The following is a 120620-nucleotide window of genomic DNA, read 5'->3' as shown; positions in this document are numbered from 1 at the left end:
AACACGAGCGTGTGCGTGTGTAGAGTTTCTGCAGTGAGTGCACTGGGTGGGTGTAGATGGGCATCAAACAGGGACAGTTCACTCCGTGAGCTGTTGGCAGCTGCTCCGCTTCCAAAACACTGCCGAGAGAGGTTCCGAGCTGCCTCCGGCATCACTCAGGTGCTTCCTCGGATGAGCCTGACTCTTAAGGTTACTTATTTCTCAGATGGGTCTTGCTTTTCCGTTACATTTTATGAATTTATCCATGGTGCTGCACTATAATGATCTAAGTGATGCTGGAGTGTTGCAGTGAGGAATAAAAGAAAAGCTTTAAATGTGACTGCACAGGCAAATACCTGACTTCTGGTCTGGCACTGAGAGAAATTACATTCCAATCCCTGACCAGCCAAGCAGACTGATGTGCCCATGTCCTTCAGTTTGTCCAAGGATCCCCGATGATCTCAGAGCTCCTGTGTGTCCCTTTCCGTGGCTGCAGAGCAGGAGGCCCAGGGAGCAGCCTTGGCTTTCCCTGAAATTTTATGGCAAACCCAGGAAGCAAAGGGAGATCTCACTGTTCCAGACTCATCCTGGAGCCATCTGAGGTGTCTCCAGGGAAAACATAAAAAGAAGTGGAAAAAAGCCCATCAGTGACAGACTACAGGAGCCAAAATCAACAACAGTGTTGTTCTGGAAATGTCCCATAGATGAGCAGCACTCACTGCTGGGTCAGAAGCTCTGACAAATGCATTGGACTGGAGGCTGGATGGTGTCATTACAAAGAACAGGGTGAAGCATTTAAGTTAGCTGATGTACTTTTAATTTTTACAAGCCCATCTGGGATGACTTTAATTATTTGTTCTTAAATCATGGTGGAAAAATGCTGATTATTCTTAAAGCCACATGAGTCGTTCAGATGAAATGGGAATGGTAGTAAACAGCATTTTTAAACCAGCATCGACTTGCAAATAGTTATTTTTTCTTTATTTTTAAAGAAGGTTGGGAAGATGTGAGAACTTGCAGCAGCCTGCACCTGAAATGGGAGCCTTTATCCACCAAAGCTTTGTGAACTTGTAAAAACTCCCCCTAGAACAGGCTGATTCATGGGGTGAGGGCGGGCTCCTCTCCCCTGCTGGGAGAGCTCCAGTGCAGCCTGGGCACCGGGCTCTGGCAGTGCCATCTCCTGTCCCTGGTGCCTTTTGAAAGGCAAAGCTGTGCCTGTTGCAGCAGAGATTGCAGAGAAGGACCCTGCACTCAAGGCACTGAGCTGCCTCAGAAGAACAGTTCATTGCTTACAGCTGCATTCACTCTCTTGAGGCTGTTTAAGGGTGTCCCAACTGTCTTAAAATCCAAGAATTCTGAATTGAACATGAACTGTGGCCACATCCATGAGGCCAAAGAGCTCAGAGGGCTCAGCAGAGGTGGCAGGGCTGGTGCTGCCAGCTGGGATCTCACATGACACAGGGACACGTGCAGTCTTCACCTTGACTTATTTATGGCAGTGCTACGTGTTTTAAGTGCAAAGGATGTTAGCTGCAAGCTGGTAGGCTCAGATAAGGTTCCAGCCACCTTTGCTGTCTAGTCAAGCAAGGTCCTTTGGAAAAGTGTAGCTAATATTCAACTACCAAGTGTTTTAAACATAATATAAAGATATATTTCCAGATAAATGATAGTAAAAGTGGGTTGATTGATAAAGCATATCTGAAATGGAATTTGTCTTCAGAATTTTGACCGTGTGTATGCCTGGCTTTAACTTCCTTCATATGCCATTTGGGGCTGGTAGGCCCAGTGGCTGGTGGGCCCAGAAACATAACAGGGGGAATGTTTCTTCACATTTTCACATTTTCACAAAGTATTTCTAAATATCTGACTGCTGCAAAATAACCTGAGCCCTCAGAAATAACCTGAAGGAAATCAAGATCACCCCTCCTGCATTACTGATGAGGAAACTAAGGCAGGGAACAAAATACAAAATAGGACTGGAAATGCTTTATCTCCAGTTCTAGCACAGATTTTTGTCAGGTAATTGTCCCTAATCTCCCTGCACACCAACTCCCACCTCTGGTGCCAGCCCAGCACCTTCCCGTGCGTTTGGGAATGGCACTTGTTGGATAATTCATGTCTGCCCAGTGCTGGGAAGAGCAAACTTCTCAAAGCTCCCTTCTATCCAAGCCATGCTATCCTCTTCCGTGTTTCCTTTGGATTAGTAATTGTTGGGAGTTACCATCTGTTGAGTGGCAAAGAGTAAAAGATTAAACAACCTGGCAATTCCTTGTTCCTTCTCTCCAGGCATTTTCACAGAACTGCATGGGGCTGCAGGAGTAAAGTACAGGTGGGTATTTAACATTAGGTTGTAGTAGTCATGTAGAAATAAATTCCTTTTTTGGGCAGGGAAATAAACCTTATCAATGGGTGCCACTGTCTCTGACCCAAATTTTGAGGCCATCCATCTTCTGTGATTGCTTCAGCTTTGTAGGAATAGGATTTCTGCAGGTTGGTCAGTTGTCCCCACCTCAGTTCATCTTCCCAGCAACATCTCTGGGGAATGCAGGCCCAGCTGGGGATGGCTCAGATACTCCCAAATCCTAAATCAGAGCTATCAACAGTTATGGGGAAATGTGCTTTCTTAGAAGATAACTGAAGCTGCCTTTATCTCCCAGGAACAGGATTCACCAAGTATTATAGCAGCTACTTCGCACCACTGTAGTTAAGCTTGTTTCAGCATTTTCATTATAAACCTTTGTTTTCACAGGTTTATTTCCCAGAAAAAAATAAAAATCTGTCATGACTAAAGCTTAGCACACTGAGCCCTTAGGGAAGAGATGATGTTTTTTTCCTTTCACCTGTCTTGCAGTGAATGGGGTCACTCCATTTTACAGCATGTGGTTTGAAACAAAAGTGGAAATGTCTCTGGAATAGCTCCTGAGCTGTGAGCAGCACCACTTCTACCATGGGAGCTAATGGCAGAATTTTCACTGAGCTCAGCCATGGCCAGATTGGCCCTTACAGGTTTATCCTTCACATTTCTTTTCCAATATTTCCCATTTTTCTGTCTGAAATACTGTGCTGGGGATTGGCTGGGCAAAGTGAAGCTGAAGCCCTGTGCCCTGTGGCTCAGTGCTGTGAGGCTGGGGCTGAAGGGGGTCCCCACAGCTGAGTGGGTGTTGCGGGGTGAGCCTGACTTTTGGGTGCTCTTCCAGCAGGATGCACAAATCCAGGTGCTTTTGGAGCTGATCTGCAAAAGCTCTGGGAAAAAGCTCTCACTTTTTTTTTTTTTTCTTTTTTTTCTTTTCCCCCAAGTCCTGCTGGAGGCTGGGAGCTGGGGGTGCCACTGGGTGGGCTCAGTGCTGGTGGTACTTTAAAGATCCACTGTTCCACTGTGGGAGGGTGGGTGCAGTGACATGGCTGGAGCATCTCTGATGAGGAAAGGCTGAGAGAAAAGGGCTTATTCGGACTCGAGAAGGGATGATGAGAGGGGACCTCATCCATGTGTGTAAATATCTAAAGGGTGCCAAGAAGATGGACCAGGCTGTGCTCCGTTGTACTGAGCAATAGGACAAGAACTACAAAACTGATGGCCAGGAATTTCCACCGGAACATGAGGAAGAACTTTGTTCCTGTGCAGGTGAACGAACACTGAACAGACTGCCCGGAGAGGGTGTGGAGTATCTCGCTGGAATATCTCGCTGGAGACATTCCAGAAGCTGTCTGGACACAATCCTGTGCTCTGTGCTCTGGGATGACCCTGCCCGAGCCGGGCGGTGGGACACCGGGCGGTGCCTTCCATCCTGACCCGCTCTGCGGTACCGGGGGTCCCGACGGGAAGGGAAGGGAAGGGAAGGGAAGGGAAGGGAAGGGAAGGGAAGGGAAGGGAAGGGAAGGGAAGGGAAGGGAAGGGAAGGGAAGGGAAGGGAAGGGAAGGGAAGGGAAGGGAAGGGAAGGGAAGGGAAGGGAAGGGAAGGGAAGGGAAGGGCAGTCCCCGTCTGGCGCTGACGTCACGGTCCCGCCCGCGGCGGCGGCGGCGCGGCCGCGTCCCCGTGGCCGTGAATGAGCGCGGGGGGCGGGAGCGGAGCGGAGCGGGAGCGGGCGGGCCGCGCTCCCACCGCGCTCCCACCGCGCCGCGCCCCACAAAAGTGCGGGGCTGCCGCGGCCGGGCCCAGCGCTGCCGCTTGCCCGGGCCGGAGGGGCGCGGAGCAGCCGCGGGGCCGAGCGGAGCCGCTGCGCCGCGCCGGGTTTTTTTATTTCCAATTTCTGATCGCAGCTGCATTTCCCTCCCTCCGCCCCCCCGCGCCGAGGAGGAGCCCCGGCTTTATGTGGTGCTGCCCGGGGAGCGCTCGGCGGCCGGGAAGTTCTTTGTGTCGCCGTCGCCTTCCTTTTTTTTTTTTTTTTCCTTTTTTTTTTTTTTTTTTTTTTTTTTTTGTGTGTGTGTTTAAATGTATAACTTCATGGGGCTGAACAGCACGGCCGTAGCTATTCAGCCCAATGTGTCCTGCACATGCAACTGCAAAAGGTCTTTGTTCCAGAGCATGGAGATCAGTAAGTACCCGTCCTGCTGCTGCCGGGGAGGGTGCGGGAGGTGCCCGGGGTGCGGGAGTGCCCGGCGGCTCCGCCGCGGGCGGGGAAGTTCCCGCGGGGGCTCCCGGCGGTGCCCGGGACCCTTGGCTGCGATGCGCTTTCCCGGAGTGGTTTTCCCCCCTCTCTCCATGCGAGCCCCTCTCTCTCTCTCTCTCTCTCTCTCTCTGTCTCTCTCTGTCTCTCTCTCTCATCTGTTGCCGCTGGGATGTCGGTGCGGGTGTGACACGGCGCGGGCCGGGCTGGCGGAGCTGCCCGGGATCAGCCTCCCCGCCGGCACCGCGGCTGGGATCCGCGCTCTTCCCCACGGCCGCTCCATCACCGCCCGCCTCTCGCCCTTTCCCCGCCGTGCCCCGGTGCCCCTGCCCCGCGCCTTCCCCTCCTGCGGGGGTGATGCTTGCGGGCCCCCGAGCCTCCTCCGGGGCTCTGCGCCACCCCCGTGTAAATCACCCTCGCCTCGGTACCGCGCTCCGGACACCCGAGTAGGGTTTGTATTTGGGAACCTGTTTTCCCCGTCTCCAGCCCCTCGGGCGTTTTGTTCCGAAGGGCGATTTGGGTTTTTTTCATTAATATTTTTCAACCTTCGCGGAGTAGCAGTGAGGGCAGTGCCTGACCTAAATATCCACCACTTCTTTATGTGCTCTTTCCCTCTTGGAAATGAAGTGCATGGAGGAGAGAGAGAAAGAATATTACTGCTGAAGGGAAAGGAATGAGTTGGGCTCTTTTGGCAGTTTTAAGCAAATGGTATTTTCTGTAAAGGGAAGGTTTTCAAGGCATCCCAGACCAAGAGGGTTGTTAGGATTGTACCTTGCTTAGCACCTTGTTCAGTGCCGTGAAATCCAAACCCTGCACGGACTAATGCAAAATGGCCCAAAAGGAAAACTTAGGAAAGAGTCTGGATTTTGCATATATTCCTGGCACTGCGACGGGGCAGGCTGGCGCTCGGTGCGTGCAGGGAGAGCCAGCTGAGCTGTGCCTGTTTCTGCGAGCACAGGATCTGCCCCGTTACCTCCAGCGGGGCTGCAGAGCATCTGTCCCTTGGTATTTTGGATGGCTTTTGTCCAGTGTCATCTGCCTTCTCTTTCTCCAGCTTCATCCTTGTTTAATTCAGGTGTCTGAGTCCCGGAGAAGGTCTGCAGGCATTTGTATACCGGGTACTAAAATGTGTTCATTCTGAATTTTAGCATAAACCATACCCTTTGTACTGTATGCACTTTTAATCTTGATTTAATCTCATTCGTGTTCAGACAAAACTAAGCTGGATTTGCCTGATTTTATTAACACTACCGGTACTGAATAGACCATTATTCTTCCCTGACTTTAACAGGCCGGGCTAGATGTGCATACCAATAGCAGTGTATAAATAATGAAGATACAGCTCTTTTCAGCTGGTTGCTGAACATAAACTGTGTCCCACAGAATCCCAAGGATGAGACTTTGTGTCTGATCAAGGCTCATGGTTGTGATAAAAGTTGTGAATTAAAACGTGTAATGTCTTTTGAAGAAAAAGCTTCTATTCCAGTCTAACTCTTGGCATGAGATTTTGTTGGAACAACTCAGGCTTTTAATTTCACTCCTTGACTTTTTAGAAATAGCATAATTTATAATTTTTCTCCCCATTTTTGTCAGCATATGAAAGACTTGGTAAGAGGCAGGTGCTGCTTATGGATGGGGTCTGAGAGCCAGTGAATTACACCGCAGGAGACCTTGCCTGGATTCGGGTGGGTGTTGTGGGAGCCTCGTGCCTGATGCTCCCGAGGTCCTTCCCTGACTTGTCCCCTGCCCTCTGTCAGCTCTGGGGTCCTGACGCTCAGGTGCTGAGTTCCCATTAGCTCCTGGGAGCCTTGGACTGAACTCCCTTATTGCTGCCCTTCCTTATTTCGTGTTGGGGTAGCTTTCTTATCACCGATGTTGTTATTTATTTCCTGATGATGGCGGGCAGCATTCGCTCTCTGTGCTACAGGAGAGCTTTGGTGGCACTACAGGGGCTGTTACCTGATCGCTTCCTCCACCTGGCTCCAGAGGAAAGGGCAGAGCTGAGCCTCCCTGAGATAAATTCATTCTACAGCGTTTTTCCTCCTGCAGTCGCTTGATTTTGTGTATCTCTCTGATACGACTTTGAGGGAACCTCAGAGCAGCTACCACCAGATGCTCTTTAATTTTTCAGCCAAAATTTTCAGTTACCAGGCAGGAACGCTTCAGGAAAGCGGCACGGGGAGGAACACGCGAACTCCTCTCATTTACAACCCTCTAAATAGGTTAAGTGTCCAAGCGATGCCCAAAACCCTTTTTCCTCGCAGGCTTTATTCCGTATGGCGGCTGCGGCGCTGCGGTGGAGGAAGCAGCTGGTTTCTGTGTGTGGCGCTCCCAGATTAGGATTATAAAAGGGTTTTTTTGGGGGCGGGGGCGCGAGTCTCGCCGGGCTGGAGTGCCAATATGCCGGGCGGTGCTAAGCAGCCAGACGTCTGCAGCAGTGGGCTCTAATCGCCTCGGCTGCGTGAAGGAGGTCAGGGGTGACCGGCGTGGCGGAAGAGGCTGTAAATAACTAATTATTTGTCGCGGGGAGCGGAGCGAGACGCCGTGCCTGCCTCCCCGGCGGGCACCGGCACCTGCCCGCCCCGGCTGCCGGAGGATGCGGGTGCCAGGGCGGGCATCCTTCCCCGCGGGCACCTGGGCATCCCTGCGGGCAGCTCTCTCCGGGCTGGGTGGCTCTCGGCATTGGCTTTGCTCGTGCAGACACTTTGGTGTGTTCTCCGAGGCGTTTGGGATTTTTGGGAGGCGTTGTTGCGTCTCCCAGGAGTCGAGGCCGATCCTGCTTACCCGGCTGGGCCGAGCGAACCATGAGAGCAGGCTCCTGTCCAAGCCAAGACTTCTAGGTTTTCACATTCTTTGGTTTAATAACAAACCAAATGCATATGGCTCAACCAGGGATCACATCTCCTTTCTGTTTTCACACTGCTTTTCTGACAAATGCATTTCTTTCCTGTCCCGTCATCGGCAGTTACTGCTTATTCCAGGGCAGAGTGGATAAGAACCACGTGTTTCTTTATTCCCCCCCAAAGTTTTCCTCGTGGAGGGAAGCAAGAGCTGCTCCCAGCATTTCAGCAAGCCCGAGAGTGCTTGCACAGGGGATGTTCAGTTTGTGGCATCTCAGTTTGCCCTCAGCCAAACCGGGCAGTTCCCTGTGTCTGGCTCTGGTCATGTGTCTGTGACAGGCTCTGCTTTTTGCTGAGATCAACGTCCCAAGGTGTGATCCTGGAGGAGCAGAGCAGGGGTGGCTTTTGCTTCTGGTGGCCCAAGAGCTGTCTGTGCCCTTGGCCATCCCATCAGACACTCTGCAGTCCCAGCCCTGTGAGTCTCACCTTTTGTATCTGAGAGAAGAGTGATTCCCTGAGCCTGGAGAGCACAGGAGTTTTATCAAAATTACAATTTATTTTGTGCCCTCAGGTAGTGATTTTAATCTTAGTGTTTTATAATCAATGTCGAATGGAAGAATGAAAAGACACAGAGGGGGAAATGCAGGGCAAATAGTCAAACTTTGTTTTTTCTTGTGGGTGAACACCTGGATTGTGCTGTGCTGCACAGCGGGCCTGGCACACGGCACCAGAGATGATCCTGTACAATCAGAGGTGATCCTTTATAATGCCGGGTGGAGGCAAAACATGGTTCATTCTCCCTTTTCAGTGAGTGTCAGGGTGTTTTCAGAGGAGGGTGTTTGCTGCAGTAAGTCCTGCTGTGTTCTAGCATGGAGGCGTCCTCCAACCCCTGAATGTTTGTCTCCATAGTGTGTTTTCAGATCCTGGTTGTGAGAACATCAGAACTGAAGAGTGTGTGGGGAACAGCAACCATATTCTTTTCCTTAAAGCCAGGAATTCCCAAGATGGGGTCTGGGATTACCTCTAAATTTTTAGGATATTGAATTATCTGCTACCACTGCTTCCTTTGCAAATGGAGAGAAGAGCACCCACAAACTTACTTTTATTTGCTCTTGCTCACCAAATATGCTAATAATTTTAGATTTCCCAGGCTGAAGTTGGTGGTTTGATAAATCCAGTTTTAGAATGAATTTGTAAACCTAAATTATAAGTGGAGAGACATGAGGAGACCTTTCCAAGGGAAGTACCAAACTACATAGTGCCACTAATAGAGGGTAATTACAATGCAGCTCCTTTCCTGAGTAACTCAGTGTACAGTCATGTCTGCTGGTGTTGTTTCATTCAGGTAGCAGCAGCTGTCAGAATTTGCTGAGCCTAATTAGTGAAAAAAAAAGGTAATATATTTGCAGTGGTGTCTCATGTGAAAACTGCCAACCAGTTTGCTTCCTGGAGGGAGATCCTGTACTGGTGTGTGGTTTGTCTTATCAGATGCCTCCTGTTCTCTGATACACGGTGCATCTGCTCCTGGCGGGTCTCATCAAAGTGACAAAAGCTTGCTGGAGAGCTGCTGAGGAGAGAGGTACAAGGGCCACTTCGCTGCAATTAAGTGCAAACTTGGTTCATGCCATGAGCACACTCCCAGACAGACGTCCATAAAGCACAGGAATCATTGGTGTAGACGGGGATGTTTTTATGCAGTGTTCTTCCTGTCTGTGTGGCTGAATTGCTGGGTGATTATTTTATAACTATTTTGGGTGGCAGGAGGTAGGTCACTCGGGCAGGTCCCAGGTGAGGAAAGGCATCCCTGACCTGCTCTGTCTGCGAGTGTCTGGCACCGGGAGGAACAGGGAGGAAATCTGTGGCAGCAGGATCTCACCCCTCATCTCCATCTTCCAGAACTGATCAGTGGCTGCTCTGTTGCTGCTTCCTTGCTGCAGGGAATGCAGTAGTGGTGTGGGAGTTCTTCCAGGAGCAATGGGTGAGTGCGGGGTGTAGGGGAGTGGGGTCAGCGCAATCCTGGCACTGAACATGGGAACAGCTCCAGGAATGCCAGCACCTGGAACCTGGACACAGTGCTGAGAGCTGGAGACACCCTGCACACACACACACACACACCCTGTGAGAGCTGGAGACCCTGCACACACACACACACACCCTGTGAGAGCTGGAGACCCTGCACACACTCAGCACAAAGTTTTCAATACTTGAGAAGTCTCAGGGTACTCTGTGTGTGTGCACATGCAGGCATAAACACATCCGTGAAACTTAATTTAGTAATACAGGAAAGTGGCTCCAATTGAACTGGTTAATGAAGCAGTTAGTAACCAGAGAAAGGATTTGTGTGGTTCGGGCTTGTTTTTTTTTATTTTTTATTTTTTTTCTTGCTTGTTTTTTTTTTTTTTTTAAAGCAGATAAATTTCAGCTGTAAGAATTTATCATTCAAATCAGAAGATTTGGGGAGCTATTGAGAGTAAAGAGAGCTTTGATGATTTGGCAAGGAATACAGCTTCTAAGGCAGCACTTTGATCTGCATTTTAAATGCTTCTTTGTAATGACAGTTTCACAATTTCTTTTCTCCTTTTGAGTCAGTTTTGCAGAGGTATGTTTTGAGAGAAAATAGCAACAGCACACATTATTCTTGTTGGCTTTGGAGCCAGCTAGAACTTGTAGTTCATCCCGGATCTTTTGGCTACCATGGTAAATTTATGATTGCACCAAAGAGGAAATTAGTAAAGATGTTAAATATTATCAAAGCTTTGCAAATCTTTTGAAATCTCTCCGGTGTGAAAGCTAAGCTTGCATTAGCATTTCTGCTGTGGTGTGTTGAACAGTGTTTATCCAAGCATCCACCTAATACTGCAGGTTCCTGATTTAGCTTTTTTTTTCCTTCTGAAGGACATGCTACTGTTTAGCACATGCATCCTTTTAATCTTGCATTGCACCTGAAACCTTGGCTCTAATGACTCGAGCTTTCTCAAGACCACCCTACTGGTACCATTTTTCCTTCCCTTCTGTCTGCAGCACCTCCTCCAAGTCTTGTTGGAGGGAGAAGGTTGTTGGTACCTGCATGTTCATATACAATAGAGCTTGTTTCATTAATTGATGTAGTATGGAGAGGGGTAGGAATTAGGAATTTTTATTAAGGTTTTAATTTAAATTTTCCATAGCATCTTGGGGAGAGGTTTATATTTCTCATTGGAAATCAGCAGCCTCAAGCATGAGAACGAATAAACAGGTTTTCCCAAATTGGTTCAGAGCTGTGTGGCAGCTCTTCTGGTGCTGGTTTTGGCCTCTCCTGAGCTGTGGCTCTGATGAGCTGTACCAGGCTGGCAACTCTCTGCTTGTGGAGCAAGTGTGTAAAACAGGGCACACATTTCATTTGCAAGGTAAATTCGCCCAGGAAGCTGGGTCTCAATACATGCAAAGGGTACTGGTAGGCCTTAGATAAATAGTGCTGTGTGAACATTTGACTTGCATCCCTCCCAAACTGTCCGTGACTGTGCTCAGTGGGGCGTTATCCCTGCTTTTGGATCTCTCTGGTACACGGTGCTGATTTGGAGCATGTGGCCCTGAGACATGTCAGTCATCCATCCCACTCAGACATGGCACAACCAGGGCACTGTCTGTGTTTAGACTCAGGTTGGCATCAAGTCCACCTTCACTTCTAGCATTTTTTTTTTAACTAAATGCTGCTGTTTCACTGTGTACAGCAGTGCTAAGGCCATAATCCATCAGTGTCCCCTTTTTCTCCAGATAGTCAGACTTCCCATTTCTCACTGATGCAGGACTAGGCTAATGCTCCATTTAGAAGAGGGTGTGTTTTTCACTGTGTGTGGTGTGTGTTAGCGTGTCCCAGACTGTGGTGTTATATAAAGACACCTTGCACATCTTTGGAAACTTGCCTCACAAGTTGTCAGTGTTGGTGGATGTCCACAGTGCTTTCAAGTGGTTCACACATTTGTGTTTGGTGTATTCAGTCTCGCACATCTCTTTAATAAAATGCCTCAGACTGGGTAATTTTTCACTTGCAGTATATATTCAAAAAAGTGCAGTTAGAAAGGCAACTGCTTTTGTACATGGCTGTTCTCTGAACTATTCCTGAGACCCTGCTGATGCCTGCAGAGCTGAGGGATTGTGCCTGTGATGGTTTGTGCTCTTCAGCAGGTGCAACAGGATTTCCCACATTTGCAAACTTGGCCCAAGCAACCCAGCAAAGCAGAATTTAGCCTTGGCGAGTGAAAACTGATTAACCCCCAGGCTTGGAGCGTACCAAGGATGAAAAAAGTTACTGGCACAAAAATCAAGGCTGCTTTTCAAAGAATATGTGCAAGACATGGCTTGGGGATTTTTTTCCATCTCTTCATTCTGTCCAATATGTAAAGTAGCTGGTTTGTTACTCTAACCCCCTACAAATGATTGTCAGTAATAATTCTGTAAAACTGTGAATCAACTCTGCATGACTTTGTGCAAATAGACTGAGTAATTTCTTTGTTCTTTTCTTCTTACTTTGTAATTGGAGTCTGTAAAAGCCCAAAGGTTTGGTCTTGTGGAAAGCATGATTCATTTATTGGTGTCTGTGCCGACTAGTTATCTTTCAGTAATTCCAGAGTGCTGCTACAAGCCAAGAGTGATTCATACATGGCTAAGTGCACAAACAAATGGGGTCATGGCCATCTGCAGAAACTTTTCTAATCTATTTATGGTATCGGAGAAAGAAGTGGGTGTATTAAGGATGATGGAATAGGTGTCAATTACATTAGTGACTATAACTGGTTAAGTAACGCTCACCATTACTCAAAACCACATCTGCTCCTTGCTACAGATCACAACAGCAGGTCCTGTTAAAATGTTAACACAGGTCTGATACAAGAGATGGATTGAGTGTCCAGCCTGCATCGCCATCCTCACAGCTCTCCTGCCTTCCTTGAGATTCAGGGATCAGGAACTTGCACTGGGAATATTTGTAGTGGCAAAGCCTGTCTCTGCTATTGCAGACCTTAGTCATGGTAAGCTTTACACACAGAATTTGGCTTTATACTTAACTTGTGTTGATGATCAGGATGGGGTTTGTCATGTCTAGCAGGCAGAATGGCTGTGCAACATCTCATGGTGCTGGTCAGGTGGTCAGTTTTCCTTCCAAAATTTCCATCAGTGGTTTAAAATCTTGAGGGAAGATGACCAGCATCTTACAAGGTGGCCTTTCTCTACTTCTGTTCCTTTTCACTAATTGTGAAAATTAATTCTCCCTTTGTAACTCCAATAACAAAACATCCCTGGCTGCAGCTGTGCCAGAATTGCTCTGGTCAGGTTTTAGGCTTTTGCTCCGGGGGAGGCTCCTTTACTCCTGCTCCTGCCCTGCCCAGGGGTGGAGGCGCTGGGTCCAGGGCTGGAGTTGGTTGTGAGGAAGAGAGAGTTTGAGACCAGCAATAGGAAACACAGGGCAAGAAGCACTCCAGAGGTGGAGGGTCTCTAGTGGGCTCCCTCTGGACCCTTGACTGCCAGAGCCTGCCTGCTCCTCAGCCTTGCACCCTGCAGCTGCTTTTGCAGCTGAGATACATGCATCCCACAAGATGTTGCCCTTGCAGAGCATGGAGGGCTCTCACAGTGTGTTAGAAGTGTCCCATGTCTGCAGGATGGCTGAGTGTTACTCATGATGAGGTTTGGAAGTGGCCATGGCCTCGTCTCCCTGAGCCCTGGGAGACCTGTACAGTCACTGCTCAGTTTGATTTCAAAGGACTTGACTAGAACACAGAGCTCACAGACTCCAGTTTCTGTAAACTGAATTTAAGCATCAGCACTGGCCAAAAATATGGAAGAATTTGGCAATGCATTGTTGTTGTCCTTTCACTGATGTTTTGAGCACTGTGTTCTGTTGCACCCTCACTGCATGTGCTCCCTTGAAGGGACACAAGGCCTGGCTGACACTCTGAGTTCTCTTTAGAGGGGGAAGTGACCCAGACTTTTGCCCAAAGGACTGATGAGCCTCTCCTGATGTCTGAGCAGCTTTCTTCTCCTGCCCTTGCTTTACTTAAGTCAACAGATTGTGTAAGCCACATGCGAGATTTACCTGCAGGGCAAGTGGGAGAGCAGCAGTGCCATTTGGATGAGTTCCCAAGAGACATCTAACCACTGAAGTGTTCAGACTCACATTTCCAAGCCCGAGTCCTACAACAGTCCCGAGTCTGCCTCGTCGCCTCCTCCATCCGTGGCTTTGGCTGCCGAGGACGAGTCCCAGGGAATTTGCCGTCTGCAGCCACTGGCTGGCAGCTCCTCTGCGGGCTGGGCTCTGTGCTGAGCAAGCTTGGAAATTCTCCCCCTTAGTGGTTTCTGTTTAATGTTATGATTAATGTCGTTATTTCTTACAAAAACAGAAGATCCCCCCAAAGCAGAGCTCCGGCGCTGTTCCCACGGTGCTCAGGGTCCATGGGGCTCACCCTTGGAGCCCTGCACTTCTTCACGGGGTGAAACCCACAGCTCAGCAGCTGAAATGTCCCAGGCTTGGGCTTGTCCTTGGTGCCTGTTCCAGGCCTGAAACCAGGCTGGGTTTCCTTGTGCTTGTCACAGGTGTTTGTGCAGCGAGACCTCGAGAGTCCGTGGTTGTTGGTGTCCCCTGTGCTGGCTTGGCTGCGAGGGCTCACCCAGGGCAGATCTCTTTCCTGGGGGAGCAAGTCCTGCTCTTTCTGTGTTGTTTTCATTATTTCCACTTTACCAAGGGTGATCTCTTGGCTTCAATACCTCAGAAAAACATATTCAGATCAGGCTGTTCATCACAGAGCTCTGAAAGTACCTTGTCCTGCTAGGTGCTCTCTTTGGGACACTGAAGAAACAACAAGATTGATGGGCACTTGCCTCACACAATTCAGGGAAAAGTTATTTTAAATTGCAATTATTTCCCACATAATAAGCAGGAATCTAATTTTTGTTGTTACACTTACATTACTGTAATGGGACTTTGCTTGAATGGGAAGATGTGTTTTCAAATTCACTGTTTCCAACTGCACAGACACACTCAAGGTGTGTAACATTTAATGATACTGATCACTGGTGTGTAATGCAATCAGCGTTTATGTTTCTCTAGTGTGACTTATTGATGCCAGTATATACACACTGCACCTTCCTCAGCTTTTTCTGGGAATGCTGGTGCTGTCTGTCCTGTCAGCTGATGAGCCAGAGATGGGCTCAAAAACAAGGAGAGGGGGCAGAGGTCTCTGATGGGGGTCCTGTGCAAGGTGCAGAACGAGCTGCATGGGTTACAAACACATTCCATCCTGCTGATGGCTTTTAATCCTCATTGTTCTCATGGGTTTTCTTGATAAATACACTTCTCAACCTCCACTGAGTTGTCATCCAGGCCTGAATTGTAAGGAACAGTAAACATAATGGACAGACTCAACTTAATAGATTTTGCTACAAGCTTTTTATTAGCGCAGCTTTTTAAAAAGAAGAAGGAAAAAGAGATGACTGCATTTATTTACTTGAAATGCAGAAAGTAGCTCTTTGAAATCCAAGGGAAGCATGCCCCAGTGGGCTCAGTTCAGTTGGTGGCTGTGGAATGAGGGAAGGATCCATCCTGCAGGTCTGGAATGGGTTAACAGTGCCTGCAGATGTTCAGGAATTCCTCTTTTGACTTGACCGTGGGGTTTTGCTGCTCTTCAGGGCACAAGTGCACTCCAGTCTCAGCAGGTTCATGGGTTTGGAGATGCCTTTCATCCTCTCCTGTTCTTGCTGCGTGCTCGGGGAGGGATCACGCTGTGTCTTGCAGCCATGTGTCTTCCTTGGTTGCGTTTCTAGAGATTTGCAGACCCACATAAAACATCCATTAAATTAAGCAAAATGGCCTTTAGAAAGCTACATTTCAAGTGGAAGAAATGCTTTATGTAACGTAGGGGTATGTGAGGGGACCTAAATACAAGCTTAAATTGGCTGTTACGAAAATAGGTATAATTGGGTTTTTGCACAGTGATTTTACAGCTTCTGAGTTTAATGTCCTGGTGAAATCCTGCATCCAGTCCACGTGCAGCTGAGGAGATGGGGGTTGAGGAGCCTGAGCAATGGGACTTGTTCTAGGAACAGCCTTGCCCTCGATTGCAAAACTGGACATACCTGTCATTTGCTGAGGCTCTGCTGTGTCTGAGAGGTGTCTGGAGTGGTGATTCCTTCTCACCTGCGTTTGCCCTTCGGTCTCTGCCCTCAGCCACCCTGTGTCAGGGGAAGGGGCATCTCTGACCGTGGTTGTAACTGTTTGCAGGTGAAAAATGCAGCTGTACCCTCCTAACTGGGCACATGCCAAGAGCTGCAGCTTTGTTTTCCAGCCAGATCAATGCAGTTCGTTTAAGTCGTTGGGTAATTTAGTAGCTGGAGGCACTTCTGTGGGCTTGGCGTGAGAGCCACTGCTTCACTTCCCCCTCGGGAAGGCTGGGGAGGGTTTCCCTCTGAACCCAGGCTTCCCCAGCTGCATCCGGGCACAGGTGATGCTCTGGGGTCTTTGTCCAGCCATTCTGGGATCAGGAGCCTGGGGAAGTGCAGGATATCACATTTTGACCTTGCATCCTCATATTAATCCTGATGGTTTTTCCTGTCTCAGTATTTAAAGCCTTTCCATTCTTCTGTCTGGGGAGACAGAGTATTGGCTCTCCCGGGTAAAGATTGACACATCCTCTTTTGGAAAGTTTGTCTCAAAGCAGGTTTTCTTCATAGAAATCAAGGTGCCTTTGAATCCCGTTGGCAGGAATTGGAAGAATGTTTATTTTTATTTGGTCTATCTTCAACCAGTTAGGCCTGAGAGCCAGTTTCCTTTCTAGTTAGGTCTTGAAAGGATGTAAAAAATCTGCTGCTTTCCTTGGAGTCTCTTAGCCAAGGCATGGGAAGAATGCCTGGTACTGCGAGGCAGGGCAGAAAAAGCTGAGATAGTATTTGCTGCTTCTTTGAAACTATCCCTTTTTAATTGTCTAAACAGCAATTCAAAGAAAATCTCTGTTCTTCTCTATCTTCTTCCAGCATTATAATTCTATATAATCACTTTTCTTTCTCTAAAAGAATAGAGCATGATTCTTTTTTTTCCAAAAGGGAGAAGGGATAAATTCCAGATGTTGCTGGGATACACTTTTTGCCTCTGTTTAACATTTAGTGGCTTTCAGTAAATATGCTGCAAGAGGTGGGGCTGGTGTTTTTATTCCAGGACGAATCATCTACAACAAATCCCATCTGCCACTGGGGGGAGAGTGTCTTTTGGGTGTGACCTGGTGGGGTTGGAGCTGATTCTGCCAGAGACTGAGGCTGGCCCAGGTGCTGCTCTGGGGTTTTTGCCCTTGGTCACTTCATGCTGCCTTTCCCACTCCACTGCTGAGCTCCTGCTCTGTGAGCATGAGGGTCAGATCCCTGGCATGGGAATGGGCACTAAACTGGCACAGGGCATTTTTGGGAGCAGCTCTGCTCTGCAGGCAGCCCTGGCTGGGTGAGGGCTGTCATGTCCTCTGTGCTGTGCCACGTGGGATGCTCAGTTTAGCAGGACTCTCCTGGCCAGCCAGGCCTTCTGCTGCTGGTGTTGCAGCCCAGCAAAGAACATCCTGCACCAGTGTGGGGCTGGATCCAGAAACTGGGCTCTGCACATGGGCAGCCCTTTTCCCTCCTTTCTTGCCTTTTCAGTGCATGCTGTGTTTGTCCCTGCTGTGCAGCCTTGCAGGTGAAGCAGCAGTGATTTTCCAGCATGTGTTGCACAGAGGCGTTGTGGGACCAACACAGCAGCTCCATTCCCTGTTTCATGTTTTCACCTGTTTAGGCAAAGCACATCTCTGCTTTGTTGGCAGCCTGTTGGGTTGCACAAACAGTGTAAGACAAAACCACGAGCAGGTGTTGGTCCAGCCAGGGTAATTACTGGTTCCATGCTGCTGCTGGTAGGCAGAGAGCCTGAGCCACCCTTCCCATGGAGCTGTCTGGCAGCACTGTGGCTGCAGAAGGGCTCAGGGCACGGCTCAGCCACTCCCTGGATCTCTTCCCTGCTGCCGATTGCATAAAAAAGTTTATGCATATAAGGAGGGAGGGAGGAGAGCTGAGGGTGGCTCTGGTCAGGTTTAAAGCACCAGCTTTATGTGCCAGTTCTTATTTGCATTTTGAAAATTGGCAAATGCATGGCTGAACCTAAAGGGCAGATGTGAGGATGGGTGAGGCAGGCGTGCTAAGAGACAGAGGAGAAGCAACATCCCAAAATCTTGCCTGACTTCAGAGGGTTCAGGCTGGCATGTCTCACACATCCCAGAGCATGGCCAAACATCTTGGATGAGACATGATGGGGAGCTCGTACCCACACATGCACAGGGTGTCACGCTGCATCACCTGGGCTGTGGAGCAGGGAGGGGAGAGACATTGCTTTCTATCCTTTTGGAAATTTAGCCAGAGAAAAGCTGATCCTGATCCAGCCAGCTGCATGCACAGTGTCTCTTTCTCTCAACTTTTAAATTTCCTTTGGGCTCCCACCCTTCTGGGTCTCCCAAACCATTTTGGCATCCACTTTTTCTCAGACTCTACATTTTACTTTTGGGACTCCCACCCTTTTTGGCCTCCAGTCTTCTTTTGGCCTTTCACTCCTTTCCATCCTCCCACCCCTTTTCAGGCTTTGTGCAGTGAGCTGGCTGAGCAGGAGGAGGAGGAGGAGGTCCAAGCTTGTTGCCACACGTTGGTGTTTGGCTCGGCAGAATTCCTTTCTCTCCTTTCCTGTCACGCTTGGTGTCGGTGCCCGTTCCAGGGGGTTGGTGGTGGTGCACATGGGCCTGGAGGCTCTCAGCTGCATTCAGGTGACACCTCGTATTTTCAGGCCCACTTTTGAACAGCTGCATGTGAAGCATCTGAATCAGCCTGACTTCACATCAGTGAGCCCAGCCTGTGACCCCTCGCTGTTTAGCTGCTGCAGTAATTTACACTGACTCTCTGATCCTTAATCTTTTTCTGGGATTAAAAAGTTGCTTTTCTCTGTCCTCCCAGGTACACGGAAAGTAACTTTTTAAAGCTTTATTTGAGAGCAGTGATGTGCTGATATATTCCCTTGAGCCTGCTGTGTTGCTGCAGAGGCAGGAGCAGTGTGAGGAGAGCCGTGTGCCCGTGGCCCCAGCGTGCTGTGTCTGGCAGCTCCTGCCTCCCTTGCTCTCGGGTTAAAGGCCAGTTTTATAGGCCAGTAGGACTCCTTCTGATCAGACTGTACTAATTAGTACCAATTAACCATTATCAGTGACAGACAGTTCTTACAGGCTTAATAAAAGAGTCCTGTGTACACGTGTTTCTTTGGCGAACCTCCTGCGGGATGCAGAGCTCCCACCCAGCCCAGAATGTCTCAGCTTGCCAGGCACTGGGGAGGATCCATGTCCTGGAATCCCTTCAGTGTTGCAGGCAGTCACACATTGATGGGTGACAGAGAAGTCATGAGTTATCTTCTGTTACAAACTTTCTGCTGCTTTGTTCGCCTCACTTGAAAATACATCTGCCGGGCATTGCTCTTGGGGTGTTGTGCAAGATTTTGCTGTGGCTCTTCCTCTTCAGCACTCCACAGCCACTGCCCTCACTATGGGCCTGTGGTGTCAGGAGACCCCGAGCTGTCACCAGGCTCAGCAGCATGTGGGGCTCAGCTCTGTGTGTTTGCAGAGGAGACAGAGTGTGATAAACAGTCCATCAGTGCCTTGAAGGGCAGAGTGCTGCCCTGCGCCATGGACAGGCAGTCTGGCATCGTTGCATGTGGCAGGGGAGTGTCTGGGGTGGGTTGAGTGATCCCCAAAACTTCACAAACCACTGTGAAACTTTGGCATTGCCATTAGGGGAGATCAGGAGAGCAGTCCTGGGGAAGCAGGGGAGAGAGGAAAGGGACCTGGTGTAGCAATGTCTGGTGTGGGAAAAGCACGTGGGGTCATTAGCAGGAGTGTGGCACCTCTGGCACTGCTGGCCCTGTGGAGATGGTGGGAGCAGGTGTCTGCTGGCCATGGGGAGCTCTGCCAGGACGAGTCCCCAGGAGGGGAGCTGGGGTGTGTGTGCAGCCGCTCGGAGGTGGCTCCCATCACTGACAGATCCTTTCTGTTTTTCTTTCAAATGTCTCCAGGCACTGAATGTTTAGGTCGCACCTTTCCAGGTAAACTGGGTAAGTGAAGTATTTCAAGAGTTGCCAAGATCTAATTACGAAGGCTGATTGCATGATTGCAGCTGCTGCACTGTAAACACCCCTGTTACTGCTCCACGGAACGGGTGGGACATTGCCTGGCCCCCAGAGCAGCAGGTACCTGCTCTTCTGGTGCAGAGGGGGATGCAGTGGTGTCTTCAGAGGCTGACTGTGCAAACCTGCTGGTTTTTGTCTGTCCATATCTGGCTGCCCTTTGGTAATCCTGGATGGGATTTTTTTTTCTTCTGCTCTTCAATATAGAAACATGTTCAAAAGCTGTCATTTTAAGCACCAGTATTCTTTCGTTTGCTGCTACTCTGGCAAACTGATGAGCAGCATTACATTGAGGAAAGAAACTTTCACTCTATTTTATGAAAGTAAAGTAGTTGACGTCTTGAATTTTTTTAAGCCATGGGATGTGGGACTTCTGCTGAGTGTGGCCAAAGATGTCCATGTTCAGCACAGACAAAACCAGACACTGGAAACTCTGTTAAACCAGGCTCCTGGATTTGAGCTGAACCTGTTTGCAAAAGAGCCTTTAAAAAGACACTGTTATAATGTTTATGGATCTCTCTCAGTTTAGAATTGAGTTTATGGCAGTACCTCAAAACTAAGGTGTCTTTGCTAAAACTAAGGTCTTCTTTGCTCAAATGTGATGTGTCAAGCCTGCTGGAGAAGAACTAGCTAAATACAGTGTTAACAAGTGGTGAATAAATGATTTTAATAAATGGCAAATCAATTGCTATAGAGCCTGGAAAGTCAATAGAGCTTATGACCTTGGCTTATAACCACACTCAGATCCTTAACATGCTTATAATGCCTACAAATCATTCATTAGGCTTTTATCAAGCATCAATTAGTAAAAGTCATAATCTAAAATAAGATGAAGAAAAAGAATTATTTCAGTCCCTTTATTCCGAGCCTGGTGGCACAATTTGGTTGCACAGCAGGATAGTCCTTGCTTATGCAAAAAAGCTGTAAGACACCACCAGTCCCCCGGCAGCGTTATCGTGGTGCAGACATCAGGCAGGGGAACCGTGGGAGCCTGAGGCTGGGATCAGTCCTGGAGCTGGGACACTCACACCAGCCCGCAGGGAAACTGTCCTGCAGCAATCAATGGTTTATTTACATTTATTTTATATTAATGCCTTAAGATCTCAGCAGATCAGGCGGGCAGAGGGAGCCGCGGTGTCCCAGTGCTCTGAGCGGTTCTCGGGGCGTTTTCGCTCCAGCAAAAGGTGTTTGGCTGTTGCTCCATGGTTGTAAAACTCACACCCGTTTTCTTGTGCTGTGATTTGGGAAAGTGTGTGAGCGGGGATGTGCTGGAGCTGTGCTGCTCTTCCTGCTTTCCCTAGTCTTCCCATTCTGTGTGTGTGTTTGTGCCTCGGGGAGGGAGGCAGAGATGCAAGTGAAAACATGCGGTTTTCTTAGAATATAAATAACAGAAAATTAAGTATAATTTTTGTTTGTTGTAGAGTCATTCCCTGCAGTCTCCAGTTGTTTGCTCCTTTGCTGCACTCCTGTATTCTTTGGGTTTTTTTCATCTTACCAGATGGATACTATTTGGAGTGTGCTGCAGGACACTTCAGTGATCTTGCTGCAGGGTTAATTGTGCACCCAGCGAAGAGCTGTGCTTGCAGACATCAGTGCATGCCCGGGCTTCTGAAAGCCCGGCCTGCCAGACGGGGCTGCCTCTATCAGACGGCTTTTTGCCTCGCCTTTGTTGTCTGGGTCCTTGTCTGCAGCTCCAGCCTGGGCCGGCATTCCCAGACATCGCCACCTCCGCCACCCGCGTCCTCCCGGAGCGCCCTGCTGCTGCCTGCAGAGCCAGAGCCCCGGGGACCGATGCCCGTGCCCATCCCTGTGCCACCTGGGCTAAAACCCTGCATGTGCTGGGTCAGAACTCCAAACCTGGGCAGGGAGCAGCGCTACCTCCTGCAAGGGAGGTTTGGCATTCACTGGGCTTTTTTTCCTGGGTTTTTGAGGTATTCCACCATCTCCCTGGTAACTCCTGGGTGTCTGGGGTGTGGATGTCAGACTCTTGGATTCCTGTTAATGACTTGTGGATCCCTCTCGTGCCTGCTGAGAGGGAACAGTTTGGCTGAGCTGCAGCCTCTGCCCGGATCTGTGTGCTGGGGCATGGTCAGGCACCACCGTGTCCCCTCCATGGGGAGTGAAAGAAGAGGTGCTGCAGTTTCTGGTGGATTTTCTGTCAGCTCTCCTGCTTCTCACAGAGGGTGGCTTGGAAATGGGTACAGAGGGGGAAGGAGAGAATACCTTCAACAAATGGCTGTTCATCTTATTTTGGAGGAGATGCATTCCTTGAACTCTTTAAAATCAAAGGGCAAGGTGGAGGGTTTGCACCAAGCAAAATTCACATAGCTAAACATTGCAAGTACATGAAAATGTATGATTTCTTAAAAGTTTGGGTGAATTCTGAGAAGCTGGGTCGTGCTCTACATTCACTGAGACGCTCCCCTGTGAAAATGCCAATGTGCACCATTCTTTATTTTATTGTTGTGGGTTTGGGCATTTAGTTATATTAGTCTTAAATGCATTTGTTTCCATAGCTGCACACTGCTGATAAAATCCCAGTGTGGGATCTCTCAGTCTCCCTGTGCATGTGCACCAAAAATAAATCCCAGGCAGTTGTCAGGAGATGAGCTGCTGCCATGGCAGGTGCCAGGCTGTGAGGAAATTCTGGCTGGACCCTGCTGAGGCTGCAGGTGTGTGGCATCTTGCCCTGGTGCCACCATCCAGTGTCTTGCCACAGCTCCTGGCTCTCTTGATGCCTCAGTAGTTCCCAGGGACCTGGAGCACCTGGGGAAGGAGATACCACAGGGCTGGTGATGTTTTGGAGATGGGGTAAGAAGCATCAAAGGCAGGGGGAGAAGAAAGTCCTTGTCCCTCACTTTTTTGTTGTGTAAAGTATGGATGTGGTGAGTTGTGCTGGTGAAGGATTGGCATCAGGTGGCTACCAGGATACTAAAACTCCTCTCTTGTTCTTAATTCACTGTACTCACCATCAGCTGTTGATAAATCACCTCTCATCAGAAGGAGGTGGGGATTTAATGGCTGTTTAAGTGATCTCAGTTGCTGGGTCTGGTTTTGCTTGGTCTCAGGCTGTAACTGCAGAGCTCCAGCCTGGAGTTGGCAGAAGGAGGGAGGGTTCCCTGCAGCTGCCTGAGGTGGCAGCTGAGGTGCCAGGGGTTGCAGGTCCCATGTGGAGTGGTGCCACTGAGCCAGTGAGTGTCACTGATGCCCAGGGTGGCACACACCAATGCCACCATGGGTCACACTGGATTTACATCCATACAGCTGGGCTGGAGCACATCTTCCAGGTATTTACCTTTCCTTTAAGAACAGTGAAACTAAAGGGTTTTGTTTTGCCCAGCGTTCTGGTCTCTGGATTCCCGGGTTTGTGTGCGGCCCCACTCTGTGCTGGGTGTGCTCAGTGCTGCTCCTCCTGCCTGTGCTGGCACGGTCAGGGCACGGCCCAGGCGTGGGATCACCCCAAAACCTTATCCTGAGGGCACATGGAGGTGGTTGGCCGGGAGTGCTTCCCCTCACTGCTCTGCCAGGGGTGTTCATATCCCCCCCGGATGCTCTCTCTCCTTTAATGCATCTTTTTAAGTACTGGGTAATAGTGTTTTCTTTCTGGCAGAGACGAACGAGGGCTTTTAATAGGTCTTTTATTTTCTCTTCGTGCAGTTCCCTGGCAGTAACCTGCCATTAGCTGCAGCATTTATGTAGGGTATTTGTATTTTTATATGTGGGGACCTCAACACTGGGAAGCCAAGGGGTTTGATCAGGGTCACACAAGAAATATGTGTTAAAGCTGGGACTTTGGCTTTTCCTGAATGTTGAGCTGACCTCTAGGCTTGGCAGAGAGGGAACATTTTGGTTTGTCCCCTTTTAATTGAGCCAGACAGGGAAAGCAGAAAAATAAAGGCTCTGTGGAAGGAAGCATGGATTTCTTTTTTGCTCTTTCCTGTTGGCAAACTGCGCGGGGCTGGAATTGCAGGATCACCGTGTTCAGGAGCGGGAGGATGCTCTGTGCAAAAAAAATACACGGAGGCAAAGGGAAACCCGGGGCTGGAAATCTGTCGGGCTCCTTCACCTCCACGGGTTCCAGCTGCGCTGGGAAGGGGAAGCCGCCCTGCAAAGGCTGTGCTGGGGAGGGAAGGAGGGAGGGAAGGAGGGAGGGCTGTGCCCCCTCCCCCGGCAGCGGCTCGGGCGATGCTGCGGCCGCAGCTGGGGCTGCCCCGCAGCGCCTCTGTGCCCGCCTTGTGTGAGCAGCCCCCAGTGTGCCGGAGCACAATGCTCCCTTCACTCCCCGGCAGACTGGAGGTCTAGACGCTCTCCCTGCCTTTTGTTGTCGGGGTCACAGGTTAGGGAGCGTTCCCAGCTCCTTTTCCCTCCGCCGGTCAGGGATCGCTCCCCGCGCGGAGCGCTGCGCCGGGGCGCCCCTCCGGAGGGAGTCACCCCGCTACCCAAACACACTCAAAATTGTTCTGGCAGCTCCCAGAAAGAAATGTGCTTTTTGAAAGGCAGTCGAGATCACCCCCACTCCAGTTCTTGCCGGCACAGATGCTCAGCTGACACCAGCTAAATAGAAACCTTTTAGCCCTTGCCAGTAAGTCTGGAGCAAACTGCCAAAAAGCATCGAGGACCAAGACACAAAACGAAGTCAGGCCCGAGCAAAGTACTTGCAAATGAAGGATGGAACTGAAGTGTTCTGTCTCTTGATTTTTAGCACATGAGGTGCTTCAGTCTCGGGGTTGTTTTTTTTTTTTTTTTTCTGAATACAATGGTGGTATTTTTAAAGGTTTTCAGCAGATACAAAGCAAGTAACTCCCCTAGCAACAAAGGGAAGGTTTTTCCCTTAATGTGAGCTTTTTTAACATGAAGCATTTGTGAAATTTTCTTTCCCTCTTAAAGACAAGTTTGGCTGAAGGAGACATTTTTAGTGGCTTTTGGACATATTTGGAGATGGGACCTGTACCTGTGCTGTTGGCCCTGCCCCAGCCCACCCTGGTCAGCCTTGCCCTGGCCAGGAGATGCCTCTGGGCTGCAGCTCCTTGTCTGGAGGAGGGACTGGTTTGATAAAGAAGTTGGGAACAACTTTCTTCTTCTTCCTGGCAAGAAGACATAACAAAAAATTGGCAAGTTTATGCTTTTTAATATTGAATTAAGATCTATTAAATAGTCACAGAGAGCCAAAACCTGAAATTGCTGTTAGGCACTGCTCTTGGTGAAGTGAAATGCTTCTGGATCTGGCTCGCTTCTGCATTTTGTGTGTGTGTGTGCATGTGTATCATGTGTGAAGAATGAGTCTGTGAAGCTCAAATAGAGATTTTAAATAGAAATAATGCTGGCAGCTCTTTCTCTCTGAATCCAGGGCTATTATGTGTCTGGCTCTTGCCAACATGAATTGCAGAGGAAGTTCATGTGAACTCCATGGCTTTGACAGCTGCACAGCCAAGGTGGGTTCGGAGCCCAGGCACTGTTGAGCAGAAGTGATGACATTTTTTGGTGTTTCTTCTTTTCAGAGGGTGAGAGAGGACCAAGGGAGTCTGTTTCCCACTCTAGTCCTGGTACATGCAGGGACAGGCATATTGAGCAGTGGTAGCCCAACTCTTCCCCAAAGCTTTATCTGTAGTCCCAGGTGCTCCCGTTCTCAGGGAATGTCACAGATTTGTGCTGCTCACATGAGGGGGACACAGACCACCCCACTGGCAGTGGTGGAGACCACAGAGCCCCCAAACCTGCCCCTCTCACCCTGTGGGAATCCTCGTGCACCTGCGTGCAGTGGGAACAGTTTGGGGTTAATTCCTCTGCAGCCCAAAGTGCAGAGAATGATGCTGCTTGTATGGGGTGTGGGGGGAAATAATGTTAAATTAAGCTCTCCATAAGGGAAGAAAAGCATCCAGCCCCATTCTTTTCTGCTCATTTTAGTAATTTCTTCCAGATAACCTACACATCTGTGTCAGTGCAATTAAAGCAGAAATTCTGTCTAATGAACAGTTGTAGCCCTTGGGCTATTGCGGAATGAACAATGAAGTTGGAAACAGTCTTATTAAAATAATAATTAAGAAACAAGGGTTGGGAGACAGAGGGAGGTGCAGATGAGGTGGTGGTGGGATGCTATAGTGTGAGGAGCAGAGAAGAACTGAATTCAAGCTGGTTCTGGATTTCCAGGGGTGACTCTGACTGTGACCCCTCCCTGTAGAAGGGACTGAGCAGTGGGGTTGGACCAGGGGCTGGGCACCCCGGGTCACATCAGGGATGTGTGGTCATGCCATGTCACAGCAAAAGTCTCCCACTCCAGTGCAAGACTGGCCTGAAAGTGTTGGCCCAGTGTGGCCTGGCTCTGTCACAGGCAGAACTGCCCTCCTGTTCAGCAGATCAGTAATTTCACCTGTGTGTTTTATTTTGGGGTTTTTTTTGTTCTTCAATAATTGATAAAGCTCAGAGAGGGAGAGTGTTTGTTTTTTTTGCGTTAGACAGGATTATATTTTGTTTTTTTCCAGAAAACCGTCCTTTTCAAGTAAAAAAACCAACACTCTGCACACCCACATAGTTTCCTTTAACTTTATTTTCTTTTTTGCATTCCTGAGGACTGGGACTGAGCAGGCTCAACTGTGTCAGCGATGAGGACTGGCCAGTTTTCCTCATGTGATACAGTTTATTCTTTTATTTCTAAGTAAATAAAAACAAAAAATTCCTATTCAGTGTTGTTAACCCTTGGGGTTATAATAGTGTTTTTCCACGAGTCATCATTTTATGCCAATTAAAAAAAAGTTAAAACTTGGAGCTGGCTTTTTTGAACTTAATACACTCCTACTTAGAAATGCATGTGCTGCAGAAAGCTACTGACATCTCAGATTAATAAAATAAATTAAAAAAAAAAAAAAAAAGCAAATGCCATAAAAAAAGAGGCCAGACAAATCCCACTGGAATGATACATTGGAATGATTTTAGTGGGATTTATATCTATGAGCTGTGGGGGTTTTGTGGTTTTTTTCCCTTTTGAAATGGTTGTGAACCAGAGTGATTACTTATCATTTTCATTTTAACTCCATCTGACAAATCGTTTTAGATGGAGAAAGCAATACTGCGTCTTTAAATGGCTACTCTGTCAGCGCATCTTGCAGGGCTTTAAATGCCCTTTGTTATCGCAGTCTAGACAGGACGCAGGCGGAATATTTGATATGTTATAAGGCAGAGATGTGACAAGGTTGAATTAATTTACTGGCTTATTTAAAGCTGATTTTCAAAACATTTTTCCTTACAAACTTGTCTTTTTCTCTCTCTATCCTGTATTTTTTTTTTCCCGAAGTTCGTGCAGTATGTTTCAACTGTTTAGACTGGGAGAGGAGACATTGGCTTACTGCAGCCTGCAGTACTTTAATTGCCCTTTTTATGACTGTCTAGACATCATGCAGATGCATGTTTGTGGTGAGAAGACATTTCCCCCTCTGGTTATACGATAGTCTGAAACCTTTACATTCCCTATCTCCTTACCCCCTCTGCCTTGGAATGCGCTTTACTCCCTCCATCCCTGAAAATCACTTTTTCCCCCTCAGTTTTATTTTTCTGAAGGACACTTCGGCCCCCGTTTTCCTGCTCTTTTCCACGTGCTGGTGTGCGCTGGCTTGGTGGGGATGGAGGAGCGAGGAGGGGACGGCTGCACCGGGGGTGTCCCCGCAGCGCTGGGTGCGGGTCCCGCTACGAGCGAACACATCGGCGGGCTTTGAATGGGTGCGGAGTTTTAGTTATGCAAATCGATGCATTAATTAACCCCGTTGCTATAGCTACCGCTTTATTGTTAAACGCAGTGAAAAGGGGACAGGCTGTGTCCATGGATAATCCTCCCGTCGGTGCTGTGCCCTCTCCCGCCCCGCCGAGCGCCCCGCGCCCGGTGCGGGGCAGCTGCGCCCGCATCCCGCATCCCGGCGGGCAGGTGGCGGGGCAGGGCCGGCCCCACCGCGGCCGGGACGGGCCGGCCGGGGCTCCTCCGCCTCCCCCCGAGCCCATTGTGGGGGCTGACCCGGGGGTCGCCTCCCCGCAGCCCTCCCTGCCCCCTGTGTCTGGGGATGGGACGGGGCAGCGGCACAATGGGGCGGCAGGAGGGACGCAGATGGGCCGGGACGGGGACGGGGATGCTCGGGGAGGGCAGGGATCCTCGGGACGGGGATGGGGATGGTCGGGGAGGGCAGGGATCCCCGGGATGTGGATGCTCGGGGGATAGGGCAGGGATCCCCGGGACGGGGATTGGGGGATGGTTGGGGGAAGGGGCAGAGCACCCCGGGATGTGGATGGCTGGGGAGGGCAGGGATCCCCAGGGATGGAGATGCTCGGAGAAGAGGGCAGAGTACCCTGGGATGGGGATTGGGTTGCCTGGGGAAGGCAGGGAACGCCAGGACGAGGATGTTCAGGAAGAGCAGGTGACCCCAGTCCTGTTCTTGGCCCCAAACCCCATCTGTGCCTGGCCTTCTCTTTGTGTGTTCCCTAAAACCTGCACATGCAGAACCCCCCAACGAAACAGACTTCCTAGCAGATCTGCTGTGGGAGTTAAAACCTTTCTCAGGCTGTTGCTGCAGCTGAGGTGGAAGTAAATTTATTACCTTTAATTTTGTCAGATTTGGGGCGGTTGTACTCACCTCCCCCATTCACTCTGGTGTGTATAAATATATATAAAAATATAAATTTTTTTTCACATCTCTGTAAGAGTGTGCACATGCATTCGCTCCCCTCTGGTGGCAGTGACCAGTTCAGACCAGTTCAAGAACTGAACTTGAATCCTGCAGTGACCAGACACAGTGTGCCTTGTCTGGCCATTTGCATGCATTTTGCATATTTTTTTCCCTGCAATGCATAATTTTGCCTGTAACTTAAGATTGTCCTTGTTCCCTGGGAGTACCTTGCCTTGTGAAAGGTCACTCCTCTGGCGAGCAGGAGGTGCAGAGTGGCACAGATAATAACGGTGCTTGGGAAGAGGCAGAGCAGGGAGTGTTTCCCGTTTCTTGGCCCTGGACCGTGCTGAGGAAATCCGGTCGCAGTTCCAGCCCTGTCATGACCTGTGTGGCTTTGGCCAGCTTGCTCAATCTGGGTTTCAACACCCGTCTGCGAGCCAGGGCAGCCCCTGTGGCACTGCTGCCCGGGGCTGCGTGTCCTGGAGCCCCTGGGGGAGCTGCAGCCTCGGGACAGGGGCACAGCAGGGTCCCCAGCACCATTCCGAAATGTCAAGGGGCTCCTCGGGGCTGTGCTGGTTGATAAATGGGGTGGTGTGAGGGAGCCGTGCTGGTACAGAGTAGAAATGCTAGAGGATTACAGGTTATCCAGCCCCAATTTGGGGTCTTTTGTGGCTTTTCTGCACCTCAGTCGTGTCCCTGAGCTGGGTGCTGGGTGTGAGTTGGTGGGTGTCATGCTTGCGGCAGGGAGGCACAGGCAGTGCTGCTGTCGTGTCTCACTGGAGGTGTCCCTGCATGAGCACTGGTCCCACAGGACTTGCTGGGCGCTGTGACAGGGTTGGGTGCTGGCCCCAGGGCACCTGGAGCTGCTTTGGGCTCTGGCAGGGTCATGGCTGAGTGCACTGGGACTTGACCAGTGGATGGTTTCCCCAGGCATAAGTGGAAATGGAAACTTTCTAGAGGACAGCCAGGATGGAGAGACACCTGGTGAAACCCAATGTGTACAGCACTTGCTCGGCTGGGAGAGGCTGTGTTTGGTGCCAATGACATCCACAACCCCCCATGTCCACACCCCTGTGCCATCCCTGCTGGATCTGTGTGTTGGGTGTCCCCACGGAGCAGGACAGCCTGTGCCATGTCCCTGCCTTGCAGTGTGCACAGCAACTGCAGCCTGCTGGGTCCTCGTGACCTCCAGAACTCAAGGCACCTCGTTGGGCTGGGCTGGGTGACAAATGAATCCCACATTCCCTGGTGTCCCTGCAGCAGGAGGAGGGAGCAGGCTGCTGCACTGCTGGGTGATGTGCAGGTGGATGCAGCTGAGGGAGGCTGCAGGTGCCCTGTCAGCACGAGGCAGCTCCATTGCAGTGGGAGACAGGGCTGCGAGGAAGCTGGAATCAGAATCCCAATCCCTGTAATTGCCCCTGGGTTTCTGGAAAGGGGGCAAAGCCCTCCCTGCATGGAGCACTTGCTCTCCTTGGAGCGTCCGCGTCTGGCAATTTGTCTGTCGAAACAGATGTGGGCAGCGACAAACATCTATTTCTATAACTAGAAACAAATTTGGTAATTGCCTCTTTCAACAGGACTTGCTCAAGCAGGAAATGAAATTCCTAAATGGCAGTTAGCAAAAGTATTTATAGCTAAGTTCATAAATGAGATGTGCTTTCCTTTGTCATGAGTTTCTGCTGGCTGGAAGGGAAAAAAAACCTCTACAGTAGCAAGCCACATATTGATCAGGAGTGTTTCCAGGGTATACGAAAATACTTATTTATTAATGTGTTTATTTTTACTGGCTGTTAGAAATACCCCTGACAAACAAAACCTGTTTGGTCTTTCAGGGTCAGCTGATGGGGTTTGATCCAGATATTGTGTGCTGTGTATTTTTCACTCATTATTTGGTAGAATTTTTTTTTCTGGTTCAAGCTATTTATGATTGCAGATGGTAAACTCTTGTTTTTGTATCCCTCTCTCTTGGTACCCTTGTTCAAAGGGGTGAGTGATGTTTTTTTTCTGCCCTCACCCCTGCCCAGACATCATCCAGGTCTGATGCTAGATATCTTGGATGTTCTCAGCTTGGTGGGGGCTGTGAGCCCTGCTCAACATTTTTCTGGTGAGCAAGCAAATTTACCTGTCTTTTAAGTGCAAAATCAAAATGACTTTATTCTTTTAATCCAGTTCAGCTGTTCTCACCCTTGGGAGTAACTTCAAAAGCCATGTACCCCTTCCAGTCATCTTGGTAGGCTGGGATCAGCCTGACTGTGTGTGAAATACCTTGTCTAAAAATCCTGGAAAAGGGGAGGGTGAGAGAAATAGGCACAGAAAAGAGAGAAGGGGTTGGCATCTGCAATATTTCAGAGAGTCTGTGTGTCCTAAAGAACCTTGTTAGTTCTCATTGCTCTGAGGTAGCTGTTTCATGTCTTCAGGAGTTTCTCCAAACAAGTGTCCAGTTGTCCTGGCTCAGAGCCAGGAATCATCCTGGCTGACAGAGCTGCTGACCCCAGCTCTCACATTTGCCATTTCCCTGTAAAAGCTGACTTCTGCCATGCTGATCCTGCCTCTCTGCCCCTTGGATGCGTGTCCCACTCCCCACAGCAAGCTCAGGAAGGTCACCTTCTGAGAACAGACCCAGGACAGTTGCTGTGTTTTTTAAGCACTAAAAAATGTTCTCAGCCCCAACCAGTCTGATATTTCTGTGACTGTTAAGCATGAAATGGAGCTGTTTTCTTTAAAACAAACAAAAATGGGGGTGAGGGGATGAGGCCATCATCTGCCAGTGACTCAGAGGATGTGATGCTTGATTACCTGGGGTGACATCTGAAGAAAAAGAATTATATTAAACACAGTTACGGCCCAAGGCTTGGCACTAAGGGCCTAAAGAAGTCCTGTTCAATCTGCTGTTTTCCAGCAATGATTTTTTTTCAACTGGCTCCTTTTCTGAGTCTCACTTGCTCCCTGCCCTCCTGCCCCATCTCAGCCTGTCCTCACTGGCTCGCATGGCATCATTTCTGCTCACTGCATCAAAATTGACTGTGCTGGATCCAGAAATGAAGTTTAGCTGTTAACTGTACTGATGATGCATGAAGCAGGCCCAAAATGATCTCTTCCCAGTTGTCCCAGGCCTGATCCTGGTCCCTTTGATGCCTTGGTGTTGCTGCAGCTTCAAGGTGCTGCCAGTCAGTGCCAGCAGCAGCACCCTCAATATTGAGATCATATTCTGTATCTATCTGCAGCACTTCCCCTGCTGTCTTGTAAACAAACACAACTGTTGACAATCTGATGGGCCCTTCATATCTGGTTTTATGGGGGTATTAGAAGATAAATGTAGCAGATGCTAATACAAAAATAGTGCAGTAATGACTTTGCCTGCTCTGATTGTTTCTAAGATGACCTAGCGGATGAGCGAGGGTGAGTAATCTGCCATCTGAATTTCTTTGTTCTTTCATCTCTTCTTTGCTGTCCACAGCCTCTGAGAGGGAGAACACTCTTTAATGAGAATAAGAGTATGTGTGAGTGTGTAGGAATGTTTAAGGCTCTGTGTGTGTGTGTGTTTTAAGAATGTGTGTATTAAGAGTGTGAGGGTTTTTTTAACTTTTTTCCACAGGAATTATGGCTACTGCAGCTACATTTCTTCATGTTAGCCATTATCTCCTGAGTAATTTTACTTTTTCTCATCACTTCTCACATGATACACGATTCCAGTACATACAGAAATTGTAATTGAAGCTTGGGGATGACTGGTTTGACCTGCAGATGTGTGTTATATGTGGCTGAAAGCACAGGTCACCTTGGCTGAGACCCTGCCTATAAGCTGTCCTGTCCACCTGTAAATGATAGGTGGAGTGTCTGGAATGATTGCAGCAAAATACAGGTTGTGGTTGTTTGTTGGTTGTTTTTTTTTTCCTCCTTTATACTTGAGGTGATTTGGAGAGTTTGTCTTCTGCAGAGATACTCTGTGTGGAAGGAAGAGCATTAATAAAGTTTATAGGAAACATTTTATGAACTGAAATGCAGCTGTAAAAGGCAAGGCAATGCATTTAAAGTGTAACCCAGCCTCACCTCCCCTAGGGCTGTGATGGTGCCCCCAGCATCACCATTGACTCAAATCACTCTCCCTCCTTGTACATATATTAATTCATTTGAACCTGTGGGTGCCAGTATTTTGTGAGTGCCAGTATTTTGCTTAAAAGGACTCCAGGAAGCTCCCAGCTGCACCTTCCTGCAGCAGCTTCTGTGGAGCCATGAATGTGGGCTGCAGGAGCACCCCACACATAAATCCATACATTTCAGACACTTTGTGGTCATGGTGACTGGGCAGCAAGGTGGCCAGCAAGGGCATGAGCTTCTTCTAAATACAGCAGAGTGGAGTGCACAGGCTTTGGGAAGCAGAAAATCTTTATCACTCATTAATACATCTCCATAATCCTCTGCCAAGCCCTTGTTCAAGGCCAGGCGTGGTTTGAAGTGGCAAGCGAGCAGTGAACGTGAAGAATGGGACGTGACAAGTGCTTCTCCCTGGTCACGAATACACGGATTTAGGGTGGGGAGGATCTGGAGGGGTGGGGGGAAAATGCTTGGTTGCAAAACAGTCGCACGCAGAGCGCCCGGCTCCCGGAGCTGCCGCGTCTAGACAGAAAATACGGAAAAGCAGGTTGTGTCACTTAAATGTGATGTCTGAACCTGTTAGTTTGAAATGTATTCTGGAATAAAAATTATGCAAAATTAAATTAGTGTGACCTTGCCTTGCATTTGGAGGCGGAATATGCCCATCTTGTAAAGCCTAGTGCATTTATAACACTTCCCTTGGGGAAAATTACAGAGAGAAATGGAATGAGGTCTCTTCTAATTGAAAAGTGACAATGATTAGGAAGCCAAATACAAAATGTGTTGAGTATTTTTTTTCTTGTTTTGTTGTGTGTGTGTTTTTAAGAATACCAGTAGAATTATAAATTATGTGCTTTGCAGTTTGGCTTGTTTTTCATTCCCCAAAGGCTTTTTATTAGCATAGCAGCTGAATTGCACTTGTATAATAACATATTAACTCAAACTTTGGGTTTTTAATGATCTTTCTTCATTAGTTTGACTGAGCTGCTTGGATAAAAATCTTACTGAGTATATCCAGCTTTCCAGTGTGTTGGGTTTGTTTTCCCTTCTGCAGAAAAGAAGCCCATGAAGACAAGTTAAAACACAGGGAGAGTTGGCAGAAACTTTGCTGCCTCAAGTGGGTATGAGTCTCTTAAAACATGAAAAGCACAAATTGAGTGTGTGTGAGGGTGGGTTTTTTTTGGTTTGTTTGTTTTTCTTGTGTTTTTTTGTTCGGTATGACTTTTATTTTATTTTTTCCAAAGGCCAGATTGGGCAACCTGAGTGTTCTTGGGATTAAAGCTCATCCCTGCATATGGGATGGGTTTGCTCCTGGGCACGGTAAGGCTCCTCAGAGCCTGGGCTTGGGGTAGAGATGGGGCAAGAGGAGCATCCCTGCTGGAAAGCAGCATCCCCTTTGTTCTGGTAATCATCTTGTGCTTTCCCGTGGCACCTCTTGGTGACCATCCCCAGGTTAGAGCAGTCCCAGAGTGCTGAGGGATGGAGGAGACACTGGGGTGTTGTCCCAGATGCTGATGGAATTCCCACCCTTTCTTCTGCTGGCTCTGTGTCTGTGTGTGTGCAGGAATCCTGGTGTAGGTCATTTGTGAGTGACACATTTAATGTGTTCCTTCCTGGGAAGGAGCTGGGGCAGCCCTTCCCAATGCCCAAAACTTCACCTGTGTCACTGAAGCACCAGGACCAATTTAGCAAGGTTTGGTTCATTTAAGGGATCTCTTGTTCTAGGAAAGGAACTTTTCTTTACTACTACTTTGGCCTTGTTTTTCTTTAGAAATATAACCCCTTTTAACAGAAAAGGAAGTTTTCCATCACCGGCTTCATTTATATTTTTTTCATGTGTTTTCTTACCGTGGCCAAAGCATATGCTGCATTTTGAGGCTGAAGTGACTCATCTTAAAAAACATTTGGGGTTTTTTTTGGCTTATTTGTTTCTTTTCCATAATGCTTTGTGCAGAAGATGGGCTCTGCACCCAGGTTGGATGGCTGCTCTGCTGCCCACAGGGAGAGCAGGCACAGGGGCTCTGGGATCTGGCTCTTCATGGGTGGCCAGGGGAGCACCCACGGGAGTTGTGGGGTGCCCTGTGCCTGGCTTGGGTGCTGGGCCTTCACCCTGCTGGAGGCTGCTGTCAGTGCTCAGTTACAGCTGGCACCAGGACATGTCTTTGGGATGTGTAGGGACACCTCTACATAGTGAGGGTGACATGGGAAGAATCATTGTGCCCCTTAGAAATGGTTTTGCATCGTCTCTTTTCCCAACCTTTTAGGTTTTGGTGTGGTTGTGCCTGTGGTCAGTCTGGGGTCTGCTCAGAAGCAATGAGCTCCTGTTCCAGCCAGTTCCTCCAGCACAGGGCACCAGGGGCAGCTTTAGGGTCCCACAGATGAGCTGTGCTGCTTTGGGGCTGGATCACATTTATGGGAATATGCTTTTCTTCCATGCTCTTCCTCTCACAGTGGTACTGGGCAGCTTGTTGGGGTTGTTGTGAAAGACCCAGAGCTTGTCTTTTATTTTAGCTAAAAAGCATTTTTAGGGCAAAACTCCTGTACAACGTTTGGCTTTTAATCCCTCTCTTCCCACCCCATATGAAACCTTCCTGAGGTTAGAGGCAGCTGTTTTAGGGGTGCTGGAAGAATCTGGACTGCACGTCCCTCATCCATCCAGCTCAAAGTGCCAGATAAGGCTCCTGCTTTCAAGGCATCATTCTGCTTTCTGCAGGCAGTGGGCAGAGCTGGTGGAGCATTTTGGGCAGTGGCAGAAATAGCTGCTGTTTAGCAGAAAGAGCTCCAAGGTAACTGGCAGCGCTCACCACCTGGACTGTTTTCTTGACATTTATTTGCTTTTACTGGCACTCAAATGCCACCTGTCAGGAGAAAACTTTCCATTAAAAAAAAAAACAACCAAAAACAAACAAAAACCAACTCAAACAAAAAAACTAATGAATTTACCTGACTCAGCAGAAGCCACCCCAGCTGGTATGAGTGGTGCCCTTTGAGGTCTGATGAGCCTTGCTGTGTGTCTGCACATATATATGTGTGTATAGATTAAATATAGATGGCAGCATCCATGATAGCTTAGGGCATGGCTTTCCCCAACTGGATCTTACAGCTGTCACTGCTGAGAAGCAAACAAAGTGTAAATCCCTGGAATTATTGAATTTTGCTGTCTGGCCCCTCCTTTATTCTGGGCACTGGAGTTGCTGCTGCCCAGTCCTGGGCACTGCTGGCATGAAGGGGGGCTGGGGGTAATGACTGAGCAGTTTGGGAATGGCATGTACTCCCTGGGCAGCAAATTCATGGAAATAATGACCCAGCACAATGTTTGCCTCCAGTACTCAGTTTTCCTAAGCCTCAGAGAGGTGTGAGGAATTATTTCCTTAGGAAATTTTAGGAGCGACTTCTCGCTACCTCCTGCCAAGTGTCTGCAGAGTTAACTGGATGGTCTGTTTGCTTGTTCCTGTTTGTTTGGAGGGCTTTTGGCAGTTTTCCTTTCTGCCAGTTCAAGCCACTCAAGCTGCCACAGTCAGCTGGCCTTGCCCAGGGCTGTCTGGAGCTGTGGGATGTGGCCCCATGGCAGAGGCATCACACCCATCAGGTGTCTCACCCAAAAGCAGGAGATCTCCCTGCCTGTTCCTCTGGTGGGTGGGCAGGCTCACAGATGGGGGGCTGCCACTGCCTGCTGTGCTGTCCCCTGGGCCACCCCTGTCTGATCCCTGGTGTTGGATCCCAGAAACCTGGAGTTTTTGGGCTTTCTGTGCTTTCAGGCACAGACCCCCTGGAGAACACTGCTCTGGACCCTGAGGCCTTGGAGAAGGCTTCCAAATTTTAGTGATCAAGTTAAAATTATGGAAGTAAAAGTGTGTGCTTTCACATAATGATGAGTCTTAAATTTGGAGGTTTTATAGTATAGTAATAGGAATGGGACAAGATGGAGGATTTTAAGTGATGTCTTTCTCAGTGTTCTTCCTTCTTCATGGGTTTCAGGTAGTAGTTTCTGGTTAGTCAATGTCACACTAAGGGTCATGAGACTTTAGTTATTGGGTTAAAAGGATAAATAATATAGGTGTTAATTCTCTGTTGGACTGTTTAGCTTTAAGAGACCTTGTAGCAGCTGGATCTGGCTCCATTTTCCCCGCTTCTAGCAGGTAGCTAAAAGTGCTGCTGAACGCTCTGTACTTTAGGTAAGATTTAATAAACAACCAAGCCTGAACACGAGAAAATCCATTTCCACCGTGTATTTGTTAATCCTAGCTCTAAGTGAAGGCAAAAGAGACTGAAACAAACCACTGATTAGGTAGTGCAAAACTCCCACCCGTGTCTGACCCCTGGGACAGAGGGGATGTGTGCTTGTGCAGGGATGTGCCAAGGAGGGCTCAGCCCTGTCCTCCCTGGAGTGGTGGTCATGGGAAGAGAACTCCAGAAATTTAGCTTGCATGTAGCTGAACTGTTTCATTAGCATGAATTATGTTGGTTCATGGCTCTGCAGCCCCAAGAGAGGCACTGGGATGCTCCTGGTTTTGTGCCCAGTGCTAGGGATGCCCAGGAGGTCTTTGGGAAGTCCAGTCTGTGCTGTAGTTGGGAAACACTCTGAAGTACAGATTGTCTGCAAAGATGCCTCCTGGATACTGTTCTGTGACACTGAAAAAGTGAATGAATGAGGTTTTTGTGGGCTGAGGGCACACACAGCCCTTGTGGGAAGGCTGTAACAGGAAGGGTGCAGTGCTGTCAGTGTTGTCTCAGCCACTGCAGTTGTTCTTTGCTCAGTTACCTGCTGCTGGTGCTGATGGCTCAAAGTCTGTCTGTCTGTCTCTCTTGCAGCGGAGTTGGAGTTTGTACAGATAATCATAATCGTGGTGGTGATGATGGTGATGGTGGTGGTGATCACGTGTCTGCTGAACCACTACAAACTCTCGGCACGATCCTTCATCAGCCGGCACAGCCAGGGCAGGCGGCGAGACGAGAACCTCTCCTCAGTAAGTCACACCCGTGCCAGCTTGTGTTTGGCCTTGGCATCATCTGTCTGTGTTATTGGGGGTGCGGGGGCATTTTAGGGGTGCCTCTGGCTCTTTAGGGTGCTGTGTGTGCTGAGGTATGGGCAGCCATAGCCTCTGCCTTCGCCCTGAGCTTTGCCATTTGAATTTTCCATTAGTAAAGTGACTGCATGAGGCTGCTCTTGGCATGTCCTGTTCCTGAAATCACCACCCTGAGCCGGTTGAGGTTCATATGCCTTGGGTTTAGCCTTGTTCACATTCCTTGTCCTTTGGCTGCAGTTAGAGTCTCAAGTGACTGTATAAAAACTTCCTGCCTGCCCTGCCGAGAGCAGGAAATGCTGAGTGACTCCAGTTTTCACCAGTGCTGCTGCCATTCCTGCAGTGGAAGGGGCAGAAAACACTTGTCAGCCAGACAAGCAGAGACCTCTCCAAGGGGATGTACAAGAGGCTCTCTAACCCTGACTCCTGGCTTCATAAAAGCCTGAGGAAAAAGGTGTGAATGGTACCTCTGACAGGGATTTGAGGGGAAGTCTCGCCAGCCTCAAGGCAGATGTTGGTTCATGCCGTTTCCTCAAATGTAGTGGCTCAGAGAGACTCAGAAGGATGTATCGAGAAAAGGCATCACATTTTCTTGGAGGGTGAGCACGTGCTGTTCACTGCTGCTGCTGTGGCTCTGTCTCCAGTGCAGGGATGTCTTGTACTGATACTTTTCATTTTCAGCATTCACCCTGAAGGGTCTTAGAGCCCTTTAAACAGGGCTCCCTCAAGGTCTCTGCTGCACACCTCCTCCCCTGCAGGCTGCCAGGGCAGGCAGGACACACCACTGGTGCTGTGGGGTGCTCTGTGTGGGGCTGTGCTCCCCTGAATCAAATCCATAATTGCTGCAGGAAAAAGATAAAATACAGGAATTGCTCGGGTTTTTTTCCGTCTATTTTTCCATTTTCTTTCCTCTATTTTTAATTTTTTTGAGAGAGATATCCGAGATGTTTCACCAAGCCATCCTTCAGTGCAGTTGCAGGGCTGTCCCTTGTAGCTGCTGTTTGTGTCACACACCATACACAGGTCCCTTCTTGGCTGCTTTGGGAAGCAGAGCTGTGCAATCCCCAACCCAATTCCCCCCCTCATTCCATGGGCTGTGGAGCCCCTCTCCAGAGGGCAGAGTATGATCCCAGCTGGGGGATGGGAGTGCTGGGAATGCCTGATCCCCCAGGATTCGTGAGCCCACATTAAACCAGCTGGTGAGAGGGTGGAGGTGGCCCAGGCACCTCCCTGCTTTGGGGATCAGAGCCCAGCTCCCCACACATATCCCAGCTCCACCCCGAAATCTTTCGTTCCTCTTACGGTCCCGTGCACCCACTCCCAGCAGCAGAAGAGTGTGGGCATCCAAGCACATGAGTTATTTAAAATAGCAGAAACATTGTTTCCCCATTTTCAGATTCTTCCACTGTATTATCATGTCCAGAATGTTTTACCTACACAATGCAAATTGTGTCATTTTACACTTTCAAAGCAAAGTTTAGATCAAGCCCTTTTTATTTTAATACAGTAATTTCTGTTTTCTTAAGTGGCCTGCTTTTTATTTTCTTTTAAAAGAGTTAAGAAGGCTAACATAGAAAAGAGAAAATCACATGGAGATTTACCAGAAATTTCAGGTTAAATGAGCAATTGACTCTTTAAAAAACAATTATTTTCCCCCTTTAATATTTTTTTCTATTTTAAATTTTACCAGGCCAAAATTTCCAGCCATTTTTTGGCTGAGCTCTGTTACTTACTCAGCCTTCAGACACATCAGTGATTAAATGGCTTTTCAGCAGTGTTTGACATCTGTGCCTCTGCTCGACCCTAGTGAGGATGTGCAGTCTTCAAAACCTTTTTTGGAGCTATGGACAGAAATAGGAATGTATAATTTTGAGGGTTTTTTATTTTTCCCCATCTTTATGGTTGTTCCCTATCTCCCTGCCCTGTCCATGCAGCACTGATGGAGTGGCAGCAGAGATTCCCTGTGGTCCCAGCACCCTCCTGATGGGACAGAGAAGCCCCTCGTGCACTAACGAGCAGGGAACTCATTAGAGTGGGATCCAGCATCATGAAGACCTTAAAGGCAGCACCTTCCAGGCTCAGCACAGCGTGTCTGTCAGTGGAGAATACCTCCAGTTTGAAGCAGGGCTGGATACTGGTTTGTGCAATCCATTAAACTTGCACTGAACTGGTGTTGGGCTTTTTGAATCCCAAACTTCATTTTGGTGTCGTGACCGCAGACGATCACTGGAGCTGCATTCACGCTTTTCATCTGCTGAAATATTAAAGCAGTTCATCCCATGGTCAGGATGCTGCTGGGTCTGCTGGAGTTGTCCTTTTTTGTTGCTGCAGCTCAAAAATTACAGCTGAAGGAGAAATTAATTTCCCTAAAGGGCTTTTTAATGCGGCTCTCACTGGCAAGCAGTTTTTATATTACTGCATGCGTTTCTCCATCACTGTTCTCACTGTACTTAAACTCTCCTCATGTCTCCTCATGACAAGTACCTTTTATTTTCCAGAACTAAGAATACTTAAGAAATGCTACTGATAACTTTTTTTGCTATAAGAATGGCTCTGTCCCTGCACCTTTGGAACAGTGGTATCCCACTCTCCCAAGAAGAAGTAGTGCGAGTGCAATTTCCAAGCACACCTTTGTCCCCCAAAATAGAAAATGAGTCTTCCTGCAGGCTCAGAGACTTAATCTGTACCATGCAGCTTTATAGAGAAAATTCTCTGACATCACTAGAACAAGTAGTTCTAAAAAAAAATGAAGATTGATGTCTAAAAAGAAATTTAAAAGTAATTTTAGGTTCTGCAGCAAGTCCTGCAATACTTGCGGAGGCTTTTACAACTGTGTCGCTCATGAGACAGCGGAGTCTCACCTTTCATTTCAGAAACCTGTGGCTTTCTAGACTGTTCATTGTTGAGATGGATTTAAGTCCTAATTATTTTGAAAATCAGAGGTGGGTGAGGAGAAGCTGAGGGTTTGCAGTGAAGTTCCTCCTGCAGTTTTGCTTGGCTCAGTGGGGCTGTGGAGCCATCCGAGGGCCAAAGTGAAGGCTAAAAACAGGGATGTATTCTGTCCCTGAGGCTTTGCCCTCCTCTGAATACTGATTTCCAGCAGTTTTAGTCTTGCTATGGAGTTTTCAGGGGAGCTGAGCTGCTCCCCGGATGGGTTTCATGGTAGGGTGTGTGGCAGGGGTCTGTGTTGGGGAGCACTGGGTGCCTGTGATCAGTCAGCCGTGGGCACAGGAGCATGGCCAGGCTCTGGAGTCCTGGGAGAGGTGGTTAATAATGGCTGCAGAGATCCAGCCCCTACAGAAAATGGGTCTCCTGCCTGCTCCTCCTCTCTCTGCACATCCCATTTTAATGCTGTTCCTACTGTGTGCTACTCTTGCATCCACGTGTTGCCCAGGGCATCATTCCTGGACCTCATCTGTACAAACAGATGAACGGTGTGTGAGCCAGAGCTTTGATTCCAAACGTGGGCAGGATCTTGATGCAGGCTCTGGGTGAGTGGGCACTTAGGGGTAGGGCATGTTTTGGGTGGAGCAGCCCTGCCCATCATCTGCCACAGTGGGATGTCCCAGCTGAGCCTGGCAGGGCTGGGAAGCACCAGGCTGCAGCCACCCTCGTGGGAGCTGGCTGACATCACTCCCAGGAAAGGGGGGAGCAGATGGGATATTGCCATGGCACTGCCCACTGCCAAGTTAAATATAAAACACGTAGCAGAAGGCAGCAGGGTACTCGCTGCTCAGGAAGTCTGCCATGGGGGCACGGCTAAGTAAACACAATTTTGGGAGTGCTTCCTGCTCCTGCTCCTCCTTCAGTGTCCTTTGGGATGAGGTGACAGGCTGGCAGTGCCTGTGCTGGCACTGGAAGTCCTCCCTGGGCCTTTTGGTGTCAGGGCCTGAGCACAGAGTTGGAGGTGAGGATTTGTCCTGTGGCAGATGCAGTTCCTCTTGGATCTTTTGGCTGCTGGGAGAGTTTGACTGCAGACTCTCCCTGCAGGCAAGAAGTCCATGGAAAATGGACCAGACTAAACAGTGGATGCCTGTGTAAACAGTTGCATGTTGGAGTCTCGAGGTCTGGAATGGAACAGGGTTGTCTTGCTCAGGAAGGGCCACGGGGCTGCAGCTCAGCCAGCACATTCCTCAGCTGTGCCCAGGGAAGGTGCTGGCAGTGTGGCACCTCACCTCTGCTCCAAGGAGGTGGCCCTGAAAAAGCCATGGAGAAAGGGGAAGACTGACTCTGGGCAGTCTCATTTCCATTTAAATCACCCTTTTCCTTGCACTGGCACCAGCCCTGCCTTGAGGTTTGTGTGCAGGGCTGAGCTTCAAAACCCAGGACCTGATGGATGCTCTCTGTATCTGATACCATGTGCTATGCCAAAGGAGAAAAGAGATTCCATCATTGGGGAAGAATGAGAAAACAGGAGGGTTATAATGGGAGGTTTTTCTGGAGATTTTAATGTGGTGCTGTGTTTGGAGCAGGTAGAGAAATAGGAGTTCTTACAGGAGGAAGGTCTATGGTTTGCTCAGCCAGCCTCTCAGTGCAACACTTAAAGGGAAAAAGGGGGTTTCTTTTTCCCTTGGCATTTTGTCTCCACTGGTGCTAAATACTTCTGCCTGTGCCTGGTTGACTAGTGCCAGAACTGGAGATTCACCTGCAAGGAACTGGGAAGTTCCAAGTTATAATTACAAGCCTCCTGGCTGTTTTTCTCCAGCTCTGCCTGCCAGAGGGATGTTGCTATATGTGAATATTAGCAATATTTAAATATTGCAGATCCTAAGGCAAAAATGTCTGGGGTGAACAGTGCGTGCTCAGAGTATCACCAGCAGATGGGAAGAACCTTTGTTTGTTTGTTTTGATCATGAATTGTAAACTAGTCTCAGGGTTTGGGGGAAATTGTGGCTTCACCGTGCCTGGGGTTGTTGGCACTGAGGTTTGGATTTCAGGATCAGGGTGATGCTTGCAGTGTAAGAAAGCCTCTACACTTCAGTCCCTCAGTCTATTTAAGTCAAGGACTGCTTACTCTTTGGGGAAAAAATACTCTGAAACCTTCCTGTTGCTACAGAGCTTTTTTTCTTTTTTTTTTTTTTTTGTCAGATCAAAATTAGGCTTAACATTTGGTTATTCACTTATTATCTTTATTTTCCCATGATGTCTGTGGTTGTGAGCATCAGAATGTGGGTGTGAGGGGGTTTTTTTGGGTTTGTTTTTTGTTGTTTTTGTTGGTTTTTTTTAAAAAAATCTTGTCATTATTTCATGGAGCATTTTTTGATGTCTTGTGAATCACCCACGGCTCATGGATCACAAATTGAAAAATACTCCTCTGGCATGTTTGAACCAGGAAAGAGCTGTGCTGGGGGTGGGAGGGGGGAAGTCTGCAAAGGGAGAGGGTTATTTGCTGGTGCTGTTCTCATCATTCATTCTGCAAACGATCCATTAAATGGAGATGGAGGTGCAAGGGGAGGGAAATTTTGATCAAAGGGGTGTTCTCAGCGGTGATGTGCTAACACTCAAGCATGTATCCATCCCCACCATGCCCAGCACACATGATTGCATTGGAGATGGTGCAGGCAGGGCAGGAGCACGGTGGCAGTGTCATCTCTAGGTGACACCTGGCACAAGCTGTGTGCAGAAGGAGCTTTAACCCTCCTGGCATCAGACTCACCCTGTGTGGACACACACATTCACAGAGCTAGGGAATTACAGCTTGGGAATCCTTTTTGAGGCCTGGATTTCTCCTGACTCTCAGCTCCATTCCCAGGCTGACAAGCTGACTACAGCTTCAGTTAGGGAGGCAGTCTCCCAGAGTGATAACATGGTGACAAACAGAGTGGAATTCATAATAAAGATTAACACCTGATGTCTTTCCCGTGGGACATCCAGACATGCTGTCCCAGGGATGTTTTTCCCGATTGTCCAATGAACCTAGCTGCATGTAACACACTTTAAATCCGGGCTGTCCGTACAATAAATTGGCCTTTTTTCCCCAAAGAGCCCCGTGTGTGTTGCTGTCCTTTCTCTCTCTGTGCAGCGCAGTAACCACAGCCCTGCCCTCTCTTCTCCTTTCCCTTGCAGGAGGGAAGCCTGTGGCCTTCGGAAAGCACCGTGTCGGGGACCGGCATAACCGAGGTGAGGGCTCCGCAGGTGCCACCACCCCCGTCCCTGTGCCCTGCTGTGCCACGGCATCGCCCCTCACCCCTCTGACCCCTCTCCTCTCCTGCTCTCCCTTCCAGCAGCAGATCTACACCCCTCGGCCCAGCGAGCGCCTGGCCGTGCCTTCCTTCCTGCAGAGGGATCGCTTCAACCGCTTCCAGCCCACGTACCCGTACCTGCAGCACGAGATCGACCTGCCGCCCACCATCTCTCTGTCGGACGGCGAGGAGCCCCCGCCCTACCAGGGACCCTGCACGCTGCAGCTCCGCGACCCCGAGCAGCAGATGGAGCTCAACAGGGAGTCGGTGCGGGCGCCCCCGAACAGAACCATCTTCGACAGTGACTTGATGGATAACTCGGTGTTCGGGGGGCCGTGCCCCCCCAGCAGTAACTCTGGCATCAGCGCCACCTGCTACGGCAGCAGTGGCAGGATGGAGGGGCCGCCGCCCACCTACAGCGAGGTGATCGGGCACTACCCCGGCTCCACCTTCTACCAGCACCAGCAGAACAACAGCGGCGTGCCCCCCATCTTGGAGGGCAGCAGACTCCATCCCTCACACATCAATGGCCTTGAGAGCACAACGACGACGACGACGACGACGGCGTGGAACAAAGAGAAAGAGAAACAAAAAGGGCACCCCTTTTAAAAAATAATAATTAGAAAAAAAAAAAGGAAAAAGTTAAGGAAAAAAAAAAGGCAAGAAAGTAAATGAAACACTCTGCACTTCTCGTTAAAAGAAAGGAGAGAGAGAGAGAGAGAGAGCTGAGGAAGATGAGCAAAGAGAAAAAAAAAAAAAAGAAGCCGTTCCCCATCTCTCCGTGTATAAATATTTACTTGTTATGTCTGGTCTGAATGCACAAGCCTACCAAGCTTGCAAAAACATTTCTTTATTGAGCTGTGTCTAGACGTTTAAAAAGGAAAAAAAAAATCAACTGTAGTCTTTTTTTGTTTGTTTGTTTCTAGTTGGGCTGTGTGTGAATGCTTTTTTTTTTTTGTTTGATTATTTCACTTATCTTTAAAAACAAAATATTTGCACAAAAACCATTTTGTTTAAAGATCTGCAATATAAATATATAAATATATATTAAAAATAAGAGAAAGTGTATGTGTAAGGAGCAGGAGTATTTTTGTATTAGAAGAGGCCTATTCAAAAAAAAAGTTGTTTTCTGAACTAGAAGAAAAAATGGCAATTTTTTGAGTGCCAACTCAAAAAGCATGTATTACATTGTAAAAAAACAAAAAACAAAAAAAAATCAAAAGCAGGGGTTTAGAGTTATTTATATAAATGTTGAAATTTTGCACTATTTTTTAATATAAATATGTCAGTGCTTGTGTTGGTCAAAGCCTCTATCATGTCTACCATGAACCTGTTAAGGGATCCATGTGGAAGTGAAGAACAAAGTAGCTGGAAGGGGAGGAGGATCGCTGGATGGAGATGCCAGCCCTGGGAGGAGCGGTGAGCGAGACTGCAGCTTATGCAAATCCTTAATTTCCAGAGTCCCTGCGCGTGGCCGCCGACAGCCACGGCTTTTATACATTCCCTACAAAGCAAGAGGAGTTGGTGTGTGTCTGCTTGTCACCCAGTAGGATTATTGGAGTAACAAGGTAAAATGAAAACTCCCTGCTTCCCGCAGTCAGGAATGATTGAAGCAGGCAAAAATTACTTGATTTCTTTTTTTTTTTTTTTAATTTTTTTTTTGGACAACCTCTAACTTTTCGGAGGGGAGGGTGGTGGGGGTTGAGAATAAACTTCTGTGTCTGAAGGAACAAAAGTGTTTTTTGGTTTATTTCTTTCCATGTTCAACTGAAGGGCCCTGTTGGAGCCAAAGCAGTGGTTGTGAAAGTCGGTGTGAGGAACTGGTGATGCACCCACTGGCTGCCCTTCAGCTGGGTTTAAATGTCTCGTTGAAAGGACGAGGTGGAAAGTGTGGTGGTGGTGAACATCATTTTCATTTTGTTTCAACCTCCCGAACCTCAGTTTGGGATAGCAGCCGTGTCCCGCGGCTCCGCCGTCCCTGGTTCTCGCTGATTTTTACATTTGTTGTCCAGCTAAAGAGGCACCAGGTACAGTAGATGGGAATGAATCTGCTCCTGTGTTGTATTAATTAAAGGCTACAGAAATAATGCTTAAGGCTTTAGAAGCAACCCCTCCTCACCTCTTCTGGGACATCCTCCCCCCCCCAGGTCCTGCTGCCCTCCTGCCCTTGTGCCTGGTTAATTTATCTCGGTTTCCCAAGCGTTTGTCTTGCTCTGCTCTTGTTGACATTTTCTGTCACCTCGGTGTCTGGTAGGGGCCTCACCCTCGTGGTGAATTTGTGAGTGGGAAACCTGAGAGAGCGAGGGGGAGAAGGCAAAAGGGGAAAATCCCGAGGTGGGTCCCGTCCCTCCGGGCGCGAGGAAGGGTCGGGAGGGAGCCCCAGAGAGCGAGGATTTTACAGGGGGGTGTGATTTGATTTCCTGCAGGATGCTATCTAGTAGAGTGACATAAATGAAAGATATAAAGGCAATAATTATTGTTTTTAAGCAACTTTTTTATTACTTGAAAAAGAAAAAAAAAACCATAACCATTAGAACGGTTTTGAAGTTCTGACCATTTGAACAATATTTATATATATTTTAAAGAAGATGATGAATAGCTGAACTTGAAGTTTGATCATTATTATTTTTTGCTTTTTTAATTTTATTTCTGCCTAGAAATAGTCCTGTACCTTCTCAATGCTTCAAACTGCTTTTCCACAGCTCTTGAAATCTTCATAGTTTTACAGTCACGTAACCTAAATTTTGATGACCTAAAAAAAAAAAAAAAGAAAAAAAAGAAAAAAGCCACACAAAAAAAAAAAAGTAATGCAAAGGAAAAAATCTAGTTTGTCATGAAAGGTACAAAACTGAAGAATTTGTACGAGTTTTTAAAATGTATCTTTCCTTTATGTAACATGTCTATTTAGTGCCTTATTAAAGAAACAGTAACCCTCCCTTCTTAGAGAGGGGGACACAAAATCATCATTAGCGTTACAAGTAACCAGCGTCTGGTCTCTTGCTCCTTTGGACCTTGCATTCACTTTTCCAGTCCCTTTTTCCCGGAGCAGCTCCCTGTGCCTGGCCACACCTGCTGCTCCCTTGGCCGCTGCTCTGCTCCGACTGTTCTTAGGGAACTTGAACACGTTTTATGCACATTATCCTACCCGGGGAGGTAGGAATCTGTGGTGGATATTGTAAATGAGATACCAACCAAAAGAGAAAGCGAAATATAATATCTACTGCCCTCTTGAGCCAAAATGCGTGAATAGTGTTGTTGGGGTTGGGTGTTTGTTTTTTGTTTTTTTTGGTTTTGTTTTTGGTTTTTTTGGTTTGTTTTTTTGGGGAGGGAGGGGGGTGTTGTTCAGTGATCTGAACTAGTTTTGTTTGCTATTAAAAAAAATACGGTTACCTCAGCAGATTTTGGGTGGAATATGCATCACATGTTTAAAACTGAGCAGTGAGTAAAGAGGTGGTGTGGGGACCAGAGGTTGTTAAGGAACAAGATTGTCTTGTCACAGGGTGTCACCAAACCCTGTGGAGAAGTCAGGGAAGTGGGCAGGGGCTGGATAGGCACAGAGGGGTAGTGGGAGAGGGTCTGAAGATGCAGTGCAATTGAACCCAGCTCTCATGCTTGAAAGTCCTCAAAATTTCAACCGATTCTCTTTTTCTTTCCTCCCTATTTTTTTTCCTCCCTCCCCAGTCCTCTCCCAGTGTTGAGCTTCTATTTGTCTAGTGTCACCCCAAGCTCTGCAGTGAGTGATTAATTTGTTGAGTTCCTGGGTCCAGTTTTATTTACCTCTTTCTCTAGTTTGGGGAGCTTAATGAGTGTGAAACGGGGTGGCTCATCAACACCAAATTTCTGTTGCAAACGATGCCTTTCAGCCCATCCATGCACAAACCCCAAGCTCCCACCTTTCCCTGGTCTGCAGCAGCTCCAGTGGGGAGAGCCCCAGGTCCCAGGCAGTGGGTGCAGCTCCTCAGCAGAGCTCAGCTGTTATCTTTTGTCTTTCTTCTGTCCATCCCTCTCTTTGCAGTCCTGAGAACTGTGTATTTCAAGTGCAGATACCAGATCTGGGGCCCAGATCAACTCCAAGTTCTGAATGGGTGTTTAGAAATAATGGTCTGTTCTTTTTTTTTTATTATTATTATTGTTGTTGTTATTATTGTTATTATTATTATTACTACTATTTAATGTTACTTTTTGCCTCGGGGTCCATTTCTTCCCCATTCCCACGTCCTGAATTGCCACCAAGGCAGGGAATTTGCTTTGCACACCCTCGCTGATGCCCTGTTCCCTCTGGCCTTGGTGCAGCTCAGTGGAGAGCGGTGCTAGAGTGTCCTGCAGCTGCCAGCACAGAGATTCAGGCCCCTAAAAGTGATTTATTTTTAAAGAAATGCAGAAGAATCAAGGCATTGCTAATGCTCAGCAACCTCATGTCCTTAGCCTGCCTTTTTGCTCGGAGTTTTAAGTGGCGTTAGCTTTAAAAGGGGTTGTTCATCTTACAGAGTTTCTTAGCTTACAGTACGGCAAACAGCATCCTTAAAGTGCCCCCAAACCCTACTGGCCTGGAATGGGAACGTGGCTGTGTCGATTCTGGTGGGGAGGAAGGAAGGGTTTCATTTGGGGCTGACACTGGTCAAACACGTGTTCCCTTCACAACCCTTGGGTACACCGGTTTGAAGACTCAGCTTTACTAATCCAGCGTGTTGTTTCCATAAGTGTTACAAAATTCGTTCTGTCTTGAGTGGGGTCTAAGGAAATCCAATTGCTTTCTGGAGAATCACCCTTTTGTATGTGTATTGAATTATGAAATTGCACTAACTGCTATATTAAACGAAATAAAGAAATCAAAGCCCAATGTTTTTCCTAAGGCTTGGGAAAAGACTGAATCAGATGTGTAGCATTAACAGTGCTAGGCCAGAACAGAATGAATTTTAATCTCTTCTGTCTCTGTACTGCTCAGAGATTTTCTGTGTACAACACAAAGCTACAAAAAAAAAAAAAAAAAAAAAAAAAAACCAAACAAAAAGAAGTTTTCCAGAAACTGCGCTTCAAAATTTTGCTGTACTATAGAAGCTCATGAAGGACAACATTAAAGTCCTAATTTGCCTGCCTTATAGACACATTTCATTGTATTAATATTTTCTTAAACTTCCAGTTGCATTGTGTTGGCTTTGGAGTTTGTTATAGGCAGTCCTGTATCCTGAGTTCTGTTCAATTTAAACTTATGTAAACTATTGACAGCACATGCAATGCAGTACTTATCTATATTTTGCTGTTTTAGTATGAATATGTACTCTGATGCCAATTTACAAAAATCTGTTGTAAACGCTTCTTGTGTACCAGTAACCGATAGTGGCAATTATATGTCATTCTAAAAGCTGCAATACTTATACAATAAATTTTACAATACTTTGGAAAATTTGCCTTCACCTTTTGCTTTGTTACTCCAAAAAAAAAAAAAAAAAAAAAAAAATCGAGGTTTGTCAACACAATGTAATTTCAATTTTCCTATTTTCTTCTGGAATGTTGGAAAATGAATCTGCTCAGTTTTGGATATTTGTGTGGGTTGCCCCTTTCCTCGTTCTGAGCCACAGCCCCACCTCTGTATTGCCACCCGTGTCCTCCCCGTGGAGCTGTAGCTGGTTCCTGGTGCATTTGCATGCTCCCTGTGTGTGTGTGCATGTACAACTGTTTCCTTTTGAGCAGAGCAGGTGGCACAGCTCTAATCCCAGAAGAAGCATTCCTGGTTTGCACCACTCTGTCCAACACTCATGGTCCTGCCTTTCAGCCAAGAACGTCACTGATGGTCAGAAGGTCTTAACTTGAATCACGTCAATCAACAAGAACTGCGTAGATTGACTCAAATCCTAAGCACAGAGAATTTGTGTGACTTTTATCTCCTTTCTGAAACTGTGGTCAAATTGCGGTGATCACATTAAAGCAATTGAAAACTTGACCGTTTGCAGGGGGTTTTCTTTTGTGTGTCTGAAGGATGGATGTGCTGTAGATTCACCCACACCCTGGGTTCCCTCCTGGGGCTAAGGGGTGTGCAATAATTAACCCCTTAGTTTTTCTGCCAGCTCTGCCCAAGCCCTCGATCTCCCCAGCCCTTCTCTCTGTTTCAGGTGGCAGCACTGTTAAAAGTGGCCCCTGGCTTTGACAAGCAGCTTCTCCAGCTGCTTTGGATGGGCAAGTGGTGGACACTTGGCTTTGATTTGGGCACGGGGAGCTCCCGTGGGCTTCAGCAGGATGCTGGGATGCTCTGCCCATCCTGTTATTTGCAGCACAGCCCCAGGCTGATGGTCAGTTGGGAGAATATCTCTGGTAAGGAATGAAAGCAGCTTAATTGCAGCCCAGGGAGGAGAACCCCAAATCCAGCCCTCTGGCTCAGATTCGGGAACTGTGCTGCTCACCTCCCAGTTGTGCTTTGTTTTATGGGATTCCTGGTGTCCTCTGTGCATTGCTGCTGGAAAGACAACCTGGGGTGATCCAGTGCTGGAAAGCAGCTGGTCTTGGTTGGAACACTTTCCCCTGTGGTAGGAAGTCAGATGATTTTCAGACGATTTTAAGGCTGTGCAAATGCTGTGACCCCAGCGCCAGCTTGAGCAGCTCCAAACCCTCTTTGCCATCTCATACCCAAAGAAATGCCAAAACACAAAATTTCTGAGAGCAAGCAATGCCCCTGCCTCAACCCCAGGATCACAAATATCCAAGTGGAATACATCCACCTTGCCCCAGGCATGGTGAGGCAGGGAATGGGCAGGGTTTGGTTTGAATTGCTGTTTCGAAATCACATTTTTGGAATCGCAGCTGAAACCAACATCTTCCCACAGAAAAAGAGAACTCAGCTGAAGCCACATTTTCCAAAAGGGAATTTTTTTAAATGACAAAAAAAAAAAAAAAAAAAAAAAAAGGAAAGGAAAGGAATCAAGTTCAAGCAGTGCAGTGCGTGGGAATGGGCAGAGGTAGCTGTTACTAAGCTACCTTTCCATGTCTGTTGAGGAGATCTGGGGACACTGCAGCACCAATGATTGGCAAAAGATTATTTTTAAATTTTTGGGGTTTGGTCAAGTTTTTTTTTTTTTCAGCTCAGTGGAACAAACAATTTTGTGACTGTTGGAAACCACAGGTGGCAAAGGCTTTGATTTCAAACAAATCTCTGTGCTGCAAATGGAATGGGAGTTAGGAAATCAGGTTCGGATTTTCCCTCTGCTTCCAAGCCCTTCTTGCAGCTCTTGTGGGCCTCCATGGTGCACTGGCTCTTGCTTCTTAATCTGCTCAAGCTGCATTTCCCTGGGTTGATTTATTGGAGGTTTTTTCCTCCATGCTGTGCAGGCAGAGCCCTGTCTCACCACTGAGGGAGGGGAAGCCTTGACAAGGGATAGAAGCCCTGAGTAAAGTGTCTGGAAACGGATTCTCCCTGCAGTGATGGGTTTCACTGAGATTTTTTAAGAAAGCAACGTGTTCTCACAGGGATCCTGCTGTTGACTCTCTCTACTCCAATGGGAATTTACTCCAAACACTTGCTTCTATGCTTTTTTTTAAATTAAAAATAAAAAAATAAAATAAAAAAAAAGAAGAAGTGTAGAAATTCCCACTGCTCTGGCATAAAACAGGACTGTGTAACAGTATCAGCAGCAAAAGCAAAAGACCAGACAGGAGAGAAGAGGAAATAATTCCTGCCTTGGGCTTCTAGACATGCTCAGGCTGGAAAAGTACTGCCCAAGGGTCCCTTCATTTCAGGTGTGATGGGGCCAAAAGTGGTTCCCCCTCCCTCTTTCCCCTGCTCAGGAGCCCTGCAGAGAGCTCTCCCCTCTCCTTGGAACATCATGCAGGGACACTCAGGGGCTTTGCTCAGGGAGCAGGCAGGGACAGGCAGGGACAGGCAGGGACAGGCAGGAATGGCAGGGACAGGAATGGGCAGGGACAGACAGGACAGGGACAGACAGGGCAGGGACAGACAGGAATGGGCAGGGACAGGAATGGCAGGGACAGGAATGGCAGGGACAGGTAGGGCAGGGACAGACAGGGACAGGCAGGAATGGCAGGGACAGGAATGGCAGGGACAGGCAGGACAGGGACGGACAGGCAGGGCAGCTGGCCCAGGTGGGGAATGTGGCCCACGTGGGGGATGTGGGCCAGGTGGGGAATGTGGGCCAGGTGGGCACGATTTTGCCATGATCCAGGAGGCAAATTGCAGCAGCTCCAGGGAAGGTGGTGGTTTGTTCTGGGGGGTTTTCTGCTCTTCTGAGTCAGAGCTACAGGAGGTTTTGCAGAGTCTTTCCTGGCCAGGTTTCTGAAGCTACCTGAATGATGTGAAGAAAAGATAAACCCTCCAAAGCAGCTACTTTTTTGGGGGGGGGTGAGATTGGGATTTAAGGCATTTTTAAGGGTATTCAAAAGTGGGTTTCAGGCTGTCTTGGAGCCAGAGCTGTAGGTGTACTTTTTCTTTCTCTATGGCTGAAATCCCATTGATCATGGCAGCTCCAGGGCCTCTTTCCTGTCTGCCTTCTCCCCTGGGGAACCTGTCCTGCTCCTGAGTGAGCAGGGCTTGCTGCCTGCTGGAGATATCCCCGTGCTGCCCAGCAGGTCAGGCTGGTAGCTGCATCACTTTTGAGTTTTCTCCCTGTCTTCTGCCCACAGAGAGCCTGTTGTCAGGTAAGATTGAAAGGCACATAAATGAAATTTAGAGCTTTGGCTGAGCAGACTGATGGCTCTGTACTAGGCAGAGGAGAGGTGACACAAAGCCCTCCATGCAGTGAGCTTGGAGTGGGGTTTGCAATGCAGAAATGGGGGAGAGCACTGACTGCAGGATTCATCAGTTGTGAGCTCCCAGTGGGTGTTCATTCCCCCCTTGCTCAGTCCTGAATCAGTTCAAATGCACACAGTTGCCCTGGGATTGATTGTTATCAGAAGCAATAAATCACAATCACAGCAGCCAGTGGTGAGTTTTGGATGCCAGTCAAAATGCAGCTCCTCAGAGTATTTATCTCTGCAAAGGCAGGGAACCTGGACATTGAGCAATTAGATCAGCGTGGCTCTGTGAAGCTGCATTTGATTAAGAGAGTAACTGCAGTACGAAGTTATTGCTTGGTGTTGCTGTGCATTGCTAATAAGCAGCCTGGCTTCAAAAACAGAGAGACTGGAGATGGGAGCATAAATCCCCTCTGTGCATCCTCCAAGCAGCACCAGGACCCCACCTTGTCCTTTAAGGCATAGAAAGGAGAGGAGAGGTGGCTCCTGCTGCAATGGCACAGGTGTCCTATCCTGTTGCCTCACACCACAGAAGCTACTGGGCCACTTCAAGGACCTTTGAGATGGGTACACCTGACCCTGAGTCTGTGAGCAGGGTTTGGGGCAGTGGTTCTGTGTCCCAGACAGTCCCTGCAGTGTCACAGGTGGGAATTCCCAGTTTGCCACTCTGTGTCCCCTTTGTATTCCCAGCAAGGGATGGGCTTGGTCACGGCTCCTGCTCCAAGACAGCACCACTGAATCCACATCTCCAGGAGCAGGAGCAGTCAGCTGCCTTTCTGCAAGAGGTCTTCACACATTTCTACTATTTGGGCCCATTAAGGTGGGAATTAAGTACCCAAAATACTCCAGCTCTAAAATAGTCATGCAAGCACACAGTCCTGCAAGACCAACCCCTTCTGGTGTTTTGTGGTGGTCTGGGGTCGTCAGCAGAGCTGGTGTGAGTGTGAGGAGGGAGCTGGGTTAGGTTTTAACTTGGGATCAGTGCACACCAAGGGCTTTCCCAGGGAAGATGATGGGCTCCAAGCACAGGTTTGCTCCAGATGATTTATTAATGTGCACACTCAGATTTTTTTTTCCCTTTAATCTCAAACCCAGGCTCTGCAAGGTTCAGATGAGCAGAACCAGGTTAAGAAAAATATGTTGAATGACCCTGGTGGGCCCCACTGCCTATCTCATTTCTATTTTTCTCTTGAGCTGCTGTTTCTCTCTGCTCTGCTGAGCAGGTCTGCTGATTTTCTGTTGTGAGGAGGAAAGCCTGAGGTTCTCCAAGAGTCTGGCCTTGGTGCTTTGCCTCCCTGCTCTTAGGGCAGCCCTTCCGTGGGCTTGGAGGAGCCTGAGCTAAATATAAGCTGTGGAGGGGAAAAGAGGGGGAGTTGGAGGAGGTTGAGCGAGAGGATCTGTTTATTTTCCCTCTGATCTCTGAGCCCTGTTATGTTTTATTGCTTTGCAAACAGGAGGTCTGGAATGCTTCCTTCCCTCCTGTGCCAGTGCAAGGTCAGCTGGGTGCATAATTCCTGCACTTGAAGGAAAAAATACCAACTATTTACAGTAATGTTTTATGAGTGGCATGAAACTGGAACTCTATTTACTTTCTCCAGGCCAGGTTTTACTGTAAATGCCCAAATAAGCTATTTATAGAAACAATTTCTGTGTATTTACTCAGTGTCTGGATGCACTTCCACCCTGCTGCTGAGAATTTAGATCTGATGAGTAACCTGTGGCAGAAGAGCAGCTTTGATTGCAGAAAACCCCTCTGGAAGGTGATGCAGGCAGGTGCTTTATGTGCAGTGGATCTCAAGGAAGGTGAGGCACCTCCAGCACGTTTGTTCCTTGCATCTGCAGAAGGATGTGGTGCCCATGGCCTGGCAAGGCTTCAAAAGAAACCCATTTTGGGGTGCATGGTATCTGAGTAGCTGTGTCAGAGAGCAAAGGGGCAGTACCCAGGGATGTAACTGAGATTCCTCATGCTATAGAAAAGGCTGGTATGAGGTAAGGTTTTAAGGAAGCAGACTAACTCAAAAAAATGTGTTCAAGTTTACTCAGCTCTTCCCATTCGTCAGAACATGCCCAAGCCCTCAGTGAGGTTTCAGCTCAGAGCCGAGATCTCGGACTGAGTCACGAGCAAATGAAACTGCTTGTGAGTAACTGCTGGAACCAAATGTCAGCTTGGAAAATGGGCTTTGTCTCTTCTCTAAAAGCTCTGGTTTATGGGAAAAGACAGTGGTTTTCCTTTCATGCTCTGGCTTTCGGTTCCCTGTGTGGGTAAAAGCACAGCCACGAGTCGCTGCTTCTGCGTGTGCTGCGTGGGAGTTTGGCAGCCCAGGACCCTGCTCATTGCTGCTTTCTGTCCTGGTCCTCAGCTCCTGGGCTGGCTCTAGGCCTTGGGCAAATGGGACAAATGTCATCCAGCACAGGTACGTGTTGCTTTTAAAGAAATGCTGCATTTTCAGCCTTATACAGAAAAAATCCCCCCAAACCCTTAGGCACTGCATCCCGCTCTTCTCCATCCCCACGAGCTCTCTCTGTGCTCTCTGCTCATGAGTTCCTGCCAGCCCAGGGCTTGTCCATGGCTTGAGAGCCAAGGTTCAGCTGCACAAACAGCCCAGTGCCCCAGCCCTGTCCCCCAGTGCTTCCCAAGGTCTCCATGGCAAACGCAGGGGTGACACTTCCACCACTGTGATCCCTGACCTGCCTTTCCTGCATTTCATAATTTCTTCTCCAGATCTGGCTGAGATACAGGGTGACAGGCTAGGACTCGAGTGGAATCAAAATTGCATTTTAATTGTAAACATTTGTCCAGAAATTAATGTTTCTGAACTAATGTTTCTCTCTGACCAGTGTGTTCAGAAACAAATGACTCTCACTAATTGATTTTCCCCTGTATAACGGGAATTGTACACGTACAAATTCAACCACGCATAATTGAAAATCCCCCTCTTTCAGCAGGTATCCACATAATCACTCAACTGATGTGTTTGCTTGTCCTCTGGCTGATATCACCTAGGAGTCACATGGCTGGCTGGAGGGGGCTAATTTCTCTAATTTTTGTTCCTTGTGCTGTATTAAATATTGAAAATCACTGTAAACAGGCTTTCCTGTCTAATAAATTTGTTTTTAATCCCAAACATGTACCCATATTTGGGATTATGTTATTGATGGCTTCCTCCTTTGGAAAGGTGTACTTTTATACCTTTTACCACCTCTGAGATCAGGAATCCCATTTGTCTCAATATATAAAACGGTTTTGAGCAACTCCCAGGAGCCTTTCAGCAGCTGATGGACAGCTCCTCTGCAGTGAAGGCTGAAAGAACTTGGCTCTGAAGCCCTTGGCTCTGCTGTGCCAAACCAACTGCCTCAAACCCCCAGGATGCTCCCAGAGAACTGACAGCCCGAGGGGGTGGGAGCAGAGGAGAGAAACAAGTGTAAATTCAGTTGTGAAATGGAAAGGCTGTGATTCACTGCTTCCCATAAGAGGCAGGTGAGATCTTGCCCTGCTGCAAACCAGGTCTTGAGGGTGACAACAGATTTCAGTCACTTCAGGAGGGTTAGGAGCAAGTCCTGCACACAGCTGGTGTGTAAATGGGCGTGTTTTAGGGGAGCTGTGGGGTCAGTGTGGTGGGATTAATCAATTTTGCCTCTTCCAGTAACACCCACGATGGGTCCCAGCATGGTGCAATGCTTCACAGGAGTTTCCCTGAGGTGCTTTGACCTCTCTTACCATCAGCCTTAACAGGCAAAACTCATCAAAGTTTGTTCAAAAGTAGTTTTGCATCACAGCTTCTGTTGAGGAACAGATAATCAGGCTTTATTTATTTATTTATTTGTTAATAAAGTTGGGTAATAAAGGATTTCATCATTCCAGTGATACTGAATGTAATGTGCTTGCAATAATTAATGCCACTACTAATGGAGGATTGGAATTTTGCCTTAATTATATCATTAAGACACATTTCATGCATTTAATTGTTTTTGTAAAATGATATCCAAGCTCTCCTGATGCATATTTCCCATTTCCAGATTCAATTACTTCCCATGCAAGGGCAACCTGCTAGTGATGGCCTCTCACAGTTTTTGCTTTCCAGGGGAAATCAAGTGGGTTTTGGTTAGATATGCCAATACTTTTCAGGTTAGCAAAGCTTTTACGTGTTGTTTGTCAATGTTAGTGATGAACAGATGCACTGAACTCTCCCTTCCTCCTTGCTGGCCTGGATTTAATGAAAAATACGGATGGGGGGAAGGAGAAAATGTGTCAAGACAGAATAAGAAGGTTAAAATCAGTCTCAGGCTTTATCACATGCCTGCTGCACCTGTGGGAGGTTGAGTTTGGGTAAAACACACCGTGTCTGATCCAAAAGCAGGAGTAATGGAATCAGCAACTGCAGCCTCAGAGGGGATGGTGCTGGGATCATTCTCACGGGACACCACCAGGCAGGAGGCTCAGGGCTTCCTGTGCAAAATCTCCTGCTTGCTCTTTGGAACTAAGCTTGTGTCTGTAAGGGAAGAATCAGTCACCCACAGCAAGCCCAGGCTCCTGGAGAGGCATCTTGGAGGTGTGGGAATCAGTCAGGTCCATTGTGCTCCAAACCAGGACCCAGAGCCCTCGGCAGGGGTGACACACAAGGATTTGTTTGGGATGAGTAAATTCACAGGACAGGAATTTATAGTTATGTCTGCAGCTTCCAGCTGCTCAGGAGGATGGGAATGGTGTGTTTCTCTTGTTTGTGCCTTCTCTGACTGCAGCTCTTTCCCAAATCTCTAATCATTGCTGCATAACTACATAAAGGCAAAATTCAGGGTGAGCATGGTAGGAAATGGAATCTCTGCTGCAACACAGAAAATATTAAGTTGCCTTGAGGGTCATCACTGCTGCATTTTGGACCATCTGAGATAAGCCAAAACCTCCCCAAATGCCGTCCAGGTGGCTACTGCTGTTTGCAAGCCAGCAGCCCACAGATGGAAAAACAAAAAGCAGGTAAAGCAAATGGAGGAGTGCAAGTGGATTGTGCAGGCATCAGGGTGGGAACTCCCGTGCCAGGCAGCAGACACAGCAACTGGTGAATCCTTTGAAAACCTTTCCAAGTTGTTCCTGCAGCCCTGACTGTGGGAAGCATTTGGGAGCAGGCTTTTGTTCTCAGACTGCAACCATGCTGCCGACTTGATGAGTCCTTGACCTCAATTAGTTCAGTTCGTTATTTGGAGTCCAGTGGGAATGGAGTCAAGTGTGCTTTCCTTCTCTCCTTTCTTCCCATCCTTTCTTGCTTGGTGTATGAAAGAACTGAAACTTGGCCAAGGCACAGATCCCACTCAGCCCTTGCTGGGTTGTGCCCTGGGGGATCTGCAGGAGAGGTGGAGGAGCCCTGTGAGCTCTGCAGACACAGAGAGGAATCCACCACCAGAAACGTCCTGCTGGATGTGCTGCACATCTGCTTTGCCACTGGCTGCTGGAAACCTTGAGCAAGAAGCTTCACCTGTCTCTAACTTGTCTTAAAAGTGATGAGGGGCATTCAGGCACCATGTCCCGATTGCATGAAGCCCACTGGGGAGAATAACTGAGACACCAGATACAAAAAAACCCAGTAAGAGGTGTGAGAAGCACTGATTTACACTGTACAAAGCAGTGCAATACCATCTCACATCTTTCTACAAGGAAACTGAATTTCCAGTTCGAGTTTGCTTATAGATTCTGTGTCTGGAGTGTTTCATCAATAAATACCTTCCCCCTCCTCAGCCAGATCCTTACTGTGATTGTTAGTAACAAATTTATGTTGTGTTTCATTTCAGGTTGTCCAACAAATTTTGGAACAAAATTGAGCACCATTAATTGTCATTCTTGGAATAAACAAACAACATAATCTATCAATGTGGCAATAACATTAATGTTTGTATTTCCCAGTCTTGAAATACTTGGATTGGAGATGACATCATTATAATTGGAAATTATGGTAATTATCTGTCTGCAAACATGTTTTGTTGCTACGCTCAATATCTTCTTTGAAACCAGTCATGAACAGAAGTCACCATAAGCAACAATAAACTAAAAAGTTATTTTCCTGTTTCCATTGCATCTGTTGTGTGGGAAATAACTCTTATTTTTCTTTTGTTTAGGATTCCAAAATGGTCTGTGGATGGAGAATTTCAAATCAATACCATCAGGAAAAATCAACTGCTTGTATTTAGCTGAATTTGAAATGTTATATGGTAATATGAGTGTTTTTAATATATGGATATATATATGTACACCTTGAGATCATTCATATGGAAACAAGACACCTGCTTTATCAAGATGAGAAGGAAACATCAACATAATTCTTCATGCTTTCCTAGTGAAAATTGGCAGATAGATGTTGTCAAACTGTGGCCAATATATTGATTTGGGATGAGCTGAGCACTGCCTGAGCCCAAGGACAACATTTCCTCCTGGGATCAGGGCCCTGGGCACTGCTCCCACCTGCCCTGTGCTCCAGGACCCTGGGCAGGGGCTCAGCCAGCTCTCACCCAGCCCCAGCAAATTTTGGTTGCATGGTTTTTCTGGAGCAGGCTTAAACTTGAATACTAAAATATATTCAGAGTCCTTCCCTAGAAAATAATGTACCATGGCAGGGGAGGGATGTTTTAGATGGTGTTTTGTACACATTCCTTTTTTTATTGCTGATTTCAAGTAATGTCCCCCCTTTTGCGTTGCCAGTGCCAGCAGGTGGGACAGGACAGGGAGCTCCCCATGGAACAACATCTCTGCAGGGCTTCATCAGTGCAAGCAAGAGCCAAATGAGAATTCTGGACCCTCCCAACTTGGATTTGGGGCAGGAGGAGGCAGACAAGAGCTTTGAAGGTGCCACCCCACAGCTGGACTCAGGGAGGGACACTCAGTGTCAGGGTGGGGTCCAGCAGCAGCTCCTCGAAGCCGTTCAGCACCTTCTCCTTGGATCCTCAATTCACTGTAAGCTATTGAAATGATTCCCTTATGAACTAGTTTCTGTTGTCCTTATTAACCAAGGATTAATTAATTATTAATTAAGCAACCCAGGCTACTTATTAATTCAACTTGTTAATTAAATATAGGATGCTAATGAGGCAGCTTGTTAATTGAGTTGTCAGGGGGAAGTGAGGATGGAGAGGAGGATTTTCTTTCTGCCCAGTTCCTGTAGCAGAGCCAGAAATGTGGCTCCATGTGGGGACATTGGTCGTGGGAGCTTCCTGAGTGGGGTCAGGAAGTCAGAGCTTGGGAAAAGTTTTATTTACATTTATTCCTTTTTATTGTCAGCCCGAAACAACCTTTCAAGAAGAGACTCCAGGGCTTGCAGCCCAATATTTCAGTGCTCTGTGCAGGACCAAGCAGGGTAAGCATGGGGACAGGACCAGTGAGCCCAGGGGACAGAGGCATGGAGATGGCCTGGAGCTGTGGGGGATGAGGGTTAGCGGTGGCCTCCTGCTTTTCTCAGTCTTAATGAGATGCACAAACGGGAATTTTGCTCCTTGAAATGCCTTTAGCCTAAGACAAGAAAGGTCTGCAATTTACAGACAAGGAGAGCAAGAGATGAGGAGCTCTCCAGAGCCTTTGCAGGGAGTGAGCCACATCTCCCTGGTGCATTGGAGTCACCCTGGCTCTGCCCCAGCCCTGCTCTTTAGTTTGCAGGATCAGGCCAGGATCCACTGAGGATGGAGCTGCTGTGTCTCCCTGAGCTGTGAGGATGAGCTGCTCCAGGGTTGAGGCTTTGTGGGAGAGCCCCACGCAGCATCTTGCTGTGTGTGAGTGCCAGCTGGTCAGGGCTGGTACTGTAATTTCAGGATGTTTTCTCTGGAAACTTTGCTGATGGGGCCATTTCTGGTTGCCAGCAAGACTCCAGCATCAGTGGTTTGTTCCAGTGCAAATGCCATTCCCCAGGCGAGCTGAAAATAAAACCATTTCTAATCACTTCTGAAAGTTTCTGAAAAGAACTGGGGGAGGGGGAGAGCTAATGAGGAAAACACACAGCTTTAGAAACAGGAGAGCATTCCCTGAAGTCAACAGAATAAAAAAATCTTTTTTGAATATTCATTTCTACTGAGATTTTCTATCGCTATAATTAATTTGTCACAAATACCCTGACAAAGCATTTCTGGTGGAGTGATGAAGGCTACAGGCAGAGGTTTACTTAGTCTCTTTTGAAGGAAAATAACTAGCTATCAAATAACTTTAAACTCCTAAAGCTTTTCTGGCTTGATCCTGCTTTCATTAAAGAATGCTACTTGGCTTTGAAGACATTCAAAGCTTTTGAAAAATTGTTATATGGATTTATTTTTGGGTTATTCAGTTCCCTTCTGGTGTATTGGTGTATTATTCATGGACACTTTGAGAGGCAGTGGCTATTTGTTTGTCTTCATGGAGAGGGACATACCAAAGCCTTTAAAGCACCCGTGGAACCATTCAGGCTCAGTTCTGCTGCTTTCCCCCTCCCTTCCTGCAGTAATTTGGGACCCTTGGCACCTTTACCCAAAATACAAGATTTCTGACAGCAGCCCAACAGCAAATCAATGCTGAATATCTTGAATGAGTGATATGTAAAGACTCTGAGATTGGATCAGGATCCCTGCCCGTGTCAGATCAGATCCCTGCTGGGCCAGCCATGGTCAGTGTGAGGAATTCAAATCCTCAAGGTTTCCTCCTTTGTCTTTCTACCTCCAAATTTCTGCACAATGACAGGACATCCTTGCAAGACCCAGCAACTGACTCAAGGCAGCAAAAATATTTGTGTGATGGGAGAAGGATGAGACCTGATTCTGCAATCATTCCTCACCCCAAGGAGCACCAGTTCAGTGAGATTGCTCATGTAAGGAAGCCTTCACTGACGTGAGTAATCGTGGCAGATTCTGGCCCTGAGTTATTACATGAAACCATCTCAAGCTCAGGAGAAAGCTGCATGACTCAGACTTAGCTTTAAAAAATAAAAGTTTTAAATCCCAAGTTAGGATGTGCCATTTGGCTCCTGCTGAAGTTGGTCTAAAAAGGCAGCACTGAATAATAAAAAAGATCAAGCTTTTGATGTTAAATTGCATGTTCAAGCATAAAATCCAGTCTTGATGATGAAGCTTAGCCTGGCTTATTTCACTTGGGCAAAGACACTAAACAAGAGCCTTACACTCTTTCTCACTTAGAGGAAATGTCTGTGCATTTAAAAAAAGCAAAGAAAAAGTTTTGACAGATAAGTAATTAGGAAACATCTGGCCAAACTGAAGGCAACAGAAGTGATTCCAGTCAGAGGTGATTCAGTGAAAGCTTTTCATCTCGACTCCAACAGAAACAGCAAATTTAGCACTTAAAAAAAATATATATATAAAATTCCAGCTTCTGATGAAGTGTTAAAAAGTGAGAGAGTGAGAAGTGCAGAGACATCCACCCGGTCCAGGCCTGGGAGGAGGAGGAGGAGGAGGAGGCAGAGCCAGGCTGTGCACAGGATGAGGGATGTGCCAAGGGACCAGAGGCAGGTCCAGGTGGGCACCCAGGGCAGGGGAGGCTTGTGCCACTGGCTGTGTGTGAGTGGCTGAGGGGTCACTGCTGTCCTGACAGCTCTTGGCTCATCCCTGCTCCTCCCAGGCTCCACGGGAGCCATGCACAGAGTGGTGAAATATCCTGTTGGGGGTTTGGGGTGAAGGATGCTCCCTTCCAGTTTTCACTCTGCACTGTGTTTTGAAGCTCTTTTCCCAAATTTAGTGAATGCTAGTGGTTTGGAGATGCCATTAAAATAAAGCCCAGGGCTCTGTGGGTGCTTCCTCACCTGACTGGAAGGATTTCAGTGAGCTCCCTCAGAGGGGATGTGTCCTCATGGTGTTCTGGCTGCCAAGGGCCTGCTGGAAATAGTCAGCCAGGCAGCTTTCAATTTCAAACAAGCTTCATTCCGAGTTTTTGGGAAAGGTTTTAGACGTTTCTTTTTCTTCAGGCTGGCATATTTACACATCCTGTCTGACCTCTCCAGCCCCCATGTCCTTTCCTGTGTGCTCACAGTGATATCTCAGCAGGGTGAGCAGGACACCCCTCTTTGCAACACCCAGAATCAAACCCTGATGGTGGGGGCTGTTTCTGCTTTTAACTGCCCATTTTTATAATTGTAACACACCAGACCAAAAGCCCAGAGCAGAGCTCACTGCTCAGCATCCAGCTGCAGCCCTGGGCTCTGGCAGCAGGGCAGGAGGGACAGCAGGACCCAGCAGGAGGGACAGGAGTGGGACAGTTTTGAGATGTCCCTTTGCTCTCCTGCCCAGAAGGGAAGGAGAGGAAGGAGACGAAGGAGAGGATCCTTGCTCCAGCACAGCAGCCATTTTCAGATGCTTCTTGCACAGCTGGAAATCATGGTGATAGCATCAGCTGCCAAGGGGAGTTAGGAGATTTGGCAGGATTCAGAGGGAAAGAGGTAGCAGTGAAACCATTTGTGAAGAGTAGATGCTCCCAAGGCAGAGCAAGGGGCCCCGGCTCACCAGCAGTGCCAGCGTGGTCCTGCCTTGCCCAGCCCCAGGGTCGGGATGGAGCAGGGCCCAGCACCCAGCAGGGCACCCACAGCTCTTGAGTTGCTCCTGATCTTTGTTCCACAAGCCTGTCCCCATAACAGACAGCTGGAATACCTTCCAGCTGGGATGGAATTATTGTTGAGTAAGGAAATATGTGCTCTGTAACCTCACCACAAAAAACCTCTGTAAAGCACGAACAGGAAGTATACAATATATTCCTTTCCAAATTAATTGCTATTATTCTGATTAAAACACATTATCATATAAATATTTGATTAAGAATGTGATTACATCTTTCTTGCTCATGAACTGTGACAACTTTAAAGTCAAACCTTTTATAGCTTGGCATCACATCATTATTTTTCTCATTAGCTATGTTTAATAATTCGATCTCATAATATGCTTTGCCATTTGGAACCTTCCTTTGTGTGCCAAGTTCAAATCGATGCTGTTAGTTATTTGTGCCACTGCAGATAATTAAACAAAAATTAACAGCAATTTAACCCTGCAGACTGGGTGTGGGTAGAGGAGTGTTGGAGATGGGGAGCAGATCACAGAGCACAAGTCAAAGGGATTCTTCTGCCATCGTGTTGGTGCAAAGCTGGCCAGGAGCAGTGTGGGAAAGTGGAGGTGTCTCCTGGAGGCTCCAATAATCCAGAAAGTCCCTTTGCACCAGGTAAAGCCTCTGGGCATCACAAACAGAGTGAGCAAACTTGCTGTGGACTCTTATGAACGATGTGACAGGGTAAAGGGAGGGGCAGCTGGGTCTCAGGTGTGGGGAGGAGAAGCAGAGGAGCCCCAGCTGAGGCTGTGCAGGGGTCACCGAGCCGAGCAGTCTCCCTCTCCCCCAGCCCACACATCCCTGGGGTTCGGGTGCTGCCCTGGCTCCTTCCCCTGGCTCCAGGCTGTTGCTTTGGGGAGCTCAGTGTGCTGCAGCCTCCCCCTGCCCCTCAGCAGGACCAGGCTCTCTCAGGCAGTCTGGAGGCAGAAGGATGCCTCCGTCTCTCCCAGCTCACTGCAAACAGCCAGAGCCCACTTTCCTAATTTAAACCTCACACAAAAGCTTGCCTTACATGGTCACGGATGCTATTTTTAGGTCCGCCAATTAATCCAGCTCCGTTTGAGCTGGATTAGAGATCACATACCCCCTTAATTATAGGTGTATAAACTCCAGACTGGCAGCTGTTTTGACATTCTCAGCTGGGAAATTTGCCCTAAACAGCCGTCCCCTCCCTGGTGCGGCAGGATTGAGGCCCGGGGCTGCTGCCTCCGTGCCCATCTGCTGCCGTGGCACCACGCCTGCTCCAGCCTTGGACGCCTGCCCTGGGACACAGGTGCCAGGCAGCAGTGAGCTGCGATGGGCAGCCTCCCTCTTTCTTCTTTCTTCTTTTTTCTTTATCTTTTTTTTTTTTTTTTTTTTTTTTGTTGTTTTGTTGTTTTTTCCCCCCTCTGTAGGAAAATCTCGCCTGGTTCCCCCAAGCTTTTTTCTATCTGCTGAGGACATCTGAGGAATGAGAAGGAGCCTGTGCCAACACTTCCAAGGTGAGGTCTCCGTGGGGGGATGCTGGATGTGCTGCCCCACACCATGGGCAATGGGGGCAGCCCCTGGCACTGCCAGAATGGAGCCTCTGTGTAGGGATGCAGGCCTGGCATGGCCTGAGCTCCCACACCAGGCACTGCTCTGTGCCCATGGCTTGTGTGGCAGCCTGTGGGGCTGCTGTGCATCTCAAACCACGCAGGGCACACATGTTTTGGGAATCATGGGTGACCCCAGAGCTGCTGCTCTGGTGCTCCAAGGGTGGCACATTGCCCCTCTCCCTTCCTGGGTTCCTCTCTGGGGGCAGGGACAACCAAGTGAGGAGCTGCCTTTTTTATTTTCATATAGGTAGGGGAGATTTAGAAGCTGAACATCCATAGAATTACCCATTTCTAACCGCACAGTGCTGACTGGTGGCTTTCTGGCAGGAGCCCACTGACATTTAAAGCAAAGAGGAAACTTGAGAGAGAGTTCTGTGGGAGCCCTCCCTGGGACGGGGCTGTATCCAGCCAGGAGCTGCCACTGGAGACCCCCCTGAGGCACCTGCAAAGGCCCCACGTGTGGGGCAGGGCAGGACTCGAGGGTCAGACCCTGCATCACCATCCCCATCCCAGCCAGGGACGCTCCCGGGGCAGCTGCAGGAGCATCGTTAATTGTGCTAATTGTGCTAATTGTGGCTGTGGCCAGGGCAGCCGGGAAGGTCCCGGGCTCAGCCATACCTGAGCACTGAGATAATGCCCCAGCAGCACTGGGACACTGCCACCCCTGCGGGAAGGTCCCCACGGGTCCTGCTCCAGCTCTCCGTGGATTTAATGCCCAGTGGTCATCTCAGTTCTTTTCTTCTTTCCTGGGAGCTGGAGGCTGGACAATAACTGGCACGAACGCTGTTTAATCTCAACAAATACTCTTTTGTTTCAGTGTGATATCAAATGCTTTTGAGCCTCGTGAACAAAGTACCCTCTCACTGGAGCTCCCCCCACCTCGTTGTCTGGCAGTGTCAGCACAGGACAATCCTCTGTCCTTTTCCTGGGAATCTCACTGCACCTCTTGGATCACATTTAATTCTGTGTTTATGTTGAAGTCTGGCACACTGCATCTCGTGGGACAGCTCGACCACCAGGCACAGGCTCCCAAAGGAGTTTTGCATTGAAGCTGCAGCCATATATGTTTACCCATCCTATTTTCCACTGCCCATTGGGAAAAAAGCCACGTTACTGCTGCCAGTGCTGCCCGAGGAGAGGGAGAGGTTCAGTGCTGTGTTGATGTGTCTGGCTGCTGCCTTCAAGCAAAGATCTTCCCTGGCACAAGCACGTGGAGGGTTCAGTGGGGAGCCCCCCCTGCCGCAGGGCTACTTGAGGGGTGGATTATGAAGCCACAGGGCGAGTGGGGAGGGTGGAATGAGCTCATTTCCCAAGTCAGCTCTGCAGCTGTTTAGGACAGGCCAGCTCTCCCAGTGGCAGTGACATCCCAGGGGTGCCAGAGGAGCCCTGGGACACTCTGGGGCCCAAGCAGGAGGCACAGGGACAGGCGCACACTGCTGCCAGCTCCTGCTCCTCAGCAGAGAGCTGGAAAGGAAACATGAGGATTTCCTGAGCTTTGATCCTGCTGGTCTGACCATGGATGCCCTGGCAGAGCATCAGTCCCACCTGTATCTTTACAGAGCTCTTTGGAGAGAAACATGTGTCTGGCAGGGGTCAAGAAAGGGAAAGTGGAGGTACCTGCTTTTGTGGGCTCTGGGAACTCGCAAAAGCTTTGGTGGAGTTCTGGGAGAAGGCTTTTAGGCTGTTCTGACCCAACCCCCTGGCTCTGAGATGCAGGGGCTGCTTCCTTCCCCTGCCTTGCTGCAACTCTTTGGTGGGTACGAGGTTTTCACTCTCACCAGCAGGAAGAACGCAGGAAGGTTAGAGCAGGCAGGTTTCTGTCTGACAGAGGTTTCCCAGAGTGACTCACAGGGCAGCAATTCCGCCCATCCTCATCCCACTTCGAGGACATACCTGTGGTGCATTCCTGAGGTACCAGAACCATCCCCCAGAGAGAGCATTGTGAGATATGGCTGTGAATCACCCCAGGGTGTGAGGGGCTGTCTCAGTGTCCCTGTCCCCACACCCAGGCTGGACCACCTGTAGAACAGCTCTGCCAGCTGAGAATTGAGCAATGAGGTGACAAACCAGAGGCTCAGATCTTCCTGCCCCTGTGCCATCCATCCTTTAGCACAGCCCATGGCTGCTCTGTGCTAATAATGAGAAAACCAAGTGGGGGAAGTGAATTTACAAATCTCTGCAATCGGAACTGTACAAAAATCCACAACTTAATCTCATCGTAGTGACCAACACCAGCCAGTCCTGATCAGATGCAGCCACTGGGACAGGAGGACTTGGATGCTGCTCACAGCACTCAGAGCCATCCAAATTCCTCTTGTCCACTGCCAGCACAGTGGAGAAACCCCCTGCGAGGTAAGAGAGGCCCTGCCAGCCCACTCTGATACCTTCAAGTTCTCTCAATAGCCAGCAGGAGCCACAATTAACGTCTGCTGCAATTTCTTCATTATCATAATGACAGTGCTCAGCAAAATAGATGGGAGACGTTGTCGCTGACGCCCAGATGCTGGAACCATACGATGCCACATGGAAAATCATGGTGTGGTATAAAAACCCCGCTTTTATATGGTACAGCTGCCTCTACATAATGCCCTTGTAATTTATCAGTGGATGGCATCTGGTTCTTTCCTGTCATTCTTCGACTTCCAGACAACCATAATCTCAAGTGTCTTAATAATAACACAGACCTGCCAGACAGGGCAGGAGGGAGGATGGAAAGGGGGTGGGGAGCAAAATTGCTCCTTTTGTGCTGTTCTACCCAAATTAGAGGGGAAAACCAGAAAAAGGGAAGCCTGGTGGGGGACTGGGAGTGCTGGAGGGGGGGGCTGGTGTGGTACAGCAGGACTGGGGGAATCTGCATGAGAGGCACCTTGCAGAAGCCATTGCTTTGGTATCCAGGTCTGGAAGGGCTTCCAGGCGTCTGCTCTTCCTGGGGCAAATTTCCCCGTGTTGGTTTAGAGAAAACCATTTGTCTGAGGGTGAAATTTGAGTATGTGCACAGTGGTGATGCAGGGCTCACACGGCTGTACAGGGTGGAGGGACAATTCTGGGTCCTGCAATGGCTCCGTGGTAAAAAGTGTTGAAAATTGTTGGAGATGGGAATTTTGCCTTTGGAGCTCTTCAGCCATGCTGCTGGATCCTGCAAAGCTATGCCAGGGCCAAGCTGCTCTGGTGTCCCTGTCACAGAGAGCTCTCCTGGCACTTCCTTCCCACTCCCTGGTGCTCACAGGAGGGCCTGGGCCATGACACCTACACAATTTTGGGGTGCCTGAGGGTGAGCAGCCCAGACCTGGTGTGCTGGGGGTGTGAGAAGCCAAATCTTTACAGACTGTGACAACTCTGGGAACATGAAATATCTGCATGTCCAACACATCATCACCCCCTGTGTGTTAATCTCCTGGTGCATCTCCCATGGGAGTCGGGGGAAATTCCTGGGGTAGGACTGAGTCCTGCGTGTGAGTGGCTCTGCAGGGCCAAATAACCAAACCTGGGTTACACAGGTGTAAACTCACTGCCACCGCCGGGGTCGGGCTTGCTCCAGGATGAGTCTGGAGGATGGAGCAGCGCTCGGTGCGGGGGATGGCACGGTGGTGGCCCAGCCCCCACCCACCACAGCGCACTCTGGGCGCCAGCAGGGACTGCGGGATGCGGGACGCGGGATGCGGGATGTGGGCAGGTGGGATACGGGATGGGAGATGTGGGGTGCAGGATGCGGGATGTGAGATGTGGGATGTGGGCAGGTGGGATGCGGGCAGGTGGGATGCGGGCAGGTGGGATACGGGATGGGAGATGTGGGGTGCAGGATGCGGGATGTGAGATGTGGGATGTGGGCAGGTGGGATGCGGGCAGGTGGGATGCGGGCAGGTGGGATGCGGGATGAGGGATGTGGGATGTGGGATGCGGGATGTGGGATGTGGGATGTGGGATGCGGGATGTGGAATGTGGGATGCGGGATGCGGGATGTGGGATGCGGGATGTGGAATGTGGCATGTGGGATGCAGGATGCGGGATGTGTGATGTGGGATGCGGGATGCGGGATGTGGGATGTGGGGATGCGGGATGCGGGATGCGGGATGCGTGATGTGGGATGCGGGATGTGGGATGCGGGATGTGGGATGCGGGATGTGGGATGCGGGATGCGGGACTCGGGCCGTGGCAGGCTGCCTACTGCCACCACGAGATGGCGAGCGAAGGAGCCTCTTGGCAGGGCTGTCCCAGGGAAAGGGGCTCGGCTCTCGGAGGCACGGGATGGCTCAGCCTGGTTTCCCGTAGCAGGGGATGAGAGGAGGGTGGGGAGCATATATGGGGACACCGACGGCCAGGCTGGGCGAAATAAGGATGCTTGAAGTTATCCAAGCAGGATTCGGGCTGTTCGTACCCCCTGACCATCCCGTTTTCCTAATGTGCTGAATCTCCAAGGGAAGGGTGGCTGCCTGGTCCCCTCTCCATCCCCTTTGCTGCCAGAATAACCCGCTGTTCCCCCACGTGCCCAGCAGCTGTGGAGAGTGGGGCAGAGCCAGGCAGGAGGGATGAATGGCACACGAGGGGCACCTGGAGGGTGGGCAGGACCTGTGATAAGGAGCAGGGGCAGGAGCCCTGGCTGGGAGCTGCATGGGGAGCAGGAGGAAGGGATTTTCCTGGCTGTGATGGAAAGTGCTGCTGCATGGGGGTGGGTGTTGGGGCTGTCTCTGCCTGGGGATGGGGAGGCTCTGAGTGAGCCCCGTTGTAGGGAGGGGGGGATGATGAGCAGGATGATGGAGACCTTATGTCTTGCTCATCTGATTACTTTCTGTGACTCCTTCCTGCCCTGCCCTCTGGGTGCACGTACACAAGTCCCAGCCTTTGGGGTGTGGGGCTTCTGTTCCCGCCTGGGTTTGACCTGACAGGAGGGTTTGGACCATCCCTGAGAGTGGTTCCCATCTGCCCCGGTCTGCAAAAGAGTCAGCAAAGCTACTTCCCCCGGATATTTCTCCTGGCAAAGTTTCCTGTGGGAGCCAGCTCAGAGCTCCGTGGGGAAAGATGTCTGAAGGAACTAAAAGGGCTTCTTGTTAAATACGTGCACACAGAAATTGTGAGCTGTGGGAACCCCTCCCCAGTGCTGGGGATGGGTGGCATTGGCACAGCTGCCATTCAGCAGGGTCTGGCTGCTCTGTGACTTCCAGAGCCAAGCCTGGGCCAGCTCAGTGGCAGCAGGGTCCCTTTACCCTGCACTAACACAGCAATTACTTTGCTGCTTATTGAGACAAATGAGGGTGGTTATGAGAACCACTTTGTAGAGGTGATTTGTGCTCCAACACAGCCAGTGCCCCTCCCAGGGCACCCTGACCTGCAGACCTTTTTCACAATCTGTGTCAGAGTATCTTGATTTCTTTTTTTTCTTTTTTTTTTTTTTTTTTTCTCACAGAATTTCTGGGTGGTTTGTCCTTTTGGGATAGGAGGGGAGTATAGAGACATGTTATTTTGCCCTGGTTTCTCTGTTTGTACAGTAAGAGATAAGTCCCACATTATGTAAAAAATCAGACAATATTGGTACTAACTGGGGCAGCTTTATCTTGGGAGGGTGCCTGGGTGGGAGGAGATCCCTGGCTGGAATGAGTGCAAATGATGCCAACTTGGAGATGAAGTTTGCTCAGGCTTGCATCAAACTCTTGGGCAGGAATCCAGAGGTGAGGCACCTCTCTGCTGTGTCCCACGAGGCTCCTGGGGTTAAACATTGAGTCAAGAAGGGCTCCAGTGCATGGGCAGGGCATTACAGCTCAGTGCTCATGGCAGCTGAGCCACAGAAACAGGACTGCTGGTGTGCTGGGGAGTTCAGCCTCCTGTGAAGGAGGTTTAAGTTTATGCAGACTGTGCCAAAAGCAGGTTTGTTGCTTGGGACACAGCAGTGTGGTCCCTCCTGAGTGGGTGCACACCTGTGAGTTCACAGGGGGACTTCTGGCACCACGTTGAACTTGCCTTCAGTGGTTACCTGAAGCACTCTCTGAAACAAGATGTACCTGTAAAATAAACAAAGCAGTTACAGAACCCCCAAATCCTGCTTGCTTTCATTCAGAGTTGGGATCAAGTGCCCCAAGCCAGCCTGCCCTGTGCTAATGTCTGTCCTGGCTGGGTGGGCACCCAGCTCCTGTGGAGAGGCTTTGTGCTGCTTTGTGCCTCAGCTGCTGGCCTGGGCTGGAGGGTGTTTTGGTCTCTGCTGGAGGCACAGGTCTCCTTGTAGCCTTTTGAAATCCTGCACCACCAAACACACCTGGAGCAGTGTGTGCAGTGTTTGGGTCAGGACTCCTTTGGGATGCACTCCCTAAGTTCTGTGCCACCCCCCAGCACATAGGCAGCAATCCTGGAAAGGATCTGATGGATTAGGAAGCATTTCCCAACGAGTCTTCAGTGCATGGACTAACAAATGCTTGCAGGCTCTGCTTACATTTCTCTCCTCCCAAGAAGCTTCTGGGCTGCCTGTCCCTGCTCACCTGAGCCAGCCCTGCCTCTTCCCTTCTTCCTGGCCCCCTCCAAACCCAGAGCACCACTAAAATTCACTGGTTTTGCTCTTGGGGCAGTGGGAGCTCATGAGCCTGAAGCTTCTGTGATGCTTTTCACCTCCACCCCGGCCAGGATTGCTCTGCATCCCCCTCCTCATAGAGCAAAGCCCCCAGGCCACACAACCCCTCTGATTTCTGCAAAACTGGCACAGTCTGCCCTGGTAATTTGCAGGAAATGCTGAACACAAACAAAGTCAATGTGTCCGTGGGTTTGCTTAACAAATGGTGTGTGTTGCCCTCTGAGACGAGTGTTTACCTTGCTTGCAGTGCTGGCTCCCTGGACACAGGTGAAATGTTCCTGGAGCAAAGTGCAGCCTGGCCAGCAGGAATCCAGCAGTGGGACAACAAACAGGTTACGCCAGCGGGTGAGCTGGAGCTGCATTCCTCAGTGTTTTTGCTTGACGTGGGTGTCCCTGGGATGGAGGGGGAGCTGCCAAGGGGACCTTTCTATTAATTAAAACAAAAGTGTAGTTAGGCTTTATCAGGTTTAGCATTAATTAACCCACAGGGATAAAGTCACTTGCTTTAGAGCTCCTCTTTTCTGGAGCTGCTGGTTGAAATTTTGTGGTCAGTCTTGTCTTCAACTCTTTTTGCACTGATTTCCCATCCTGTTGATGGAAGTGAGAGGGACCTTGGGAGGATTCTGGTCTGGTCTCTGAGCTGTTGCCAGGGCTGTTTTGGGTCAGCTCTGTCTTGGTCTGGACATATCCAGGGACAGAACCTCCTCAGCTCTCAGGCAGTCTCACTGCTTTGGACCCTGCAGGAGAAACTTTCCTGATGTTCACCCTGACCGTCCCCAGGCACAGCCTGGGCACATCCCTGGCACCACAGGACGTGGGGCTCTGCTCTTCCAGCCCTGCCAGCCCCCTCTGCCTTTCCCACCTCGGGAGCAGCTGGAGTGAGGCAGCCTGGTAGGTCTGGGGGCTGCCAGTGAGATACATATCTCTCCAAAGAAATACGTATAAAAAACAAAAGCTGCTCTCTTGGGTCAGCCCTGAGGTCTGCTCAGCCCTTCCTCACAGGTAGGAGACTGCAGATGTTCCACGGCTCAGAAATGAAACCTGTCCTCAGAGGAAATGCCCAGCCGGGAAGCCTGAACTTAGCTGTCCTTTTTTGAAACATTTGTTTTTTAAAATGTGGCTTATCCACCATTTTGGCTGAAGCTGGACTGGTGAATGCTGCTGGGAAGAGGAGTTTGGATCTGAACATTTCCTCTGTGAGCTCTGGAAGGGTGGTGGATCTTTATCTCTCTTCAGTCTCCCTTGGCAACATCTATTTACATGGCTGCACAAGCTGCTGAAATAGTTACTTCACCCTGGTCTTTTGTTTTGTTTCATTGGAAACCAATATTTTGGCCATGTCAAGGCTTGAATTCTTTTGTGGCATATTTAATCCAGGTTTGATGGCTTGCTCTGCTCCCAGAGGTAGAAAACCAAATAGAAATAAATATGGGGAAAGAACTGATGAGATGGAAAAGAAACTGGGGTGGGAGAAAAAAATCCCCAAAAACGTGAAGTATCAGCAATTTGGCAGAAAGCTTTTTTTTTTTTTTTTTTTTTTTTTTTTTAATATGGCTTATGAAACTTCATGAATCTCTGTTTAAATAGGAGGGAGTTGGTGTAAAAGTCTTTGGTGGCACAGCCAGAACATTAAGGAAGTTCTCACTGACTGAAGGATTTGGGGGTTTCTGTGCACAGCTGACAGGGATTAGTCCATCCTGCAGGCTGGGGATGCTCCTGACTTCTGTGCTTTTCCTCCTGGCTGGTGGCAGCAGTATGGGACAGTTTTGATGGGAGTTGTCACCTTCAGCCTCCCACCTGTCCCCATGCCTCCAAGCAGGACTCTGGGTGCCTCTTTATCTTCCCAGCTGCCCTGTCTCATCTGTTTTGAGCATAAGTTCTCTGGACAAGCAGCTTTTGATGGAGGAGGGAGGTTGTGGCTCTATTTGTGCCTGGAGGTTGCTGCTGTTTCAAAAAACCAGAGCAGAATTTTTGCTGCAGCTGAGCAGTCTCTGCCCAAGTAGGTATTTATTTGTATGGGAGCCTGCAGGGGAATTTCACTTGCTGCCTTATCAGCCTTATCTGCTTCTGCCCTGAAGCCAAAGCAGTGATGAGTGTTTTCTTCTCATTTATCTGTGTACCTGCCCTGGTGATTGGCCAGAAGAGATTGGGGGATACTGTAGATCTCCAAACAAATCACTTTCTTCCAATATGCATAATTTACTAAGTTATACAAGGAATCAATGCTGCCAGATTGTTTATCAGCCTGGATAGGGCACTGCTGCTCCCATTGCGATGTTCACACGCAAATCTAAGCAGGATCTCTTGGAAAGCTTTTATCTGGGATTGATTTTCAGCTAAGATAGGCATTATCTGCACAAAATAAATGTTTTTTTGCCCTGTTACCCGTGCCGATGTTACAGACAGGGCTGCCAAAATACAGCCAGGCAGAGGGCCAGTTTGCATTAGACTCTGGGGCTGGGCTGTGCAGGCTGCAGCGCTGGCTCCTGGCAGCCAAACTGCAGCGCTGGCTCAAACCTGCCCTCCACGGTGCCTCATTCCCTGTCACTGCCCTGCCACCTCCCAGGTGCTCCCAGCCCTCAGCCCACCTGGAAAGGGGTTGTATTCCTCTTCTCCTTCCCCCAAGCCCATATGGGTGCAGCCCCAGGAGGCACCATGAGCTACCAGAGCTCAGGAGAGTTTCTCCTCTTCCTCATATCCTGCTCCTCCTCCCTTCCCGCTGGTGCCAAGGGGCTGGGGGAGTCTGACCCTCATCCCAAGGGGACCCCATCACACCTCCACATCTTGCCTTGGTCCTGACACAGGATAGCCTGGCCTAAATAATGGATTACAAGGGCTGATCTCACTGTGCAGATCATTTTGCTGGCTTTGTCAAGTTAATCAGTTTACATGTTGCCGTTAGGTCAGGAAAGCTCCGTTTACCATAAATAATTAATCAAGATCAATTAAACACGGGGTAATTGTGAAGAACAGCAAAAGGCAGAATGACCCTCATTTCTTCCCCTTCTTTATCATGTTTAGACAACCCAGTGAGCAGCACATCTTGCAGAGCTTGGGCAGTGAGAGAGTAACTCACATTTATGTCTGTGATGACAGCTCTATCCCGAAGGTTTGACCTAATTACTGCGTCTTGTCTCGACTTCTGTCTGGGAGTTATTGTTGCTGTCATTGTGGCAAATGCAGCTAATGAAAACATCCAGTGGTTCCATTAAAATATCAGCCTGGTGAGTTGGCTCTGCTGTGCAAGTGCAAATGAATGTTTCTGAATTTCTGAATTTTTTTGGTGATTTATCACATCACTTTGAAATTATTATCCAAGAGCTGTAATGAGTATTTTGTTTGGGTGACACAGGGTAAGACCAAAGAAGAAACTTCTTGAAAATAATTCTATTCTTGATAATTATTAAAACTCAATAACCCCCTAAGAGGAAACTGAAATGCATCTCACATAGGAGAACTTTACAGAGGCTGAGACTTTTGGCCCTTTTAATTGATCTTGGAGCTGCTTGTACATAACTCACAGCAGTTTATACACATATTTTTTGAGCTGTTTATTGCATAAATAAGTTGGTTGAACAGGGGAACAGCCAGTACAGAAACTGGTAGAAAGGGGCATGGTATGTCCTTGTGACACAGCTTCAAAGAAGCCCTTTGGAGGGAGATGGGGATTGCAAGGCCACTGCAGGATGTTCCTGGAAAGAGCTCTTTTCCTTCACTTCCACTGAGTTACAAAACTTGTTTTCCCATTCTGAGAATCATCAGCACAAAGGGACCATAAAGAGTTTTAAAGGACTTCCCTTGGCTCATTTGTAAGGAAGCTCTTTGCAGTGAACTGGCAAATACCTGCTGGTGGCTGGCTGGGCTCCTCTCAGAGCTGGAGCAGGATCAGGTGAGGGTTTCCAGTCCTCTTACCTGGTGTAAGAATTACTTTAGGATGGTAATCTCTGTGGTCCTGACTTCCAGGATGAGCAGCAAGTCCCTGAGCCATGGGGAACTCAGTGATCTTAAAGGTCTTTTCCAACCTGAATGGTTCTATGGCAGGATTTGAGAGCAACACAGACTTGCAAGATACTGTAAAATGGGGTCTTTTTTTCAAAAACGGAGACTCTTAACCCAGTTGGAACCAAATGACTTGCTCAAAAGGGAATGCTCAGAGTTGAACAGACTAGACATGAATTACTGCTCTAAAACAATCTCTTCTTCTACCTCCACTCTCATGGAGCCTGATTGTGGTCTGTTGTGACAGTTTTGCTTATTCTTTGTCCTCAGAAATAGCATTTTTATATGGATACATCTACAGATGATACATCATGAAAAGAATTCTACAGTGATAGCTCAGTGTTCTTTCTGCTTCTGATGGGGAAATTGCAGAGGGTGTTTTTGGCTGTAATTCCTGGAGATCAACACATTAATGAAGTAGCCAATGAACTTTGGGTTGGATGTTGCAATGTCCTTGGGCTGTAGCACTTATCTGGATTACTCTTCAGAGGACCCATGTCCTGTCTGCACCACAGGGAGGAGGTTCACAGAACAGTCCATAAATCCTCAGCAATGCACACAATGGATTTTGCTTTAATTTATAATCCACCCCAAGGCACAGTACACTGCTAACTTGTTGATGTGGTGTGGTGCCTGCTGCACTGACATAACCTGTGTGCAATGGACACTGAGATCTCTCCAGGCAATTGTGGCTCCCCTTCAGTCTGAGCCCCTCTCCCAGCAGCACAGTCTAACATGCCCAAAGCCTGGAAATATTTCTGCTACAAGGGCTCCTGGGCTGAGTGTGGCTGAGGTTTGTCCCTGTGTTTTGCACACTGTGCAATAGCAACAAACCCTGAATTTCAGGAGTGTCAAAACTGGGAGGAATCTGGTTCTACACACAGGCAGGCTGCAAACCTCCTGTTAACAACAAAACCTCCACAATCACTGACCCACTCTGTTCAGAGGAGTTGCATTCCTTCTCTGAGGTGCTTTAGAGGTTCAGGGATATGGGAGTACTTTGCATTATAACCAGAGGCTTGGGGGAGGAGAACAGGCAGTGCTGGGAGCCCTGGATGTGAGCAAAGAGTTAACTTGCACCACTGGTTGCATGACAGCCCCCAGCTGTCTGTGCCTTCCCCTCCAGCACTTTTCTCCATTATTTCATCAAAGCAACAGGCATGGTTTTAATTTTCCATGACTTGGTTATGAAATATGATCCTCGCTGTAATAAAGAAATGATTTGGTTTGTAATGGATACATGAGAAATCAATTTCCTATTTTTAAATTAGGTGGGATTAACAATGAAGCAAACAATAAGCAGAGCTATGGGGGGAGAAGGATGAGAGAGACCCAGCAGCCCCCAGACAGGGCTGGCTGCACTTGGACGTGTTAAACTGCATTTGTTAATGGCTTCACCAAGGCAGACACAGCTGTAGGGGTTCTTCCAGTGTATATTCATTTTATACTTTAAAATAATGGGAATATTCCTGGAGATTCATTGCTCTCCTTCTGCCTGGCAGTGACATTTAGGGTGTCATATGATTTGTGTTCAAATTCATAGTTAAAAAAAATACCGGCACCACCATAAATGTCTTGGGAGCAGGGCCTTCCTGCTGTGCCTGCAGCACGGACAGCATCCAGTAAACACCCTCACCTGGGCCAGGAGACTGGGAGATGCTCTCCAGCAACTGGAACAGAAGAAGCTCCCAGCTCCCACAGTCTAAGGGTGTAGCTGTATGTGAGAGCTGCTTGTTTGGAGATAGAGCAGCAGTGTGACACAGCCTGCAGGGAGTTCTGTAGCTGTCATTGCTAGAAACCATCTGGTCCCCCTCCTTCACCTTCCTCCTACAGCACTGAGCAGTGCTGCTTGGGGACCCCCAGGCCAGGCAGTTGTCAGCAGTCCCACAGCCCTGAACAAGACTAATCAGTCCAGTCACCTTCCTGGCAGCTCTGTGTCCCTGGAAAGAAAGCACTTTCCAGTCCTTGCTGCAGTGAATATTCCCAGTGCCTGGCAATTCTGAGCTGGCGTGCCATGTGCTCCACCTCTGCTGGCAGAGCAGTCCGTCTGGTGAGGGGCACTGAGGGCTGTGAGGGACACAGGGATTAACCTTTAACCTCTCAAGATGCTCCATGTGTTGTTTAATCCCCTGGGTTCCCTGGGAAATTCACCTCCCGTGTAACACGCAGAGTGCACGGTGCTTGCAGGGCATGTGCAGGGAGCCTTTGGGCTGCCCAGTCACAGATATTGCTCCAGGACACGGTTCCCTGGAGCTGCAGGAGTCCTGGAAGGCAGATTGCCCTTCAGACCTTGGACTGAGCCGGCTGATCCAGGCTCCAGCCAAGCTGCTCCGAGCACGGCCGCCGTGTTTTTGTGTTGACGACAGCTGTGCTGTTCTCTGCTTTCCTACATGTGCAGGGAGCTCAGGGATCACAGTGTCCCTGGAGCTGTCAGCTTGGGGGGTTTTGGGGGTGGGGAGTGGTCCTGAGGTTACCCAGCCTGTCTGAGCCTGTCCCCCTCAGCAAATCACCAAATTGCAGCGGGGACTTGCCAGAGCTGCTCTTCTGGTGCCAGCGACTCCTCCTGGCCCAGCTCCACACTTGTGCTAAGTGGCTTTGGAGCTGCCCCAGGGGTCTGTCACGGGTTGGAATTAAGAGTTGCATTTGGCTGGCTGGTCTGTCTTTCCTTCCTGGATGCAATTGCTTTTTTTAGCTTATCTTGGTTCTGCATGGGTTTGTGAGTTCCTGCTGAAGTCTCTAACAAGATTTGTATGGTGGCTTCTTTTTCCTCCAAGCAATCATAATTTGGCCAGAAATAAATGTCTGCAAAAATCTTTTTAAAGTCTCTCCCTCATGTAGGTTTCTGCAGCCTTCTTGAGAGACAAGCCGTAAAAACTGATGGGACTTTTGGAAATGCTTGGTGGGACTTCTAGGACTGGGCAGAAGTCCAAACAATTTCTTGTAATCTTCTCCACATAGATCTGTTATTGCTGGGGCAGGTACCAGATGCATTATCACTACTAATCTCCTTCAAGGGTGGAGGGGTGCCTGAGTGTAGATAACTATGATGAAATAGAGCCAGATTTCTGTCTTTATAGAATAAAGACCAAGAAAACTCCACGGAATCCAAGGCTTGCTTCTACTTATTAGTGTCAGAAGGCTATTGTTTTTGTGCTCCAAGACTACCACTCAACCCACAGCTCTCAAACAGCCTCCCCCTCCCTTTCCCAACCTTTGTCCTAGTTTAAATTTACAGATAATTTTTAGCTTTTTCTTCCCCCCTTATTGCTTACCTCTGGAGCCTAACATAACCATTGGTAGTATCACTTTGATAGGAAAAACCAGGCTGAATGTGGGGTTTTTGCTGGGGTTTGTTTATGTGCAGATTCTTGTGGCCACCACCAAAGCCAGTGGGAGCTCTGCTGTCCAGCTCCCCTGTCCTGGCTGTGTGGCTCTCCATGAATCCAGGGACTGAGGAGGAACAAAAGTCCAGGCACACTTACCTTAGCCTGGGCAGACCTGAATGAGAACTGGGAAGGGAACAGGGGAGTCAGGGTGCTCAGTGAGGGTCAAGGCAGAAGCTTCCCGTGGGTCTCAGCACCTTTCTGGCTCCTGCCAGCAGGAATAACTCCTGGGAGAGTTGTACCCCTCATGATTCCACCTCATCCAAAGTCACCCCACTTCCACAGCATGGACATGGATGGTCATATTGTTCACCCTGTGGGTGGGAATTCATCTCCATGCCCCTTGCAAGGATCTGCTGCTTCCCAGCCTGCTGAACTGCTTCATCTTGTAGCTTTAGGTTTTAGTCTCTTCCCAACCTCGGATAAATTTAAAGCCTCTATTCATAGCTGATCTCAGGATCTGGAGCTCCAGAACACCATGGGAAGTTTCTCATCTGTTCAGGAAGACACAGATAAATATAGTGATGGTTTCCAGTGGGTAAAATGAGGTTTTGTTGTTCTATTCACGTTCAGAGCTGGCATTTGTGCTGCTGCTGTGCCAGCCTCCACCATGGTGACAGGCCCTTTCTACGATTTCTGATGAGATGGGAAGGATGACAAGTTCAGACTATCAGTTTAGTTTAAAGCCCACAGATCTATACACAGCAGGGGTAAGATCTATTTATTGTGAGCCTGGGAGCTATTTTCTGTGGAGGATGAACTTAGTTTGTGCTGGAGAACAGCTGTTTATCAGGATCAAGTTTCTGGGAGGGACTGTTCCTTGGCCATCTCAACCTGGGAAATGGCCTTGTGATGCTTTACAAGAAAAGGAACAGAAACTATGGTCTTGGTTCAAAAAAAGAGCAAAACCAACAAAAATGAAATGCAGCAGTTTACAAAGGGATTTTTTAGCTGAATAAAAGGCCTTGAGGCTGCATAAAAAACAGCACAAAAACTTTGATATGCTCCTTCGGGAGGATTAAACCAGATGTTTTCCCTTTTCCAATGGTCAACATCTGACATTTCCAAAGAAGACACAAAGAACATTTCAGGGATGTGTATTAGAACAAGTTCTGTTTGCAGCTTATCAGCTTGAAGGAAAGTTGAAGGAGAATCATCTCAGAACCTATGTCTGGTCACATTTACACTGGAAAAAACGCAAGAAGCACCAGTGTGAGAAGGAGCAAAAGAAATTCAAGGTGATTGTCACTGATGGCATCAAAGGCAGAACAAAGCCCTCCACGCTGGGTAGAGACATCTCAGAGGTCTTTTGAATGGCCTCTTACAGCAAAGGCACCATAACCATGATTGTGTTTGCAAGGATCTGACATAGCCTGAATTTTGCATATTAACATACGTGGATTTCTGCAATTTGCTCACAAAATTCTTCTCTGGTAAAATTTTGCAGCCAAATATCCATGGTGGCTGCAGAATGCAGTAAAGGAATACAATAGCAATTAGAGTAGGTTTTTTTTCTTTCTCATTTTCCCCACCTAGCTGTTTTGCATAAGGACACACAGATGGGGCAGGACGTGGTTTGGAATCTCAGTGAGGGGGATTTGCCAACACTCGTTTGACCAACGTGCCCTTCTGTACTGCTGAGGTTCAACCTCTGCCAGAAATGTCCTCCACGCTCAACACTAACAATCACTAATTTGGAGGTTGGAGTGCTCTGCTTTGCAATCCATAGCAGCGTTCCCACAGCCTTCCAGCCAGGTACATCTCTAGTTACAATCATTGTCTTTCAGCTGGGGAGATGACTGACTACACTGCCGCAAGTATGGAATAAATCATGTTACTATGGTAGCCAAGGTTTTTGGAAAACAGCATTTCCCAGAGCACAAATGCCATTTCTCTGAATTTTTCTTCTTTTTCCTGAAAATATCATCCCAGAATTGTGAGAGGTTTGAAGTTCGGTTTCACTATTTTCCGACACAAGTTCTGCAGCAAGCTGGACGCTGCTTTTCAGGTTTATTTATTTTTTTGGTTTAACCTTCATGATGTTGACAGAATCCAGGTGCGTGGATATCTTATATACTCAAGTTAATTACTGTTGAGACTGACATCTGAGAAGGGGATTTGAAGGAACAAGACAAAACACAGTTAAAACCTGACCTTGAAACATGAGAAATGAGTCCAAAGGATGGCATCAGGCTTGGAGGCTTCTCAACCTGTGCAAGGATTGGGCCAAGGTCTAGGTCTGAGCTCTGGATTTATCTGTGCTATCAGGAGCACTTGGCACTGGGACCAGACTTCTTGCCTGAGGGACTGAGCTAAGTTTAAGGTATTTGAGCACAGCCTTCCCTGGATGTGGTGCAGCCATCACAGTTTGTCCAGTGAACCGTGGCACAAACAAGGTACCAGAGATCCTATGCTCAAGAGCATCAATGGTTAAACTGTGATTTTAATTTTGTCTCTCTCTTCTTCTAAGCCACCGGTACATCCACAAGTGTTTTAACAAAGTATTTTGTTTCTCACTTCCCAGAATACCAAGTGCATTTCATAACACAGCTGTTGCAAATGTTATGGCTCTGTACACTTCATGTGTTAGTCTTGCCTGTGCTTCCCTTCTCTGAATTGCATTTAATAGGCCAAGTTTTAGATTTCTCTACTAATTTGCTGAAATTTATTGCATTTGTTGCCTTCCCCTCTTTCTTCTGAAAATCAGGGGAACTTCCAAATTTCCATTTAAAAGCATTTTGTTTTTATGGAGCATAGTATTTGTTGGAGGGAGAAGAGTTGAGATCATAATCTGGCACAGTTGACTAAGTTTCTAAATTTTAAACCACCGCCTTCTCTCTTTTTAAACATTTTCTCTGCCAATACTAAACATTTTGATCATTCAAAATGTAAATTGTACTCCCCATAGATGCTGATGGCTTGAGGATATATTTACATACAAAGGAACTGTTGAATGACTCACGCAAAAACTCATTTTCTTGTTCTCATTCTTAGCAGTGCAGCAGGTTTTTTCCCTATTTTCTGGTTTCCGGAATGATCTGTGTCTCTGGGCAGTGTTTGAAAAGGTGCATGTGGTTAAAATGTGTGCAGTGGGAGAACCACAAATGGTTTAAATACTCTTTGCTAGAAGAGCTCGTAATAGGCACTGTCCATGTGTTGTGGTGTGTTACGTGGAAAAAACACCCAGAGCAGAACATGAGTGGTGGTGAAAGAAAGGAAAATTCCCTGATTTCTTGGGATGAGGAGGAGAAAGCAGGGGTTTAGTCAGAATATGAAAGCGAGAGTTTTGGGCTGGGTAAGATGTTCTCAAGGCAGTTAGCATTTTATAGCACCAGTGTTGCTAGAGCTGGGTGTGTGCTGTAAGACCTCAGAGATGGTATCTACATCTCCTCATGGAGCAGCATTTTATGGGAGAAGTGACACTTGGTGTTCCCATGTCCATATGCCTGCTGGGCTTGGGCCCCTGGCACAGATTCCCCTGGCAGGAAGTAGGAGTCGTTTCTTTGGAACACTCCAGTGAGCCTGGTTGTGTTTGGGAAGGCAGAGCAGCACACTGGAGTGCTCAGAGAGCTCTGGAAAGCCCCAAGCTTCTGTACATCTCCTGGGAAGCATTTCAAGCTGTGCCTGGAACGATTTTGCACTGCTCAGGGCTGACATCCTCTCCCGAGGTCCACAGGAAATCCTGAGGCTGTAACTGGCCATAACTCTCTGATATTTCCAGGACAGATTTTCTCAGCTCTCCTTGTTCTTCCTTAGATATATCCAAATACCAGTCCAGTACTGTCACATCAGTTTTGAATGGCCCAGGCTTCTCATCAGCTATTTATAGAATTACTTTATTAACAACTTTTTATACACTTGATAGAAATGCTTGAATTTAAGGAGTGCATATTCCAGTCTTCTTTGGCTCTCTTCCTCTGACTGACTTCCACCTTGATTTTTCTGTTAATTTGGAGCCCACTCAAGAGGACACAAATAGCTGACCCTATAGGAGATGCAGATGTGATTTTGATCACCTCCACAGACGCTGCACCACTCTCCTCCACTTCCATCACAGCTTTCCATTATCTGTTCTTTGTGTGACCTATGCATTGACTTGGGCTCTATTATTCACTTCAGAACTGATAATGTTTGTGTTAAGTCTTAAACATGGGGTCAGGGGATACTTAGAGCCTTTTCAGATTATGTGACCTCTCCTAGCAAACTTTGAAGGGCAGTTGTTGATGAGCCCTGGCACTGTTTGCTCTGCAAGGAAGCAGGGTCTGTAAAAAGGCTTATTACACAATGTAAGCGATTTTCTTTTTGCTAAGCAAATATTTGCAATATGTTTTGGGAGATCAAGCATTCAAAGTGAAAAACCAGGATACCTGCCAGGGATGTGGGAAGCACATAAATGACACCTCTAATTGGGAGAACATGGGCTGGTTTTAGTGTCTTGGCTCTACAAGGAAGCCAACAGGTTCCTACCCTGATTTTCATTGAGCTCTAAGGCTTTAGGCATCCCGACAAATCTGGAAAACTTTTTCCCAAATTGTCTTTACTTCAACAGCTGCACTCGTTACTCTTGCAAAAGCCAAGGTACTGTGGAACATGGACAAATCCTATGACTTTAACAAATGAGCAAGGTCCTAATATGGGGCTTTCCTAGAGGGTAGTTTATTTTATAAATGCCTGCAGTAACTAACAATGCCCAGCTATGGAGAGTGTGTCAGCATCTGGATGACTGCTCACAGCTGGTATCATAATTTTTGGATCATTCCTTTGGCTTGAATCGAAGTTGCAAAGACAGTATGTGGCTTAAACTAGTTGGCTCAGGAGTAGCAGATCAACTCTAGTCAACATCTAACTTCCACATGTGCATCTCTCCCTGTGCTGTGGTACTGACAGGAGCCTCAATTTATATGCATGCAATTTATAAACAGCAAGAATACTGGAAATGAGGTAATATTTTGTATAAACATTTATTTTATAGTTTAAGAACAAGCCATTCAAAACATCTGGAAATCACAGGAACATGAGTAATATATAATAGCAATATCTTAAATATGCATTAGTAATATAAAGTCATCTTTCACTCTGATAGAAGTTACAACTTCATTTTTCTAAAAAGTATTTAAGACATGAAATATGTTTAGGTAATACATATATACAGCATCTAATTTTCTCTCCTCTTCCCAGTGGAGTCTGAGACTCCAGAGGTTTCTGTGATGGAAACAACATGCTACAACTTGAAGGCTGGATTGGTTTGGATTGTATATGCAGAACTAGGCAAATAATTTACACCCATCATGGCTCTGTGTGCATGTAAGTGACAGAGCAGGGGTTTCAGACCCTGTTCACGTGCACTCCCACAGCTGCTCACCTATTCACAACAACCGATGTAGTTATAAATCATTAGGTCTGGAGTTATTTCTAGAATGTCTCTGTATCTATATTCTAACTAAGCTATGACCTACTTTCATTATAACCCCCTGCCCATCAGTGTGCTGCTATGCTTTCAGTGGTGATTTGGTAAAATGTGTTTGCCCTGTCTTAGTATGTGCGAATTGATAAATCCTTGTGGGTTTGATCAGCTCACAGCTGTTTTATCCTCATCTCTAAGGCAAGCACTTCCCTTTCTATTTCATAGGGAAGGTCAGCATTAACTTGCACTTCAAAGTATTGCTTGATTTCTTCTACCTCCTTTTCCCAGAACTCTTTAGAGATATCAAACAGTTCGGTCAGGTTGACATCTTCTAACCCCTTCAAGTTCAAAGAAGAATCCGTAGGGATGTAACCTATGGCAGTTGGTTTGGCAGAGGCTTTCCCTTCAATTCTGTTGAACATCCACTCCAGCACACGGGAATTCTCTCCAAAGCCAGGCCACAGGAATTTCCCTTGGCTGTCTTTCCTGAACCAGTTAACGTGAAAGATCCTGGGTAGTTTTGCAGCTGGACGATGGGCCATGCTCAGCCAGTGGGCCAAGTATTTGCCAAAGTTGTAGCCAAAGAAAGGCCTCATGGCAAATGGATCGTGCATAATGATTTTGCCTGTTTGAAACACAGATGGAGAAGGTAAGGGAATAAATAACACATTTCTTCTAAAGCAGAAAGATTCAGATCCTCCCAGGATTTAGTACCTGTGATCCCTTCACCACCCTTCTGAACCAAAGAGCTTTAAGAAACTAGACAAGCATTATCCTTGATGCACAAAAGGTACAAATTAAATTAATTTTTGTTATTAAATTTCTTAAATCTCATGTCAAGCAGCTTAAATGAAGATCCTCAAGAGATGGCTATCATTCACGCATTTATGTTGAGCTCTAGCAGAAGAGAAAATTTAAATTTGTTTATCCCAGACTGTAACAAGAACTCCCTGTCAAGGCTTCTGGCAACCCTGTGCCTGCATCCTGTTCTCTATGCTTGCCACCTAAGGGATTATTTTGCTTAATTTGACTTTTACAGAGAATTTGGCTGTTAATTCCAGTACAAATATTTTCTATTGTGAAAATGCACAGGTTGCAAAATTAGCTGCCAAGACTGAAATGTGAAAGAGCAGGGGGAAGGAGAGGGCAGGCAGTCCAGTGGGGCCTGCTTTTAATACAGGTAGGCAGATTAAATTTTGATTTACCCTTGTGCTCAGCAGCTGCTGTTGCTTCAGATCTCATGGCTGCTCCTACAAATACTCCATGCTTCCAGTTAAAGGCCTCATATACAAGAGGGACACCTATAAAGAAAAAAACCACACTTCAGTAATTAGAGGTCCAGAAATATTTTTATGACAAGTTTTGCTGTCTGAAATAATGCTGAATGCGTGTTACTGGATAATGTATTCTAATTTTTCCTGTTTTTTAAAATCAGTTCATTTCCTGCTCTCTTACAGCAAAGAAGTTTAACTGAATGTTTTCAAAACTGGCTACTGATTATTGAACACATACAGTGGGAGATATCTGGGACATCAGAATCTCTAGCAGATTTTAGTGGAAATAGAATCTGGTCCTGTGGTCATATTAGATCAGACCGAGCATTACTTCTATTCCTTTTCCAACTTTAGGTGACCTTTAGCAGAACAATTTATTTTACTTCCTTTTCTTTAAACTATCTAAAACTGATTAATTTCTCTGACCATTTGCTTACTGAACTACTTAAACTACAGGCAAATTGAGACCAATACAGCAATTTTCTATGTGTCTACTACCCACGTTAGTGGGTCCTGATCTCTCTCCAGCCCTTTATTCTCATTACCTGCTTTGTGTTAACATCAAACAACTCAGACACTGAAACACCAGTGGCTGGAAGCGTTTGTGCCAAAGCCTAACACAGGGAAATTGGACTAACGTGGTTATTTCCTTGCTTTTGCAGCTGTGAAAGCAAAACCCGTGTCTGTGCCCAGCTGTGTGTCAGCCCTTCTGTGGCCAGCCCTTCAGTCTGGAAACGTGGCTGCTGCATTTCTTACCAGCTGGTCTGCGGCCTCCAAAAATGATGCCTTCGATGGGAACGCCCTCGGGAGATTCCCACGCTGGGTCCATGATGGGGCACTGCCTGGCTGGGGAGCAGAACCTGGAGTTGGGGTGAGCACAAGGTTCTCCTGCACAGGAACACAAGAAAAAGGTCACGATGGCAGAATTAACTTAGATTTTTTTTCATTAATTTCAAAGAAAGCCAAGAGAGGGCCATGGTGTGGGCTGGGTACCGTTGTCTGGGGTCCAATCCTTGTTCTTCCAGGAGGTCACTGTTACTCCAGCTGGCAGGGGCTCATCAATGCCTTCCCAGTAAACACCTCCATCGCTGGTTTCTGCCACGTTGGTAAAGATGGTGTTCTTGAATATGGTTTTAATAGCATTGGGGTTTGTTTTGACTGAGGTTCCAGGAGCGACACCAAAGAAGCCATTTTCAGGATTGATTGCCCTTAAGTTGCCTGGAAGTTAAGTGACAAAATATAAGTAAATCATACTGATTTAATTCTATCCAGAAGTTTGTAGCATGTCTTACTGCACCTATAAAACATTCCAATTTAATTTCCATACCTTGTTCATCAAATTTCATCCAGGCAATATCATCACCCACACACTCAATTTTCCATCCTGGCAGGCTTGGGTTCATCATGGCCAAGTTAGTTTTTCCACATGCACTAGGGAATGCTGCAGCAAAGTACTTCTTTTTACCTTCTGGATTGGTAATTCCCAGGATCTATTGAAAAATTAATGCAACTGTTAAACACAGTCTTTTCTTCTTGCACTTTTCATTTTGGAGATTGTCTCCCAGCAAGTGGAAATGATAAAATATTTAATTATGCACATTTGTTCCTACAGAAGAAGCACCACATAATATTGTTGACAAATAACTCAAGCTGTACTTTTTAAATCAGAGAGTCAACTCTTCTTGCCATTAGAATATCTGTAAGAAATTATTATAGTTTTTTAAAATGCTAAGTCTCTATACAATAAACATTTATTTTTATCTTGCTGACTAAAGACAGCATACATCTGTGTTTCCCTGTTGAGACAGAAGAAAACCAGGCAATATTATTTTGGCTGCACAAGTGGAGTGAAGGGAAAACACTTTGTGCATGGATACTTCTGCTCCTCAAAGACCACAGATATTTTTTCTAAGGCTATTCTCTTATGCACTTTGAAATCCTTTTTTTCAGTGGTATTTTATGGTGGTAGAATGTTTAAAGGACAGCAGAAATTAAAGCCAGCAAGGTTACACAGCAGAACTCCCTTAGAAAATGTGATATTTGCAGGTTTTTGAGTGCACAGACCACTTTATAATTTGGTCCAGTGGTGATGTTCAGGCTCTGCTCAAGTACCTGGGTCTGCCTACAAGAAGTCACTCTCAGAAGCTCCAAATCTTGCTTGTTTTATGCCATTACAGGTCCTATTTTAAATGTTGAGTACTTGGCCTTGCAAGCAGTTTTCTCTTCCTCGTGAGCCTGGCACGTGACAGATTCCTATCTACAGTTCCAGGACTATCCATATGAGACTAATTTCACTGATGGCGAGACGGCTGATGGATTTATGTGGCTCCAATTTGGGGTTTAAGGGCTGCTCAAACACACAAGATTTAACAGCTCTTACCAGCATGTGCTCTGCGAGCCAGCCCTCCTCTTTGGCCAGTCTGCTGGCAATCCGGAGAGCAAAGCATTTCTTCCCCAGCAAGGAGTTTCCTCCGTAGCCGCTGCCAAACGAAATGATCTCCCTGCGATCCGGGAGATGAGCAATCAGCGTCAGCTCCGGGTTGCACGGCCAGTTGTTGATTAATGGCTCTGCAGAACAGAATGTTGTACTCATGAATGCAGCAATTTCCATGCTTGATCACGCTGTTGTTTCATCAGCATCGTGCCTCTGACAGCAACCCTCAGCAGATGCTTCAAGGAAATCCCTGGTAAGTACTAGGGATAATAATCTCCTTCCCATCAAACTCTCATTGAGCTTTGATTCCTTTAACTGAGTTTTGATTCTAGTGCTGTTACAGAACCACCCTGGTCTTCCATGGTGAGGGTGAACCACGTGCTGAGGACATGCACTCAACTCCAAAACACAGCCCTGGGAATTTATAGGGGTTTTTAATGGCTCCAGGAGTTTTTAATGGCTCTTACCTTTTAATGGCAGAGGGCATCCAACTGAGTGAAGGCATTTTACAAACTCTCCATTGCCCAGGGCTTTCAAAACATCTGTTCCTATCCGTGTCATGATCCTCATGCTGGCCACTACGTAGGGTGAATCCGTCAGCTCGATCCCAATCTTGGACAAAGGTGACCCAATAGGCCCCATGCTGAAGGGGATGACATACATTGTACGTCCTGCAAAACAGGGAGTAGCAAGATGTGGCCAAGAGCAAAACAAGGAACTTTTGAAGTAACCTTTATTAACATGGAGGTTGTTTCTCAGTCCTTTAAAACTGTTTGTCTTGTGAGAGCTTCTAATGGTGTTTAAAGAGCTGCAGCTTTCTGTTTGTCTAATTGTGAAGCAAGAAGTTTTATCTTAAATGCTGAAAGCAGCAGTTCAGACAGATTGTCTAGCCAGGAGTAAGTGGGAGTGAAGGCCAAGTTCTCTGTTAGTGTAAATCCCTGAATCTGAAATTATTACTGTGGATGGAGGGTCCTTCATTCTCATCTCACTTCCTATCTGCTCCTCAGCTGCTCTGTGACTTCCTGAACCAAGTCACAGAAAGTTTTGTGCTTTGCCACTCTTTAGGAAAACAACAGTGCTGGAAAGAGACTGAGCACTGTCCTTTCCCTTGTATTTGGTTCTATGGAAAGACCTGCATAAGATCACTGAAGTCATTATCACGAGTATAAAGCTAAATCTTGAGCTCAAATGGTTCTTTAAAGATTACAGTAACTTGCAACACTATAAGTGCCTCAGCAATGCTGAAAGTTCAGTGTCAATCATCATTTTCTTGCCTACCTTGCATGCAGCCTGGGAACCTGGTGTTGAAGGCTTTCTCAAAATCTTCCTCAGACATCCAGCGCCCCAGCTGGCTTGTTCCAGTTTTAGGTATTGGAGTGGTATCTCTCTGCTCTTGAGTGATGATGACAGTTTTGCTCTCAATTCTTGCCACATCTCTTGGATCAGTGAGAGCCAACCAGCTGCATTTCACCAAAAATCAGGAAATTAGTCTTTAATTATCAATATAGCATTTTTCCTTTCTGTGGGACCACTTTAGCACAAAAAATTACTAAAACAATGCTTTGTAAGGCAAAAATTAGTGGCAAAGCAGTATAACAGATCATCTCAAAAATCAGTCAGATACATTCTTTCAGATAAATTATTTAATGACTTTCCAGTAAGAGTAACAAATTATATGGCCTAGGAAATTCTTGTTACATGTTAATACTCCTTTGCCTCTTATCTCAGCCTTATTGTCTGTTGATAACTTTCAGGGAAAAGTTAATCTTTAATTTAAGTCTCATTCTCATCGGTGTGAAGTTGTTTTGTATGGGGACCACAAAATGATGCCTCAAGCTAAGTGGATGCCAAGGAAAGTAGTTTAAGTGTTGGTATAAGTGCCAGAGGGATCAGAACCCAGTTTAGTAGATTGGCATAGTCCCTTAAGTTGGAGGCAGCACAAAGGAAATACTGAGTATAAGCACGATCATTAAAAGTGAAGGAGTTTATTAAAAGGGATTTTTTTTCCTCTCTAAGGAATTTTTGCCATCTATTTACAATAGAGGGGATTGTTTTACATTTTCACCTCTGTGCATGGAAATTTTCCACGAGTATAAAAATGTTCTAGTTGGGCTGTCATAACCATCATCACTACAGCTAAGCATATAATTAACAATGAATAATTTATCTGGTGAATCTTGCCCTTTTCTCTCCCAAATAGTCTGCAAACAGATTGCCAAATTCCTGCACTTTAGTTATTCAGAAGTCTTTGCAGATTTCTCCCATGAAGATCTCATGGTTGGCACGTAATTCTCGAGTATGCACTTGTTAATATTCTCCTTTCATGTTCAGTTAGTTGGGAGAAATTAGGAAATATTTGAAAAAACTATTTGCAGAATACATTAGAGTCAAAGCTCATCGGCATGATATGAATAATGCCTGTACTGAATAATATTTGAACACCCACAGACCTATTTGAATGCCACAAAAAAGTATATGATGAATTAACTAATTGGCTAAAATAGTAGAATTCTTCCAAAGAAGATTTGCTCAATAATATTTAGCCATTGCTAATGATAAGTTGCTTAAGTCTCATGACATTATTTCAGTTCCCTGATGTAACTAATCAATAGAGAAAAAGTACAGTTGATAGTCCAGTTGAATAATATGATTTATGCTAATTTTTAGAGGAAAAAGTTTGCTTTTCCTGAGTATTTCACCTATGTAAGCTGAAGTTCCAAAATGTTCATGGAAAGCAAATATTGGAGAGTTATAAGAAGTTTTTAAAGTAAATAGGATAGAAAATGAATTTTCCAATTCTGAGATGATACTTGACTTCGTTTATGTTACTCACCAGTTCTCATACTTGTTCAGCTTCTTGATCATGCCTTGTTCTACCATGATGTCCAGAAGTTTCTTGTTCTCTTCTTCGGAGCCATCACAGATGTGAATGCACTCAGGCTGGCACAGCTTGGCATTGGTTTCAATGAAATCCCTCGCTTCTGGAGACAGACTCTCCAAATCCCCCTGGACAACCTTGGGCATGACATTCATCTCGGCTTTCAACTGTGGGGGCATTATTGAAGCTGTTGTGGATCTTGTGGATGGCTATAAAATACTGACCAAAATCTAAAATCAAATAGATTAGTTTTGTTAGCGTACTTTACTAACCAGTGTCACAAAGCCTAACATGTAACACAAAGAATTTGCAGTGGACTTGACTATTGCTTTAAAATCAAGGTAGGGAATTTGGACCACTGCTAATTTCAAGGTGGGAAAAACAGAAGCCATTCTACTAATTTAGGGTGAAAAAAAGAGAGGCCATTCTACTTACTGTCTATGTAAGGCAGAGCTGGATGCCAGAGAGGATTTTGCTGTACCTTCCAGTTGAGCCCGCTTCGCGTGCCTTGGAGCTCTCCTGCAATCGCTGCTTTCCAAGGATGCACCTCCTTCCTTAAATATTCTTCATGGTAGTGTCCATCCCACCAGTTGAGGTGAAGGAGGCTTGTCCTTTACATCACCACTGGATGTGTCTTGGAACAGTGCCACTGACATTGTCATCATGCAGAGTTGTCAACAACGAAGCCCTGGCGGGGTAATCATTTAACAGGCTTGATTAATGAATGCTGAAGGCGGAGGTTCTTAGCCTCTGGGTTTGCTGTTTTGAAGCAATTACAAAATTTAGCAGTTTAACCAAACTTTGCTCTAATTTGGCTTTGAAATCAAAAACGTCATAACTTCTCGGCGTGTGGGAAAGGTTGAGTACAAAGAGTTTCTGGAACCAGGAACACAGCAGAGGTCATGCACGGAGGCAAAGTGCAGTTGGCACATTTTGTAGGCAGATGGTCACTAGTTGGCTGTGAAGTGGAGGCTCGTCCTAAGAGTGTTTACTCACCTTGGGAACACTGCCTGATCCGGGTATAAAGTTCAGCAGTGAGCACTGACAGGCCTGAATAACCATGACATACACAAGGCCCACAGCTCTTATTTTTGTCTATGTGATTCTAAAAAAATCCTGAGCAGTATAAATCTAAGTGTTGAGGTTCCTTCAGTGTAGGCAAGGAAGTTTTTGCTTATGGCTTGTTTTAGGCTCTTGCAAATTAAACAGTCATTTTCTATTGCTACAACCTCAGAAGAGGCAGAGCAGCAACTGCCTAATAATTAACCTCCTCTTTCAAATATTATGTTTTATTTTACTGGGAGTTCTAGGCAAGAAAGGTGTCATAAAATATTTACCCATCCCTAAATTATTAGTCATAGCAAAAGCACAGAACTGCTCAGGAGTGGGGATGCACGCTGTTGCTCTGTGGGTGAACTGCACTGTGTTCATGTGCACACAGACAGACTTGAGTCTCTATCTGAGTCAGTTGTGGCAGTATCTGATATCAACAGCCACTACTACTCTTATAATGCTGGGTGTTATCTCAGTGTGACCTCAGACACTTTGCGCTCTTGTTTCTGTTTCTGCAGGCCTGTCTTTAGCTTCCCCTATTCCATTTTAGACCACTGTGACCATAAAGAAATGTGGTCTTTGTATCTATTTGTCCATGCAGTCTGGGTGTGTGAAGACTCAAGTAATTCAGACAAACAGAACTGTAAAAATAACCCTGCTGCCATTTCCTCTCACTCTATTTATATCCAATCTTACCAAAGCATCTGGAGCCTGGACAATGCTGGTAATGCTTTTGTGACTTTTCTGTATTGATGGGGCTTTTACCATGGTTGTCACTGGTAGTTTGCAGAACAGGAAATCTGGGATTCCCAACTAAGTTTCAAGGAGTTCTATAAAGCAACAAAATTGACTTATCTTGTATAAAGGGTGTTCACAACCCAGCTGTTGCTCAGGTTTGTGAGGCAGCTGGATGTTCCCAGCAAGGTTCTTGCTGGGGCAGCCAGCAGTGACTTTCAACCCCCAAAAGCCAGGCTGGCAGAGCAGCAGGGATCAGGACTGCAACTCATCTTCCTACCCTGCAAGTCTACAATACTGCAGAGCTGACTCTCCCACTGCGGGAACAGCCCCTAGGACTGTACTCTCTATCTCCCCTGCAAAGCCTTTTATAATGTTCTGTAAATAAGGGAAGAAAATAGTGAGGTAACAGGGGCTGTCCTTGATGCATGGCAAGGCCAAACATTCCTGAAAAAGAAAACAAAAATCTGGTGGGATAAGAGGTGCTAAAGGCTGCTCCAGATAGGGCTATGATGTAAGCAAAGATAAAATCCAAAACCATTTTAATAATGGCAAAGCTGGTGTTTGTCTTCAGAGTCCACATACTGTGTTGCTGGTGGAGCTGATCAGAAATATTTTCCTTTTAAAACACATCATAAAATACCTTCATTAAAAATAAAATGGAGCATAATCTTTAGTAATACTGAACAGAACCCTTTTTCAGAGACATACAAAAATACTGAATGCTTTTTTGCTGACAGGTAAGTCAGTGTACACAGAAAAAACAGAGCAAGCCCGCAGTGCTCAGTTGTCAGGAAGACAGCAGACCAGGAAATGGTCATATTGCAGCACAAACAAAATCAGAATAAAAGCTTACATACAACAGGGTAATGCAGCAGAATCAGTCCTAGTGTCTCTAGGTTTTGAGAGGAGGAAAAAAATTCCCAAACCCAGAGCATTAATTTCTGCCAATTAAATTACAGTCAGGCAGGTGTTGTGCAAATTTTCTAACACTGCAATCCTAACCTCCCACAATCTTGCTATACAAACTGTGGGCTTCTCTTGAGAAGACACTAAATATGCCAAATTGGTGGCACTGTGTTATGAACATATGTCCATTAAAAATCACATTAAGGATTCCAAATGTTTTTCATTTGTGATGGCAGCAGGGCTCGAGTACAGATGTCCACTGGGAATTCTAGACACTTCAGCATCAAATTACTTGTATTTAGGTAACACCTCCCATCAGAGGATCTCAAAGCATATCACAAACACACAGTAAGCCTCAAGCCCCTATATAAAACACACATAGTATTTGGTGCAATGAAATAACTGGAGCATATGCAAATCAAGGCCAAGATTTTTTTCAAGAATCTTCTCATTTAGAGATTCAGCTTTCAGACAGCCAACAGAAGGCATTAAAGGTTTTATGTGAAGATGGTGAATTCTCATAACACCCACTGTCTCCCACACAAAAACCCAGATGTAGCACTTCCAATGGCTCAATTACAGTGGTCTTGAGGTGTTCACCCAGTACCAGTGAGTGCTACTGTCTGGATTCATTTTCTGGAAGATTTCACGAATGGCAAACATGGGAGGTGGTATGGGGAAATGTAAGGCCCTTAAAAAAGAATTGTCTTGAACGTAAAGTTTATTTTCCATTTAAAAGAGAAACCTTTTTTAGTAGTAACTGCATTATTATGCTCATTTAATAGCTGATACAATTTTTCCTGATTTAACTTTTTTTGGCACTTTTCTCTGTGCTTCTTGACACTTGAATGTGATGCTTATCAGGTGCCTTCTTGGAAGCTGTCAAATAATTTCAACGTGTGTGAATCTGACATGTTAAGATGATAATATTCAACAAGTGCCTTGAAAGGAGGGGTTTTAGGATGTTTCCTTTGATGGACACTATTCAGGTTGTTCACAACAGAAATTTTTGAGCACCTCAGGTTTTACAGACTTACTAGAACTCAATAAATGTAAAGGTTTTTAGATGCTCAGAAAAAGTGTCATTAGAAAGCTTAACTCGTCACTACAAACCAAGGTGCAACAAAGCACTCACAGTGAGATCTGAAAGTTGCTAATGACATGTAATAATACTGAGAAATTCTACTTCCCTCCCATTGCTAATTCTTCTACATATTGTCACCTCCAAAGAGTTTGTCACCTGGGTATTTTGATATAAAATTGTAGGTGTTTTAAAGATTGTCTGAGTTGTTCTACTAACGGAAGAGCACTGCCTCTGGATTGTTATTTCTGTGGTGGAGCTGAGCACACTCCAACAGCTGCTGGCCTGGGTGCCACAGAGCCCAGATCCAAGGGCAGCCCTTGCAAGCTCACAGAGAGCAGGACAGGGATTGTTCTCTCGATTTCCAAAAGAAAACGTGAACCGTGCAAATTGCCTGCGGTTGCAAAAGAGTCTGTGAGTGAGCCAAGTGCTCGTTCCAGACCCGGGCGATATTTCCGCCTCACAGCTCCTCTCCTTGCAGGCACTTCTTCAGCACTGACCCGTCTGCAGGAGGTCTGGAGGCCCTGCCACGGTGCTGCACACTCCTCTCCACGTGTGCTTCATGAGCCGTGAGGCTGAGCCTCTGCCACCAGCCACTACAGGTAACAGCAGCCTGCTGGCAGAGCCTTTACCTTGCTTCTTACCTCCTTTCCCAATCAATACAGGGTTGGGCATATTGCAAGATATGGATCCCTGCAAAAGGTGATGTAAGTTTTTTGGCCCGTGTACAAACTGAAGTGGCTTGTTCTGAGGGCGGAGGAGTGGAAAAAATAACTGGGATATATCACGATTAGACTGTACTTCCATTAGCCTGTCCAGCATTTTCTTCTTGACGACAGACATTTCTCAAAACAAATGGAAGCAAATTTCAGCAGCCAGGAAGATGCACTGGTGCATGTTTAAGGCCTCTAAACAAAGTCACCAACCTTTGATGCTTAGTTTAGTACCGGGTTCAAGTGCTCAATCCTGAGCTATGTTTTAGGGAAAGTCCTGGTTGTGCCACAGTACATGCCAAGGCTGACATTACACCATGGGCATGTTGCTTTTTTACTTGGTGTTCTGCTTTGACAGATGAAATACTTATTATTGTTCTTATTATTACTTTATTTTTAAGCTCAATTTTACAGGCTCAGCTCTGGAGATGGGATTGAGACATGTAATTTTAACTTTGATGAGCAGTCACTCCTCTGAAGCCATTTCTTGAGCTGTGACTCTAATCTGGGGACTCTTCCCTAAAGGAAAACTGTCCTTTTTTAAAAAAAAATCCTGTCAAGGATTGGTGGGAATATGTGAGTAATGAGCTCTGTAACCACAGGTACCTGACCACTGGCCAGGTTGTGTAATTCTGTTAGCTTGAGAGGTCTTCTCATCTACTGCAGAAGGTCTCAGTCATATGGAGAGTTTGGGCACACCAAGACTTTGACTGACTTTACCCTAGCCACAACAGAATTATGATTTTTGCATTGTTATTGCAGGTTTTTTTTTGCTGGGTGAACAGCAGAACCACAGCCAGGAGAGAAGGGGACAAACCATACTAACCAGAGTGAAAACCAGTCAACAAAAGGTTTGTGTTTCCCTTTACCTTCCAGCATCTGCTCTGCTCAGTCATACAAAGCCCAGATGACTCCAAAATGCAAATAAAAAATGGTTGCCTTTGCTGGAGTGAGTACAGAGGTGTGTGTTTGCATCTGTCAAGGACTTCCTGCTGCCTACTTGGGTAAGGAACAGACAAATCCTTGCACATGAGTTCAAGCACCTCTTGTTCAAGAGTTTCTGGCTTCCTGGTGTTCTGCTAACTGTGCCCTTTTACAGAGACCTCACCTCCTCAGGCCTAAAGAAATGACATGGAAGCACCTTTTCATATTCTGGATTTGTTTATTTTTTCTTGGATTGGACAGCCATGGCTCCCCTTGCTCCTTCCTTTTGCATGCCGTTCATTTGTCTGTGATGCTTTGCCTGCTGGCAGTGCTGGCAGCTGTCCTTCCAGGGTTACCCAGCTCTACCTGTGCAATGGGCTTTTTCTCTTTTCTTTAAATCCTCCCATGTACCTTTGCTCTCCCTCAACATTTCAGTTCCTTGTTACATGCAGTCTGACCCACTGGTCACAGTTCTTTACGTCCTTCTTGAGCTAACTCCTTTGAAGAAGGATGGCTTAAACCAGTAAGAGTGGGTGCAGATTCTGAAGGTTTAGGTTCTGTTTCTTCCTCTGCTATGCATTACCCATTTGACTTTGGACACGTAACTACATCCCCAAGCTTTTATAAGTTCCTAGGAAGGGGGTTGGGAGGTGATAATGCCAATTTTTCTCTGTTCTTATGAATTCTCCTAGTTTGGTTGATAGTTCATGGCTAGAGGAGCTTAAAACCTAATTAGACGTGATCATTATCTCTTCTCATTTTTGTCTGTGCCACAGACAGTCCCTGCTGGGCTCTCCTTAGGTTACTGTAACACAAATAGTAAGTTCTTACTTGAAATGGAAAGCATTTACTTACATATAAACTGTTTTCTCCTTCAATAGCAACACAAAAGCAGCAACTTGGGCTGAACCATGTTTTCTCTTTCAAGTGAGATTTGTTCTATACTTTTTCCCCCGGAAAACAGCTTTGATTAATATTTCAAGCATTTTATAACACAAAAAGCCAAACAACAGGATAGAAAAGCTGATTATGCAGAAATGAAAGCCAAGCTACACCTAAAGGTCAGAAGGCAAATGTGCCTATGTCAAGCACTACATGCCTTTTGGTTCTTGAACCTGGCAGCTGGAGGAAAATCAACATTGCACAAAAACCAATAGTCCCTGTAACGAATCCTCTGTTTACTGGAAAACTCTTATGTGTTAACAGGTCAGGTGAAATCCTACATACTGTACACTTCTGCTTAGCACTATTCTAACAGGGATAAGGCAACATCACTGGACCACAATGGGATTTTTTCAATGTAAAGGCACTTTTGTTTGGTCAGTGTAAATGGTTCCTACCAGACAGATGCCACAATAGCGATTATTTCTACAAACAGTAAAGAGATCAGGAGTTAAACTGGACCCTGGAAATCATGCTTTTTTTCTTATGCTTTTAGGAAGACAGGATTCTGACTGCTATACGTGCATCTTTGACTGACTATCTGTAACTGTCCCCAAATTTACTGATTCAGGATGATATGTATGAATATGAATACTGTTTATGTAAAGAGAAGCTTCTTACATGTGTGCTTAAACCACTGTGTATAAATACTTGCATTCTGCAAATAAAATAAAAGACCCCATGCACTTGCTAACCTTGTAGAGTTCAGGTATTTGCTCTAAATAGCACTAAGTACCTTTTTATTTTGGGTGAAGCATAAATTTGCTCTGCCCAGAAGATCTTAAACAAAAGATGGGTATGAATGACAGAGCAAGAGACTTTCAGTTTGTAGAGGCAGCTTTGAATAGAGTAATAATCATGATTCACAAAACTCAGGTATTCTCATCTGCTTTCTAGACACTGCCTCATCTTGATGTTTAAGATTACAAGGACTATAAGATTGACTTTGTTTCTTCTTACAGGAGCAGAAAAGATGTACAACTAAGCCTGCTATACCATATTTCCATTACCAGTTCCTGATAGAGAAGCCTGGGGCTACCTGGTTGTGAACTTTAGGTGATGGTTCAACATTGTAACAGTGCAGAAAACTAAGATTTAAGGAGATTCAAGGTATTTCTACTGATAAGTACCACGACTATGCCACATGCTGTTCAGTGAAGTGACATTAGTATACAGATTGTAAATGTTTCTTTAAAATTTCTTCATTTCTTTAGATTTTTGGTTTAGAAGTTTATTTGGACTCCTCAGAAAATTTAACGCCCAAGGAGATTTGTTATCTGAGCTGGAAAAAAAGTGCACAGGAACCCACTGCTCTTCTGAACCCACCAACCACCTCCTTACTGCTGATTTTGCAAGATTTTATGTGTACTTGCTGCACATCCACGTGGAAGCAGAATTTGAACTCCTCTGGGTTTGTACATCTTACTCACAGATTTATTAAGATAATCATTTAATAGTCTCATTCTTTGGTCATCCTTTTAACTTCCAAGTTTTGGTGTCTGTTCAGCTGTGCACAGAAAGCTGTTCTCAGAACTGTTTTCCTGATTAAAGATTAACAATGTGATAAAAGAAGGAAACATGGGCATCCTTGGAGTTTGTTTCTTACATCAGCTGGGTTAAATCTTTACTATCTTTTCTCACTGTGTATCTTCTCTCTGTGTTTGGCAATCAAATTCTGCACAGCTCCAGCACGTTTCCCCCGGTTTAGTCAAAACAAGAGGAGAACTTTCTGACTTTTAAATTTTTAACTCTTCCACCTTTGCACAAACAGCAACAGATACTTGCAATAACTAACTAAGGGGAGCTGAATTAAAAACTTTCCTTGCTATCTATTGGATTAAAGAGTATTCTGTAAAAACAGTGGAAGTCACTGAGGTGTAGTTAACTGTATAACCACACTAATGTCTTTTGAAATGGAAGAAGTGATATGCTTCCCAATAAACATCTTTCTTCCAAACAGACCCAGGCACGCAGCTCTGCTGTTTGCCACAAGCAGCAAATTGTGTATTAGTGGATGGCAGGATTGTTTCTAAATATATCATAATGTTAGATGAAAGAGTTAATAGACAAATTGCAATTATGGTTAATAATTTTTAGACCACTTCCCTGACTTGTTTCTAAGCAATCAATCATCCCTGGTACTTTCAGCTCCAATAAGCTTATGTTAAATGCTTCCCCTTTTATATATCCCACATCTGTACTCTATTAGGTCTTGGTTTCTTGTCATGCCATATAATTATAATCATTTACAGTATGGAGCAGGATTTTAAGAGCATAGACAATACTTGAAAGAACTAAGTCTTTTAACCTAATAGGAGTTGCTTTTGTTCTGCTGCAAGAATCACTCATATTTAAAGAGATGATTTGTCTCCTCAAAGTCAAGATGAGCACTGGAGAGAGAGCAAAGTCTGGCTTTCCCCATGCCTTAGGCACAACCCGAATTTAGCTGATCCTGTATGAACAGCACAGTCCAAGCACTGTGCCCCGAGACAGCTCTGCAGCTCTGCTCACCCTCCTCTTTGCATGAGAAGTGGTAATTTATAGCCTGCCTAGACACTAGTCAATCAATACCCTCCAGCATGATTTCCATCTGGCTTTGCTTTGCAGTGCTCCCATCTTCTCTCTACTTTGGGGATTCAGCAAGGAAACAAGAAGGACTGTATGTTCTGATGTTCCTGGGTCTGAAGACTGACTAGTTTTATATACTGTAGCAATACAGAGCAGAGAATCATGTTCTTTGGGGTAGGCAAGGAATCCAAGACAGATCTGAATCCTAAGTGATGTCTGCTAAAATAAACTGTAGCTTCCATCTCTGAACCAGAGGTCTGGAGGAAAAAGATAAAAAATTAATAATATTCTTCTTTCCAAGTGATCAAACTATGTTTTCTCCTGAGAATATTCCAGGCCAGCACTGAAGCACTGACTTAATTCTGAATCTGCAAGATTCAGTTGCTTAGAACGGCATCAAAAAGAACATAACTTTTTATCTCACTCATTAGCTGACATGCTTCTTTTTTTTTTTAATTAAGGTTTTTGGTGGTCTCTGAAGAAATGCTCCATATTTGTGAAAGTGGGACACCAAAGGAACAAGGAGCACCAGAAAATACAGCAAAAAGACTTCAAACATTTAGAGACAGCTTCAAGACCTGAGCAACGTTTAAAGGAGCCAGATGAATTAGAGGATTGTAAAAGTACCTCCGCTTTCTCTGAAGCAGGTGATGGTGTGAAGGAGGTTATCTGGTGCTGTCATTATTAAGAGGGGCAATATCTCACTGCAAAAGAGGTGCTGAAGGTAGTGATTGTCCCTGGGGTAGCAGCAAAGGGAAGGCGTGCGTGTTTGCAGCCCGGTGCTAAGGCACACACACCGCTGACAGGTGCGGTGTGAACACGACACATACTTGGAAACAAAAGTGAGACGTTGGTGCAAAGTGAAAATGGAAAACTTTCCAGATGCCAGGTGGAAAATGATATTAAAGCTGTCAAAATAAGTCACAACAAAGACTGGGTTTTCTCTTAGACTAACAGGAGTCATGTTCTGGAGAAGAATGGAGATTTCAACTACAAGGCAGTGTCATAAATGAAACAATTATGAGCATTGGAGGTTAAATTTGATCCTATTTGTTTTGGGGTTTTATGCTTTGGTCTCTATTTTTTCTTTTTCTCTTTCAAGTGCACTGCAGCATTCCTGATTTACTCTACAGTTTGTGGACAGGTCAAAAATGTGTAAATAAATCCCACTGTCATTGCTTCACATAGTTATCTATTCTGGGCCTAATTCCAAGTCCTGTTAAATTGATGGCAATCCTTCCATTGGCATCAGAGGACTGCAGTTTAAAACCTGTGTTGGAGGTGCAAAGCATCATCAGAGAGGATGGATAAACAGCCTCTGCAGTCATCCAAAGTGAGTTTCTGAAACACAGTAAGGGAAGCAAACCTTGAACTGCATTCAAGGTCAAATGTGCTTTATGTATATGGTAATGGAGTTTTTAAAAAGTCAGCTCTACCTAACTCACATTAAACATCTTATATATTATAAAAGACATTATTCAGATTTAAGATTGACAATCGGAACAGATAACCCAGTATTTTACTTCTTTAAAAAGTCAGTTGCACTGTTTATACTTGGGTAGAAAACCACAGATCGGAACAAAGTTTGCTGTGTTTCCCTAGTGCAGCCAAGGAAATTTACTCTGCTGACTGAGGATTTTACTTGTCCGTGTATTCACTTTCATGCACTGGTAGATTCTTATCAGCAATTTATCTGCAATTTATCTGCAATTTTGTGGCAGAATTTTGTTTCTTTATGTCACATTACTTTAGCACAAGAGAATGTGCCTACATTAAATTCCTTATGCTCCTAATGAAAAACTCCTAACAAACAATAATTCATTTTGAACGTTTACCCCCCAAAGTATAATTATAACTTAAAATATAAAACGGCTCTCTATTCTTTTTGTGATAGACTTTTCATGCAGGCTGTTGATGTGTTAGAAAGAGCCAGACTCCCAGAGGAGTGGGTAGAAGCTTGATTGCAGCTAGAGATAGACAATGAAGCAGCAGCAGTAACTGGAGACTGTACACACAACACACCATAATGGCCATTATGGAGCTGTTAACCTCTAGTGTGTCAAAACCTACTCAGAAACTGGTTGAATTCATAGATTGCTGATCCAAGTAGTTCCTTTAAATTCAGCAAAAAATGAACTGAAGGGCTATTCTGTGTTTGAGCCGTAAATCCTTGGAAATATCGGTTAATAATGGAAATAATGGCAGACCTTTACTCTAGCTGTGTGGATGGTGTTGATATTAATAATGCAGAAGTGCAAGGCAGGACAGCTCTTAGAAGCTGATGACTGCTGAAGTGCAGAAAACCTCATTAAAATAACCTAAAGGATGGTGCATTATTGTAACAACTTTTTTCCTACAGCGCCCTTCAACTATCATAATTGCACAGTATACAGAGCAACTTGAAAAGATTTAGAAAATGTGTAAGAAGTAAAATCTCTGGCCAGAGTTACTGGCAGCCTAATTATGTGAATATATTGTGTACTCGGCATCATGTTCTTTAGTTTTGAGAGCCCGTGGATCCATGGATGATGAATAATGTGGTGTCTAACCAAAATAACAGCACTAACTTGCTGGAATAGATATTCAGCCTTAAATAATTGCTTTGGATTTATGTTGATTCCAAGCAGTAGAATAGTTATGACTAAGTTGCAGTTGTTAAATGTAAACATGTTGTATTATTTCTGCATTTAAGATTTTACAGAACTGTGGATAAGAGTGGTTGTTGTCAAGGGATTTTCAGTTGGTGTCTCTGAAGATGAAGTCAAATAACCTCACCTCACCTGAGGGTACTGCTCAAAGGCCACTGGTGTGGGCTGCTGTTTGTGCTATAGATATTTCACAAATGCCAGTTGTACTGGGTTACTTTCACAGACAAGGAAAGCCACCACTTGGTCTGGGGTTTTGATTAGTGTTCAATAATTCAGTTTAGCAGGATCTGGACCACACTGGGCTGCAGTCCCTGTGCAATGTACTGTACCCTGCAATGCACCAAGCTAATATTTAGAGGTAAAGCTCCAAATCTATCCTTTGCACTGGCATATAATAGAGTATTCAAAGTAAGTGGGTTTTATAAAATGTTTGATGGCTGGAAATTACTAGTCTAGAAAGGTACACAAGATTAAATGTTAAGTCACTCAAACTGTGCAAGTTTACCTCAAAGACATTTTCACAATGCTTTTGGAGAAGTCTTTCAGCTTATTCTCACTGAATAACCAATCCTGGCCTAAGGTACAGTGTAACGATGCTTATACATCGCTCCACTGCCTCTGCAAAGCCACTTGAGCCAATTTTGTACAACACTTCTGTGGAGGCAGCATCAGGCGGCCCTTCAGCGGCACTCCAGCACAGGGCTCCCGGCTGGAGGCTTTCTGTCACAGAAATGTGGCAACTGCTTCAGATATCTCCCAAGTGAGGAAACCAATTGAGCTCAGCTGCGTGGTCTCCAGCCAAGTGGGAGCAGAAGGTTAAGGGCCTACAATTAAGGCCGAGAGATCTTAGTCTTTGCTCAGAGGGTGCGAAAATGGCAGCTGCTCTGACAGGACTTGGGGACCAAGGTGCATTGGGAGGGAAACATCTGCAGGTTCAGGGCTTTGTGTGTTGTAGGGAATTAACAGGTGAGAAGCAGCTGTTTCCCAAAAGCCACTACCTGTGAGTGGGCTCCCACTCCAGCCGCTGCTGAGGGACAGGGACGCAGAGGGCAGCCATGCCAAGGTTCATGGCAGGCGCTGAGCCCCTTCCCTGCCTCCTCCTCTCGAGGGGCAGCCTTGGCCCAATGATCCTGGCCTGCCTGGCCCAACAGCCCAGGAGAACCCAGCTCCCCATGGGGTAACTCCCCGCAGTGGCCGTGAGGGGCCTTGGGCCATGACAGCACTGGGCGAGGAGCACTGAGGGGGCGAGGCAGGGCCAAGACTGGTCCTGAGCACCCATGGTTTGCCCTCGTGTTTAACCTCGAACAGGATCCCTCAGCAGCCTGCGGGGCCTTAGGGCTGCAGGACAGCCACGGCCAGCAGCGGGAAGGATGGCGAGGCCAGGCTGAGAACGCAGTGCGGACGGGCCCTGTGTCCTGGGGAGGGTGAAGGACATCGAGCCTACATTCAATGTGTGTGAAGGGAAGCAGGATGAGAAGGGAACCCCCAGGGCCCTGCCTGTTCTCCTGAGGAAGGTGAAGAAGGCCAAGCCTACACTCAGTGTGTGTGAAGAGGAGCAGGACACGGAGGGAACACACAGGGCCCTCCTGCCCTGGCCGGCCCAGTGGCGCTGCTGGGGCCAAGCCAGGCCGTGCCGCCCTCGAGCATGGCCCTGAGCCTGCGGGATGGCATCTGTGTGTTCTATGACTTGGAGCTGGCACAGATCCATATTTTGCAAGAAGAAGGGCAAGAAAAGAGTGCAGAAAGCAAGGTGACAGAGAAACCGCCAGACACGCCCCTGATGGAGGTACAAGTTCTGGATAAAGTGAAATTAGAGATATGGTGTTCCCTGTTAGCTTTAACTATCACGTCGATTTGGTTCTGACTTACTCATCAGTATTATTTATTCAGATTTGTTGGGCTTAAGTATCCAGTCCCCTGTACATCTTTTTACAATTTCATCTCATTTTTAAAAGGATAAACTAGAAGTTTAGAGTTTCTACATTCAGAGAATATTGTGAGTTTGAAGAGACCCAGATTATCAAAATGATATTGAGATGACATTTAACTGTTGAAATTCCGACAAGTTTTTAATTTAGTTCACCAGTTTGATAGCCCCCACCTCTTAAGTGGCATTACAGAATTTCCCTTTTTCTCCTTAATTCAATTAGTTCAATCCTGCAGTGGTCATTAAAGTTGGGTATACAATACAGTCCCATTTGAAATTAATTTTATTAAAAAGGACATGCAAACACTGTGCTTTTGTTCTGTGCTACCTATTATATTGGTTTTACAATAAAATACTATTTTTTCTTATGAAATTCATGCATCACTAGGTCATTTCTGAGGTAGGTCATACTGCCCTATTTGAGTCTAGCTAATGCAAGAAATATCACAACTTGGTTAATTGCTATATGGCAAAGAAGGCATTACAATTAGCCTGCAGAAATCCTAAATTTTTTAAAAAAACAGAGCATACTTCTCATTTTCTTTTAAAAGGTAAACATACTTAAATGAAATTTTAAATATTTTCTTTAAAAAAGAAATATATGAGTTTCTGTGTTCTCAGCACTGCAATCTTAAAATTATGCTCTGAAATTTTATATAAGAGTTTGAAGAGGACATGAATAATTTTAGTAATTATTCTTAATTAATTGTAACTTACCCGTTAGGCTGCTGTATGCTAAATGCAAATTTTTTGTTGCGGTTTTGTCCATCACATGTAAGACTGAAAATCAGAATGAATTGGAGGCTTGCATTTTGTTGACTGCTCAGTTGATTTGCCACTAGCGACTGCCTTTAATTGAGAAAGTTGTAAAACATATTCTTTTTTGAAATAGATTGACAGAGATAATGATGCCATTGCATTTGAAAATAACATCCAGCAACTGAGCCCATCTGAAGAGGGGGAAGGAAAGGAAGTTTTTTCTACTGTTGGGGAAACAAAGAGTCAGAGCTGCAAAGAGGGTGATGATTTGTCAGACTTATTCAATGGAAGTAAAGAGCAGGAATATCCAACTGCATCAGAACAAACAGTTGTAAGAAATCTCAAGAATGTAAAATTTGAGGCTTGTGCTGCACATCAAGAAAAAGGTAAAAAGTTAAGTTTGTGGTTCATTTTTAGATAAAACATGTTAAGTAAGATTTTGAAGTGAGGTTGAAGTTTTACATTAAATACTCACAGTGGTAATTGTTAAGTTTGGATTAGGGTAAGTCTTAACATTCTGTGGAAATTTGGAAGAAGAAATGATACCTTCAACCCTAAGTGCTTGAAGATCTTGTTCAGGCTCATGACATCTGCCTTGTGTTCAAGAGAGACATTTTGGATGGCATTTAGAAATTAATGGTCTTTTGAACAGTGTGTGGTATTTGAAACCTCCAGGGAGATTTCAAAGTTAATATTGTATAAGTGCCTTTGAATAAGCTTAGTAATTTATTTAGTGCCTTGATTCACTCACTCACCTTCAAAATGTGCTTCTCTGAGGGTTTATGGTTGAACTTAGAGTGGTTCCATGTTGCCAGCAGAGGCTGTTGGGCAATTACCAACCAATACCTGTCAGCTAAGCCTTTCCCAAAACCTAAATAAGAGTAACAGAAAATGGCTAATTTAAGATGTTAGACACCTAAAAGTATGTTACAGAAGTTAAGGACTGACTCAGAAGAGAACAGATAAGCATCTGCTTCCCTAGAAACTGTGTGTGTACTGTAAAATTGGATGACATCAATGCTGTTGAGTCTGTAAATGAGTGTGTTGTATCTGGAAGTTAAGGTATCTTGGCTGAGGTTCTCTGTGGATGTTGTACAAATTGTTAATGTCCCCTGTTTCAGTTACAGCCTTTATAGGAAGCACATTTGAGCAGTTTTAACAAAGCTAACAATGTTCCTTTGTGTGGGCATGAATCCACAATGAATAAATGACAATAAAGTGGTTTTGTTTGCTGTTACTGAAGTGAAGTGTTATCTGCACATCTCTGTGTGGTATAAAGAATTGTATAAAATGCATTTTGGTCTCAGCATGAAAATCATTACAGAGAGCACACTTGCAGCTGAGACAACTGTTCTGGAAAGACTCCTCAAATGTGACGTATCTGCCATTTCACAGTTTCAAATCTTCTTCATAACTGAAAGTGTTGCACATTTAATCTTAACTTGTTACTCTCAAAAGAAATTCATTACTCTATGACTTCTCCAAAGGACTGATGTTTTTCCCCTCAAATTCAGACAGTAATTTTAAAGAAGCTTTTACATCATGATTTTTTTTATATGCACTTTACAGATTCAGGAGCACCAGAAAAGTGGGAATAACTTCCCCTGCCACTTCCAATTTTTTTCATAATCTTACTTAGTGCTAATGACACAGTGGTTGTCAAGAAGTTTGTTGCACAGGTTGTAAGTCTTAATGATGGTATTGAGAGAGGAAGTCTCATCCTGTCTTGGAGGTGAGAGCAAGGGTAGGAGTTAGGTTTCCTGGGATTAGATTCTAAACTGTATCACTAACAAATGACACAATTCTGGGGGCAACTCACTAAAGTCTTAATGAATTCTTTGATGTAGAATTTTGAAGTAGTTTTACCCAGACTAGAGGGACTCTTTAGAAATTGGTACTGTTTTTTGAAAAAGTGAAGTCATTATTCTGTGGCATGTACAGTGTAAATGTGTCTTTGTTCCAACAGGAGAAAAACAATGTTTCAACTGTTTTTTCTGCACATTCACCTCAGTCAAGTTATCAAGTCTTAGGCGTCATTTGAAAACCCATTCAGATGAGAAACATCACGTGTGTCACCTCTGCCCGAAGGTTTTCCGTACAGCAACTCTGCTGCACAACCATGTGAACACACACACAGGTACCTAGTGCTTGAAAATCCTTCATGTCACAGACTCTCTTCAAAACTGAATTAACAGTAAGTGGCTTTGCCTTAGAGCTGTGTTCTGTGATCATTTTATGCTCAGAAATTCCTCTGATTTTCTGTGGTGTTCCACACTGAAAAGACATGGTCTGTAGTTAGAAACTCTGTGTGTGTGTATTTGTTTGTTTTGTAAAGTACCATTCTAACAATTCTTGTCAGCTGAACAGTGACTTCAGCTGTGCTTCATTCCTACATGCAGAATAGAATTTTCGGTGATGTTTAACATATGGAGCAAAGTGATAAATTGTGTTTATAATAAACTTATTGTGTGCATATATATGGAAGAAATTCTTTCCTGGGAGGGTGGTGAGGCTCTGGCACAGGTTGCCCAGAGAAGTCATGGCTGCCCCGTCCCTGGAAGTGTCCAAGTCCAGGTTGACCAGGGCTAAGAGCAACGTGGGATAATGGAAGGTGTCCCTGCACAGAGCAGGGGGTGGAAGGTGGAACAAAATGAGCTTTAAGGTCCCTTCCAATCCAAATCATTCTATGATTTATTGTATGAAAAAAATCAGATATCAAAAAAGGTTCTATTAAAAATGTTCATTTAAAGCAGACAAATCACACTGCTGTGATGTTGAATAAAAGTCTCATGGTGTGTTGTTGCAGGGAACAAACCCCATAAATGCAGTGAATGTGACACAGCCTTTGTGACCCGAGGGGAGCTTTCACGACACAGGAGGTACAAACACACTTTGGAGAAGCCTTTCAAGTGCACAATATGTGAATACTCCAGTGTAGAAGTAAGTACAGCCTTACTGAATCTTTTGGGAGTGTGTGAAGGTTTTCACATGCCAAGATTTTAATAATTTTTGCCCAGATTTTTAACCATGGGAAGTCCAAGCTCTGCTGATGGCCTCAGACACACTGATGGATTGTATTTATCTGTTATGTTACTGCAAGGTGTCTGATGGCTACACCTTCACTGTGCCACGCATTTAATTCATTTCATTTCATTTCATTTCATTTCATTTCATTTCATTTCATTTCATTTCATTTCAATCTTTTCATTCCCTCATCCTGCAAATAAGGAACAAGTAACCTGAATTTCTGGGACACTTACTTTGTCCATGTAGTATTTGCAAATGTCTTGCTCCAAATACATACAATTATTTAGGATTTTTTAAACTAGTTGCATTTTAAGAGCTTTTTCTTTTTTGTTATGTTAAAATTGCTGCTAGACAATGTGTTTGTGTGATTTTGGCCCTACGAAAGCATTCTTGGTCCTCATTTACACTACATTCCATGTACTGTAGGACAATATGAGCTAATGTCTAAAAAGAAGTTCATGTATTGTGTTTATATATTTGATGATGTTTGGGGTTTTTTTCCAGGACTAGAATTTTCTTCAAGAACAAAATACCTTAGAGTCTACTTAGGATGCATTTGGAAATTGCAATTGAATTGGGTGCACAGGCTTTCAGAAATGCACCTGTGATTGAATAACTGTCACAATTTAGTGGATGCTCAATATCTGAATTTGTGCTGTGTCCAGATCTAAAGCTGTAAGCAATTCTGAACTTTATTCCATGCACCTTATCTTAATAATTAGATTTTTGATAGCTTGCATCTTTAAAAACTCTGACAGCTGATACTAAATTACCCCATTCTTTCCCTTGTTTCAATAAGGAGCTATTCAGCATTCACTGGTGTTAGAGAACTCTCATTCCTGGAAGCTTTACCTGAATGAGGAAAGCTAAAGGAGCTTTCCAGTACTGCCATGCAAATTATTTGTCTTTTGTGTAGAAAAGGTTGGCAGTCATGTTTAATTTTATTTAAGTGAATAGTGGTGTAGATTTGAAGGAATATAGCAGTGAATTCTTTAATTGTGTTCATAAACGGAGGAACTGAATATTTGATAACTCCTAATCATGTACCTACAATATTTATGTAGAACATATCAGAAAAACAGCATAAAAAAGTAGAATTGAATTAAACTTTGTAACTAAGGTGCTTCATTGGGACTTGGAGGTGAATAGACTCTGGATAATAAGTTTGGTCTTTCATTTATTTTCCTGGGTGCTTTCAAAGAATTCTATATTTGGTATATCCAAGTAACCTGACAGTAGTAGGTATCCTCTTTTTAAAATTTTATCTCTTTTGTTCTTATTATAAAATTTCTCATTTTGCTAATGTGGACACTAAATATGGAAGTAAAATAATATGAGGAAAGAGTGCAGAAGTGTCCTAAAACCACAACAGTCTGATTGTGCAGGGAAAAACATGGATGTGAGAGTGCTAATTCTGGGATTAATGCAACGTTCTAAACTGCAGTAAGGTGTAGTACGTAAAATTACTTCTATTTTGATTAAATATATCTCTAATGTAGCTGTCACTTTAGAAAAATCTCTCCTTTTTATCTGAGGCCAGCAAGATGAGACGCCACGTTCGCTCGCACACGGGAGAGCGGCCCTACCCCTGTCACCTGTGCAGCTATGCAAGCAAAGATGCCTACAAACTGAAAAGGCACATGTTAACTCACACCGGTAAGGTTCTGGGGTGATGATCAAGTCCTGGACCTCAGCTCCTTAATATTCATAAGGTTAGAGCAATCTTATTTCAGCCTCAGAATTAGTCGGTTTTTTAATTTGTGATTTGGAGTAGAAACATGTTCTCTTTCAGTGCTCTGGATGTGGCAGTTGGAAGCCCAGCACTGCTAGTAGTTAGTCTTGCTGTTCCTCCTAAACTTTTGTATCAGAAAAATATTTCATTTTCTGTGGATCAAGTTGTCACTTTTATTTCTCAATTAATTGATTTTACATGGAAAGGTATCTATGAGAGATTTTTAAATATCTGTTCAGAACATGGATATTGTTGTGACCTCAGATTGCCAGCAACTGACTTGGTCAACAAAGAATTCAGTTGCTTTAATATTGAAAGCAGTGTGTTCTTGTCATAGCTCTGTACCATGTGAATCATCTCAGGGGTAGTGGGTATCAATCCTAAATTTCAGGGTTTAACTTGGCTCAGTTATTATGTGTAATTTGTGCTCTGATTAACGTTTTAGGTTGAATCAGAGTGTGACAGCGTGGTTGGAATCAAATTTTCCAAATATCCCCACTTGTCACACATTGGTTCATGTCTTGAGACAGTTTGGTGCAATTAAACAGAATTAATTTTATGAGAGTGAACCACAAGAGTCCAACTGGAAGAGTTCAGGAATGTTACCCACTACTGGCAGGAACTTCTTCCACAAAACCAGTCTGGATTTGGTTCAAAGCTGTGCCAGTTGCCAGTGTTAATGTAATTTTTCATGATAGTCACCCCTGATGTGGCTTTTTAGGGAAGAAAGGCAAGACAATAATTTCATAATTTCCCTTCCCACCATTATCAATGGCTGGTGGTGTGTCACTCTTATCAAGATGTTTTACTGCTGTTGACTTGCTCTTCTTGCATATTTGAAGATAATTCTGCATTTTCGTACAAGAAGTAGTCAAGGAAGAATAGATGATAATTAAAATAATTCCTGTTTCCTAGTTTAGAATTATATGAATAGCTTTATGCTTCATCAGTTTGACTTGTGGACTCAGGAAAGCCAAGATTTTGTGTTGCAATCAGTTATGTAAACGTCTGGAGACTTGTTTGTCCTTTTGTGCACTGTCAACTAATATTAACTTTTGCTTGATCTGGAAACTGTTGCTGTTAGAACATGGATGTTGAATTTTGTATGAATTTGAATTTCTATCAAGTAAGTAGAGTTTCTAAGCATATGTTATTTTAATTTCTTTTTAATAGGTGAAAAACCCTATGAATGTTATGTTTGCCAAGCCAGATTCACTCAAAGTGGTACCATGAAAATCCACATGTTACAGAAGCATGGAGAAAATGTGCCAAAACACCAATGTCCACACTGCAGTACTTTCCTTTCCCGAAAAAGTGATTTGGGTGAGTTTAAAGGAAAACACTGAAAATGAAACGTAGAGATAAGTAGAGGTGCAATCTCTAATTTTCACAAAATTTCACCAAATATGTTATAGCTGACTTCATATTATCATAGAATATCATAAGTAAAACGTATTTGTAGTTTTATAGGTAAGTTCCTCCTGCAAGGAGATGTGGTGACATCTTGTGGTTGATGCTTTAATTTGTTTAAAATGCAAAGTAGCAAATACTTAGCTTTTTTTTTTTTTTTTTTTTTTTTTTTAATTTGCTTGTGACCTATGGCACTGTGACCTTCTGTTTTTTTCAGAAGAAGTGCTGGCAGCAACGGAGCTGATCAGTAACAACAAAACCTATGTAGAATTTTAAGTTTCCAGAAATACGTGAAAACGCTGTATTAAAACTGGGTTTTTTTGAAGTATTTGATTTGCTAAATGATTTCCACTGAAATCAGTAAGATTCAGGCTTGATTTCTTTAGGAAATTACAACATCTTGCTGCAGCTTTTGTTTAATCTTAAACTAATTTGTCTGTTTTGCCCCTTCTGCAGAGAGCACGGAAGGTTCTTTCGTGTTTTCCTCTACAAGGTTTGCATTACTCAGGGCTATACAGAGCCCAACTCTTGTTCAAAACTGTGAAAATAAAAACCTTGCTGTTCAGATGAGTTGTTTTAAATAACTGTCCAGGTGTTCACCTGAGGAATCTGCATTCCTACATGGAAGAGGCAGTGAAGTGCAGGGACTGTGAGGCAGTTTTCCATGAGCGCTATGCTTTCCTCCAGCACAGGAAGACTCACAGGAATGAGAAAAGATTCAGATGTGCTCAGTGCAGCTGCACATGTAGCCAGGTATTTCAGTTCCCTGGGAAAGTACTGCTTGCTCTGGTGCTGGTGTTGGCGAGGCACAGTTGGCTTTGGGGTTATATTTACCTTAAGAAAATAAAAACTTTTGTGACTGCAGTCCAAATAAAATAGTGTAGTGGTGCTTATTTCCAGGGTAAACCCTTCACAAATAAAGAGTGAAATTGAAATGCTGAAAAGATGAATCTGTCTTCTTGATAAATCTTTTGTACGTGGACTGCTTAGAAGTATAAAATAAGAGCAATCACTTTCAGGGCTGTTGTGATACAGAACAAAATGTAGTGTTTGAGCCTGAAATGTGATTTTTCAGCGGTGATGCAGAATAAATTCGGTCTGAACTGAAAATTTCTTTTAAAGACTACTTTTAGGGATAGCTAGGACCAGTTCAGCAAGGAAAGTAAGAAATTATTATTCACTTCAAAACCATATGCAATGAGAACATTTTCTCATTTTGGGTTAACTGTGCACACTTTAAAGTAAATGTGACCCTTTTCTCACATACAGATTTTACATATAAAACTTTATTGCTTATCCAGGAACCAGAAAATTATAAATTTTATTTTATACTCACCAAATGTCAATGTTCTTTTAAAGCAGAATTTTAATATATATTCTGGAAAATCTTCAGGAGTTTTATGGAAGTTGTTAACTAAGTCAGTCTTCCACTTAGTGTTCCAGAATTTGTCTGTCAAACCATATTTGCTTTGTGTGTGTTAAATTGCTTACAGAGATTAATAGTTGATTGATGTATTTGTTCTTCATTATGCTAACAGAGTAATATGTGTAAGCATGCTGAAAATTGTGGATTGGTGAGGGCAAAAACTGCTACACCCAGAAAAGGAAGCAAAGGCAAAAATAAAATCCATGAGAGCCCGAAGCGTGCTAAGCCAGAAGGTAATCAGTGACTAAGTCAGAATTTAATCATGTAAATTAGAATCAAGACTAAAAGGCTAAGGCAGCGAATCTTCCCTGCTGCTTAATTACTGTTTCACAGTGAAGCTAATAATGGAAGAATACTTCAGAACAGGCTTTATTGTGTGTCAGAAATTCTTGTCATGTGAGTTGGGTCACTGCACAGGTACCACCCTGGGCTGTTCCCTGCTCCTGAAATCAAGTTCCTAAACTCCCTTTTTAGCATTGCTTTCTGATGATTTTTTTGGAGTAAGAGACAAGAATGGAGATACAGTTTAGGCCTAGGTGTCCCTAAACCTCACTTTTTGGTGTATTAGATTGTATCTGCACTGAGAAAACTTGTGGTGAGAAGAAGAAATGTTGGAGCTATTCTGAATCTAATGAATATATATCAGCAGCTGAGTTTACATTAGCATTGACACTTCTGTTTTCACTGGTGAGGCTGTAATGGTATGGTTAGAGAGAAGTGTCTCAGCTGCAGTGTTTATGTTTTTGCAGTAATTAGATTTTGCTGCTTATTAATGTTTTCCTACACGCAAACAATTTCTTTTTGGTATCTTGTAAATACCTTCATCTGAAAGCTTGTTTTTCTAGAGCTGTGATAATGTATTTTCAGATGTTGTTCATGCAAATATTCAATTCATTAATTGACTCACACAAAACCTAGAAATTTCTCTGCTGTTCCAGAAGGTTTTTCCCCAAAACTGACATTTGCAAGTATTTATATATCCCTGTCCACTTCTTGCAAAACTTGAAGGGGCCTGTGGGATCCTCAGCGTGGCTTTGCAGATGATGACTTGTGAGACTGGGGCTGTCAGCGATTTGCTGTTGCTAATAATTAAAAAAGAAAAAAAGATGCATATGATAATTAAATTTCCAGTTAAAAAGTGCTTAGTTTTGCTCTGATGAGAATACCAAACTCAGTAACATGTCTTGGAATGTAATATTCAACAGAAGATATATTCATTCCCCAAGTAAAGTGCAAGATAAAAGATGTGCTGTAGTTACATATTGGCAGCATTTTCTCCACTAAATTAAATTGTATACTTGTTAAATTTATTGAAATATTTTCTTGTCTTTCTAGTTAATCATCCCAATATTTCATTTTTTTTTTCGAAGTTGCCCTGAGATCATTCCAAGATAACTCTACTGTGAAAAATGAACATTGTGCCAGTGAGATTGTTCCTGTTTTAGATGGGACAGAAACAGCAGCTCCGAGGAAACACGGAACAGCAGCAACTCCTTAAGTGGATCCACAGCATGATGGACAAATAATGCACAAACAGACTGGTCCTCCTTGTTCTCAGTAGTTGTAACTGAGCAGTTTAAAGTGTGGAACTACCTCCAATTAGAAAGATGGAAAAGGTGCTGGTTGGAAGCTGTTGAAGCCCTTCTGTGCTCATGTTTCTTCTTGCTGCAGTTCCTACTGTGGAACCTGAAAATACCTTTGCAAAGTGTGAAAGTTAGAGGCAACTTTCTCTGGTTTATGACACACATATAATAACTGAATGGGGAAAAGCAGCTAATTCCAGAGTAGTTTATTAAAGAATAGATGGGTTGTTTCCCCTTGCATTTGTCTGTTTCCAGCTTTTCTCACAGAATTGCAGACTGATCTGAGGCAAATTTATCCCTCAGTATCACTGAGAGCTGCCTGAATTTCAGTGCTTATACTTTGCTGAGGTGAGCACATGAAAGGCAATGATTTTTTAGTACAAGGTACATTTACTAAATCTCCTTTCTGCAAACACTTTAGTTTCTAATCGAATTCATGATGCAATAGAATGCATGACACAATTTTGTGGAAAAGCACCATTTTTATGCCTCATACTACTGGTAATTAGAAAGTAATTTTTTGTCTGAGTTTTTCTCAGCTCAGTTAGCTGGGCAGACAGAACTGCATGACAAAAATGGAACAGGGTGACAGAGAAGTGTGGAGGACCCCCTCATTCTGGGAATATAAAACCTTCTGTGGCCCTAAGCTGACTCTTTTGAATGCAGGTGGGATCTGTTTTCTTTATCCTTCCTTTAACCAGCCTTGCAAATATTCCCATCTAAGTTTGTGATCCTCCATTTAGCACCAGATCCAAACCACTCCCACGACTTTGCTTTTAATTAGCTCTTCAATAAAGCACAACTGTGTTTTTTAGTAAAGTTCATGTTTATAGTATACTTAAAAATCAGAAAAAATTTTACCGTCAAATACAATTCTCTAACTTTCCTTAGGTTATAAGAACTACTGGGTTTAACTCTTAATAATTACTAGAGTCATTACAGTAAGTACTATTAATTTTTATGATTCATTACAGTGATCACAATTGCCATTTATGCACTGTTCACACATTTTTTTGTCATTTATAATTAATACTTGGAAGCCTGCTCATAAAATCTTAAATACTTTTTAAATATTCATCTTTAATGCTGCTATTCTTATGTTACATTTCATTATAAATAAGCACCAGCATAAATAACAGATATTAATAATATTAGGTCATTTAACAACTAAATTGAATTGAAATGCCTCATCCCAATTTCAAGATTACCATCTGTGTTTAACTTTTTTATGGTGTGGAATTTGACCAGTATTAAATAGTTTGGGTTGCTGGCTCTGCTGTGGTCAGGGGCAGAGAATTCCTGTGCTGTGCACCCCAGGTGAGCTGCAGGCTCACAGCAACAGCCACTTTAACTTTTTTTACTTTGAATGGCCCGTTAAAAGTGAAACTTTTAAGCTTTTGCCAATTTATTAACAAAACATCTTTATCTTGGGCTTGGTAACATGTCTGCATGGCTGCTGTAGGATAACTTCTTTAATTCAGCAGCTGTTCTGTCACCCAAAGCAGTGCCAGGAGCTTTAACTGCCACACAGTGTCCCCAGTATCTCTGTGCACGGTGAGCAGATAAGGGAGGATGTTGGTATTAGCAGGAGATCATTGCAGTCTTACATAAATAATCCCATTTATAGAGACCACACCAAAGGCCTCACCAAGACCTTCATCAATCATCTCAGTCAAACACATGAACAGGAATTACCACTTTGGTAACAGAAACCTCCTCCACTTTTATAGCAAACCCTGAGAAGTCAGAGGGCTCAAATTCATTGAAATTCCTTTTTGGTTTTGTCTCACCAGTACAGAGCTGTTACTTCAGTGTTCATAAAGTTTCATATTGATTGCTCTGTGTCTGTTTTCCTGCTGGTAAAATTTCAGTAAGTTCATTTGTTCTTACCAGTGACAGGACTGAAGAGTACTTTTGTTCATGATAATTGCTTAAATAATATTGTTAACTTTATTCTTGTTGTGCTATTTCCATTTGTGTTACAAATTCTAAGCAGCAGATTGCTTTGTTAAAATTAATTTTAGAAGTTGTTTAAATTCCTTGATCAATTTGCTGAATATATATTGTTCATTTGAATTGTTAATAACAAAGCTGACTCATTCTGTGCTGACATCTAAAAATCAGACTGCATAGAGTGGAATGTGAATGTAGTAATAAAAGATATTTTTATCTCTGAACTTTCAAATTGTTATTTCAGTAGTTAGAAGCTATAAATGTGTCATTTTGGAAATCAAGAAAGAATGCTTTGACCTCGTCAGGAGCCATTCCTAGTGGTCTATGCTTTTTAGCAGCAGTGATTGTTCTTCATGATTAAGAGTTTGCATAACTATGCAAATGCAAATATTTGCATCACTATTCTGATTTGTATTTTATAAAGATAATTTAATTTCATTATATTACATTTTTAGACCAGTAGATATGTATTAATATCTTTTAAAGCAATACATATTCTGAACAGATGCCAAATTTAAAATATTTTAATTTACTAATTGTGGAGGAGTTGTTAAATACAGAGGAATTATTCATGTCTGAAACAGATAATACTGGAGTGTTCTGTAGCATTATGTAACAATGTTCTGAGATAATTCAGTCATTTTGGAAAGAAGAGGAAACTTGCATTCTGAGTTTCCTCTGCAAAGTGAAATTGTCTATGCTTTAAATAGTTAATGTGTGAGGAAATGTAGTTTTGCACAGACCTAGCAGACAAAAAAGCAGGGAAAGAGTAAAACCAGGCCTTTGGATAATTTTTTTTTACTATTTAGGCTCTGTAATAAAACAGACTTGACACAGGAGTGGCTTCAATGATGCTAAAACATGACGTGACATTGCAGAAGTGATGTGTCGATTAGAATGAATTGCATTCTGAAATTTGGAATAATTGACCTCAAAAGAATCCAGGACTCTGCCAAAGCGATGAGAAGAAGGAGCCGAGACTGGAAGTTGGCTCTGGTGTTCCTACGGGAACTCCTGCAGGAGTTCAGGGGCAGTGCTGGTCCCAGAGCGGTCATTCCTGGCCGTGGTCGTTGCCGGTGCTGGGAGCGCTCATTCCCGGCGCTGGGATCGGTCATTCCTGGGTCCCGGAGCGCTCATTCCCAGTGCGGAGATCGCTCATTCCCAGTGCGGAGATCGCTCAGTCCCGGTGCTGGTCCCGCTCATTCCCGGTGCTGGTATCGGTCATTCCTGGGTCTATGAGCGCTCATTCCCGGTGCCGGGTCCCGGAGCGCTCATTCCCGGTGCTGGTCCCGGTCATTCCCGGCGCTGGTCCCTGTCATTCCCGGCGCTGGTCCCGCTCATTCCCGGTGTTAGTCCCGGTCATTCCCGGTGTTAGTCCCGGTCACTCCCGGAGCTGGTCCCGGTCATTCCCGGTGTTGGTCCCGGTCATTCCCGGCGCTGGTCCCGGTCATTCCCGGTGCTGGTCCCGGTCATTCCCGGCGCTGCCCGCAGGTGGCAGCACGGGGCCGCCGCCGTGCGACCCAAGGGAAGCCGCTCCCAGGTGCTGGATTGCTGCCTCAGTTTCCCTCGGTCCCTGCATCCCTTTGGCCATATCCAGGCGATATAAAAAGAGCTCTTTCATTCCCTTAGCAGGTCCCTGAGTCCTGAAGTCCCTACAAAATGTTGTCACCGCAGCCAGGAGAGAGGATGGGGAGTGTGCTGCTGTCTTGTCTCCTGCTGAAGCCCAGCTGGGATGGGATGGGGCTGCCTTGTTGTGCCTGGAATGGGAATTTTCTCCCGGTGGGGCTGGCAGAGGCTCAGCTGGTCCCTCCACTTTCACGGACCGTGGCACCTTTTCAGCCCTGCTCGTGCATTTGCTGTGTTTGTTCTTCCCCTTTGGCTGAGTTGGCTCCATGGAAGGTCAGGTCAGTGACACCAGTGCAAGGCAGGTGCAGGGAGCCTGCACTAGGACACGTTAATATATTTTCTGTTGCTGATAAATCTTTTTAACGTATCAAGAAAGTTACTTTTTTTTTTTTTTGTAATTTAAAAAGCTTATCTAAGAAATATTTATTTAAAGAGATGTTAGGGCTTTTAACAAGCAACATATTTGTTAGGCAAATTTTGAAAAGTCTTTTAAGGTGAGGTGAAGTGAGCACACAGGCCATGACGAGTGACCTTGCCCCTTGATAAAGGAGGAGTCAAATCCAATAGATTTCTTTTTTATCTTCTCCAAGTTAAGTGTTGACATAACAGTGTGGAAATGGTGCACAGTCAGCATCACCACAAGAACTGGGACTTCTCATGCAGTGATGTAACATTTTACCATGAGATGGTCTTTACTCACTGTCTAAGCATTATTCTTGTACACTATACATGGAAATGGTGGATTTCCAGCTGATTTCCATTTTTGTGACTGTTCCAAGAAATTTTCTTGAATTGTCATCTTAACGTTCCTGCCATCCTCTCCTTTGTATCTAAACTAGTCTCTTTCCTGTCTTTCAACTCTTTTTGCTGACTGCTGAGTCTGGATCAGGGAAACATGTCTGCTGTCTGTCGGCACATTCCTGGAGATCTTTGCCATGAGTACTTTTTTGTTAGTTACACAAATTTGATTATTTAAGAATCTCACAACTATACTGCAAAGATAACTGACAAAAAATTAACAGATGGGAGTGTAATTGTTGTTGTGAGGAAGCCTCTCTGTCTCTCAGCCATAGCTGTGTTGTCTCCATTGTACAGATGAGAAAGATGACACACAGAACAAAATGAATCTTAATCCTCTTGCTTTCAGGAGCAATGAAACCACTGATGGTACAGTGTGCTCTGCTTATTACTACTTCAATCTCACTGAACCAGAAATAGAAACCTGGGGTGCTGCAGCGTGTGATGATTAAGTTACATTAGCAGAAGGTGGTGAGCAAATAGGCAAGGACCTAAAGACATAAAGCTAGTGTTGTTAATCACTTCCAGAGACATTAATATCAGAATATTAAAGCTGAAATAACATTTACAACTTCTTAAAGGTCAGTGCTTAAGCTGATAGGAAGGCACTGTGGCAGCATGACTAACAGCCATGGGCACGAGTGGTGTGCAGCACCTTGGAAGGAGCAAACACAGAGTTTCGTCTGGTGGTAATTGGAAGGTCCAAAAAGGAGACACAGACTCTATGGTCTTAAAGCCTTTCTAAAGTAGGAAGAGTGAAATGAAAAACATTTTCCTTTGATACAGAGGCCCCTTTCGCTGTGTTTCTCCCTGAATGCAAGCTCACTCCATGCAGTCCCTAATGGGTGACTGAATTATGGCTGACAGGTCATGTATGGCTCTAGCAGTAACTTCCACTCCGTTTAATATCTCGTTTTTGTTTTGCTTAAGAAACTGGATGTGCATTTGAAAGCAATTTGCATTAATAGGGTATGTCTTTAGGCAAACATCATTCCCTATTTTAAACAGCTTTTAAACTTTTAAACAGCCCAGCTATTGTTTGAAGTCGCAGAAACAGCTGGGCCCTGTCTGGCGTTAGGGGTGTGAGCATTACAAAATGGGAAAGCATTTTTGGACAGTTCTGGTTCAATCTGTTTTCACTTTGAATTGGCACTAGCAATGAAGAATTCAGTTTCTATCTCCTTTGGTAGCTGACTGTTTGAGTTGCCTCTCTAAATTATATTATTTTTAGCTTTTGGGGTTGTTTTTTTCCCCCCCACCTTGAACTATTATTGATTCTTTCCCTGCCCAGTCCACATAACAACATTTGCAGCTAATGGAAGGAATGCAAAGGAGAGACACTGCTGATTGATTTGATAAGAAAGAGACTTGCTTTTATTACCAACTAATTAAATGGTAGGTAGCAGCTAATGGTGATTATAATTAAGCCTGGAACTGACATCCTTTTTCTGGAAGAGCTATAAGCTGAGAGAACTAAGCTAAAGTCCCTTCACAACAAAGGTGATTTTTTTTCTCTTACAGGAACTGATCAGCTGTTTCACTGCGAAGTGAAAGTTGTAAAGCTGTTTATAGTTTGCCAATCCAATTTTAAATGTCCTGCAGCTTGAAGGGAGTTGTGTATCCTTTCACCATTTAGTTTTACTGACTGTTAATTGAAATTGTTTAATTTTACATGAGCTATACCCTCCATGCTCTCTGACAAAACTTTTGCAGTTTTGCTTCAGTAGAATCTGTGGGATAATAAACGTCATAATAGTGTTAAGGTAAGACTGTGCTCCATCTTCGCAGAGGTGTAATTTTATAGTAAATTCAGATAAATAGTGAAGTCATTCCAGTCAGATGCAAAGTGGGACAGTTGTGCCTTCTTTTAGGACAAACTTCCAAAAAGTGATGCACAACCAACAACTCCCACCTTTTAACATTAGGCAGTGCACTTGCACTTTGGATACAAAGTGATATTTTTCTGTTTCCCTCGGAGCGAGGGATGCAGGAGGGCACCATGGGCAGCCGGGATCTGCTTGGGGGGTTCCTCCCTCTCAGAAGCAGCTGATGAGTGCAAACAATGAAACTTCATCACCATCTGGTGATGAAGACTGACAGTTCATAGGGGATGAGTCAAAGGTCACTGATGAGAAGATCCATCCAGATAATTGCTGTAATTGCACCCTGAGGATGCAGCTCCTCTCACAGAGCATCAGGCAGTGACTGTTAGTAAATCTATACTTGGCAGTGAACTTCATCCTAGGCCTTTGTCTTGGTTTGAAAGACAGGTGTCTGCTAAGAAAGGTAGGAGCCTCTCTTTGAAATAGAAAATGTAAACCCTCTCCCTCCAAATTATAATAATTTTGAAATTAAGGGGCTTTCAGGCAATGATATGCGAATAGAAGTTTCTTTACTAAGAAAATTAAAATAGAAATAGTGTTACAAAGAACAAACCCAAACCACTGCCAGAGTCAGAATCCAAC

General features: G+C 45.7%; 3 protein-coding genes and 1 long non-coding RNA gene across 9 annotated transcripts; 3 read left to right on the top strand and 1 right to left on the bottom strand.

Moving 5' to 3' along the window:
- The first annotated feature begins 4174 nt into the window (after positions 1-4174).
- PMEPA1 (prostate transmembrane protein, androgen induced 1) lies at positions 4175-49501 on the top strand. Of its 5 annotated transcripts, none has more exons than XM_088175184.1 (5): positions 4175-4512; positions 19504-19542; positions 37167-37321; positions 43445-43498; positions 43606-49501. In XM_088175184.1, exons 1-5 carry the CDS (start codon positions 4410-4412, stop codon positions 44167-44169), a joined length of 915 nt encoding a protein of 304 aa, XP_088031310.1. In that variant the 5' UTR covers positions 4175-4409; the 3' UTR covers positions 44170-49501. The 5 variants fall into 5 exon arrangements, with proteins under 5 accessions (XP_088031310.1, XP_088031309.1, XP_088031311.1 ...); XM_088175183.1 differs by having other exon boundaries at positions 4176-4512; positions 43603-49501; XM_088175186.1 differs by lacking the exon at positions 4175-4512 and adding an exon at positions 12208-12430 and having other exon boundaries at positions 43603-49501.
- Positions 49502-58909: 9408 nt separating this feature from the next.
- On the top strand, positions 58910-61097 carry LOC148221786 (uncharacterized). Its single transcript, XR_015807317.1, has 3 exons — positions 58910-59236; positions 59561-59636; positions 60980-61097. It is a non-coding gene; the product is annotated as an uncharacterized LOC148221786 (long non-coding RNA).
- Positions 61098-83293: 22196 nt separating this feature from the next.
- On the bottom strand, positions 83294-90871 carry PCK1 (phosphoenolpyruvate carboxykinase 1). Its single transcript, XM_014873827.2, has 10 exons — positions 90777-90871; positions 90297-90571; positions 88742-88923; positions 87931-88134; positions 87410-87597; positions 86357-86519; positions 86023-86247; positions 85786-85917; positions 84961-85056; positions 83294-84380 (listed from the first exon to the last, which is right to left on the bottom strand). Exons 2-10 carry the CDS (start codon positions 90518-90520, stop codon positions 83926-83928), a joined length of 1869 nt encoding a protein of 622 aa, XP_014729313.1. The 5' UTR covers positions 90521-90571; positions 90777-90871; the 3' UTR covers positions 83294-83925.
- Positions 87569-115955, top strand: CTCFL (CCCTC-binding factor like). Of its 2 annotated transcripts, XM_088175182.1 has the most exons (15): positions 87569-87716; positions 94601-94721; positions 95595-95683; positions 97661-97808; positions 97913-98109; positions 99728-99913; positions 100455-100599; positions 104734-104986; positions 106567-106737; positions 107407-107540; positions 109163-109283; positions 110533-110682; positions 111362-111522; positions 112308-112428; positions 113566-115955. In XM_088175182.1, the coding sequence occupies exons 7-15, from the start codon at positions 100570-100572 to the stop codon at positions 113691-113693; spliced, it is 1269 nt and encodes a 422-aa protein (XP_088031308.1). In that variant the 5' UTR covers positions 87569-87716; positions 94601-94721; positions 95595-95683; positions 97661-97808; positions 97913-98109; positions 99728-99913; positions 100455-100569; the 3' UTR covers positions 113694-115955. The 2 variants fall into 2 exon arrangements, with proteins under 2 accessions (XP_088031308.1, XP_088031307.1); XM_088175181.1 differs by lacking the exon at positions 97913-98109 and having other exon boundaries at positions 99728-100599.
- Positions 115956-120620: the final 4665 nt, after the last annotated feature.

This window comes from Sturnus vulgaris, chromosome 17, assembly GCF_052056855.1.
Source record: "Sturnus vulgaris isolate bStuVul1 chromosome 17, bStuVul1.hap1, whole genome shotgun sequence".
NCBI lineage: Eukaryota > Metazoa > Chordata > Aves > Passeriformes > Sturnidae > Sturnus > Sturnus vulgaris.
Note: the sequence above shows the minus strand (reverse complement) of the source record. Positions and strands in the feature narration are given on the sequence as shown.

What these genes read in the sequence shown, in the direction of transcription:
- PMEPA1 (XM_088175183.1), top strand. Translation starts at nt 4,410, where the DNA reads ATGTATAACTTCATGGGGCTGAACAGCACGGCCGTAGCTATTCAGCCC. An exon ending in CACCTTTCCAGGTAAACTGG is followed by an intron (nt 19,543 to 37,166) that starts GTAAGTGAAGTA and finishes TCTCTCTTGCAG; the next exon opens with CGGAGTTGGAGTTTGTACAG. An exon ending in GAGACGAGAACCTCTCCTCA is followed by an intron (nt 37,322 to 43,444) that starts GTAAGTCACACC and finishes TTTCCCTTGCAG; the next exon opens with GAGGGAAGCCTGTGGCCTTC.
- PCK1 (XM_014873827.2), bottom strand. Translation starts at nt 90,520, where the DNA reads ATGCCCCCACAGTTGAAAGCCGAGATGAATGTCATGCCCAAGGTTGTC. An exon ending in GTTCCCAGGCTGCATGCAAG is followed by an intron (nt 88,135 to 88,741) that starts GTAGGCAAGAAA and finishes CCTGTTTTGCAG; the next exon opens with GACGTACAATGTATGTCATC. An exon ending in ATGCCCTCTGCCATTAAAAG is followed by an intron (nt 87,598 to 87,930) that starts GTAAGAGCCATT and finishes TCTGTTCTGCAG; the next exon opens with AGCCATTAATCAACAACTGG.
- CTCFL (XM_088175181.1), top strand. Translation starts at nt 100,570, where the DNA reads ATGGATAAACAGCCTCTGCAGTCATCCAAA. An exon ending in TGCTGCACATCAAGAAAAAG is followed by an intron (nt 104,987 to 106,566) that starts GTAAAAAGTTAA and finishes TTGTTCCAACAG; the next exon opens with GAGAAAAACAATGTTTCAAC. An exon ending in GTGAATACTCCAGTGTAGAA is followed by an intron (nt 107,541 to 109,162) that starts GTAAGTACAGCC and finishes TTTTTATCTGAG; the next exon opens with GCCAGCAAGATGAGACGCCA.